Source organism: Leuresthes tenuis, unplaced genomic scaffold (genome assembly GCF_036924035.1).
Source record: "Leuresthes tenuis unplaced genomic scaffold, fLeuTen1.0.hap1 SCAF_15, whole genome shotgun sequence".
Taxonomy (NCBI): domain Eukaryota; kingdom Metazoa; phylum Chordata; class Actinopteri; order Atheriniformes; family Atherinopsidae; genus Leuresthes; species Leuresthes tenuis.
Window position 1 is genome coordinate 1627074 of NW_027325369.1, and position 144179 is coordinate 1771252.

At 41.1% G+C, this 144179-nt stretch overlaps 2 protein-coding genes and 1 pseudogene across 4 annotated transcripts; 2 read left to right on the forward strand and 1 right to left on the reverse strand.

The window, feature by feature from the left end:
* Nucleotides 1–3077: 3077 nt before the first annotated feature.
* Nucleotides 3078–5120, forward strand: hikeshi (heat shock protein nuclear import factor hikeshi). The gene has a single exon (XM_072365873.1). It carries the CDS (start codon nt 3215–3217, stop codon nt 3806–3808), a length of 594 nt encoding a protein of 197 aa, XP_072221974.1. The 5' UTR covers nt 3078–3214; the 3' UTR covers nt 3809–5120.
* Nucleotides 5121–11236: 6116 nt separating this feature from the next.
* LOC140270678 (uncharacterized) lies at nt 11237–14215 on the forward strand (annotated as a pseudogene).
* On the reverse strand, nt 13636–104161 carry mdga2a (MAM domain containing glycosylphosphatidylinositol anchor 2a). Of its 3 annotated transcripts, XR_011907713.1 has the most exons (18): nt 103526–104161; nt 91140–91279; nt 87483–87657; nt 82128–82324; nt 79104–79236; nt 69904–70176; nt 60126–60455; nt 55412–55726; nt 49021–49293; nt 45294–45442; nt 40002–40179; nt 36575–36595; nt 36122–36277; nt 23228–23398; nt 23001–23131; nt 20573–20672; nt 17403–17718; nt 13636–15447 (listed from the first exon to the last, which is right to left on the reverse strand). XR_011907713.1 is itself a non-coding variant. In XM_072365669.1 (17 exons), the coding sequence occupies exons 1-17, from the start codon at nt 103755–103757 to the stop codon at nt 17630–17632; spliced, it is 3063 nt and encodes a 1020-aa protein (XP_072221770.1). In that variant the 5' UTR covers nt 103758–104161; the 3' UTR covers nt 13636–17629. The 3 variants fall into 3 exon arrangements, 1 of the variants encoding a protein (XP_072221770.1); XM_072365669.1 differs by having other exon boundaries at nt 13636–17718; XR_011907714.1 differs by lacking the exons at nt 13636–15447; nt 17403–17718; nt 20573–20672; nt 23001–23131 and adding an exon at nt 24434–24539 and having other exon boundaries at nt 23312–23398.
* Nucleotides 104162–144179: the final 40018 nt, after the last annotated feature.

Sequence of the window (144179 nt, forward strand, 5' to 3'; positions counted from 1 at the left end):
TATTGCTGGACTAAAAAGTCCCACTCCAAAGCAGCCAGGTAAATGGTTCCTTCCATTAACCATTCATTCAAAGTCAGTGAGAAAAACACTTCACATTGCTTTGTTTTTCTGTACAAATTGAGTGATATTTAAGATTCATATAGCGAGTTGTTAATTATTTATTTTTACACATTTTTTCTTTCTTTCCCTTTTTCTCTCATGTGTTTATGCTCATAACAATGATGATGCTATATTCTTTAGCAGATGTCTTGCTATGGGGAGTCAGATTGGGTGTTGTTCTGTTGTCATTGTGCCAACATGTGCTTACACACACCCTGGGCATGCAAAGACCTTTTTTGTCTTTTTATTCTTACCTTAAGATTAACATCTGAGCTCTCCTTTATGAACCTTGAGCAGAAAATCTCCAAATGTTCCATAAAAAAAGCAATATTTATCAAACACATGCTACATGTTGTATGCACATTGTAATTAGCTGCTGATAAAGCAAACATATTCCAAAACACAATGCTCATGCTGGTTAATTGCATTCAGATATGTCCGCAATCAACCATATATGGCAACAGAACGTCACTTGAAAAAATATATGGAAATCTGTGTTCTTCCCAAGAATAATGGTCATGACAGCCAAGAAAATAAACTTTACTTAACTGGAGATTGAGCTGCTCGTTTCTGATATTTTAAGCCAACCAAAAGCTGCCATTTAGTCAAGTTAATTAGTTATTATAAGGCACTTATTGCCAATTCTTATTAATTTAGCATCTGCACAATGGAGAATATTTAGGGGGATTGCTTGAACCTGCTCAGCCCAACCTAAGGCCCAGACACCAAAACTAACACCACAGCAAGGCACGATCGTGACAGAGGCAGGCTACATCCTGGACAGGTCGTCAGTGCATCATATGGACAGACAAGATAAACAACCAGGCATGCTAATACTTGCTCATTTGGTCGATTTAAAATAATCAGTTACCCTCATATGCATATTCTGAGCATGGTTCTAAACTCTGGGAGAAAACTGGAGAAGCCGGAGAGAACCAATGCATACATGGGAAGAATATATGACCTCCATGCAGAAAAGCCCTGACTGAGATTCAAACCAGGAAGCTTCTTGCTGTGAGGCGACAGTGCTAATCAGTACTCCACCCCGCAGACCTGTGAGAGGGATCATTTCTTCTTCTTCATTAGCTACATATTAATAATCTAATTTGAATCTAGACTCAAACAAATATTTTTACCTACGAGGCTTCCTTATATAAACCTGAACAGGAAAGGTTTTAGAATTTCATTGAGGAAGTTTCATTGAGGATAAAGAATAAATAAGAAGAATTTCCTTTTCAGTTGCTATGCACCATATCTGTGGAACTGCAGCTCTGCATTTATTTAGTCATATTCAATTTGATTACTTTGACCAATACCTTTTATTTCAGTATAGATCTCATTAGAATTTTTCTCATTTAACCTTTTTATTCAATGTATTGATGTTGATATATTTTGTTTTAATAGATTTGATGTTTTCTTCTTGTTAGATTGTGCAATATGAATAAGTTTGCCTTGCCTAGCATTATAATAATAATAATGTTGATGATAACAATAATAATGATAATTGTTATCATTATTTTATTTGAAGTCCAGTATTACAGTGTTAGGGTTAGAATGGGTGTATAAAGTAGCAGATTAAACTCTCCAGTGAAGTACTCAAACATTTCTAAACATATCCTGGTATTCATTCTTGTCTTTTTTGGAAGAAACATTCGAGAATACAATATATCAAAAGTATTACCGTCCATGGCTTCACAATGGGAGGTGCTGTCAGTCTGGACTTGTTCCACTACAGTGCAATATATCACCCAGAAGAATAACTTATTAGGATCCATGTATCCATTTTCTATACCCACCTAATCCAACTCAGGGTTGCAAGGGGGCTGGAGCCTATCCAAGCTGTCACAGAGCAAGAGACAGGGTACACCCTGCCAGTCCATAACAGGCATAATCAATTTAGAGGCACCTATTAACCCGATATGTATGTTTTTGGGCGGTGGGGGGAAGCCGGAGTACCCTGAGAGGACCCAAACATACACGGGGAGAACATGCAAATTCCACACAGAAAGGCCCCAGCTGGGATTTGAACCGGGAACCTTCTTGCTGTGAGGCGACAGCACTGAAAATATTCGGCTATTTCATATATATATATATATAAATATATATATATGTATACAATCAGTAAATGACAAAGCCATGATAGATTTATACATTTTAATAGATTTTGTAATTAATTGGATCAATATGTTAAAGACATGGAGGCAGATCATGTACAGACATTCACTGATGGTCCAAAGGATTAAATGCAAAATGCTCAGCTACAACAGCTCCAAAGTAAAGATAAGAAATGGCAAACTGCCTGTCATTCTGATGGGTAAGTAGAGTCAAATGAAAGCAAACTATATTCTCTTCTCCACTGATTCAGTATCTGCATTGTTCTTGTAATTATTCAAGTAGTTTCAGTAATTTCCAGGATTTGATGTAAGAAATCATTTTAAAATCACTCATGGATGATAAGGTGAGGCATTTAGGTGACCTTGATATGGACCTTACCATCGCTGGAAATTAGGAGGCGGATAGATTGGCTACAGAAGCTGTTAAGGAACACATCAAGACATCAAAATCAGAGGGATAGTGCACCGCATCAAAAAACATCAGTCAGAAATGGCAACAATACTGGTAACATCTGACATTAGGCAGACATCTGCAAGGCAAAGTAAGAAATGACAAAGTAACTGAAGAGAGGAGGTGGTGATGACAGTTACACATAGGCCATATCTATTTAAATAACACTCACATCATAGCAGGCTGAAGCAGTTAGCCTGGCAATAATGGTTCTAAATCTACTTTGGAAGGAAATGACATGGAGAGAAGGACAAAAAAGAAAAGGCCTGAAAAATATTCTGAGCTTGGGAGAAAGACGAGGATAAAAACTGGACTGATAAGAATACGATGACATATTAAATCCAGCAGATGGCGGTAATGCGACCTAATGGATGCTAGCTGGCGTGAATCACCAAAGAAGAAGAAACAGAAGTTTCTGGTAGCTGAACCGCTGGTGAAAGTCTTCCCGAGGAGAACTTCAGGGACTGTGGATGTTAACAGTTGCTGCAGTGACTGAAGCCAGCTGGCAGGCTAAGCTAACGCTGCAGGTTGCTTCCTGTCGGCAGCTGAGATGTTCGGGTGTTTGGTTGCCGGCAGGCTGGTTCAGACCGACGCGGTGCAAGTCGCCTCGGACAAGTTCGTGTTCACTCTGCCGGACTACGAGAACGTGAACCACGTGGTGGTGTTTATGCTGGGGACTGTGCCGTTTCCAGCCGGCACGGGCGGAGCCGTGTATTTCTCCTTCCCAGACCCGGTGAGCGGCGGCCCGGTGTGGCAGCTGCTGGGCTTCATCACCAACGACAAGCCCAGCGCAATCTTCAAGATCTCCGGGCTCAAGTCCGGGGAGGGAGGGGCTCACCCCTTCGGCATGATGGCCTCCGTCTCCCCATCCGTGGCTCAGGTCGGCGTGTCAGTCGAGTCTCTCGAGCAGCTTGCCCAGCAGATCCCAGTAACCAGTGCCGCCGTGTCCACCGTGGACTCCTTCCTGCAGTTCACACAGAAGATGTTGGACAGCCTCTACAACTTCGCCACATCCTTCGCAGTGTCACAGGCGCAAATGACGCCGAACCCCACGGAGACCTTCATCCCTTCCCGCTGCATTCTCAAGTGGTATGAAAACTTCCAGCGGAGGATGGCACAGAACCCGAACTTCTGGAAAAGCTGAACTCCGCAGACCTCTGTTGAGTCTGCTGAGGACAGGGCACGCGCGGCTGTCCGTGACTCACCTTATCTTTGGAAACATTGAGACGAATCTTTAAAACCCCTCAACAGCTTCAGGCTCAGCTCAAAGGAAGCTCTGACATGTGGTTACACCAAGAGAATGCTTATAAAAGATTGCCCTTATGGTGTGGCTTGCCTCTTTCTTTTATATATTTTACAAAAGAGCTGCGTTTCCATTTTAATACTCGGTTAATCTTTGGGACAAATCAGATCTGCAACAGCAGGACGACCACAAAGGACCCCTGAAAATCCCATCTATTCATAAAAACCATCTAATCTCACTCACTTTTTTAGGATTTAGCCACATGTAATGCTCCTCAGTAAGTGGAGGTAACCTGTAATGTTGCTAAAACGTCTTAAACTGAGGTGTGCTTTCAAGCTATTTCTGCAGCTTTAAACCTAATGTCATGGAATTAGCTTTTATCTATTTCAGTGCTATTCAGCCCTGGCTCTGTCTAAGTCCATTTCCAGGACATCCAAGTTAGTGAACATCAGATGTTCTGTTACAGCCACTCTGCTGTTAAAGCAAAACCAAGCAGGTGTCCAGAATTCATCCAAACGTCTTCATCTGATAGAAACTACGACAGCTTATCGTCATTCATGTGGTTCGTTTTGAATATAAATCTTGCTGAAGTTACTCGGTCACCTTACCTGAAGTTTGGATGAACATTAAAATGTGTTGCTCTCCCGGTCATCTGGTGATTTTTATTAATGATAGTTGGCAGTCTATCTTAATGTTCAGTGGGTGGATTTCTCCTGGACTTTCAGTTTAACTGTCTCCACAAGCATTGATATTCTTCATCATCCACAGAGGAAGAGTCCAAAAAGTTCCCCTTCAGTAGTTGATGTAGGATCTGAACGTTGGAATATAAAAGTACGTGTTTTAGACACAGTATAACAAACAGATACAAGGCCACAAACTTCCATCCACCTGCTCAGCCATCATAGATCCATTCAGCTGCAGGGCAGCAGGGCCTGTCCCAGCTGCTGCTGTATGAGAGGTCGGGCTGTCCCCGGGCAGTTTGCCACATTAACCAAATAAAAACGGAAATATTAAGTAAAGAATACACTAAGCTCACAAACCAAAGTGAGCCGCAGTCTTCATGCGATGCAAACTGGATGTTTCAGTATGAAGTGACGTTTATTTGAGTTTTTCGCTGCCAAATTCAGGACAATCACAAGATTTTTTGTAGTTTTCTCCAAATGGATATTTTCTTTCTTTTATTACCAATAATTACACCTTTTCATACCGTAAACCTTTTTTCAAATTATGGTTGTGATCTTTCCTCTATATTTTATATTTTGTGACGTTGTTTCCTGGGAAATGAAATCTCGACACATTCTTAATGTTACTTTCGTGGTTCACATGCTGTAATATTTGACATGTTTTATATATTTCTCATTTACAGGTTCCTAATGCTTTTTGAGTGTGTGCTTTACATTGTGTAATGTTGAATAAAACATTACTTTACAGCACTGCACAAAGCTGCAGATGAATTTTCCCCTGCTGGGAGTGGAGTCTGCTCTCTGCGTGATGAGAAATAGTTAGAAGCTGAAGCTCCACATCACACAAACCCACACATGATATCAAAATGTAGCTTTCTTTTCAATGGTGAAAGAAAACAGTGGTTAAAAAAAGATTTGACGGATATTCATCAATGTGAAGTTATTTCTAAAATAGTTATTTTGCTCTGTGTGGAGAAGTAAGGTCCACATCTTTTTAGACCCGTAAAAGCAATGCTGTGCCAATAAAGGTTTATAACTGTACGATCTCTTCGATGCTGCATTTTTCATTTTAAAGTTCTCACAAAGTCTCTGCTGGGGACAGGTCAGGACTGCAGGCAGCAGTGCGGGGGGGTGGTTGTTTCTCTGCTGGGGACAGGTCAGGACTGCAGGCAGCAGTGCGGGGGGGTGGTTGTTTCTCTGCTGGGGACAGGTCAGGACTGCAGGCAGCCAGTCCAGCACCCGTACCTCTTCTTCCTCAGCCAGGCCTTTGGAATGTGGCAGAATGTGGTTTTCCATGGTCTGCTTGAACAATGCTGGGACGTCCCAGGAAAAGATGTGGCCCTGAAGGCAGCATATGTTGCTGTAAAATCTCAGTGAACTTTTCTGCATTAATGCTGCCGTCACAGAAGTGGAAATGAGCTTTGCCCCCTGATCCAACCCCATACCATCACAGAGCCTGGCTGCAGGGACTGGCTGCTGACAGCAGCTCTTTTTGGTCTTTGGTCTGGAGAATGTGGCAGATCTGGAATACTGATGGGTCTGACCACAGTACACGTTTCCACCGTGTGACGGTCCATCCCAGATGCCACAGTACAAGGTTTACCTAAGGATTCTGCTTTGTACAGTACATTTTGAAGTGGCATTTGTAAAAGTAAATCCATACTGGGAATGCACCAGTCTAAAAAAACCTCTAACCACCACAGGCCAGACTCTACCACACATGACATTTCTGATTTTTCTGATTACATTTTGCCCTCCTTGATGTCAGATATGTTACTAACAAAACCTTCATTGTTAATGAGATCATAACATCTCATAAGCTCTTCTTACTAAGGCTTGGCTTGACAAAACTAGTAAGAAAGAACTGTTTGAAGCATCTCCATCAAACTTTTTGTGAGAGAGTGTCTGTTTTGCTGTTTATTCATATAAAATCTTTGATTTGGTTCTTTTAAGTATCTGGCCCTGGTTATGAGGTCAGTCTGTTTTGCTGAGCTTTTTAAAAATCCCCATTAAATAGGACTCTGTCCTGTTCAGCATTTATATTGACAACATCACAGACGCTTTTGCAATCCAATTTACTTACATGTTTTCAACGTTTGACTTTGTACAGCACATTGCTGGACCTACTAATGATCAGGGTCACACTGTTGACACATAATCCCAAACTGCACTTTAGATGTTGGGATTTCAGGTCTCCTACTGAACACACTGTTGTCTCAACACCATATCATGTAGAGGGTGGGGCAGCATTGTCCATTAATGATGAATTCATTTTGTGTTTATTCACCACCTGCAGCAGCCCCAGATCATAGCACTGCCCCACAGGCTTGAACGGGAGGCACCAGGCGTGACGGTACATGCGCCGCTCTTCTTATCCTGATGCGCCCATCACTCTGGAACAGGGTAAATCTGGACTCATCAGACCACGTGTTTTTTTACGATTTGATTTCACCAAACGTTTAAGTGATCGTGATCACGATCATTCAAAACTTTTTCCGACCACATTTCTTCCTAAAAGATGACAGTTCCCCACTATTCTTTGACTTTTTAATAATCTGTTGGACAGTTCTTAACCCAGTTTTAGTAGTTTCACCTTTGATACATGCCAGTAATATGACCCTTCTGATTGTGAACAAAAAGTGACCATCTTTGACAAAGACAGAGCAAAGTAACTATATCAGTCTGAACTGGCGCTCCCAAGAGGTCCAGCCTTTGAGGCTTCAACAGGACATCGGTGAAGGTTTATTTATGCATGTTTGAATGTTGGCTAAGGACACACTGTTGTACTGTCTGTCACAGTCACAAGTTAATATCAAACAGTGTGTTTTTGTACATTACCCGTCATGAAAACCTGGGCATCTGGTGTGCAATTTATTGCAGTTAATGCAGACATAATGAAGCTGTTCCTCCACTGATGCCAGAAACACTCCAGCTCTATAGATATATATATAGATAGTTACTCTATTGATGTGAGAGCGACATAGTTAAGCAGTGTAGCTGCAAGTTAGCAACAGATGCTAGTAAACAAAGCTATCTCATCATATGTGTACAGCTTACCTATATATATACTATGTATATACTTACTATATATATAGTAATGCATTTGTTCCAAATATTACTGTTTAAACATTTTCTTTATATTATCGTAATGAAATAATTGTACTATTGTAATAATTGAGACCTATATGTTTGTCAGAAACATGCTGATAATGTAATGTTAACATACTGAGAGCGGTACACATGTCAACACAATGAGAATAAAAACACACCTTATCCACACAGCTGCAGGTTGTCTGAAACGCAGAATGTAACAGTTCAACTAGGAAGCTTCAGTTGACGAAGTAACGGTGTAACAATAAACAACTTTGCTATCTCTCCACCACAACTGCCAGTGGTGGACCTCATTGTAGCTACTGAATCTGCAATAAGGAATAACAAAATCTCTGAGGCACAAGCAGAACAGCTACGTAGTAAGGTAACAGCAGCCCTCTCTAGTGCTAAAACTCCTCCGTCTAACCTCACACCACAAGAAAGGAAGGCAGTGACATCCCTCAGCAGATACTAAAATATCATCATTTTGCCAGCAGACAAGTAAAGATGCCCTGTGGTTCTCAACACAGCCAATTATCACAGAAAAATAACAACTTTACTGTGCGGTAACACAATCTACAAGGCAGACAGTCATAGATTAGCTTCAAGACTTGGAAAAGGACAAAGTCATTGACTGTTCTTTCAACCAGACTTTACCCTGAGAAGGTAATCCCCACACTGTGCATCTCTGGACTAATGCTTAGTTTGTGGTTCTCTGTAACGTCGACGGTGTCGATGTAACGCCATCATTGAGCATTCGAAGTTCTGCGTCAAGGGAACGCGTTGCTCTGCAATTCACCATGCCGCTAGGGGGGTGTGGCTGTGTGTTTGTGTGATTTCAGGGGTTACAGCTGAATCCTTGCTTTTTCTTCCGGTCAGAGTTAACAACAGTAACCAATGGCAACCGAGGTGGAGCAGCTGTATTTGCAGTTGGAGCTCATCAATATTGAAGAACAAATGCTTATATTGCAAATGTTGAAGTGCAGGCGACAGAGAAGACGTTTGCAGAGGTGGTCTGTACGACCGGCCAAGGCTGGGAACGGGTGAATTTACAACACCGGTTCAACCACTGAGGGACCTGGATGAACGAATGGACTTTCGAACATACTTTCTAATGTCAACGGGCCGATTTGACGAGCTGTAATGGCTGTATTTGAGTATACAGCTATTAAGACTGGAAAAAGCAACTGCCGGAAATGATGTAATTACAGGTAGACCAATCCCAGCCTTTACGGTCCACGTCTACGCAACTTGTAGCTAGAATTTTTTGGAGGTGCACGTCAGGCGATGGCGTAGGGGTCCACATAGCTACGACATAGGTACGCCGTCGAAATGACGGAGAAGTATAAACTATGCTTAAAGATACACAAGGACCCATTAACAGCAGCATCAGCTTGGTCATCAATAACAATGTAAGTAAGTAAGTAAGTAAGTAAAATGTATTTATGTAGCACTTTTTGCAGAGGAAAAAAACTCACAAAGTGCTTCACGTAGCACCGTCAAGGAAGCTAGTTAACATCATGAAACAGGTACACACACAAATAAAATAAGAATACAAAGACAAAACCAACAAACAGAAACAGTCAAAATAACACTACGACTCCTTAAAAGCCAGCCTGAACAGGTGTGTTTTAAGATGTTTTTTAAAAATGTCCACGGTAGCAGTTTCTCAGTCTCTCAGTCTCTCAGGTCTCTCAGGTCTCTCAGGTCCTCTCAGGTCTCTCAGGTCCTGAGGAAGACTATTCCGCAGCCTGGGTGTGACAGACTGGAAGGCTCTGTCTCCTCTGGTTCTGCACCTGGTTCGAGGCACAACTGACCCAGGTTGGCAGACCTGAGAGACCTGCTGGGGACATGAGGGCGAAGAAGTTCAGACACGTAATCTGGTGCCTGACCACGAAGCCCCCTAAAAGTTAAAATCAAGACTTTAAAATGAATCCTAAAACTAACCGGAAGCCAGTGCTGCGAGGCCAGGACAGGCGTTATATGGCAACTCCGCCTAGATTTAGTCAGCAGCCTGGCCGCAGCGTTCTGCACTAACTGCAAACGGTTAACAGCTGCCTTGCTGAGATATGTGAATATGGAGTTGCAGTAGTCCAGCCGAGATGACTTAAATGCATGAATTATCAATTCTAGCTCAGCCTGCGACACCGTGGTTCTCAGTTTGGCAATGTTTCTGAGTTGGAAGAAACAAATGCGAGACAAAGAATAAATGTGTTTGTCAAAGCTCATATGCTGGTCAAAGATAATGCCCAAATTTCTCAGGGAGGAACATACGTTGATGCATATAGACCCAAAGTAGTCTTTCACAGCAGAAATGCAACTGTCTGGCCCAATAATGAGAACCTCAGTTTTTCTGGTATTTAACTGAAGGAAATTGTTGGACAGCCAGACCTTAGTAGCTGACAAACAATCATGCAGCACATTCAGACCATCGATTCTGTTGGGGTTAAAAAAAAACTGTAGCTGAATGTCATCAGCGTACATGTGATAAGAGGTACCCTGGAACTGACTTATGATTTCACCAGGCAACATGTACAAAACAAATAAAATAGGACCTAAAACCGAGCCCTGGGGCACTCCACATGATAGGGGAGCGGACGAAGAAATAACCGGGCCAACAGCTACTGAGAAGGTTGTGCCAGAGAGGTACGAGGCCCTGCCTGAGATACCAACATGGTCCCTAAGCCTGTCAGTAAGGATGCCATGATCCACAGTGTCAAATACTGCACTGAGGTCGAGCAGCATAAGAACAGTACATTTACCGGTGTCAGACGCCATCATGATGTCGTTTCAGTTGAATGCCTCTGACGATAACCGGACTGGAATTTGTCAAAGATCCTGTTCTCATTCAGAGCAGAGATGAACTGATTAGCCACAGCTTTCTCCAGGATCTTTGACACAAAAGGAGACTTAGAAATGGTTTTGTGGAGAAGATGGATCCAGGTTTGGGCTTTTTAAGAATTGGTTGAACAATGGCCTGCTTACAACAAGAGGGGAAACAACCAGAGACCAGTGAGCAGTTAACAATATTGAGCAGAGCAGGACCAATGGATTCTAAGACTTTTTTCAGTGATGATGTGGGTAATACATCTAATGGGCTGGAGGAGGACTTCATATCACTAACTAGCTCAGTTAACTGTAACGGGGAGATGGGCACAAAATGATCAAGTATTGGCTGCCGCTTATATGGGGTGGGGAGAAGGGCAGTAGAAGGGCTGATGCTTGCCCTGATGCTGGCGACTTTGTCAACAAAAAATGACAAAAAGTTATTACAGTCGTCCTCAGAGAACACAGAAGCAACAGGCAACTGGGAGGTTGTGGATAGTGTCAAAGACAACTTTAGGATTCCTCTTATTGGAGGAAATAAGAAATGAGTTAAATTCAGTTCAGATGATAATTCAGATGATAATTGACTGTACACTATCCAAACAAAGTAGTAACAAAAACAGAGACAAAAACCACAGGACAGACGACGCGTGAAGATGACAAGCAGCCGGAAACACAGGCGCAGCCATGATCAACAGCGGCTCAATCACAAGTTGTCAGGTGGCAGAGAATGCGAAACACTACCTCCAGCTTTGAAACCCTGGTGGGAATTACTTTGCATCATATACAGAAATGTATGGAATTTGTCAAGAAGATCTAACATCTGGAACAGTTTCCAAGTGAAACCATTGTCCTTTGATGTGACCTCACTCTGTACTTGTAAACCGATTTTCATCAGCAGTGGAGGCTGTCAGGAAACGGCTGCAGAAAGATGACTCACCGAACGACAGAACCAACTTCACTCCTGATCAGATCTGTGAATCTTTTCCTCTCTACTACCTACTTTAAATACAATGACTGTTTCTACAGACAGAAGCACGACTGTGCCATGGGATCTCCAGTGTCCCCCATTGTGGCACATTTTTATATGAAGAAAGTGGAGAGCAAAGCACTGAGCTCAAACAAGGGAACAGCACCAAGCCACTGGTTCAGATATGTGGACGACACCTGGGTCAAGATTAAAACTCAAGGAGTGGAGGCTGTCACAGAGTACATCAACTTAGTGGTCCGCAACATCAAGTTCACGAGGGAGGATGCAAAAGACCACAAGCTGCTTTTTTTGGACTGTGCTGTGTACATAGAAGAGGATGGAAGTCTTATCACTGAGGTTTACAGGAAACCCTCACATACAGACCAGTACCTGCTTTTTGACTCACATCATCCACTAGAACACAAACTGACTGTCATCAGAACTCTACATCACTGGGCTGAGAGTGAAAAGAAAAGGAACATCAGCACTCCAAGAAAGCTCTTCAAACCTGTTGATACCCAAAGTGGGCCTGTGTCAAATCAGTTAAGAAATCTGGACTGTTACAATTGGCTTTGTTCTTAGACATTATGTATTCATATTCTGTATTTTACTAAATGTTCCTATTATGTACTTGTCCACTCTGCTCATACTACGTGATGTATGTCTTTGAATGGTCCAAGACTTTAGGATTGCACAACTGGACTAAATAACTGGGTCAGATGAAGCTTCTCTATCTTGTCTGATAGGTCGGTTACAGTAGATACACGCCTAAAACAACACACACATACGTTGTTTATCACATCCCAAGAAGATGACGAGGACAGTGGTTGGCGTGCTTATGTCACAAATAGCTGGCCAATTCTGCTCGATCACGTGTAAGTCCAACCTCTGAGAGTCCAACCTCTGTGAGATAAATGCGAAGAAGATAAATATGAACTATTTCCAGATATCGGGGCTGGTTCTGACGGATTTCCTGTGACAGCTCTGTCACACTGAGCCCAGCGCTGCCATACTTTACATGTGACTATACTATACTATACTTTGCCTGCGAACTGAAGATCTCTCAGGTTCTTCCAACGAAAGAATCGGGTTAACAGGACCAAACCACACCAACAGAGAAGCTAAGAAGAACAGCTGCAAACATACTGTAATTCCATATGTGGCAGGAGAGAAACTTAGAAGGACCTTCTCTAAACATGACATTCCAGTGCACTGCAAACCCAAGAACTCCCTCAGACAGAGACTGGTTCACCCAGAGGACAAAACACCCAAACACAAACTGAGTGGTGTCGTGTATGCAGTGCAGTGCAGCAAAGAGCTCGGTCTCTCCTCTATATAGGAGATAGTTGTTTGGTCTCTATATAGCAGAGACCAAACAACTGTTCCAGATGCACATGGCACAACATAGGATAGCCAGCTCTTTAGGTCAAGACTCAGCAATACCCCTTCATCTTAAGGAAAAGGGACACTCTGAGGTCAGTAATGTCCACATTCTGGACAGAGACAGATGGTTTGAGAGAGGAAGCCATCTATGTTCAACTGGAAAAAAACATCTTTGAACAGAGAAGGTGGTCTCAGGTATCACCTTCCCAGCACCTACAATGCAGCATTGTCTCTCCTCCCCAGGCAGTTTCCCAATTATTCACACCATGGATCCTGTGACCAAAAAAATAAAAAAATTAATCTCCCTTTCAGGCAGATAAATCCAGAGGTGATAATGACTCTAACGACATGTACACTGGTCAGGAGGACCATGTGACTGTAACAACCCTCTCTGCTTATAAGCTTATAAGGTCCTTTTTTTTTTCTTATCAGTCTTTGAACCTAAAAATGCGGTTCAATGGATTTTTGGATAATATTTTTTTTCAAATGTTGTGAAACTGTGTGTTTTCAAAATGATAACAAACAGCTGACCATTATCAAGACTATTTTCATTTTTTATAAATCTATGAATATACAAACCAAAATCTGTAGGCTTCTTGTTACAATGATACAATTTTACTAAGCTACAAAAAACAATTCAATTCATAAATGAAATTAGGAAAATAAATCAATATCATATCGTTTCAGGATAAAATTATAAGTTATACCAAGTCAGAATTATTGCTCATAACAAAAAGACTAACTTTAAAGGTAACAACTAAGAATAAAATTGCGAGTTAAAACTTATTCTTCTTTTTATTTGTTGTAGTATCTAAAACAGCTGAGTATCACCAGAAAGCATCCAATCAATTAGTTTGTCCACATTTTTAAAACATAGTAGTGTCCCAATCCATGGTTTTAAATTGTACAATGGCAAAATGTCCACAGGCTGTTGTTTTCTGTAATGCAGCGTTAATGTGACATGATGAGAACTGCAACCCATTAACAGTAAAATATGTAACCATGTATTCAGTGATTTATTTTCCATAAGTCATCCAACTTCATCACACTCAGGGATGTAGGGCTTTGAGCCTAACCCAGCGGCTGCAGTGATTTAGTTTTTTTGTAATTGTCCAACCATGCATTTTATAAAATCTAAACCTAACCATGTGCTTTTATCACTCACCCCAACCTCTTGAGAGTGACAGAGCAGTTTTATGTAAGGAACCCCCAGCAGGAGGGAAGTAGAAAAGTTCAAGGGTTGGAGAACACGTGCAGGATGAATCTCAGGCTAGTGATATCTCGCTTGAACACCCAAGGCTTGTGTGTTCTGCAGTCCCCATCTTGACGAGTGGATGCCATCACATAGAGACATAGAGACTATGGAGATGTAGGATGCTAGGAGTAAGGAAAATGTAGCAACGTACAAACTTTGACCCTTTAAAAATGGCAACCTTTAATGCAGTGGACCAGTGGGGCTGTTCCACTCCCTGACTCCAGATGTTTTGCTCAGAATCATAACAATATAGTTATTTTTATCATTCTAATGATTGATCTAGTTTTTCTGAATGTTTAAATCTGTCAGAATGTCTTTCTGCACATGTGTGTGAATGATTCTTTTTAATATTCATGTTGACTTTGTTAAACTTTTTGTGCTTTGTGCCAGTGACTTTAAAAGAAATATCCTACCAGCATCAAGTATGTCAGACCTGTCAACTCTCCAGTCTCTCAACAACTTGAAATAAATAAAAATAAATCACTCTTCAAACGTTTTACACAAATCCTGAAATGACAACCAAAAACTGGAACCACCTCTGCCCTTGTTAGAAACAACAGAACTAAAGATGTGAGAAGGCTTGAAGGTTTATCTATCTTTATACCACAGGACCAGTGTCAGATTTCATTTCACATCACACTTAGTGTCCCAAAGGTCTGGCTGTTTTTGGAATTTAAGGTAACTGAAGGTGTCATGTAGCTCCAAAGTCTGCACCACCTTCTGAATCTTCTTGATATGAAATACTACAGTTCAGAAATACCCAATGCTTGAATCCAATTGGGTGAGAGCCAAAGATTGTCCAACACAAAGTCCTTTTATTTTGACATATCCAGTCACAGACCATAAAATAATCTTGGTGAAATATTCTTTTAGTTTTTAAATAAGTAGAAGAACTTCTTGCCCGTATCCAGAGTCTCTTTCCTGGCCATGGCTCCTTTGTCGCCGTCTCTTTTTCAAAGCCATTCACATGGCTCACATTTAATCAAAATAAAAATATTTTCATCTCAAAAAGAAAGAAAATGTAAGAAATGGTCCCTCTGCATACAAACAGCAGGATATTTATTTTAGATTATTGGTTATTTTCTTTCCAATCATTGGGAAAGAACAATCTCCAACGCTGTTTCTGTGAAGACAGCAGGTCTTGGTCAATATTTTTCTCTGCGTTTGAAGGCACTTGATGTCATGGCAGAGGGTGAACTCTTCTTCTCTGTCTGCCGCAGACAGACAACAATCAAAATATCATAAAAAAATATAACATTTAAAAAGTATCTGTCACTCAAAATAAAGAAAGACTGCTGTTTGTCTGTCCATCTTGCAGTACAGTACTGTTGATCTGTGGAGTAGGATGACGGAGAGGTGTGAAAGGGATGATGAATTGGGATAGTGGGATGGGGAGGAAGATTGACATTCAAGCTGTTATTTCCTCTCTTATAATCTGCTGAACTTGGTGACAAAAAGACCAAATTGTTCAGATATAAAGCTGCAATCAGATGAGGGGCAGATTTGTCAGTTTGTTAACTTTACAAACTGTCAGACTCTGCCCATCTACATGAACACTCACTGAACTTCCACAGGAGACATTCAGATGAAGAACATAGCTATAGGTCAGCTGTGGAAGCGCTCAGAACCCAGAGAGTGAGTGAAGTTGGTTCGAATGTGTTCTGTCACTAATGACACAAGCAACAGAAAACTGAACCTGAAACACCTTAAACATCTTAGAAGGTCAGCTCTAAGTGGGTTTCATTTTTCTGAATGATGGATCTGGACCAGGCCTTCCAGCAAACACAAGCCCCAGAATTTCTGGAAGCATTTCAAGCCAACATAAAATCAGCGTGCTCTAATGTAATTTAACGTCCATTGGTCAGAGCCAAAGTATTCAGAACAATATCAGCCACATCTTTCTCATCATTTTTGCACCTGTTTTAGCTGCTGTGCTTTGTGCTAAAGCACGGATGGATTGATGGTGTAACTCAAACCTTTTTTCAGCCCAAACTGTTCTCAGAGAACTCAAGAACCCGGATCAGTTTTTGAATGCTACAGCTTTTCTGGAATTCTGAAGACATTCTGGTATTTTTTTTTAAAACTACATAGGATTCTTTGTGGCTTTTAGACTTGACTTAATCATCAGCAGATAACCGTCCAGACAGATGGCTGCTCTTCCTGAACCTGCATCTGCTTGCTGGAAGCCTCTTCCTGTTCTTTTCTCCACTGTTGCCTGCTAGCCTGTGCAAAATCAGAATGGGCGAAGAATAAAATTGAAGATTAGAAGTGACCCGTTCCTTTCGAACTTATTTTAATATATTTTTAAAGGAAGGTGCTGAGGAGGTAATTTTCAGCCTAACTTCAGCTAATTTAGTGCATCTTTCATTAGTCTTTGTCAAGTTTTCAGTGTTCACCCAGCATGTGTCCATCTCATGCTATTGTTTTTAATTGTTCTTCAGTTAACGTTTGGACTTTCTTTTGTTAGACTGGTTTTTGACCGGTTCCTGCATTCTTCAGCTCTGTTATGTGTTCGATCGATCTATCACTATCTTCATGGCAGACTGGAGAAGCGTGTCTAGAATTCACATGTAATGTGGCTGCTGGATAGCCCAATTGGTTGAGCAAATGGCCCGTTTAAGGAGAATTAAATGGACTTTTTCTGCATGCCTGTCTTCTAACTTTTTTGTGTCCACAGTCACTTCATTTTCAGCTATGGCTTTGTTACAGGACAGGTGTTACTGATGTTATACAAAATCTTTGTGCTCAGCAAGTTTACAGCTAATATCAGGGTAACTGGTTCATTGGCTGTTCAAAATGAATAAACACGCAGACGATCCAGAAGTCAAATATGTGGACATGCACAAAGATAACTGTGGGTTCTACAGAAGCTTTTCATTTTTCTACAGTGTCTTCTTGTTGTCTGCTTAGAGAATGTCCCATTTGTGTGCAAAATAACTGAATTGACAAAAAGAGGCATTCTCATGGCCACTCTGGATTAAGTCGTCACTGAAATAACAAAATGGAAGGCACACAGACATCCACATAGAACACAACGTCTGATGACATCACTGACTTCACATGGATCCTAAAGGAATCCAGCTTTCGGGGGGACGTGTAAGGCATAACACCTGCAAGAAAGTAATCCTACAATCTGTCACGTGACCTTTGTGCAGCTCCCTGTTAAACATATTTTATTTACACAATGTAAATTGCTTTTGGAGCAGATAAAGACATACTGTTTTAGCAACATTTAGCACTGAACTCAAACAAACTGACGTATGAGTGGACTGCTGACAAGCTACTTACCTAGTTAGTTAACAACATTATTTTGAAAGCTTGGTCTTCTCTTTTTCTATTTTTGGATGAACTGAGGCTCTCCTTCTGCTTTTACTCTCTGCTGAACTAAAATTAGCATGCCTCGGACACCAATGATGAAGGAGATTAAGGGACCAGAGGAGTCAAATGTTGTGTGTCCATGTGGAAACGGGAGAGGGGTGGAGTGGGGAATGAGGGGTGGGGGGTGGGACTGGGGGTCACCTCTGCTGGCAAATCAGAGCCAAACTTAGAGTGATGCAAAGTTGCCATATACAGTGTGATGAGGGTGGGGCAAATGACCTGAGATCTGTGTAGGACAGAAACAAAGAGAAAAGGACATGTTAAATATTTCAAAGAAGATAACAGTGTCACTTTAAGTGTTTGGAGTAAGATATGAAATCAATTTTTCATAAAATTCTACTTTTTTCAACCTTTAAATAGTGGCAAGAACACATAACATATCTGCCTTATGTTGTATTCCAGGGTATTTCAAAGTCTGAGACTGTAAGCCTCTGGGTAAAAACAAAACAAACAAAAAAACTAAAATAATAATAGAACCTTCATGTTTAATTTTTCTAAATTCCTAGAAGTCCCCAGGATCGTAATTATGCTTATCCCCATTTCTTAGAAAGTGAGCAAAGACAATCACTTGCTTTGATATATTCAGACTGCTCTAAATATGTAGAAAGTATACTATTATTAATTACTAATGTAATATTTCCACAACTCATATATATATACACACACTGCTCAAAAAAATAAAGGGAACTCATTTCTAATTTTTACTAAAATAACACCTCCTAGATCTCAATGAATTAAATATTCCAGTTTAAAATCATTATTCATTAAATAGTGGGGACAAAAAAATAAATAAAAATGATCAATGTAAACCTAAATTATTATCCCATGGAGGTCTGCATTTGGAATCATACTCAATATAAAAGTGAAAAATCCCATTACAGGCTGATCCAGCTTCAGTGGAAATTCCTCAGGACAAGTCAAAATGAGGCTCAGTAGTGTGTGTGGCCTCCACCTGCCTGTAGGACCTCCCTACAACGCCTTGGCATGCTCCTGATGAGGCGGTGGATGTTCTCCTGAGGGATCTCCTCCCAGACCTGGATTAAAGCATCAGTCAACTCCTGGACAGTCTGTGGTGCAACGAGGTGTTGGTGGATGGAACGAGTCAGGTCTGGGGAACAGGCAGGTCTGTCCATAGCATCAATGCCTTCATCATGCAGGAACTGCTGACACACTTCAGCCACATGAGGCCTAGCATTGTCATGCATCAGAAGGAACCCAGGACCCACTGCACCAGCATATGGTCTCACAATGGGTCTGAGGATCTCATTCCGGTACCTCTGGCTAGCACATGGAGGGCTGTGTGGCCCTCCAAAGAAATGCCTCCCCACACCATTACTGACCCACCGCCAAACCAGACATGCTGGAGGATGTTGCAGGCAGCAGAATGTTCTCCATGGCATCTCCAGACTCTGTCACGTCTGTCACATGTGCTCAGTGAGAACCTGCTCTCATCCGTGAAAAACACAGGGGCACCAATGGTGAATCTGCCAATCTTGGTGTTCTCTGGCAAATGCCAATCGCCATGCAAGGTGTTGGGCTGTAAGTACAAGCCCCACTTATGGAAGTCGGGCCCTCATACCACCCTCATGGAGTCTGTTTCTGACAGTTTGAGCAGAAACATGCATATTAGGGGCCTACTGGGGGTCATTTTGCAGGGCTCTGGCAGTGCTCCTCCTTGCACAAAGGAGGAGGTAGTGGTCCTGCTGCTGGGTTGTTGCCCTCATACAGCCCCCTCCACGTCTCCTGGTATCTCCTCCATGCTCTGAATACTGTGCTGAGAGACGCAGCAAACCTTCTCACCACGGCTCGCATTGATGTGCCATCCTGGATGAGCTGCACCACCTGAGCAACTTCTGTGGGTTTTAAGGTGACCAAAGGTGACCAAACATCAGCCAGAAAGGATGAGAACAGAGAAATAGTCTGTGGTCACCACCTTCAGAACCACTCCTTTATGGGGGTTGTCTTGCTAATTGCCTCTAATTTCTACCTGTTGTCTGTCCCACCTGCACAACAGCAGGTGAAACTGATTCACCATCAGTGTTGCTTCCTAACTGGACAGGTTGATTTCACAGAAGTGAAACTTGGAGTTACATCGTGTTGGTTAGGAGTTCCCTTTATTTTTTGGAGCAGTATATATATATGTGTGATAATGTGTGTAGATATATGTAGACATAGACTTTACCACAATACTGTATCAATGAAAATGCATAAATGGATAAAAAAGGATAAAAAAATTACTTCCATCCATCTAGCTTTTTGACTTTACATGCAGCAGTCGTTTCGTCTTGATTATGCAATCATCCATTCAATATTTAATACATTCAGATTGAAAAAAATACCACTGCTTTATAAACTATTCACTAAAATTTGGATTGATGGTTGCTAATAATTCAAAGAACTTCAATTGTAAGCTCAATTTTGGTTAACAAAGTTTTCTTATTTTCATTTATTCACTCTGCTGTTTCATCAGTACAAGTTAATGACAATGTTTCGGTTAGGTTCAGCCAAAACTTAAGATCAAGAATTAGGTCTGGCATTAAACCTACTAGGCTAGATTTAAGAGCCAGAGTCATATGGTTAGGAAAAGAAAGTGGTCAGGTTTTTTACCATAAACATTGCTTTTTAAGTAATGTTTGATTGAATATGAGAAAAAAATGGTCAAAAGAAGGTAAACCTTACATTAATAAAATCTGAACAGAAGCTGAGTCTCCTAGACTGAAGTCCTCAATTTTGAGAGAATTTGATATAATCAATAAAATGAAATATTACAATCAGGACGTAAAAGTCATTAACCCATTAAAATCTTATTTAAAGGTGCTCTGAGAGGTTTGGTTGCTGCTGTCTTTAAATAATGGATTAATCAATGTATTTCATAGGAATATCTCTGCCTAAATTTAGAAGCTTGGTGTATTACCAGCAACAAAGTAAGGATGAATTAATATGCAATATAAGGGGATTTAATACTTAAAATGTTCCATGAAAATCGAACAGATTAAGATACTAATAGCTCTTTACTAGAACAAAACATGATAGAAAGAGCAACGGTGTCTTTGTATTTTGCTTTATCATTGTGTGCTCACTGTTTGGTGGAGGGTCTTTGCATTCACCCTCCTCGATCATGACATCATCGATAGCAATATCTCCTTCGACACCAGAGCCTCGAACTCCCTCCATCACCATCTACAGGAAAGAAGAGAGGAACCCCTGAGGAATCAAAAAACACCAAAAACCCACAGACGTGACTGAGCCCCCTCCCTCAAGGATGGATCCCAGACATCCCAAAGCCAGGGTGGGAGGGAGGTGCTCTGAAGGAGGGACCTGGAGCCGGAGCCAGTCTGGTGGACAGCCAGACTTCCGGCAACGTGAGACCCAGGACTGGAGTCGGTCTGGCGGCCGATCAGACGACCAGTGACAAAGGAACCGGCCCACAGACGGCCAGACATCCAGCGACGTGGGAGCCGGCTCGGCGGATGGCCTCATATCCGGCGATGTGGGAGCCGTTTAGTTGGCAGGACCCCCTCCAGAGCAGCAGCGGGAAGAGGTGAGTCCACCCGGGCCCCATGATGAAACCCTTTGTTTACATGCTGCATTTTCGTACCCTTTAAAACGTCAAAAAGTGGCCTATTCTTACCAGTTACAGTTTTGGGCACTAAAAGTGCCCCATGCTTACTTAATTTTGGAACACTTTTAATTGATAAAGAGTGTGCCATATTTACTTGGTTCACTTTGGGGCACTTTTATCGGTTACGAGTGACCCGTGCTTACTTCATTATACTTCATGGTACTTTGGAAAAGAACCAGGCTCCAGGCCCCCTGACTTGGCAACCTCTACCCGCACATAATCACTCCTCCTCGGGCACACACTCCTGTCAGCACTCGCGGGACCTCCGGTTCCCAGCCGATCTATAATTGGACCATCCGCCAAAATGAGTCAAATTTTTTCAATGACGGAAGTGTTCCAAAGTGAACGCTTTGTTTACATGCTTCATTTTCAGACTTTTTAAAATGTCCAAAAAGTGGCCCATTCTTACGACTTCATTTTGGGACACTTTTAACTAATGAAAAGTGTGCCATATTTACTTGCTTCACTTTGGGGCACTTTTATCGGTTCGCTATGGTAAGTTGAATGCATGTGACTAGATAAAGACGGCTGAAAGATATCAAAGACAGCCAAGGGGATCACGACTAAAGGGGTTGAACTACCAAAAGGCACCATAGCAGATGTTCAGGACTGCTACAAATACCTTGGGTATTGCCCACAGGCAAATGGCAACCACGAGAAAGTGAGCCACAACCAGCTACCTACAAAGAGTAAGATAGGTCTTGAAGAGTCAGTTAAATGGAAAGAACAAAGTCAGAGTCATCAACACATACGCACTGTCAGTCATCAGATACCCCAATAGCATAATGAGGAGAAGGAGGAGATAGAAGCTACTGATATCAAGACAAGTTTCACCTTAAGTCCAGCACCATGAAATTGTACTCTAAGCAAAAGGAGGGAGGCAAGAGCCTAGTGAGTGTCAGAGCCACTATCCAGGATGAAACAACGATGATCCTGGAATACATCAGGAAGATGGCCCCCATTGATGAACTACTAAGTGAGTGTCTCGGTAAGCTGAAACCCAGGGGAGGCAAGGAGGAAGAGGAAGAATCATCATGGAAGAATAAGCCTCTACATGGCATGTACGACCTACAGATTGAAGAAGTGGCTGATATTGATAAGTCCTATCAGTGGTTTGAAAAGGCTGGTCTGGGTTAGGGTTAGTACTGAGGCACTGTTCATGGCAGCTCAAGAACAGGCCCTGAGCACAGCAATAGAGGCTGGGATCTACCTCACCAGACAGGACCCCAGGTGTAGTCTGCTCAAAGAGCCCTCTAAGACAGTCCAGTACATAGTAGTGGGGGCATAAGATGCAGGCAGGTACGGCATACATGAAATGCCTTAACGAAGTGGCGGGAATAATGTACAGGAACATCTGTACCGAGTATGGGTTGGAAGTTGCAAAGTCAAAATGGGAGATACCTCTAAAGGTAGTGGAGAATGACAGAGCTAAGATCCTGTGGAACTTCCAGATCCAGACTGATAAACATGTGATAGCTAATCAACTGGACATTGCGGTGGTCGACAAACTACAGAAGAAGGCAGCAGTGACAGATGTAGCAATTTCATGTGACAGCAACATCAAGAAAAATAAACATGAGAAGCTCTAAAAATATCAAGAGCTGAAGGAGGAAGTTTAAAAATGTGGAAAATGAAGGAAACAGTGGTACCAGTGGTATAATCTATCCGTTGATTATGTAATTTAAAAAAATGTCCACTTTTAATTTTTCCCATCAAAGTGAAGAAAGCACTGCAAAGTCTTACATGGATTATATGTCACTTAAATAATAAAGAGCAACAGTTTAAAGTTCAACAAAATGTAATCGTCCATTAAAGTTCCAGTATCTTTAGTTTGTCTAGCATTTGAGTAAATGTATTAGTAACTATCCACCACTAGTTGAATGTACCTGAAAAGATGTTGTTGGGTGAATGTTGACCCTGGCCTGTTGCCAGTGGTCACCTTGATTACCATTCAGGCTCCAGACTGAAGTGTCCTTCACCTTACGACCTTTCTGACGCAAGAAAACGTTCAGAGCTCCTACAGGACAAAGAAACTGTTTTATTAGGGAATTCATGTTATTATCATCTTATGTGTACAGCACCTGAGACAGATGGCATCCTGTTGCATTCTTACCGATGTGTTTCCCATACATGTGGTAATAAAAGGCCAAACAGTAGGTGGGGTTGTTGCTGACTGAGGAAGGAGAGGTGGAACTCTTGGAGTTTATGTTGAAGGTGGGAGACAGCAAACGGGCTTTGTCACCTTCCAGCCTTGGCCTTGATGTCTCAATGTACATATAGAAGCCTAAGAGACCACAACAACAGGGCATGGTTAGACAACAGCTTTGGGCAATAATTAATTCCAAAAGCTCAAATGTCTTTTATTTGACACTATACCAATCACAGGACACAGTTGTGCTGCACTCACCATTTGCAGACTTTTAATGACTTTGAGTGAGACTACTTCACTTAGTGTAACATATTACACTACATTCTGTCAAACCTGACTATTAAAGCAAACCCGATATACCTTCTTGTGATTTTACATGGCTGCATTTTACATGGCTGTAGAAGCATATTTCAGACTACAACGTTGTACCTGACATTCAAACTATACGGGCAGACAGACTGCTGACCAGGACTGCAGTGCTTGTTAACAATAGATGGAGTAATCCTGGATATGTTACTGTGATGGAGCATCTCTGCACTCTGAATTCTAAACTATTTGTTGAGTTTTTCTGCCCATGTTATCTACAGTACCTAGAGTTCAAGTGTGCAGTTTTGTATACCTTTCAGCTTCTGCTGATGCCGAGTGTGATCATCAGCTTAGTTGTCACAAGGCAACAAACAAAACACTTGAACGCATTCATCATACCACCAACTTTCAATCAGTTCACCAACTGCTCTACCAGAGAAAACAAAAGGGTGAATTTATTCTATGTAAATAATAGAAAAGCTCTTTGCCCCTTCTCCATTAAGCAAAGCAGACCATAATCTGGTACATTTCAACTCCACATACACACTCATTATTTAACAGCAAATGAGACCAAAAGAACATTTTGACGAGCTGGTCAAGGTGAGCTGAAAAAATAAAAAAAAAATCTCTGAAGAGGTGCTTTGAGGCCACAGACTGGAATAAACTGTGAGCCACAGGAAAATAGCATCAATGATATGACTGAGTGTATGACAGGCTGTGTCAACAGCACCATCCCCACTAGGACAGTGAGACACTTCCTCAAGTATTAACACCTATGGTACTTTGACATAAATGGATATGATGATCAGATATATTGTGACGGAAACAACCAAGACAGAGTGATAATGTTTAATGTAAATTCACCTTTCTCTCTCGAATGCTCACTCCTGTTTGTTTTATTCAGTAGCTGTTTTCACTCATGAACTACAGGAAAACAGGTCATCAGACTGTGTCCTGGATATGATGTTCACTGTAAAATGAGAAATCTGGTTATTCATATTCCTGAATAGGCTCCATGCCAAAGTGTACCACATCCAGAGCACACTGAAATTATGCTCTGCTACCTTTCTTTATCACGCAATACACCGATATGTAATAGTCAGAGTTGTCATATTTACATTTAACATGTATTGACTGATTTGTAAAGTTATCTCATCCATCAAGTAAAAGGTAGGAAATGATTCCACGCTAAGTGCTAGTAGTTCCTTCTGAGCTGCACAATTAATCTATTGGTTTACTGGAGACAATGGACACAATATACGGATATAATCTTTAACATGAGAGCATAAATTTGTTCTTTTTGTAGATTAATGATTTGCAACATGACAACATGAATATAACATAAATGTTACATGTGATTGGATGGTCTGTTATAGTTAAACTTGCTTGTTAACTTATTATTTAAGTTTAGTCAAAATCGCCCATCTGTGAGGATGACTAACAAAGATGTTATTCAAAGCGCAGTTAGTTATAAGCTCTTTCAAATAATTTCCATTTCTTCCCTTAATTGACATTGGGAATGTGACATCACACACAGATAAAATAGGTGAGCTTGGAGCCCTAACAAGATTGCAGCAATAATATTGGGAAGGCAATATAATTTATTTCACTGAGACAACAACAACTTTAACTCCTCTGTTCCTGCTTTCACACTCTATTGGCAAAGCCTGCATACAGACATTGATCTGTTGGCTGCAAGCTTTTTATATTTTGCCTAATGAGAGTTACCTGCTGATGCTACCATGGCACCATCAGTTAAGCTGTTGTCAAGCTACAAAAACAACTCTCCAGTGCATCCATGGTGATCGCTGAAGATTTCACCCATACTTCTCTCTCTGTTGCACTTTAATTATCTCTTTTTTAATTTTATTCAACAATTATTTTATTCTGAATTGCTATCAATTGATAGCAATCAACTATCTAACTAAATTTTATACAGCAACAATATAGTTTTCCCTTAAGGATTATTAGTAATTCTCAATTGAACTGAATTTAATTATATTGAATTAATTTAATAAGATGATTATTAAATGACAAACTTCTGTTCATTATATTGAAATGTCTCACGTCAACTGCTGGAAAGTTATGCTAAGTGCCATTTTGTATTATTTTCTTACAAATACAAGCAGATGACTTTTAGTGCAAACTGCAGCTACTACAGGATACACTATTTTACATGAATCCATCACATAACTCCCCCTTCACTGAATTGGTGCAAGCAATTGCAAATAGTTGGTTTCAGAGGTTAGCAGGGGAAAGGTCAAAGGCAAAGTTTCAATCAATTATCAATTCTTATTTTTACTTACTTGGCTAATTACAGTAAATTCTGCTTGATTAAGAATAAGGAAAAATAAGTTCCCTCAAGATTGTACTGAGTCAGGAGCTAACTGTGTTGCTACGGAAGTAAATATTGATGAGACACTGTAGGACTGTGATTAGACTGAAGCTTAATTTGTGGTTCTGTTATGTAGTCATATACACTATGTTTTAGGAAGGGCTGGGCAATAAAATGATTATAAAACAGCAATTATATTTAGGTCATTCTTGATGATCAGCATGTGAAATTATCAGTTGATCTACATTTCTACAGCTGCATGAACACTACAGTCCACTAGCTGGCGGTAATGCGCCTTTGAGTTGGGTGCTGACCACCAAGAAAATCCAAAAGAAAAAAAAGAAAAATCATAAAAATAATAAATGACCCACCAGCGGACTGAGGAAGGAAATGTAGGAGAGAATGAGTGTAGCTGAAGAGAGCCACGAAAGCTGCGAGACTGAACTTGCATTATTTATGCAAACTGTCAAAGTAGTTGACAAAAAGGGTCCCACTATGTCAGCGATATGGAAGTGGTTTGGATTCAGTACAAATTATGAAGAACAAATTAATACAATATGCAAACTTTGTCATCGGTTGATGAACGCCTAAAACAGAAAACACAGCTAATATGTTTAATCAACTGGAAAGGTATCACCCCAAGCATAAAAAAGCAGGCCAACAGAGTGGCTGCGTCATACAGCAAAGCATCGTCTCATCATCTATGGCTGCTACCCCGTATAAAAAGCATTCAAAATGAGGCAAAGAGATTACAAGTAGTTTAACAATTCATAGAAATAGGCATGATTTAAATGTAGTGGTCCAGACTTTTATTTGGAATATGTAATTATGTTACGTTTGTGATTATGTTACATTTATAGTTTCTACAAGGGGAGAAAACGTTTTCAGTTACGTTTTGTCTTGTTTTCAGGTCTTGGTTCATTCTTGTCATGTTTTTTCCCGTCACGTTAAGTTTCACTCATGTCAGCTGTTTCTGTTCCACAGCTTTTGTCTTGTTTGTTTAATTCATAGTCTTATGTTCTAATATTTAACTATATTTGTTTTATGTTGTGGTCATTGTTAGTATACTTTTGAAACTGACAGCATTAACAAACTCTATATGCTGCTTATCTATATCGTGATCAAGATTGATCAACATAGAAAATAATATTGTAATATTTTTTGTCATATCACCCAGCCCTAGTTGTCAGTGCTACAAAAAGAATAAATCTTTAAGAATGAGAGATTGAATTGAATACGTAAAGAATGAATAAATAGGAAAATATTTTCAATATTTATTTCCACATAATGTAATTTACTTTATACAATTTAATATTTTTTTTCCATTTTGCTTTTGCTTCTGCTATTTCGTAATTTCTTTTGCTATTATTTCATCTTTCAAAAGATTTGTATTATGTCTATTTTTGTGGATTGCATGTGCCATTTCATTTTGGCTTTATTTTGCTTTTGCTATTACTAGTCTTTTTCATTCAGTTGTTTAATCTTTTCCCTGTCATGTGCAACGACAGTGAACCGTGGACAAGTGTGACTGGGAGGAACTAGGTCCAACCTGAATCCGTGTGGTGGATTGTTGTTGGACCTCTGTTTTAGTCTTGGTTTGTCAATAGCAAACACCATGTTCAATCATAGGAGTGTCCATAAGTGCACCTGGCACCAGGACATTCTTAGTTGCAGAATGATGATTGATCTCTTAATCATATCATCAGACCTGAGAGGAGCTAAGCTGTCATCTGATCACCACCTGGTGGTGAGCTGGATCAAGTGGTGGTGGAGGATGCCAGACACGGCCTGTGCACTTAAGCTTGTAGTGAGTGTGTTGGGAATGTTTGGCAGGCCAGGAACGCCAGTCCAGGAGATCTTCAGCTTCCGTCTCTGGTGATATTCTCCCACTGTGAGGGGACAATTGAGTCAGAGAGGGCCATGCCCTGGGCCTCCATTGCTGAGGTGGCAGTATGGAGCCACCCTAATCCTAATGTGAAGAGACGCATCAGGTTGAAGAGGGAGTCCAACAGACTTTGGCTAGCTTGTGGGACCTTGGAGGCAGTTGACAGACATCAGCAGGTCAAGTGTTATGTTCAAGCAGGTGAAAAAGCAAAAAATTGGTCTTAGGCCATGGCCCTGAGTCATAAAAAGGTGGATTGCTCACTATAGGTTGAAGGTAAGTCACTGGCTCAAATGGAGTAGTTTAAGTTTCTCAGGGTCTTGTTCAAGAGTAAGGGTAGAAAGAAGCAGAAGACTGACAGAAGGATTTGGGCAGTATCTGCAATGATGTACCTTTCTGTTGTGATGAAGAAAGTGCTGAGTTGGAAAACAAAACTAAAAGGCAATACTATTGATTCACCAGTGTTCTATGTTCCAATCCTTACCTATGGACTTGAGCGCTGGGTAGTGACCGAAAGAATGAGATTGCAAATACAAGTGGCGGAAATTAAATTCCTCAAAAGAGAGGGTGAGGAGCTTGGTCATCCATGAGGGGCTCAGAGAGTCACTGCTCCTCTGTATCAAAAGGAGCAACTTGAGGTGGTTCGGGGAATCTGGTGAGGATGCCTTCGAGATGCCTCCCTGGGGAGGTGTTCTGGACACGCCCCACCCGCAAGAGGCAGACTCAGGATGCTGGGAAGACTATATCTCTTTGTTGCCTTAGGAATTACTTTGTGTCTACCTAGATGAGATGGAGGAAATGGCTGTGAAGAGGGAGGTCTAAGATCTCCCCATGACCCAGTCCTGAAGAATGGTAGAAAATGGATGGATGGAGTTCCAGTGGAAGAAACAATAAATGGAAAACAAACTGAGCGAGGGTCACTTGGATCTCCAATCACCAACTGATTTGTGGTCAGACTCAGTCAGGTGGATGGTCTTGTTAGGATTTTTATCAATTCTTCTGGCTGTGGGGATAACTACCAGCCTCAGCAACAAGCAAGAAGAGTAATTTAATGAAGAGAGATAAGGCGGACCTTGGTGTTAGATAAATGCATTCTAAGGTATAACCGTTCTCATAGTGAGTAAAAAGGGATTAGTGACCTTGCTGACTGATCTTTGATTGAGCATTTAGCCTTTCAGTCCTCTGCACTGCATACCCACCAAGCAAATAAGATAATAGTATAATGATAATAGCATATAAATAATAATGTTTAACAATATAATTAATGATTAGACAGTGTACAGTGCAAAAATGAGGACATCTATTTTGCCAATAAGGTGCAACTGATACTTTAAAGAGGCGAAAGTTAACAAAAATGACATATGACAAAGAGAGAAAAGAAAACAAGGTGAGGAACAGTGCATCATAGGAAGTCTGCAAGCTGTCAAGCCCTATATAGGAATGTTTTCAGCCTAATCTTGAAGATCTTGAAGGGTCAAAAGCTACCTGACACATTATTTTTGGGCATTAAGAGGTTCAGTTCGTAAAATATATCTGGGCAATAGAAACACCTTTAATAACTTGATGTTCTGAAGGATAGGAAATTCCTGAACAGCCTTCGTTCTCTAAGCGTCAACTTACAGTGTGAAGAAATGTATTGGCAGCATTGACTGTGGCAACTGCAGTGGGGTAAAAACAGTTCTTTAGTCTGTTTGTCTTTATTTTTATAATTCGGTACCATCTCCGTGATGGAAGCAGTTCAAAGATTGGGTGTCCAGGGTGAGAAATGTCCTTTATGATGTTATTTAACTTTTTGAGGCACCGGGAACTGTGCAGCTCCTCCAGTGTGGTGAGAGGGCAGCCGGCGACCTTCTGTGCGGTTTTAATGACCCCCTGAAGTGCTGTCCTCTGGGCCACTGTGCAGATGCTGTACCACACACATATACAGTATGTCTGGTTGCTCTCAATGGACCACCAATAAAAGGACACCAGCAGTCTCTGGGAGATGTTTTTCCTCAGAACCATCAGGAAGTGCAGTCTCAGCTGCTAGCAGCTCCGAGGTGTTCATGCCCCAGGTCAGGTCCTCCTCAAGGTGAACTCCCAGGAAGCAGAGGTCCACCACCCTTTCCACACCATCCCGTTGATGTATAGTGGAAGGATATCCGTTTTCTTCCTCCTGAAATTGATGATGACCTGTTTTGTTTTGGAGGTGTTGAGGAGCAGATTGTTCTCCCTGCACCATACTGTCAGCCACTCCGTCTCCTCCCTTTCGGTGGTTTCACTCCCTCCCAGAGACTAATCCCACCACTGTGGTGTCATCAGCGTATTTGACTATGGTGTTGCTGTGATGGCTGGAGGTGCAGTCGTGGATGTACAGGGTGTAGAGTAAAGGGCTTAGCACACAGCCCTGTGGGGAGCCAGTGCTGAGGCTCAGGGCTGTGGATGTCTGTGGGCAAATTGTCATCGTCTGACTTCGACCAGACAGGAAGCTCCAGATCCATGTACAGGTGGAATGTGGAAGACCCAAGTCCATCAGTTTTCCCACTAGTTTATGGGGGAGGATGATGTCAAATGCAGAGCTGAAGTCCACAAAGACCAGCCGCACGTAGGTGGTAGCTAGCTGCTCTCGGTGGGACAACACAGCATGGAGGGCTGTGACTACTGCATCTTCTGTGGATTTGTTCTCCCTGCATGCAAACGGGTGTGGGTCATAAGTTGGTGGGAGAAGTGAGGTGATATGATCCTGTACCAGTTTTTCAAAGCACTTCATCACCACTGGTGTGAGTGCAACTGGCCGGTAGTCATTGAGACTGGTGATGTGGGGTTTTTCTTGGGCAGGGGGATTATGATGGAGGACTTCAGGCAGGGTGGGAAAGGGGACTGGGACAGTGACCGGTTTAAAATCCTGGTGAAGACTCCAGCCACTTGGTCTGCGCAGTCCTTCGTCACACGTCCGGAGACAGGTCAGATCCAGCAGCCTTCCTCGAGTTTGGGCTTTCCCTTCAATCCTCCTCCTGCAGTCTAACTTGGCCTCTTTGATGCCTCTCCTCAGGTTAGCTCAGGCCACGCTGTACAGAGGTGAAGGCGATGTTCCTCTTCTTCATGGATGTACCTTCTGGTTAGTCCATGGCTTCTGGTTGGGGTAGACCCGGATGTGCTTGTCTACAGTGACAGTGTCTATGCAGTTCTTAATGTAACAGAGAACACCATCTGTGAACACCTCCAGGTCTGGATGTTCAAAGAGCAGTTGGTCCTGTTGAAACAGTCCTGTAGCTGCCGAGAGGCACCATCAGGCCAGGTTTTTACAGTCTTTGTGATGGTAAGGGGGACATATGCAGGGACATGTGATCAAACTGGCCTAGCTTGTAGCCTAGCTTGATGTTGTCCAGCATACTGGTTCCTTTAGTCACACACCTATGTTGTTTATGTTTATGCATTTGGCAGACAGGGGTAAGGGGGTCCTGTCTGAGGACCCCTACTAGAGGTAGTACCTTTCATGCAGGGGATTTGAACCCAGGTCACCCACATGAAAGGTGGCAATCTTATCAGTGTCAGGATACATGCTCTGATGATTGCTTAGCATTAGTGTCCAGTGGAATGTAAATAGCAGTTATCATGACCACGGTAAACTCCCTCAGGAGATAGATGGGCCTGCATTTAACAGTCACAGATTCCAGGTCTGGGGAGAGTTGGCTGTCACCAGTCACTGCATTAGTACACTAGTTGTTGCTGACATAAGCACAGAGCTCCCCTCCTCTGTCCTGACCTCAAGTCCCTTGTCCTGTCATGACACTGTGCTGTGTAGCCTGTTAGCTTGATAGCAGAGTCCAGGATGAATTTAGAAGAGTAACCTCCCTGATCTGAAACTGAGTGGTGTTTTCTTATTGGACGTCTGTGCGAGTTTGGCTTAAGCCAAATGGCAATAATTGATTTTTTTATTTTTTTTTAGTCATATCAATCAATCAATCAACATTTACTTATATAGCACCTTACAACAACCAGAGATTGACCAAAGTGTTTCACAATTCCAGAAATAGATTTAAAATAGATTACATACGACACAAGACCACATCAATAAGGTGAGCCACAGCTTCAGTGAAAAGCCAGTTTAAATAAGTATGTTTTTAATTTGGCTTTGAACTGAGGTCGGTCAGTGGTGGTACATAAATCAGAGGGCAATGTATTCCAAAATTTCGGACCTGCCACTGCAAAAGATCGGTCACTCCACTGCTTACACCTGGACCGGGGAACCTCCAGTAGATGTTGACCAGCAGAGCGGAGAGCTCTGCCAGATTGGTGAAGCCTCAGGCTTTCACTTATGTAGGGGGGTGCAAGGCCATTAACTGCGTTGAAAACAAATAAAAAAGTTTTAAACTGGATCCTAAGTTTTACAGATAGCCAGTGGAGGGAGTAAAGTACAGGTGTGATGTGGTCATGTTTACGGGTGTTAGTCATAGTCATATCATAAAACTTGTGGTCAGAACTTCCATTGCTGCTTCCAGATGCTGTGGCCGGAGTGATCATTGGTACATGTCATAGCTGCAAATGGAGGAGCTGGTTGTAGAGACCAGCAGTGAGGGAAGCTGTCAATATGGAGAAGGAAGCCTTTTGGGTTTGGTTGTCCACGGGATACCTTGTGGTCATCAACTGACAGGGTAACAGACCTTCAGCAGGTAGTGGGGAAAAGTTCAGAGAGGCAGTTGCTTTTCACAGGAACTATTGCAAATACCCAGTACATAGGTAGAAATAACAGATTGGTGAATTGTATGTTTTAATCAACGAAGACTCATACATTAAACTACTGATGCATCAACAATGCATAATTGATATTTTGTAATATCAAAGATAAAATTTCAACATAGATTTGTCAGAGGCAACACTGGCTGAAGATCTAGGGATATGTAGTGTCATGGATAAGGACTGTTACAAAACTTGTAATGCACATCAGCGAAAAAAAGTTCCTTGAGATAGTCTAGATATGAGAATGTAAAGTACACCAACTGGATGACAAGATCTCAATTGCTGCGGCAGCAAAGTTTGACATGGAAAGGAATGTTGGAATTCACTGGGATATTAATTGGACTAAAAGTGTTGATATTGGACCCTTTAATGTGTTGTATCATACCTATAATTAAGGGTACAGTGAAGAAAGCTCTCAGTTTGATGGTTGGGCAGTATCCACAGGGAGCAGCATCTCGAAATTACAATTTAGAAGTGTTATATTCAAAACCAAGACACTGAAGTAGAGTGACAATTAGTATCAGTGTGAAATTCTGCTACTTCTATAAACTAACAGCCCACATACTCTCTGTTCATATTTAAATGTATTTAAATGGAACTGCAGTTACGAGCTTCTAATAATATTATATGTAATTATCATATCAAAGGTTCGTTTTATATAGTCCAGATATATTATTTTTTCATTTAGCACTAGCTATTGCTAACAGCTTAGGTTGTAAAGACGGTATAAACCAACTTCTAAGAAGTTATTGCCGTTACTTTTTTAAATAATGCCATTATTGATATGCCATTACTTTAACTGAATGCTCACTAGTTGAATGGTGAAGTTCTGTAATTTGGATAACCCTCAGAAGTGTGGTTAAGGTGTGTTTTTGGCACACCAGTCCTCACCTCACTCTTGTTGCTACATTAAAAGCTATGTAAAGCTCTCAATATGCTAATTTTGCATTATTGGCTTCCTAATAAAGATGTAGGTCTCCAAGTAGTACAGTAGTAGTTGCTCACCAGGAAGGGAGGTGGGTGGATGGAGTGAGTAGCTGCTCACTCTGCCCCCTCAAACAGACTTGTCTCTGCAGAGATGTTTCAGTAGGGGTGAGAGATCGGCCATTGTGCTTAAACCAAGAGATTTTTACCAAAGCCTATCTTATTAATTTCAGTAAGATCAGGAATTTGTATCAATTTGTTATAAAAAAGCACAATATATAATTGTCAAGATTGTAATGGATTGGAAGGGTATACAGAGATAAGTGTAAATGTGGAAATGACCATTGCAACTAAATAGAAACTCCCATAGAACATTTTCCAATTAAAGTAAATAGAAATGTATTTGAATGTTTGTATTGCATATGTGGAGAATAGTCTTAAGAGGAAAGGCTTGTAGGAAGAGGAGGAGACAGATTCTCCCTTCGGGAGTGTAAGGAGAAAAGTTCTTATCAAAGCCAGTCTCTCAGTCACATGAGACCCATATCAGTTTGCCTTCAGAGTGAATAAGTCTACAGAAAATGCCACAAAGACTGATACTGCTCTGTCCCACCTCAAACATAAGGATGCTCTTCATGAACTTCAGCTTTTAAGACAGTTGGTCCATAAAAGCTCACAGATTTAGGTATTTTGTTCTCCATCAGACCAGTGACTTCCTTACTGCCCTCTAACAATCAGACTAGGCCCACACATCTCAACCATCTTGACACTCAGCACTTGTGTCACACAAGACTGTGTGTTGAGCCTCCTTTGCTAAACCCATGACTACATCCCCATCCATCCTTTCAACGCCATCATCAAGTTTATAGATGACACAACAGTCATTGGACTTAATTCAGTAGGAGACGAGACCGCCTACATGTAAGGAGTCCTGAAACTAGTGCTCAGAGACAAACTTACCCTTACATCCTCAAAGACAGAAGAGCTCAGCATAGATCAGAACACACTACACATCCTTGAAGACAGAGTGGAAAGAGTCCTTTCCTTCCTTGGTACATACATTGCATACATTACAAGTCTTTTCAACCACCAACACCAAGCAACAATCAGGAAGGAAAGGCAGACACTATTCTGAGGATCCTCAGCAAAAAACTCCTGCAGTAGAAGCATCTCATGGTTTTTAATTGATGCTCAATAAATTAGGCTGTTATAATAGTTCAAATTAGTAGCGCAGGCTTACTTTGGATTCCCAAAACAAGGAGTTATTGAGGACAGTTACCCAGGACAGTCAAACGCATCAAACCATTCCTCTTTATGTGTTCCTCTTTATTGTTAATAACCTCAGTCAATAACAATGAAGAAAATGTCAGAAACACATACACAAAAAATTGACATTTATTGTACATTTCAACTTGTAAAATGAGATTGTAAAACATGCAACCAAAAAGCCTTTCCTGGTTGCAGCTAACTGTATTATCAATCAGTTTGGTAACATATTATGTACTTGCAAAACCTAATCTGACACCATAAAAAATCCCAAGACAGACATTTTCAAGGGTTCATGGCAAAGTGTGCGTGTTAGTTAAGGACACAGACAGAAAAACTGGGTGGTGCTATTACTTTTAAAAACATAGCACTTTCTGTCCTCTTGCCTTTGTTCAACCAGATATACAGATTTCTTATTTATCTGTAAAAGGCAGACTTTTTACCCTTATTGTACGTCCATTCAAATATGGTTTCAGTATCGTCAAGAGTTGCTTATCGTTAAACATTTGTTAAACCAAAAAAGCTCCTATGTTCTTTCTTTAAGGCTTGTTTTAATAGATGACCAATTATAAAAAAATATAGATATAACTGTTTAAGACCTCATAACATGAACCTTGATACTAATTAACAGAAACATCAGGTCTATTGCTGTTGTAAGAGCAGCACGTAATTATGAGCTATGAAAAGAACAACTCTCACAGCAAAGAGGGCTCAGAACAGGCTGGAGTGGTAAAGAACTAAATGTTTCTGATCGCTTGTATTTGAAGAAATCACTGATCAAACTGAAGATTTAGCTGGTTAATCCTGGAGGCACAGAGAACACTGAACTAAATGCTTTTCTTCTCATTAAATACCTGCCTTGACTAAGGTTTATAAAATCTAAACTCAACATCAGTGTCCACTGAAGTGTGGGTTCATTTGACCAGATTAACATTAAATAGTTCAGAAAAAGAATTTTTATTTTCAGAGTCTACTCTCAGGGTATCTTAACGTGGTTGGTAACAAGAGGGATTTAAGAATAAGAAAATAACAATAGCAAAATGTGGATTAAAACAGCTGTAGCAGTTCTAATGGTGCTCATCAGCTTGTGTGACACAATTCACAATTAAAACTATATCACTAAGTTTGCAGCCCTCAAGATCATTTCGCTAATATTACAGGTAAGACAGTAAAGAACTTGGAGTATTTCTTAATCAAATTTGACATGTTTCAATATATGTTTGGATCTTTTTAATGGGAAAACATATCAATTGCATTTTATGTCTTGGGAGACTCTTTATGTCGCCACATTTTGGAGACTTTTTGGAGACTTTTGGGAAAAATAAAGGCAGTCCCCATCAGGTACTTGAATAGGTTTCGAGGTGAAGATGTGGTTTATGTTCAGATTTGAATTTTTTTTCATTGCGTAGGTCTGTGTAGGTGTGTGTACCCTGTTTGGAGCCAGTGTGGTCGGCGTTTGGTCCTGTGTTTGGTGTGGATTTGGTGTTCCGTGTGGCAGCACTGCGGCGTGTCCAGTCAAACTCGTCTGCTTTGTCCTGAGAGAACAAACATAACGCCTCGTCCTCAAAACCACACTGGAACTCCCCTGAACACACACACACACACACACACACACACACACATATACTTAATAATAACACCAACACATGTTACAAACATTAGAAATATGAGAAAAACAGAACATTTCTGATGCCCAAAAGGATAAGCTGTCTTTGAGACTCAACTGAGGTAACAGAAGTCTACCTACAGTGCAGATTAATGAGAGACTTTAATCTGATATTAAATATAAAACTCTGACTGAAAGTTAGTTGTTTGAAACTAGAGTAGAACTAACAGGGTTGAGCATGTGATTATGTGTGTATCAGTGTGGAAAGATACTTACTGAGGTGTGGGTTAACAGGAGCTGTGGAGGATAAAAGACAAGACCAGGATCAGAGCCATTACACCAGCAAATGAGAAGCAAAACATTAAACTTCAAAGGTTTCTGTTGCAGAAAAACATTCAAATGTGACCTTCTAAAATTAGAATGAAAGTGAAGATTAAAATTTGAACACAAACAAGAAGCAGATGTATTAACCCAGTTAAAGACAGGGGAAATACAACTCCATGGGACATGTGTTCCACACTGTGAGAGAATTTTTATTATTATTAACACTTTTTTTTGAGGGGTTATGTTGAATCAGTAACATGACTACACTTTACTGAAACACTTTTGTCTCTTCCTCATTGGGTTTAGGCAAAACAAATCTCTTGGCGAGGGTTAGAAATCCATCATCCATTTTCTATACCCACTTAATCCGAGCCTATCCCAGCTGTCATCGGGTGAGAGGTGGGGTACACCCTGGACAGGTCACCAGTCCATCACAGGGCCACACAGAGACAAATGAGACAAACAACCACACACACACTCACAGTTACTCCTAAAGACAATTTTAGAGTCACCGGTTAACCTAACATGCATGTTTTTGGATGGTGGGAGGAAGCTGGAGTACCCGGAGAGAACCCCCGTATACACGGGGAGAAACTCCACACAGAAAGGCCCCAGGTGGGCTCAATCCTGGAACCCTCTCGCTGTGAGACGACAGTGCTAACCACCACACATCATGGTCGGTGGCATACTTTCTACAGCTCCAACATAAACGTAGCAGACACCATGTGGACACATATGGTGCTCATCTCAACTAGAGGTTGCGTACAGTTGCCTGCATAAAGAAATGACTGAAGGGGTAGTTTTTAGGCAGGAGGGGTGTTTTACATCTTTGCTGGACTTTCAGTAGCACGATAAGAGTATTGGTAATGCATAGGTTTTAAATGTGCGAATAAAAGGCATGTGTGGTGGGAATTGCAGGGGTTCATCAGGGGGCTGTGGTCCAGTGTACCACAACATGCCTTTTTCACCCTTATTTCTATTTCTATAGCATAATATATCAGTTCTGTGTTGCAGCTCGTGAAACAGATTGTAACACAGTCCAGAACATGTTGTTTGGTGCTGAGCTCATGCTTCATTATCAGCCAGAACAAACTGATGAGTTCTGTGTGCAATCTGTGTGTTTCTGTACATCTAACACTATGTGGACTGGTTTATGCTGAGTACGTTCCAATTCCTGTATTCAACACTACAATGCGGACATCTCATGTCATTTGCTGAGCTTGCAGAAGGGTCATGTGATGCAGCCGAGTGGTATCTGGTGGAAGTGTTTAACCTGATGAACTTCCAGCATGAATCCTTGCTGTGTTTCTATGGGAGATAATGTGATAATAAGGAAGGTGAGGACAATGAGATAAACACTAAAAATCTTTTTAACTCAACATCACCGAGCAGAGCATATATAAACGTTCTTAGACCATCTCCTTTCACCCTTTGTGTCCTGTGTCTGTCTTCCCCTGCATTTGTTTCCATTTATCAGCCAGTATTAACATCTGTTCAGCTTCTTTTGTTTTTTGCTTTTCTATATCTCATATTCAGTCAGAATTTCTCTATGTTCTCAACAGTTTGCGTTTCTTTTATACTGTTGCTGTTCCTGTCTTCCTTTTTTATCATACAAACAGTAAAAAGTACAGCAACTTGGGTGCGCATTAGGGCTGTCATGCTATGCTAATATGCTACATTAATATTTATATATTCATATCCAAAGAATGACATATTGATATTGTGTTGATATAAATGTGACCAGTCATATGATTTGATCTCATTGAAAAAAATCAAATCATTGAAAACATATATTTTTGTGTTATTCAACTGCCAAAAAAGATGACAAGCACTTATTAGTCCAAAAGTAATTTAGCTATTTTCAAGTTTGCAATTGATATTAGGATAATGTTGTTACTGTGAATGCTTTCGGCCTTGCTAAATGTGCTGGGAAAATCTTAAATTCCACTTAGCAAAAACTTGGGACACTGTCTAAAATACGAATAAAAACCAAATGTAATGATTTATGCTCATAATATTGCAGTACACGTTTCCATGACAACACCGGAAGTCAGCATGTGAGCTCATTATGTTTGATTTCTTTCTTTTTTTAATGAAGTTTATATACATTTATTATTAAACCTTTGCACTGTAATTCATAATTCTGCTGCCAAACTGTTAAAATGTTTTCAGTAATCACCTCCTCCGTGAGTTATGTGAACTGGGAGTTGTAAGCAGGAATTGGTGAGAGGAACAGACGAGAGAAGCTAACATGACGGACATAACATGATGGACTTTTATGCTCTTCAACTCAGTGTGGAACTCAGCCCCTAATGCTCCTGATGCCCTAGCATAGGCCCTTTAGGACACACAAAGCAGCCACACATTTCTTGATCAGGAGTTGTGTGGAAAGTTCCAGGCAGCAATGGAACCAGAAAAACTCAAGCTCTCTACTATGATGGGGAAAGACTCAGTTGTGAAGAGTCAAAGAGTAGGTGATCTCAAAGCTAGAGGATTCTCCTCAAACATTTCCATTAACTTGCCCCCAGTCAACATAAGGGACTTCATTCCTCTTGACCTTGCACACATTCCCACTTGTCAAACAGCCAACAAATGAAAACACCGTGCCGGCAAGAGACACCCCCACGAATGGACTGTGGTGTTGGATTATTGATTGGCTATGACTGCTCTAATCCAATTTTTTGAGATGTGTTACTGTCATAAAATTTAGGTTAAGCTAATATATTTCACTTTCAACATTTGATATGTTCTATTCTATATTCTGTTGTGAGAAAAAATGTTTTGAGATTTACAAATCATTGCTTTCTGTATTCCTTTACATTTTACTGTCCAAACTTTTTTGAAATTGGTCTCCTATTTCAAACAGAGAATAAATTAACAATTTAAATAATGAGATAAAAACATCTCCAAGAAAACATGAGTAGTTGCCCTAAGGAGGGAGGAAGTATGGACTCTGAAACTCTAGGCATTAAGAAACATTCTTCAAATGAACTTGGTCTAAACACACTCATTTGTTTTCACTCTCAATTTCTCGCTGTTTAACAAGTTTGTAGAGTTTTGTTGTCATCGGAATTACAGAACCCTTAATAAAGAATAAAGAACAAAGTTTTAAAGAGAAGTGCAATACATCTTCACATTTTAGAGACGGGTACTTTAAAACTGTATTCACAATTTTTTTTCAGGTCTTCATACAAAACATTGAGCTTATAAAGAGATAAAAAAAGTTGGTAAATGAAATGGAATAAGGGCTTAATGTCTCTGTGAAATGTCCTATGGTAGAAGTAAGTCAGCTGTGCTAATCAAAATAACCCCGACCATAAATGCTGAGCTGGTATTTGAATAATACATTTATTCATAAATTTACAAGAAAACAACTTACCGCTGTACGTGATGATGCGTTCAGTGGCATCTCCCTCTCCGTAGCGGGTGATGGGGGTGAGGCGAACCAGGTAGGACTCAGGTTTGATCAGTTCTGTCAAGTTGTAGGTCAACAGCTCACCCTTCTGGATGGTTCCCTCCATAGGAATTTCCTGCTCCCACCAGCGAGTCTGACCCATCTGAGAGACACAGAAAAAAGTGGTTTTCTACTTTTCAGGGACCTAAACAAGACCCTAAGTTTATCATTAGAATGTGCAATTCCAGAAAAAAATTGCCTGTGTGACTGTCACGGTTTATGTTCTGTTCCATGTCTTGTCTCATCATTTCCTGTTTTATTTTGAAAGCACTAACTGTCTCCTCTCGTTTCAGGTATCTTGCTCTTCCTCCCGTGTCATGCGTCTGATTGTCTTCCCTGATTCCCAAAGTGTTTCCACCTGTTCCCCTTGGTCCCTCATGTGTTCAAATAGTCTGCGTTTCCCTTGTCTTGTGCCAGTATGTTGTCTCTTCCCATGATCTACACTCCCAGCCTCACAGTCAAAGTTCCACAAGCCTGCAGTGAGCGATCCTCCTGCAGTGCCATCTTGTTTGATAGATTATTCTTGTCCCTAGCCTTAGTTTATTTATTCCACACGGTAAGTTTCATAGCCTTGTTTTCTCCTCCGTTTGCAAGGAGTGATTTTTCGTTGTTACTATTCATAGTCGCCTCTGTTAAAGGAGAGCCTTTAGTTATCGTTAAAGTTCATAGAGCCTCTGTTTGGTCAGAGTGCGTCTTTGTTTTATTCCGCCTCGTTTTGAGAGTGTGTCTCTGTTTTATTTAATGTTCACAGCTTTTCTGTTTTCCTCCCAGTTGGAGAGTTTTATGTTTGTACCTTTCATAGCTGCGCTCTTCCTCCGCTTAGTTACTGAGGAGAGTGCTCAGGCTTTTCTTTTGCGCTGCCAGGAGATCGCCCTGCATTGCTGTGCTCTGAGTGCTGCATTTAAATAATAAAAACCCTGTTGGAACCCACACGACCCTGCATCTGTGTCCTGACTCCCCTGGTAAACTGACCGTGACTGCAGACCACAATCACAGAAGTTAAATAAACAGAGACAAAAAGTACATGCCATCTCAAACTGAGAATATATATCTGAAAAATAATCACCTAATTTAAATCAAATGACAAAATATTATTATTAAAATGGATGTGGATCACTGTCACCAGCATTATTCAATAAATGTGGAGACACAAATAGACAGGACGGACTAATCAGACATCTATGGTTGGGATGGAGCTGGAGTCGGTTGTGGGACTGTATAACAGCACATTGGGGAGGGGTGCAAGTAATTGCTGAGTCCACACTTTTAATTTAGGATCACCTACCTACTTACATACATACATGAAGACTTATTTTTGCACACCACAGCACTCTAAAGGTCTGCTATCTGAAGTCAGCTATATCATACTGTGGAAACAAAGAGCATCTTTTCTCCATCTGGAAACGTGCTGTGAAATACCAAGTTCACTGCTGATTTTAAATAAAGCAGAAGTGCGCAAGCACTGAGAGTGAACCACTATTAAACTATCTGTCCATAATGCAGAAACCCTGGGGGCTGTAGCAGAAATCTTACATTACTTCAGTACTTCAGGTCTGCACTGCCACAGTTTCAGTGTTATGTCACCACATTGGTCTGCTGTTATGTTAACCCCCTGATGTCTGTTACAGCAATATTTTTTACCTTCAAAATATGATGGCACCAATGAAGAAGCAGCTCAAGACATTTTAGATTTGCAGTCAGTACAGTGCTTGAGATATGATGATATAATGATGAATTTGTCAGAAACCATACAAAAATAAATAAAACAAAACAAACAACATTAATTCTCTAAAATCAGCTTTAAGATATCTGTTTGGCTGAATAAAAGACAGCCAATGCCTCCATACCCCTTCACAGAGAGCACTGCCCAAACACTGGCCAAAATTGACTAATGGCCACAGGAGCCTCAGCCATGGTAGCCTGTTTGCAGTTAATCTAAAGCTGATGAAAACAACATCATAAATGCACAAGAACAAAACAATCGCAGTATTGGTCACAACACTACTAAATGAAACATTTTGAGTCCAACGAAGCTTTGGTGCTCACCAGCAAGAAGCAAGTCACTGAGCAATCAAGCATCTGCTATCCCTACATTTCCCCCCAAAATAAAGTAATAATGTTGCATGAGTTGCTGACAGACAGTTTAGTACATTGAGATTAGAGAACATGGAAATTTAAAAAATGAACAGGATCACTCATTTCTAGGTTCGAGCTTCTGACAGGACTGCTGCACTATCAACAGACGCAGGAACAGTGATGAGCTCACGTTTCATCATAGCAAATGTGAGATGGTTTTAAGATTACTTATGTTTGCTGTAAAAAAAATCAGTTTGAGTCGCTGAGCATGAAATTATATAGATTGTTTCCATCTTTCCAAACAAAAAGGACAAAAATGAAAGAAGTTGGAGGTGCTAAGAAGACAAGAGTATTCAGTTTTAACTGCACCGAATGAAAGCATGACATTCACCCTCCTATCAATCAAGGTTTAAATCAAACCCTGCTTGAGTCAGTATTGTAAAAAAGGAAAACCTACAGACTACATTTTTTGTGCCCTTTAAATGCTTGTGGAGACTAATCCTTGAGAATTTGATTGAAAGCCTGGACCCTCACCAGTTTGCATTAGGACCAAATGATGCACAGAGGATGCCATTTGGACTATTATTCTCTCTGTCTTCACGCACCTTGACAAAAACTCAAATGTTCTTTGCTGATTTAAGCTCAGAGTTAAAAACTTCCCTTACACCATGAAACTGATTGGCAAACTGAGCTCTCTGGGCTTGAATAGCACAGACAGTCGAGAGGATGATGTTTGCTGCTCTGTGCTCACATGGCTCATTCAGCAGCTGTGAAGAAATCAGTTAAAGACCCAATATTTCAAACTAGTTCTGTTCCTCTTTCTGAACACCACTGAGAAGACAAAAGTGTTTCATCATCTTTTGGGTGGGTGTCAAGTTTAAGGGCCCATTTTCTGGCTTGTCTGCACTGTTAAAACAATGCATTATCATCTAAAACAGTGGTCCCCAAACTTTTTCTAAAGCGGGCCGGCTCGCTCTGCATGGCTCTAAATTACAGTAAATATGCCTACTGTACACAGCAGATCAAGCTTAGCTGAATTTTAGCCCATTCAATGCAGGTTATTGTTATCGCTTATGTTAGGTTACTCTCATGTTAAAATGATAGAGCGTAGTCTGAAATAGAAATAGCTGAAATCACAAAATAAGACTAAGCAAGTAATAATTGAAAGTTACACAACTTCTTTCACATTGTTAATCAATCGATCAATAGGCCTACATATTGCATAACTTATTTTGCAAATAATGAGTCTAATTTACTGTTACTCAGCTTATTTAACAACACAATCCATTCAAACACTTTGCAATGTTCGTTTTAATAAAATAAAATAAAGCTTTTATTTTGACGAGGTGGGGAGGCTATTCTTGACACAATACTCAGGTGAGAGTCGTGTGAATGTTATGTTATGATGACTGCATAGGCTTCTAAATACAGTGGCCATGAGAGGATAAAAATGTGTTTATGTTATTACATTTGCGGCATTTGATAAAAAGGCCAGAGTCCGTCTCTGAAAAAGGCTGTGCAACAGCGCCAAAAACCACCAGTGGCTATAAAAAGAATAACATATATATGGGCTGTAGTTTGGGGATCTAAAGCATCAACCAAGGCTAAAACAAAAGAGGCATTTTATGCTAAAGAAACTTGATTCATCCAGTTGTCTAAAAATCTTGCTCATAATAGTTTCTTTCGCAACCGTGGCTACCATCACATCATAGTACTGTCAGGACTGGTGTCTTCTTGTACATGGATGCAAACGCAGGACAACCGGAGGCGCATCCATGACAGGCAATGAGCCACAGAGGCTTTATTAAGGCAGGATAAGCAAATTTCAGACAGAAAAAAATAAGTAACAAGAACTGAAGGGAAACTATGGGCGGACTGACTAACTGACATAAACAATGACATAAACAATGATCTGGCAAAGGAACAAAGCAAAACAAGGGGATTATATACTGAGGAAGTGATGAGGGGATTAGCAACAGCTGAAGCTATTAGCAACAGAAACCAGGTGTTCAAAAACTGCAGTAAAGCTAACAGAAACTAACCAAAGGACAGGATCTTACAATTACAATAACCCATGGATCATGACAAGCACCTTGATTTTCCAGGTATTAAAAGCACTAGAGTGCTGACGTTTCGCGGTAAGATGTATTGCATCACTTCCTGTAACCTTGTTTGTGTTCTGTGGAACTTCTGGCTTCTCTTGTATTATTAAAAAACACTTAATTTCTTCTCATAAGAGACACACTTTTGTATCGTAAACCCTATCACACACTATTTGTTTTATTCTAGCACCTATTTATATAGATCTTTGGTGTTTTGACATATTTTGATGGATTTTCTGACTTCCATTATTTGTTTTATTTCAGTCTTGAATTTGCTTGTATTTTTATCTGCAAAGCATCCACTATGGAAATCTTGTGATGTGCAAAACCAGATACTCTAATTTGTGACACAGCAGGCATACATATAAATTCATCTCATGTTTTCATTATAGTATGATGGCAGTGAATATATCATACATATATTCATTGCCATCATACAATAATGAAAATATCATATTCAGAACTTACAGCAGTTCTTTGCCACATTTCTATCAAAAATAGGATCTAAATATCAGATTCCATCCTGAATTTCGTTGCAGACTTGATGCAGCAGTCAATTGTTGTCCGTCACCTCCAACAAGTTCTTGTAAAAGTGTCGTCACACCAGGACATATCCCACATATCCACATTCAACCAGGAAAACTCGCTGAGATGCTAACAACAACACTGTGGGTGTGCACAAATTACATTCCCCTGAATCTCTGAGATTCCAGATACACATACTCTCCTCAGAAGAACAGTGTGTCTACAAATAATGATTGGAATACTAAAGCCAGTAATGATAAGTACTCTTTACATTTGGAGTCTTACTCATCCTGCTGGTGGTTAATCTAAGAGCAATGAATCACACATCTTGCAGTTTTATAAACTAATCACATTGTTGTGTAAAATCATGTTCCGTAAGTAACATTTATTTTGGTTGACAAGTGGATGTAGCAGGGTTTTTGTACAAGGCAAATTGGAACTCAAGCAAGGAACATTTACCCAAAAAATGTATGCAGATATGTGATCTTGGTGTCTTTGGTTTGATAGTACTTACCTGTCTGATACCAAGTCTGTAGGCCAGGATTCGATCCACACCATTTGGCTCCATCTGAGTCCACTGCAGCTTGAAGCTGTAGACTTGAGGTCTGTTCTGCCATAGGCTGTTGTAGGTATCATAGTAAAACTCTGGAGCATAGGCTTTCCCTAAGAAGACATAGGGGTCAGAGGTCAAACTGGAAATGTTTGCAAATTATAAAGAAAAAAAGCATATAATTCATGCCAAAATCTGCACAAAAGCATCCACTGGCAAGTGAATATAAAACAAATAGATGAATAAAAACGTGACATAGATATATTTGTCAATGTCTCCAAATTGCAAATCACAGACCCATATAGAAATACAAATCCTGTGGGTGAGTCACATGTCCTTTTTCAGTACGGCCATATTCAAAATGTTAAGGTACAAAGAACATCATAAATATTGATGAGCCAGTTGTTGGGCTTAACATAGATCCCCATCCCCAACTTGTGTTTCAAATGAGACATTTTATGAATATTAGCTAATCTTTAATGTAGTTAATAACGGCTAGAAGTGTAAAAAGATGGGGGTGGGGGTAACAAAACTGGAAAAGTAACTAAAAAAAGAAACCACCAGAGGAGCATGTTGCAACTAATTATGTTAACTGAGACACGGGTCAGTGAGTATTCAAAGAGCACGTTAAAGAAAAAGAGTTTCTCACACACAAAGACAGAGATTCAGCAATCTGCAAAAAACTGTACCTACAAGTTATGGAGCAATGTTAGGATAATATTCCTCTAAATATTCCAAAAACTTTGAACAGTCAAGCATTTATAGTACATAATGTCATCAAAGCATTCAGAGAATCTGTAGAAATCTCTATGATCAAGGAACTGAAAATCAATATGAGATCTTTAAGTCCCCACTGGATTAAAAACAGACATGATTCAATCATGGTAATAACCGTATTCTCTAGACCAAAGCTCATTTAAAATGGACTGAGGCATCGTGGAAAAATGTTCTGTGGTCAGACAATTCCATCCATCCATTTTCTATACCCGCTTAATCCGTTGGTCTGGTCGCGGGGGGGCTGGAGCCTATCCCAGCTGTCATCGGGTGAGAGGTGGGGTACACCCTGGACAGGTTATCAGTCCATCACAGGGCCACACAGAGACAAATGAGACAAACAACCACACACGCTCACACTCACTCCTAAGGACAATTTTAGAGTCACCAGTTAACCTAACATGCATGTTTTTGGATGGTGGGAGGAAGCTGGAGTACCCGGAGAGAACCCCCGTATACACGGGGAGAAACTCCACACAGAAAGGCCCCAGGTGGGGATCGATCCTGGAACCCGTGCGGTCAGACACATAAATATTTAAAAATAATTTTTTGGAAATCATGGACACTGCATCCTCCGGATATATTAGGTCCTGTGGAAGTGGATATGGAACTATATATGCTGGGTAGTACTCAGTTTTACACAGTTACCTGCCTCAGAATTTTAACAGCATACCATTAGACATTGAGGCCTGGTGGGCGGGTCTCCACTGTCTACGAGCAGTGGAGATAGCTGCAATTTCCCCTTCCGCCCCATTTTAACTGCACGTCAGCAGTCATTAATCATATTACACTGCATGTTACACACCCTCACACACACCCACCATCAGGGAACAGTAGAGACGGGGGAGGTCTTCCCACACCCCCATTTCCTGGGCTTGGCCCGGGACGGAGGGACCAGGAGGAGGGACTGGTCATCTGGTTCTGGTTCTGCTACTCGGGTGGGTGGAGCTCCCTCAGAGTGTAGATGAGTGCCTGGATGTTCATGTTCTTTTCTCGCTGTGTCTTTGTATCTGTGTGAATGTGTGTCCTTGCATCTGTGAAGCCGTGTGTTAGTGTGAGTGTCTGAGGGAGTGTGTTTTGTATTTGTGAGTGTATGTCTCTGCATCGTGTGCATGGTTGTCCATTGGGTTTGGGGCCCGTTGTCATCTGACCCTATGCTGTTCCCTAGGTGGGGGGAACAGCCTTTCCTGTCTGCTCCTGATTTCTGGAGTGGGTGTGGTTGCAGCCCCCTCCCCCCATCACTATAAACAATCCATGTAGAGCCTTTGGCATATAATTGACACACACATATGCACAAACATGTTTCATTTTTTGTGTGAATTTTGGCTTAATAACAATGATTAACTTCGGTGATTTTCCTTCTCGTATACTTGCTGCTGGTGATGCTGTTGCTGTTTGTCTGTTGTGTGTTTCTTTCCAAATATGTTTCTGCTGGTGCTCCTGACGATCCTGTGCATGGCCACAGTGTGCTTTCTTTTCTCTCCACAGATGCAGCAGTTGGTTACCCAGCTTTTGGCTATTAATCTCCTCACTGCCCCTTTCTTGAATTTCTTCTTTCAAATTTAACAACAAAAAATAACAACAACAACAATGTTGCTGCAAACTATGATGAGAACATGGGCACTGTGGGGCTTTGGATTTGCTGATGCCTGTGCCTCTGAGTCCAGCAAAAAAAAAAAGAAAGAAAGAAGAAACCAAAAAAAACCCACATATAGAGGGTGGGAATTGTGGTACATACATATGATAATTGAAAGGGCATGTAGAAAGAGTTAAGTGTGACAAAGACTGTATGGTTTCAAGTGTTTTGTTGAGTAATTGTTATGTGTAAAATATTTTGGGACAATTTCAGACAAGTCACAAAGTCATGTCTTCTCCAGGAGAAGTCCAAAGAAAGTGATAAAGCACAAGTTCTAGGAATTTCAGTGGAAACTGAGGACTTGTCAAAGTCAACTTTTGTAGTTTGATTTGACTATACAAATAAATACCATCAAAGTAATCTGAAGTCATCTAAAACAAATTCATGTTCTGATTTGGCGACCTCAGAATCGGGTCTCTGCTTTTTGCGGATGATGTGGTTCTGTTAGCGTCGTCAGGCCGTGACCTTCAGCTCTCACTGGAGCGATTCGCAGCCGAGTGTGAAGCGGCTGGGATGAGAATCAGCACCTCCAAATCCGAGACTATGGTTCTCAGCCGGAAAAGGATGGAATGCTCTCTCTGGGTCGGGAATGAGATCCTTCCCCAAGTGGAGGAGTTCAAGTATCTCTGGGTCTTGTTCACAGTGAGGGACGAATGGAGCGTGAGATTGACGGGCGGATCGGTGCGGCGTCTGCAGTGTTGCTCTGCACCGACCCGTCGTTGTGAAGAAGGAGCTGAGCCAGAAGGTGAAGCTCTCTATTTACTGGTCAATCTACGTTCCCATCCTCACCTATGGTCACGAGTTGTGGGTAGTGACCGAAAGAACGAGATCGCGAATATAAGCAGCCGAAATGGGTTTCCTCCGCAGGGTGTCTGGGCTCCACCTTAGAGATAGGGTGAGAAGCTCAGTCATCCGGGAGGGGCTCGGAGTAGAACTGCTGCTCCTCCACATTGAGAGGAGTCAGATGAGGTGGCTCGGGCGTCTGGTTAGGATGCCCCCGGACGCCTCCCTGGTGAGGTGTTCCGGGCACGTCCCACTGGGAGGAGACCCCGGGGAAGACCCAGGACACATTGGAGAGACTATGTCTCTCGGCTGGTCTGGGAACGCCTCGGGGTCCCCCTGGAAGAGTTGGAGGAAGTGGCCGGGGACAGGGAGGTATGGGTTTCTCTGTTAAAGCTGTTGCCCCCACAACCCGACCCCTGGATAAGCGGCAGATGATGGATGGATGGATGGATGCACAACCCTAATGAATGAGTGAATATAAAGATCAAGCTTTCTCACCTGTTACTGAGAAGGTGCAGCGTCCTGCTCCAGCCTCATTGGTGATGTCGCAGGTGTATTTGCCGTAGCCCTCTCGGTTTAGAGCTTTGACATGGTAGCTGGTTTCATGTCTTTCGTCAGTGAACTGTCCAACGGTGAGGAGGCGAGAGCCCAGCTTCCACTCGTATTGCAGCAGGCGAGCGGGGTAAGCTTCCAGCAAGCGGCAGCTAAGGCTGAAAGCCCGGCCCAGAGCTTGACGAATCTCTGTGAACACTGGCTCTACTGTTGGAGGGTCTGTAACGTAAATAGAAATAAGATTGTACAGCTGCTAACAGGATAAACACGCTACATAAATCGCACAACTGTATAAATAAAATGCAGACTTTTTTTTCTTCAGGGTGTCATGGTATATTGGTTTTATTGGGTTTGATTTGTTTGCTCTTTCAGTTTACTTGGACTGACGTCTTGATAACATCATCTGGTTTCATTGAGTTATTATTGGCTTTTTGTCACAATTTGAGTATATTTGTATCCAAATACAGGATAATTGAGAGAGGTGAAGACGGGCAAATGGTTTAACAGTTTTTTCCCCCCTTTGTCCTGTCCAGCATCATGGCAGCAGAACTGTAATCTGAATAACGTTTTATGCCAAACGCATTTGCTTTGCCAAGGGAAGCTTTATGGATGCAAAGCTCCCCTTGATTCATTAGACCCAGGCCACCAGCAGTCCCCATTGAGCACATAACCCAAGCAACCCACAGGAGGGACAACCATGCATCCATCCAGAAGACAGCAGAGGAAGCCCCCGGACAGAGCCTCCACAGCCATAGGGCAGAGGCCAGGCCCTCACCACTCAGGCATGAGTCGAGCGCAGGACCAGGGCCCAAGAGCCCAAACCCCCGACAGAGGCCCCGCTCCATACCCGAGAGGGCCAGGCACCCCAGACAGCCAAACAAAGTGGGCCAGCGCACGCCCCAATGCCCCGGCTAAGTGTGCCAGGAGCAAAGAGGCCAGCAGCACCCCAGCCACCACAGACCCTGGACAAGCAGACTGACTCCTCCTCCTGGCCCCCTCTCACCCCAGGCAGCACCCGGGCAACAGGGGTGTAGGATGACCCCTTACCTCACTACCCTGGCTCATTAATATTAAATGTATGAGAAGCTAGTGTGTAATTAAAATGGGCGAGGGCAAATGTGGCAGAATCTTCCTCACTGTTGATGGACGGTGGAGGTCCTCCACATCCCCCTCCTGCCCAAAGGCCCTCAATGTCTAATAGTGAGCAGTTAAAATTGAGGGGCAGGCAACATCCATCAAATACCACTCAGCAGACCCACCCCCCAAGGCCTAGTGAGTGTGTGTGTGATGAGTAGTGATGTCTAAGCCGGAGGTCTCATTTCCCACCAGGTCCAAGGCCCGAAGCGTCAGTAACCGGGGAGCCACTGTACACCCAGAAAGCACCCACCCGCTCCACCCCGGAGTCTCCCCTAAAAAAACAAAACAGACATCAACAAAAAACACGCAGTCACAACATTCGCATCAACAGGCCTGAGCCTGAGATCCATCCTGCCCCAGGCCCACCAAAGCAGCCCCCAATAAGGGGAACCTGATTTGCATCTGTACAGCTCACACTATTGCCATTTACATGCAAGAGCTTTTAGTTTCTTTGTTGTTTATTAACTAAAATTTGTTTGAGATTTGATTTTGTATTACTTTGGATGTTTTTTATTTTGATATATTTTCTTGTCTTATAAGGGAGGATGTAGTACTATAAACACATGGGACATGTTCTGCGAAACAGGTTCAACATTTCCAGAGTATTTGAGGTGATTTGGCTTTAGTAAAGCCCTAAAAATAGAGATCTAGCCAAGTGATGCAACGACCCTGGTTATCAATTTGGAAAGTCAGTCGAGGTTTTTCAACTCTGGGCATTTGCGCATTCATGTATGTAAAAAATATGTAGTTGACATCAGAGGACCAATCACAATTAGATATATTAACAGGCTGAAAAGAAACACAGCCAAAGCAGTAAGGAAAGATGACAAAAAAAGAAAAAGACTGCTGATGATGTGTAAATATATTTGATTATTGCTGGGATCTGTGGAATATTGGACTTTGGTTTAGTTTTTCTGTGTTTTGTTTCAATCTAGTTTATTAGGATTTGTTTGTTTTTGTCTTGTCTAGATTAGTCTTTTTGTTCTTACGTCCTCCTTGGTTACTCTCTATTCTTGAGTTATTGGTTTCAGGATTTTTTTCATTTGTATTAATCGAGTTTTTGGTTGTCTGTCGTAGTTACATTCATGTTCGTCTTTGTCATTTACTTAGGTCAGTAGTTTTTGTCTTGTTTCAGGTTCTTGTTTGATCTTCTCAATCATTGTTTTAGTCCCCTTCTGTTCTGGTCATTAGCTCCACTGCCACACCCGTGTTCAATCTTTTCGGCTGCAACCATTCACTGATCAGTTCTCCACAGTATGTAACCTCTGGTGTCTCATAGTCAGATCCTCATGTTCCTCTGGGTAGTTCATGCTCATGTTGTTTATAGTTTCAGTCAGGTTTTGTTTGGTTCTTAGACTTTGCTTTCCCACAGTTTAACTCCATGGAGTTCTAACTAGGCTGCCCTTTTTGTTACAGTTTAAAACAAATCAACTTAAGTTCTTCTACAACCTCCAGTATTTTCCATGTCTGCATTTGGGTTCTCTCCATACAACACTCAGTGCGACAATTAATATCACTACTTCAACACTAAAGAGCGATGTACCAGATCTGCTGATGTACAATTGTGTATTTTATGAATGTGCTCCAGGTATATTCTTGAAGCATGAGAGAAAGTTTCAGACTTATTCTGTCAGATGCAACACTACCTGTTAAAGTTGATCTTTATTCCAAATACATCTCCACTTTAAACTATGTTTATGGTTAACCCGCAAAAGCGGTAAAAAAGGGGGTAAAAAAGGGGTAAAAAAAGGGGTAAAAACCCCTTTGCTTTGCATTATTTCTTTGTAAGTTTACTGTTCATTTAACATATTTTTTTCTACTGTGATCAACATTTGGTAGACACTGATTATACTAATAATAATGGCAACTCAGTCTGACAGCTGTAGTACAGAGAGAGGTCAGTGTATACACAATCTGTCAGAGACGGCAGTACAATGAATGTCATAATATTTTGCCAGGCTTGCTATTGGAAGGATCCCAGTTCCAGGCCTGTTTTAGGTTAAACAAAGGGCTCCTTTCAGAGGGTTTAGGGAGATGATTATTCATGCGGAGCTTTTATGTGACAGCAGAAATCTTCATTTTAACAGACTGTTTCAGCTTTGTCACTATCACATTACTTGATGCTACTATTACTACCAACATTAAGAGGTCTGCTGACACAAGTGGACTTTTCTGATAATCTCTGACTGACACATTAAAGCCGCCCACTCGGGATAGACAGACAAAGCAACAAGAACAAGTTTTCTGCTGATATAATTGTATGCCTGAAAAAAAGCAAACTTTTTCGAAAAGTGAAACATTTTTTTAGCTTGTGAGCTCCGAATGCCCCCCCCAAAGAAGGCAGAGCCCTCTGAGGTTGGGTGCAGTGTTTTTCCTCAAGGCATTGTCAGCTAGTTCTTATGGACCTCAGCCTGTGATTACTGCTGAGGTCCAAGAAGCCATCAGATCTTTGCAGAGTGGTAAATCCCCCAGCCCAGATGGCTCCACTGAAAAAAAAAGGCCTTTTGCAACACTCTTGCACCAGTTTTAACAATACAGAACAACGAGGCTTTCTTGCATGACAAACCAACACATTATTGAGGGAAAAAGGACAGAAATAGCAGAAATAGATGGATTTAAAATACTCTCTGCAACCCCGGCACTCTGTCCTCAGAGAGTGATACCTTTTTTTTTTCTCAAAACTGTTATACTTTTTGCTTTTTATCATTTTTATGAGATATCTTTATTTCGGTTTAATTTAGTTTGTAGAGAAATTGTTAAAAGAAATAGATAAAGAACAAACAAACAAATAAATACATGAAAAAATACAGACCCTTCATTTAATCCAATTCTGTCATGTATGAAATATAAACAGCTAATCAACCATCAAATAATTAGATTTTTCCAGCTTAGATATAAAAGATACATTAATTATGAGACATTTTAGTCATTGTATGTTGGGCTTAACTCTAACAACTCCCCTAAAAGTCCAGAACTTGAAAAAGTGGATTATGAAAATACTGTTCAGTATGAGTGTGACTAATGGTCTTTACTGAACAATATTTTCAAAATCAAATTTTTTGTTCTCCTTATTTGTTCAATTTCATTTACAGAAAACGTCCTACAATTCTGAAAGATCTGTGTTTGCTTAATGGATTTGACATGTGTGGTCAGTAGTCACCATCTGTGATTCAATAACTTTTTGGGGAATTTTTCAAACAAACTCACAGCATGTAGTCGACCAGAGAGAGCACAACCTGTCTTCAACTGGTTCCCCTAACAGCAAAAATCAATTCCTCTCCGGAAGACACTTCTAGTCTTTTGCTGGTCTTATTTTTTCTTCCATTAATCAGGCTAATAATAATAATAATAATAATAATAATAATAATAATAATAATAATAATAATAATAAGGCTATGTCTATTATGTGCATGTGTAATTACATATTCAAACTCTTCACCATCAAAGTTCGTTTTTGGATCCATATTTCTTATTGTTAAACTCACCCTTACAGTACATAACAGCAGAGCTGAGAGCTGTGTTTTTTAAAGTTTACAGTTTTAAGAGCCTGAGCTGTCTCGCGCTGCAGTTAAATCTGGCGCTCCTGCTCGGAGCCGGCGGATTTTTAACCCTGTAACTACTGGTCAGTTCTCGTCTGCTTTCAACCAGCTGTGTGTCCCTTCAAAAGACTGTTGGCACTGCTACCAGAGCACTGTTAAAGAGGCCAGAACCTTATCCAACCTTATCGACTCTAATCATCACAACCCCCCTGTGCTATTTAAAACCATTGAAACTGCTCTTTACCCCCCCCACCACCCCAGCCTGGGTGCACAGAGGTATCCCCCGATGCAATAGCTTCCTGCACTTTTTAATTGACAAGGTTACTACTGCTAGGGCTCTCATCTCTACTCCTGAATCTGACCCCTCTGCTTGCTCCTTGCTCGGCTGTGTTTGACTTGTTTGAGCTTGTGTCTCTGAATGAGAAGCTGTAGTTGGCCAGATTAAGCCATCAGGTTCTGCCTGTGACACTGTCCTGCCTCACTTTTTTTTAAAGAGGTCTTCCCTAGTATAGGGCAGTCGGTTCTGGCCATTATTAACCGCAGTCTGTCTTCTGGTGTTGTCCCCCAAAGTTTTAAACATGCTGTGGTGCAACCCCTGCTTAAGAAACCCAGTCTTGAACCTGGTGTGCTAGCCAGTTTTAGACCCATCTCCAAGCTGCCTTTTATTTCAAAAGTTTTGGACAAAGTTGTTTATACTCAATTAAAATAATTTCTGGATGAGCATCATGTCCTGGAGGTCTTCCAGTCCGGCTTTAAAACACTGCATAGCTGCGTAAGCCTTGTGCCCCTTTTCCACCAAACTGGTTCCAGGGCTGGTTCGGGGCCAGTGCTGGTGCTGGTTCACAACTTGTTCAACTTTCGAACCAGCTCAGAACCAGTTTGCTTTTCCATAGCTCGGGGTGCTAAGTGCAGCCACGTTATTACGTCACTATATACATCAGTTACGTTGCTGCGTTTGCAGACACTTTGGAGCAAACATCGAAGCAACAACAACAAGATGAAGAAGAAAAAGAAGCAGCAGCAACAACAACAATGGATGACTTCGCGTTTGTACAGCTCCTGCTTCTGGCTTTACGGTGCTTCATTGGGATCAGAAAATGGCAGATCCAAAATGTTTGTGTTGATCGAACGGTTCTGAGTGGACGGCGATTACATTCACAGACACAGGTAATAACCTAATAACGTTTTGACTCTTACTTACACTGAATGTGAGATGGTTATGTCAGCCTTTGTTATGAGCTAACGTTAGCTGGCGTTATGTCCCTGATGGAATCGTCACAAATTCACAAATTCACCTCTTGTGGTGTGTCCCCCCTTTTAAAAGGCTTTATAAATAAAGTTGAGTTGAGTTGAGCTTGTTAACTTTCAGGGGCCTTATATACCGAGCCAGCAATCAGCTATCAGGCGTGTCTGGAGCATCGAGTTCACTCTGATTGGCTGTTAATGAATGAAGTGCACGAGAAGGAAGTGACAGCAGTAACGCCTGAGATCAAACGGCTGGCTCAACATGTCTCTTCGTGTTTCATCTTATTTCTCGAAGACAAGCAACACTTTCACAACAACGTGGCCATATGGAGTGCAGAAACGGAAGACTCAAAAGAGTCCAGCTTTGTGTAACTCTGTCTGATGCATATGTTTGTGTTTATGTGTGCGTTACCCACACTGCACCACCAGCTGGATTAGGGCTTCTCTGGGTTTCACGTTGAAGCCGTTGTACTGGCTTGTCTGGCACCGATATATCCCGCTCAGCTTTCTTGTTACGTTGCTGATTCTCAGTATGCCATCATAGCTCTCCATCTGAGGGGAGCCATCAGGCATCAGAGCTGCCACTGCTGCAGCTGCCCCGCTCTCCTCCACTCGAGACCACAAAATGATTGGTTTAGGTTTTCCAGAGACCAGACACTGCAGGTCTAGTGTGTCGCCCTCCTGTGCGATGAGTCGAGACTGCCCCTTGGGGATGGTGAGCTCAGGAGGAACTACAGAGAGAGGCAGAATAGTCGTTTTAGGATTGCAAATATTGTAAATGCAAAGAAGTGTTTTTCAGGTGTTGAGTTTTGCTAAAATGTAGCTAACATGTAACTAATTTTGAGTCAAAATTTGTTCTCATCACATTAGTTGTTTCTTTGTTTCTTTACTCTTTCACATAAATCAACATCACATTAAATGAATAAATCAGGTCATTTTTCACTGGCCAAATATGAAATTTTGTTAAAAAAAAGTACAGAAGAAAACAAACAAAAACCAGGATTGAGGCTTGAACAAAAGCTTAAACGAGGGTTGCAGAATAATGTGTCACGCTCTATGTTTTGATTATTCTTGTTTTCAGGTCTTGTATCATGTTTTCAGGTTATGTTTCTAGGTTTCTTGTCATGTTTTTTTCCCCTGTCACTTAGCTTCACTCTAGTCACCTGTTTTCTATTTCAGAGCTGCACCTCGTCATGAATCCCCTCCCACAGTACGTAGTTTCCAGGTTTCCATTGTTCATTGCGAAATCCTCACTTCACTCAACCTTCCCATGTTTGAAGTCATGGTTTGCCTCATAGCCATAGCTCCATAGTCCTGTTTATTCATAGTCCTGCTTATTTAATGATTCCATGCCATAGTCTTGTTTTATTTTGTCGCTTCATAGTCAAGTATTTTTGATAACCGGCTCAGCCGCATCCTCTGTTTGCTGCGTTTTGGAATAAATCTTTTGAGGTTTTTGAAGTATGCATCTGGGTCCTCCCTTCTCTCGCACCAACGACCCTGACATAATGTACAAAAACCTGCAATATGGTAAAATATGTTAATTAGATACTTTATATCACAACATCATAATCAATGAAATTACATTTGTGAGACGTAAAAACCAGAAGAGACAAACTTCAAGTAAATGAGACTGAGTAGGATTGTATTTCTGGTTCTAAGTTTTAGGATTATAGTCAAATAGCAGCACCGACCAATGTCTTGTACATACACTATATTGCCAAAAGTATTCACTCACCCATCGAAATAATTAAATTCCAGTCACTTCCACAGCCACAGGTGTATAAATTCAAGCACCTCGGCTGCAGACTGCTTCTACAAACATCTGTGAAAGAATGGGTCGCTCTTAAGAGCTCAATGAATTCCAGTGTGGTACCGTGATAGGATGCCACCTGTGCAACAAGTCCAGTCGTGAAATTTCCTCGCTGCTAAATATTCCACAGTCAACTGTCAGTGGTATTATAACAAAGTGGAAGCGATTGGGAACGACAGCAAGTCAGCCACGCAAAATGACAGAGCGTGGTCAGGGGATGCTGAGGCACATAGGTGGCATGACAGAATAAGTCTGAAACTTTCTCTCATGCTTCAAGAATATACCTGGAGCACATTCATTTCATAAAATACACAATTGTACATCAGCAGATCTGGTACATCGCGCTTTAGTGTTGAAGTAGTGATATTAATTGTCGCACTGAGTGTTGTATGGAGAGAACCCATAGTGCGCAGAGTCAGTCGCTACAGACCTCCAAACGTCATGTGGCCTTCAGATTAGCTCAAGAACAGTGCGTAGAGAGCTTCATGGAATGGGTTTCCATGGTAACTGCATCCAAGCCATACATCACCAAGTGCAGTGCAAAGCGTCGGATGCAGTGGTGTAAAGCACGCCGCCAGCAGGACTCTACAGCAGTGGAGACGCGTTCTCTGGAATGACCAATCACGCTTCTCCATCTGGCAACCTGATGGAGGAGTCTGGGTTTTGCGGTTGCCAGGGGAACGGTACTTATCTGACTGCATTGTGTAAGGTTTGGTGGAGGACGGATTATGGTGTGGGGTTGTTCTTCAGGAGCTGGGCTTGGCCCCTTAGTTCCAGTGAAAGGAACTCTGAATGCTTCAGGAAACCAAGAGATTTTGGACCATTTCATGCTCCCAACTCTGTGGAAACAGTTTGGGGATGGACCCTTCCTGTTCCAACATGACTGCGCACCAGTGCACAAAGCAAGGTTCATAAAGACATGGAAGAGCCAGTTTGGTGTGGAAGAACCTGACTGTCCTGCACAGAGTCCTGACCTCAACCCGATAGAACACCTTTGGGATGAATTAGAGCAGAGACTGAGAGCCAGGCTTCTGTCCAACATCAGTGTCTGACCTCACAAATGAGCTTCTGGAAGAATGGTCAAAAACTCCCATAAACACACTCCTAAACCTTGTGGAAAGCTCGCCCAGAAGAGTTGAAGCTGTCGGTGGGCCGACGTCATATTAATCCCTATGGAGTAAGAATGGGATGAACTTAAATTCATTTGTGTGTAAAGGCAGATGAGTGAATACTTTTGCCAATATAGTGTATTGTATATACACATTTAATAGTTTACAAGCTTTGCATAACTTGATTCCAGTTGCTGGCCAAACAACATTTACAAACTATATGACAAAGATAGAAGTATTTGATCTTTTCTGAAGTTTATTTAGAATCTCGACCTGGCCTTTTTCAGTATAATACAGGTGTTTGTGAGCTACAATCCAGAGTGTAAAGACTCACATTTAATACTGACAAAACATGTACAAGATGGGATGGGTGTAAAGAATGGTCTCCAGTTCATTTAGCTGTTGTCTTTCTTATTTTGTAATATACAATTCAATCATTGTCAACACGGGTTAGCTGTGGTGTGGCTTGGTGTGAAGGTAATTGGACCCGGATGCAGATATTTGTAAAAAAAAACAACTTAATTTTGACGGTGCTCTAAATATGTATCAAACAACAGACTTTTTGTTTTTAAATGGCATGTATGCTTTCCTTTAACTGATCTTGCACAGATTCATAAAATGTATTTCAAATCTGGACTGTTAACTATTTTCTCCTTTTTTCTTTTTTTAAATAAACTGAATAAATAATTCAGAGCTTATCCCAGTACTGGTAAAAGCAACCAATGTCTCCTTATGACCTCAAAACAATGTAGTTATGAAATACTAAACCTGCCATGGCTCTAAATAGATATAAGAATATATAAATGACTTAACAAATAAATAAATGTCAATAATGCTGCTAAAATAAAGCAACGAAAAAAAGAGAAGCAATAAATAATGTGTGGAATGTGAAATAAATTCCTATTTCTGCTTTAATTTCCCCCCTTACTCATTCAAATTAAACCCTCCATTTTATTTATTTTGGCATCTAAATTTCAATTAAATTGATGGATTTCATAATTTCTATTAATTTGTTTACATATTCATCCTTTTATTCCGCATTTAATGAGCCAATATATTTTCCTTATATCCATTTCCCCAAATTTATTCATGAAAGATGTCATATCACGCCCTTTTTTAATTTTTTTTTAAAACAATTTGACACCATATTCTGAGCTCCTATTGAGATGTATGAGACAGGCTTCAGTCAAAATACCTGTTGGTTTAAGCACAGTGGCCCCTCTCTTAAGAACAGTCTCTTTGGTGCAGCAGAGACTGAGCAACTGAACAAACTCCTTTGAAGTTCATTAGCTAAGTCCTTAGTTAGCCAGTACTAAATAAATAAATTTAAAAAAAGGTACATCAAATCTGACTACTTATTTCTTAGATAGCCTACTTCCATCTCCCTGCTCTGAAGTTCAGGCTCTGAGAGTTGGGACTGATCCGGACAGGCCAAGTTGGATTATGAAAATAAAATTGAGGACCAACTCCACAGCAGCAACTCAAGGCAGGTGTGGCCAAGGTGGGGTCCAAAACATCATAAACTACAAATCCAGATTCAATGCTGTGGATGGCGATGTTGCGCTGGTGATGCTGTGCTGTCGCTGCTAAATGTGCATTTCTTGCCCATGACTTTTTCTTATGATGGAAGCATACAGGTCTTTATATGCACATTATATGTTGATGCTTTGGAATTTCCCCCCATTGGGGGATGAATATAAGTATTTTTCTATTCTATTCTCTATATATCTTTATACTGGTCTATTTATTAGTAATTATTTATCTTTGTACATAAGTACATAGTTAGATTGCTCTCTGTGCACTGAATGGGACTGCATGTCATCTCTTATGAAATATAATCAAAAGATTTTGTCTACTTTGTGCATGAGAAAACTTGATGATACTGTTCACATTTAAAATACTGTGCTTACAAATTTGACAAATGAGTTTCCTGTAGAAGATGGATATCTGCATAAATCTTATGCAGGTAGAAACCATTTTTGGTCATTTTAGCTTGAGGGCTGATGACAAATTGTTGATTAAATGATCACATAGGTTTAAATTTACCTAACATAAAAATTTAGGAAATCGTTTTAAAAAATGAAAGAATACACACTGGTGCCAGTGGAGTAATGAGTCGGCACCATGCTCCATTGCAAGATAGTTACAGCGGTATCTGCACGTCACATGACTAATTCGAACACATTCATGCTCAAACAGTGGACTCACCTGTGGTGGAAGAAATGTTGACATCAATACTGATCTCTGGGATTCCACCGTTCCTCAGTGATGCCACGCAGGTGTAGGTGCCAAAGTCAGTGAACTTGAGGTCGATGATGTCGAGATTTGTGGTTCCTGGTGAGACGGTGGTGCCTGTGTGGCTGATGACCATCCGCTCAGAGCTTCTAAGAGGCCGGCCATTCTTCATCCAGCTAAACTGCAGCTCCTCTGGGGGTGTGGCCTCCACCTGGCAGCTGATCTTAACCTCCCGGCCGATCTGAATGTTGTCTTCATTGTGATACGGGTCTGGTGTGATCCAGAACCGACCTTTACGAAGACCTAAAGAAGTAAACAGATTAAAAAACAACTTCTGACTTGAGAGGGGTAGATTTGTCAGAGTTTGGGGTGAAGGTGTAATGGAAGAGTAACAGATACCATATGACAGTTTCTTCAGCAGTAAAAGTTTTAAAGGCAGGTTTGACAACTTCCATCTCTAACATATGTAGTAAACGCCTGACACGGCAGGACCAGAAGAATGTTTACAGTTTATATATAGTGTTCTCACTATTAAATGGAATAAGGCTTGATAAAGGGGCACCATCCTTTGAAGGAAACAATCTTAAAATCATTAATACTAAAATGAATGTAAATCAGTCTCAAAGCGCGACTTCTTGCTTGAATTGACCGAAATCGCATAAAGAAGCATTCAACAACATATTTAACAATATATTGTTAAATATATATGAACTATTTACTGAAAGATGTCACCAAAAACATGAACCTTAAAGGACAAACAGGAGGAATGTGTGGACTATGTATGGTGGTATAGGGAACACTTTATGGTTTGGAAAAGAGGCAACAGGATGGAGAAATGTATCGTAATTGCTAAAATTATGTCCTAATTTCAGTCACTAATGACTGTTACTGACTTTGGAGTCATTTATCATTTTTAACCAAGAATTCTCTCAACACCACCCTACCGCCTGAAAAGGAGAAGAAGGCAGCCCTTACTTTGGTTAGCATTTAGCCCAACCAAATATCGTCCCCAACAATGGCGTAGAAAAAGAAACAACAGGGAACATCGGTTAACAGTCGAGTTACTTCATAGAAATGTCCGGTTACTGAATTAATTTAGGTTCAACTGCTTGATGCTACAGACCACAAGGTGGCAACGTGGCTCCATAGAAAAGTTTGTCATTTTCTTAAATAAGGATTTCTTCCTTATTATGCAAAGTAAGATCGTGTAAAATGGTATCAAAATGCAGCTTGGGATATCACTGAAAACCTTAAAGAACCCGTACAAAGGTATAAAACACATTTACCACAGTTTTAAGAATCCAACTGAAACTGAATCTGACTAAAATAGATGGGAGAGACGTGAGAGATCACTTTCTTGTCTTGCATGATCAAAGCAGATAGGTGTCACCTTTGATTTACATGTCCAGAAAACGAGGAGGAAACATTTGGTCTGGTTTCTCCCCCGACTCTCATATAAAGGGGTTCCTTTATTTGATTACGGGAAGCCTTTTGCTATCTTTTATTTTAATATTCTCCAGATAAGTTATGGGACAGGTCTGGTGGGAAAGAGTTCCCCAAGCCGTCTCCAAAGCACAAAAGTTGTGGTAAATAAGGTGATGTCTGTCTCTTCCTGGTGTGGAAATCCCCCATCTGTGTCTTTGAACAGACATTACCACGCAGGAATGTTTCTGGGGCCTCCCAAAGATTAAGTTTCATATTAAATCCACGCTTGAGTTCACTACCCATAACAGGACTCTTCTCAATGAGAGATCGCTACACTCTCAGACACCTGCAGGGGAAGACGACTACTAAATTTCACATTGAAATTATGGCATTGATTTGAGCCCCACCGCTGTATGGGTTAGCCTAGAGTTGTCACGATACCAAAATAAGTAACCATGATACTATACCAGACAAAGTATCACCTTTCCGGGTTTTGTCGTGATACTACAGCCTTTTAAAATTATTATTTTTATGAACTGCAATGTATTTGTACAAGTTATAAGTCCTTATTAATTATGTATAATGTTGTTTGGTGCATGAGAAACATAATGCTGGTGAAGTAAGAATTAGACTGAAACTAATATTTTTACGAATAACATTTATTGAAAAGTTAGAATTGAAAAAAACATAACAGATCTACTGGCCTTTTCTCTGCATGTTTGTGTCTATCAGTCAGAGGTATTTAACTTAAAAGACAGAACTCATGCAAAGGCATATCAAAGGCTACTTTATTGAACTGTAGCTCAATTATATACATAATAACAGTATATTCTGAACAATAGAGTACAATATAGACACACCCAAGAGGGTCGTTGTCTCCGCTGATCTCTGTCATTCTGATATAGGGTTAGGGTGTATTGGTCATCCATTCCCCAGATCCGGGGGGGGGGGGGGGGGGGGGGGGGGGTCACTGACCTCTCCTTTCTTTTTTGTTTTGATGCTTGCGAGGAGCCTTTGCATGTCTGTTCTTTGGTGAATCTACCTCAACTTCAGCCTCAGGCTCAGTGTGTTGCAGAGTCTCCTGCTCCTCAATGTCCTTCATGAGACGTTCTTTCACCTCAGGTGTCATCGCCATGTCTTTGAAACGAGGTACAATTCAGAATAATCTGTAAATCCTTGTCTGCGTATCTTTTGTTGAGGTCCTCTTGAACTTTTGCCTTCATTTCACGGTACAGTGGGGTATCATCAGCAAGGCAAGATGATATGTCCCACACGACCACTAGAACTGCAGCGATTGTGGAGAGTTTCTCTCCACTGAGAACATCGGTGAACCGTCGCAGGGGTCCAAGCACCTCCTTCACTGTTTCAAGTGTGGTGATGTCACTGTCCCTAGGCATGAGATGCCATTTCTTCCTCTTGGTGGCCAGGGCAGCACTACCAGCCTGCGGCTGCTCCAAGAACCTCTCTACCATGTCATAACCAGAGCTCCAGCGTGTTGGTGTATCATGAAGCAGCTTTTTCTGAGGTAGACCCATGTCTGTCTGTTTTTCTAGCAGTAGCCTGGACATCTTTGGTGACCTGGAAAAAGCAGAAACAGTTTTTCTGTAGTCTGGTTAAGGCGGATGACACCCTGTCGATAGCCAGCACTTTGTCATAGGCCACATCGAGATTATGTCCAAAACATGGTATCCTGGTGTATTTTTATGTTGTTTGATGTATTGTCAGTAGTGACAGCTGACATCTTGTTTTTGTCCATATTCCAGTCTTCCATCGTTTCACCCAGGGCTTCCAGTAGGTTTTCAGCATCGTGGTCACTGTTCATCTCAGAGCAGCCAAGCACCATGCTGTTATCATCTGCACAGTGATGGTCATGTAGGCACACATGACCCTGCTGGTCCACAGTAGTACATGGGAAGTACTTGTTAGGTCCTGACAGGTGCTCCATAACTGCCTGTTTGGTTTCTGTGTAAAGCCTGGATATTTCTTTATACATGAAGAAATTCCTCCCAGGAAGCTCCTATTTACAATTTAATTTCTTCTCCAATTCCTTAAAGCCCGACTTCTCCACTGTGTATATTGGAATTTGGTCCAAACATATGAATTCAGCCACTGCTCTGTTCAATGTTGTGGCTTCCTTTAAAGTTGGCTGATATTTTCTTTGTCGCTCATATATTTCAGGTATGGTCTTGACCACCATGGGTTGCTTCCCTTTTGAGTTGGATGGCTCTCTCTTAAATAAGGAGTGGGAAATAACATAAATTAGCCTAATGGTCCCAATGGTTTTAGTTCATAACTGGGTCAACAAGAGTACATGAACACAAGAATATAAGCAATAAAAAAAAAAAATGAAGTTAGAATTTATATGGTTGAAATGAAATAAGCATTCAGTTTCCTTTGCACATTAATTTATGTTTAACTAATATAAATAATCAACTTTGATAACAAAATCCACTGTCTTTTAAAAAAAATCTATTTGACAATAATGCTTATTCTCCAACATAATAAACCATAGAGGACAAAATACAATAAACAGGAACTGATTCCCTGTGAAAACTATATTTTTATGAATTTTCTAGGTACTTTACACTTTAACATCCTTTAACTCTTCATTCCTCAGCCTGTACATGGAGCATATAGCCTAATATGACTCAATGAGAAAATAAACAGGAAATACTAACCTGGTACTCCACATAGAAATCTTGGTGACGACACTGCAGGTGTTTTAAGAGGTTTGACGTGTTGCCTCCTTTGGCTCCTATAGCTTGGTGGCAGTGCATCTGTCGCTTTACAGCCTGTGCCTTGTTTAAAACTAAAATAATTCCAAATATGGCTTTTGGAGTTTTGTTTTTTGGATTATGGATGTAAACTCACAGCTAACAGTTCAATGTCCCCTTCCTGGTTCTGGTTCTGCCAGAGTTTTCTTCCTGAGTCTGGTTCTGCCAGAGTTTTCTTCCTGAGTCTGGTTCTGCCAATGGTTTCTTCCTGTTAAAAAGGAGTCGTTCCTTTTAACAGTTGCCTTAGACACGCTCAGGATGGGAGATTGGACTGAAGACAAGTTTCAGTGCAATCTGTTGGTTTCCTTAGCTAGGATATTGTTTTTGAATTGGCTCTATATGAATTAATTGGATTATTTTGAAATTAATTAATTGGATTTCATTGGGGCTGCACGGTGGTCTGGTGGTTAGCACCGTCACCTCACAGCAAGAGGGTTCCAGGTTCGATCTCCGGCTTCCTCCCACCATCCAAAAACATGCATGTTAGGTTGATTGGTGACTCTGAATTGTCCGTAGGAGTGAGTGTGAGCGTGTGGTTGTTTGTCTCGTTTGTCTCTATGTGGCCCTGTGATGGACTGGCGATCTGTCCAGGGTGTACCCCGCCTTTCGCCCGATGACTGCTGGAATAGGCTCCGGCCCACCCGCTACCTGACCATCAATCGATTGACGGTATAGAAAATGGATGGATGGAATTCGTTGGATTATGATTACAATGAATGGAACTCCAATTGATTTGAATTGGACTATATTATTTAAGTGCCTTGAGATGACATTTGTTGTAATTTGGTGCTATATAAATAAAACTGAATTGAATTGAGATACTTTCCTTCATAGTAACTCATCCAGGATTAAACCATTTGTTGTTAACATCCACAGCAATATCCATGGTCTCCGTTTGCCTATAGTCTGAGAGCCAGGAAGCGAGTCGTTGGAGTTTGGTATATAATCCTGCAGCCATGTCTGAGTAAAACACAAAACTGCGTTCCTTAAATTCCTGGTGTGTTCTCATGAGTGCTCCAACTTATCTATTTAATTTGCTATGCGATCTAACGTTCTTCGTCATGATTGATGGAAAAGATGGTTTAACTTTTTCCACATCTTGCTGAGTGTCTTGCTTCTGCCAACATCCACAGGGTGTCCTTTTGTATGCTTCAGGGCTTTGGTTATTCTTATTCTGGGCATTCTGTCTGGAAAATCTGTCATTAAACTAATCAAAGCTAAAATTTGCTCACAAAAACATACATATCAGAGGGTTTTCTTTCATGTTTTGAGCTCACTCGTTTAATAACTTACGTCATGCTGGTAAAGCTGAATAATGTATTTCTAGCTTCTTTTTTGCATCCTTGTGAATCTTCCTTTTTTCACGCTCCTCTATCCTTTAATTAACATGTATTCATATGTTCCTTTATGAAAGGGCTACCACATGCAGCAGGAGAAAATGCTTAACACACACAGCAATAGAGAGACTGTAATTTCACAGCCACTTGCAGTTGGTTCCATGCTTGCTATGAAACACTTTTGTTGTTTTACTTTTTATTGAATTTTGAAATGACAGACACATCGGACAGTTGAGCTCATCACCTCCATATTTCCATGTGTGGTGCATGTACACATTATAGATCTCTGGATTGTTTAATAAAACCAACAAAAAAACAAAATAAAATTTAAAAACAACAACATTAATAAAAGACAAACAAACAAGAAGCCTTCATCCAAACCCCCACCCGACCATCACTGCCAGTCAAACAGAACACACTCAAAGTCATTCACTAAATTGACCAGATTTCCAACTTAGTCCTGAATTATCAGTCCCTCATTTGAGTTCGCAATGGATCCCATATTTCTGTGTATAGGTCTAGTTTACCATTTATTTTATATATATCAATCGCTCATATGAGGCTGTTTCTGCTAGAGCATGAAATCATTCAGAGTAAGTTGGGCTATTCCCTCCTGCCCAGTGCCTCAGTAGAACTCTTTTAGCAGTAGTACGTGCTACCTTTAATCACTGGGCTTTTCCCCCACTTATTCTCTCATTACCTTTAAGACTGTTCAGGAGGCATAACCCTCCTTGATATTTAACATTGATATTTATGCCGAGACAATCCGTAATCTTCCCCATAACTCTCTGCCAGTAGGCAATTAAGCTAGGACAGTAAAGGAGCATCACCTTTATCTGTTTTACAAAGCCAACAAAGATTTGACTGACACAGCCCAAGCCTATTCATCCTCGATGGAGTCCAGGATATCCTCCTATTTTAAACTGGATAAGTTTAGATCCCTCATTGGTTTCAGCTAGGGCCGAGACATTAACGCGTTAATTAAGATTAATTAATTACACAAACATTAATGCGTAAAAAAAATTAACGCATCTTAATCACACTTACTTTGGCACTGTGGAACGTTTCTCACTGGATGAGCTTCAGGCATACCGATTATACTGGAGCACCAACTATGTTCATGACTTCAGACATGGGTAGGGCTTGGTGGGGCTATAGCCCCACCAGGAATTGTGTTAGCCCCACCGTTAGCCCTACTATAAAACCAAGAGAAGTGCGAGTCCAACAGCGCCTCCACGTCAGGCAGCTGCGATGACAGCTGTCGCTCACATCATGTACTTCACTCATGTGAGCGCGCTTTGAGTGCACGCTCGTCACAAAACCCGGCCGATTGTGTTCATTTGAAAATCTCAACCTGATGAGTTTTAATATTGTTTTTGGAAACTTTGCTGACTTTGTTATTGCGTTTTGCCTGTTTCATGCTCTTCCTCGCTGCGGTCTTGTTGCCTAATTAGCATACTTAATTGGTCCCGGCTGTGTTTTGACTCTTGGCTGTTGTGTGGTAGACTATATATAGCTTTAGGACACCTTAACTATTAACTATACCGTCTCTCTCTCTGTCTGTGTGTGTGTATGCTGTGGGAGGGTGTTGTTTTATTAAATATATATTCACCTTGAAATCATGGCATTGATTTGAGCCCCACCATAGTTGAACCAGAAAAATACTCTGGCGCTGCCACTGACTTCAGACAACATAAAACCACAGTGAACAATAGTCAAACATGAACGAAGAAGCTGATGAGACCGCTTTGGTTGGCCTCGTGGACGGGAGATTTTGTTTTAAAAGACAGACAGGATGGGATGGTCGGTAGCGTAGCAGTGGGTTGTGCAGGTGCCCTGTGTATAGAGGCTATAGTCCTCGCCGCTGCCGGACAGCCTTTTACTGTGTGTCATTCCCCCTCTCTCTGCTTTTATCTTTTCTGTTCATTAAAAGGCATAAAAGGCATAAATAAAAATAAAAAAAACATACGGATGGATGGAAGCGTCGATAAGAGCACGTTTGGTTAAGTACCACCTTGAAAAAAAGTGAACGTTTTGTTACTTAAGCTTATGTATTCAGGCATTAGTCAATGGTATACTAAAATCCATGTTAAAAAAATTGCTTTTCACTGTTTTCAGGTCAAATATTTATATGCGATTAAAAATGCGATCAATTTAGATTAATTAATTACAAAGCCTCTAATTAATAAGATTAATTTTTTTTAATCGAGTCCTGGCCCTAGTTTCAGCATCTCCTCAATCAGCTCCCTCCACTCCGCCTCACATGTCATTCCCAGGTCTCCATCCCACACTGCTTTTAAGCCTCATGTAGAAACTCGCTAATGAGAGGATTATAAATTTTACCCATCAAATGAGGCGCCTTACTTAATACTATCAATTTAGAGGAGATAGGAGATTGGGCAGGCAGGCAGAGCCTCTGGGGGGCACTTTAGACAGTCAGTCCTTAATCTGTAAAAATGTTCAGAAATCTCTGTTATGCAGATTGTGGGTTTCTCTTAATTTTTCAAATGATTTGAAAGTACTGTTGTGGTAGAGACAATTGATATGCTCAATTGCTTTAGTGTGCCACCCTCTCCAAAAGAACACCCTCCACCTTATTTTAAATGATGGATTATTCCATATTGGCAATGAGCCAGTCAGAAAAAGAGATACTTCTTTCTTGTGCATGTTGTGCCAGACGTTCCTTGTATTAGAAATGATTGGATTTGGCTGATGTATCTTTGGACACTGACTCAGATAGTCTATTTGAGTTTATTTGAAAATAGTGATGCAATCTGGGCCCCTATAACCGCAAACCCGCGGTATCTCTCACCCGTATGTTCTTTGGCTTCGACATGAGTTGTTCCTCTCAGAACACTCTATGAGACAACTTTAAGATAATCATTTAGCTTATTTAGTTCAAGAAATATAGCTAAAGCATCGCAGCCTCCTCAGTACGCCACCTCTCCCCATCGTCACCGGAAGTCGCAATGAAACACTTTTGCTACTTTGGGATGAGTTTGTGGCTGCAGAGGATGATAACTGAAAAATATGTCCACAGTTTTTAGGACAAGCAAAGTAATCAAACTGATCAGTCTCTTTAGCTGCACTAACATCTGCTTGTGAATCAGGAATCTTCTGTCAGGTGGCTGTTGTCTTACTGACATTTGTTGGATTGTCTTCAATCTTTCTACTTCAGATGATATTCTAAAAATATTTCACATTTTCCTAGACAATACTCAACGAGACATTCCTTGATTATCACTAGCTCATTTGGTTGCATCTTCTCCAATGGCCCTCCTCGTCTCTTTTTACTGTTCACTGTCAACTAATTTAAGAATTCGCTAACAAGCATGTTACGCCTGGACCATCCCATCAAATTTTGATGATTTGAGAGGGCACAGTCCCTCAGGTATAAGGATCCCTCACGTCTGCTGCTGTTTCACAGAGAATGGCTCTCTGTTGTGTGCCGCATAGTAGCTGTGTGCAGAGTACAGGCACCTTTTTTCTTGCCTTCTTTCCCCCATTTTTTTTCCTTTTTGACTGCAGCACTGGGACCAACTGGGAATTCTCTATTTCTATTTATGTTGCACTTTTCAAACGCAATCCAAATCACTTTACAAAGCAAAAACAAAACAAAAAACTTAAATAAAGCGAAATGCAAATGACAAAATATTAACTAAACTTATCTAAGCAATTTTCAAATAACAAAAAAATATTAATGACAATAAAAGCAAAAAAGTAGAAATAAAAACAAAGCCCTTGAAAGTATACAAAATCAGTGTTTAAAAATAATAATTAATAATTGTTTTTTCTCTTATTTTTATGCATAGTGACATATCACGCATTAGCATCACTAGATTTAAACATAAACATGCATAATATGAGAACCCTTGTAAAAAGTCTATAGACTGTCAAACCATATTTGTCAAGACATCTTGGTCTGTAGCTGTACATTTCGTTTTTCTACATTTTAATAAATGCATGTGTGAATTATAGCAGTGTGTGAGTAGCAGTTTTTATAGTTGGAAGGGATTACGTTGATGTATATTTGATTATCTATTTTAGGTAGTGCATGTCTAAATGTAAAAGTAGACATTTAGTCATTCAATTAAGATTTGATGCATCTATTACTTTGGGGTGTATTGGTGTGATACTCTGTCACAAACCAGCAAATTTAGGGCTGGGAGAAGTCTTTGAGTTTGAGAAGTTTAGACTGAAGAGTTTGTGTCTTACCTCTGACAAGTATGGTGGAGGATTTCTTAGCAGGGTTCCCAACATTGTTGGATGCCACGCAGGTATAAGTGCCTCCGTCGTCCATGTTAACAACAGGGACTGTCAATGTGCCACCACTGACGATGCTCCTCTTCGGAAGTTCCTTTCCTCCCAGTCTCAACCATCTCAGTTGTGGGGGAGGATCTCCATCAAACACCACACAAACCAGAGTGATTGTCTCTCCTGGGTTCACCACCAGAGGGTTGTCCAGAGGGAGTTTAATAGAAGGAGGAGCTGATAAGAAAGAATGAAAAGAAGAGGGTGAAAGGCAATAAAAAAATTGTCATTAGTTTTATTTATCAACATATTACTAAGTATGGAATAAACTAAGATCTTGAATGACCAGCGGGCAATAACATCAAATTGGATATACTGTCAGGGTCTGTGGTATTTTGTTGTGTTTCTCTATGTTTTCCTTCTGTGTGTAGCCCCTGCTTCTCTGTGGCAACTGGTGGTGCCTCGATTGTTCATCATCCTTACCTGTGGCTGATCAGGTGGTTCCTTGTAAAAATTGCCACGTATTGTCTTGCTTACCTTTCAGGAAAACAGTTACTTGGATCTACCTAATCATCGCCAATTCAGATTGCCACTCTGCATTGCCACCGCCAATACCACTGCTGCAAGTTTACCACAGAGAAGAAATTCCAAAGCTCCAATAAACAAACTTACGAGTCAGTATTACCTTCTGGAAATACATTCACAACTGGAAAGCCTGTGACCCATGTAATCAAAATCTCCTCTCTTAGGGACCCTAGCCACCCTTCCGGAGAAACTCCTCCTGTCTGCCTCTTATGTTTGCCACCAATGTTGTTCCCCAATCCAAAAGTTTCTGAGAATAAATAACTTACCATTTTACCTTCCTGCCTGTGAACAAACCTAAACATATACGGTGAGATTAAAAAGTTTCAATTATTAACAAAAGATTATTTGTAAAGTTACTGCCATGTAAATAACATTTTCTGACTATCATAACCCAATATCAGTTGAAATGTGTGTGCTAATCTCAGTATAATTATGTAGATTTGTATTGACCTTAATTGCAAAATGACATCCTTGCAACATTTTCACAGTCGACACGGGCGGCTGCTTTGCAATGCATGCTCTACGTTTCTGAGTTCCCCGGTCTGTTTATTTTACGCAAGTTTGAGCTAAAACTAAGGTGTGGGATATGTATGGCGAGGCCATTGAGAAGGGCTTCTGGCTGGCCTCAAGGATGTTGTGGCAAACCATTTGGCAACTCAAACAGGGAAAGCAGAGGTTGTCCCAGACTGTCCTTGATCTGAACTGCTGACCCAAACTGAGGACGGTGGAAAGAACACTTTGAGGATCTCCTTAATCTGCCCAACATGTCCTCCGCTGAGGAGGCAGTCTCTGGACTTTGGGGATGACTCATCCATCATTTTGGTGTGTAGGCTGAGGTAGTTAAAAAAAAATTTTGGCAGGAAGGTGCTGGGGATGGATGAAGTTCGCCCCGAGATACTGAAGACTGTAGACACTGTGGGGCTTTCTTGGGTGATACATCTTTTAAATGTTGCATGGAGGTCTCAGACAACACATTGGAGGCAGACCAAGGTGTTGGTTCCAATCTTTAAAAAAGGGGACCGAAGAGTGTGCGCCAACTATAGAAGGAAAACATTACTCAGCCTCCCTGCAAAGTTTCCAGGGTGTTGGAGGCTCTGACCGATTGCAGAACCTTAGATTCAGGAGGAGTAGTGTGGTTTTCGCCCAGGTCCTGGAATAGTGGACCATAAATTCACCCATGCAGAGTTACTGAGGGAGTCATGGACGTTTGACCAACCAGTCTACATGTGTTTCGTGGACTTGGAGAAGGCTTATAACCGTGTCCCTCAAGGGATTCTGTGGGGGGTGCTGCGGGAGTACAGATTACCAGAGTCGCTTTTGCGGGCTATTTGGTCCCCGTTTAACCAAAGAAAGAGCTGTGTCCCCAATCTTGGCACAAAATCAAGCTCATTTCATTTGCGTGTTGGACTCTGTCCCTTATCATTGATCCTGTTTGGGATGTTCATGGACAGGATTTGAAGGCATAGTCAGGGAGAGGAAGGTGTCTGGTTTGGAATCTCAGGGTCCCCTCTCTGTGTTTCATAGATATTGTGGTTCTGTTGACTGCTTTAAGCCATGTGATGGAGGGGGGGATGGTAGGTGTGTCAGGATTCCATTGTGAGATTTCAAGTGAGATTCAACATGGCGGTGCCCTGCTGCTAGATTATCCAAAAACAATCCGGCTAACTCTAGAGGAAAACAGAAAATAAAAAAAAATAAAAATCATCAAAATACTTTGGAACCAACTCTGGAAGATCTCAAACATTACATGGACAACTGGTTCAACAGGCTGTGCATCATGAGTCCGCCACAGAAACAACCGAGGAGATACTGGTCTACCGAAGTGTACTTCGATCAGTGTACTCAAGTCAATAAACAAGAAACTGGTTATATTAGAAATACTCCACATGGACATAAAATAACTAAAATCAAGTCTGGAATTCAGTCAGTCCCAAATCAAAATATTATAACGAAAACAAAGAAATCAAATTAACAGTCAATGGCTCGTTGATAAAGTCGACGCCACTGAAATCCACTGAAAACAAACTATTAAAAGAAACAATGTTGGATATCCAATGTTGCAGCGTGTGCGATAAGCTCATTTTCAAGGGCTTTGCTGCAGAAAACCAGTGAAACTGCCACTGAACAGTTTGTATTAAAATGATTAACTTCCACCGAGTACACCACCTTAGAAAAAAAAAAAACAGTTCAGGTGCTGTGCCAAAAAGTGATTGACTGACAGCAACTGATTAAACGACCACTGGAGCGCGAACAGGCCGTTAAAGCCGTTTCGCTCTGTTTCTTTTGGTGCCTCCAGTCTACATTGGTTCCTCTCAGCATCAAACCGACATAACAAGCAAATACACTAACAAGCAAATACACCATTATATCCATGCAAGCAGAGAAAGTATGTTGTTGTGAAATGTATGTGCTTTAATGGAAGTGCAGACGAAGAGGTAATCTGAAAACAGTATTCAAGCATGTTGCTGCTTAACTGTTGGCTTCATACATTTTGCCTTATGCTTGTTTGTGTTTAGAATATAAAGTGAAATTGATATAATTTGTGTGTTTGAGATTTATTAAATATACTCTCATTTCCACACATTTTCACGACTGTGAATTATGGAACTACTGCTCAGTACCATTAATTATGAAGAATTGTTAATGGTGTCAAAGATGCAGCTTAATCTATAAAATAGTTTTCTACTTGCCAAGACATGATCACTGCCACCAGCTTTCTACTTCAAGACTGGTTTACCGTTAAAATGGTTTTATTTTATTCAGAAGAGTAATTTTTGGCAACAGTTTCTTATCACTCTGTGAATTCTTCTGTAAAAATGTCCAATTTGATTCAAATGAGTCCAGCTGTACACATTATAGACATACTGAACATTCTCTTTCTATCCTCTACAATGCCCTTCAAGTGCTCAATGAAGGTACTTACTCTTGTTTTTACCTGCCAAAAAGTGATTACAGTATAGTTCTTGTCAATAAAATGACCTTAAAATGAACTGATTTCATTCAAGAAAGTCGTTGCATAGATTACAGGCCAACTGGTTCTCTTCTACTCTGTCCCATACCTTTTTAAGGGGGGGTTATATGTCAACATAGCACTTTCTGCTTGCAGGTCAATAAAAACTTGAATATACCTTTAAATGGCTTGATTTCATTCAAGAGAGTCATATTGTATGGATTAACGGCCAACTAGTTCCTTCCTCCAACTCCTAAACCCTTCAAGGTTGAATTAAGCCTCATAGCAGTTTTTGCTTGCCAAAAACTGATTATGGCCCGTTTTAAAGTATATTCAAGTTTTTTTTGACAAGACAAAACCATGGCCCATCATCACCAAATTTGAGCATTATGAAACAAAAAGACTCACACCACAACAACCATCTTTTTTTTTTTCCCACAGCTACAAGCTACCCCAGCCTCTCACCAACTGCACACCAGTCATAGCGGGGTGGGGATACAGACCCTGGTTCAGATAGGGGGTAGAAATAGGAGAGGTACAGATAAGTAGGAATTAGATTCAAACCCTGGTTCAGGTAGGGGGTAATGAAAGTATAGAGGGTGCCAGAGGTGGAGGCAGGACAAGACACACTAGGAGATTCAGCAGACAAACTCACCTAAACAGTCCTACAATCTCTAAAAATGCCAGCAAAAACAAGGCCATACAGGCCAACTCACCTGAAATGGCCACCTACTTTCAAAAGGCTCACATGGGCCACACCCTCCACTTAAATATATCCTGGATTTCTTCCTTGCTTCTGCCAAGAGTCTGTTTACCCTAAGTGCTCCCCCTGCTGGGCCCCCAGCTACTATTGCTTATTATAATCCAAATCCACTGACTAAACTTTACTGCCTCATCTGACACTTCCTTCACTATTTTCCTCACACTCTGTCCACTTACACCCAACTCCCTCAACAATGAGACAACAGACTTTGCAACAAATCCTCTACATCCTACTTCCACTGGACAGATCCTAACTTTCCATCCTTGCTGCTCTGGTTCTGTCCCTAACTCCACATACCTAAGCTTTTTCCTTTCATATGCTTCTGCCACTAATGCCTCCCAAGGAACAGTCAGCTCTATGAAATAGACGCTCATTCTACTCCTAGACAACAAGACTATATTGGGCCTTAGATTTGTAGAGGATATTTCCTGGGGAACAACAAGATTATCTCCTAAATCTAACTGCATCTCCCAATCACAAGCATCCTCTCAGCTGCCTTGCCTCCTTATTGTCTTATTAACTTTCTCCCCCTCTTGAACAAACTGAATTGCCAGAATCAGCGCCTCCAAATCCGAGACTATGGTTCTCAGCCGGAAAAGGGTGGAATGCTCTCTCCGGGTCGGGAATGAGATCCTTCCCCAAGTGGAGGAGTTCAAGTATCTCGGGGTCTTGTTCACAGTGAGGGACGAATGGAACGTGAGATTGACGGGCGGATCGGTTCCGCGTCTGCAGTGTTGCGGGCTCTGCACCGACCCGTCGTTGTGAAGAAGGAGCTGAGCCAGAAGGCGAAGCTCTCTATTTACTGGTCAATCTACGTTCCCATCCTCACCTATGGTGACGAGTTGTGGGTAGTGACCGAAAGAACAAGATCGCGAATACAAGCGGCCGAAATGGGTTTCCTCCGCAGGGTGTCTGGGCTCTCCCTTAGAGATAGGGTGAGAAGGTCAGTCATCCGGGAGGGGCTCGGAGTAGAACCGCTGCTCCTCCGCATTGAGAGGAGTCAGATGAGGTGGCATCTGGTTATGATGCCCCCTGGACGCCTCCCTGGGGAGGTGTTCTGGGCACGTCCCACTGGGAGGAGACCCCGGGGAAGACCCAGGACACGTTGGAGAGACTATGTCTCTCGGCTTGCCTGGGAACGCCTCGGGGTCCCCCCGGAAGAGCTGGAGGAAGTGGCCGGGGACAGGGACGTCTGGGTTTCTCTGTTAAAGCTGCTGCCCCCGCGACCCGACCCCCGGATAAGCGGCAGATGATGGATGGATGGATGGAATTGCCACTCTCTTCACCTTAGACCCTTCTAAATTCACCTGCCTTCGTTTATCTTCAATACCTGCAGCTAAGTTTCTTAATACTTGGTTATGTCACCACGTTTACCGGCGTTGTGACAGACTAACCTTACAGCCTGACAAAATATGCCTTACAGTTACTTTACCTGAACATAACAAACATAACGGGTCTCCATTTACCCAGAGTTTTAGGTTCTGGAGAGTTGGCAATACATTATATGTTGCCCCTATCAAAAATCTAATACTCCTTTCCTCCATACTCCACAGCTCTTTCCAACTAAGCTTTTTCTTCTCTACACCTTCCCAATTCAACCACTGTCCCTGCTTAGCCTGACCCACTGCCTTTGTACCTCTTAACATTTCCTCCTGTCTACGAACCTGCTCAACAACTAGCTTTCTCTTTTCCCTGGGACCTGCTCTGCTCCACACCGGTTTGCCTTGGCCAAGCCCCAAGCATCCCCGGCCTATTTGAACATTTCTCATAATCTCTTTATGTCTAAGAGTTGCTTCTGCCTCCTGAGCTGTTATTCTTGATTGACTTCTTAAAACATACTGATCGATGCGGCCACACTTTTTTTTTTTCTTTTGTCACACATCTCTTTCTTCCCTGATGCATTTTAAGGCCTCTAACTGACGATACTTTCTGGCAGCCACAAGGACAAAACTGGAGCTTATTTCCCTATAGCCTACCACTTTGATTCTCTCCAGCTATGCTCTCTTTGCTCTGAGAAATATTCTGCCCAGCTTTAGCCCTAGAGAATACGTCCGTGCCCCTATTCTTCACTGAGTCAAAGCTCCACCTCACAGACATGTTGCCAAGTGGTCTGCCTGTGAGTCATCTTCCACCCCTGCTCTTGCTGAGGTATTGCTGGGGTATTCTCCCTAATTTACTTGTAGCATATGCAGGTTGTAGTAAAGCTTCTAGGCCTCGCTATTGCTACCATGGATTGCTAGCCCATGGCAGTACCTTCGGGGTCTTTGCCTCCTGTCAGCTGTCTTTCCAGTCTGTCACATGGTCTTTCCCTTGTTGTCAGCTGCCCTGTTCACAACAGTCACTAGCTAGGCTATTCAAGGTAAACACAAGAAATTTGTGCAAAAAAAAAAATGGACCACACTCTTCTCTATAAACCCTATATAGACCAGTGAGCTGTGCTGACCAGCATGTCATTGGGGTCATCAGGTGGGAACCTCCTGTAAGGAATTCCCAAGTCAACATACTGCTTTTATGGATAGAATAATAATAATGAGTCAAATCAATTACATTAAGCACCACTCTCTGCCTGGTGGACTGCAAATAAACAGTTTATGAAAGCTTATCTGGCACAACCCCCATGTTCAAAATGAATTTATATATATAAAAAATAGACTTCACTGCACAGGGACACAAGAACAGAGAGAACAGAAATGACAGAATTGTCTTTTTTTAAAAATTTGCGATACCAAAAAAACCCACAACCTTCAGCATGCACAAGTATGGATGAATGGCAGCTCCTTCAAATCACAGGCCATGGTTCTTAACCGCAAATTGGTGGAGTGATGACATGTTTCCATCTCCTCCAAGGGGATGAAACATGTCACTGGGGAGAGGGATGTGTGGGTTTCCCTTGTGGACCTGTTGTCCTTTCTCTGTTCTTCCTTAAATGATGGGACTTAAATGGGACTTTCAATCCTGAATTGTACAGAAACTCTCATTTTCCTGTTTGGTCAGAGATGAGACGATGCCTGAGAATATACCCAGAACACAGCACCAGTTTGTTGGAGTCAGACAGACAGACAGGGAGGCAGACTAGAAACAGAGCCTCAAACAAACATTTGCGGTGAAAAAAAATTAAGAAATAGGAAGATAAAACTGTCAAAACTCAGCAGTGCACCTACATCTCAAGGAAAAAGGGACACTGTTTTGAGGACAGTAATGTCCACATTCTGGACAGAGACAGATGGTTTGAGAGAGGAGCCAAGGAAGCCATCTATGTTCAACTGGAAAAAACATATTTGAACAGAGAAGGTGGTCTCAGGTATCACCAAAACTTGCGCAGGCAGGCAGACAATTTCCTAGGTGACAATGACTCTAATGACGTGCACATTGGTCGGGGGTTCAGTGACACGTGACTGTAACGACCCTCTCTGCTTATAAGCTGATACTCCCTACCATCCAGTTTAGAACCGAAGAAACCTTTCGGATGAGAGATGAAATGTCTTCAAAATTCAAGAAGAAGTCCAGTTGCCCTTATTCAAGCTCTTTTGATCCACACAGGAATGCCCCAGCGGAGATTTGAACTGGGAATCTTCTTACTGTGAGGTAACAATCAGTGGGTCTACATGATGAGATTAACTGGATTACAGCTACAGTTGGGTTCTGCTCCTTATCTGAGGGTAATTATCCTTGGATATATGGCGGTGAATGAATGGAATCACTGGCACAAAGCATGTCATACCCCGGTACAATAGGTGGCGCTGTCCCCATTTCAGCTATCGCTAATAGAGCCACTTCCTGTTGACGTCTTCACCACCAACAACAACAAACTCAGGCATTCAGAAAGATGGAGAACGCAGAGCGAGATGAAGCTGCGTCCCTCTCCATCTGTGATGAGCTGGTTATGGCACAGACGATGCACAACGGCGCATTCTCCATCGCGTTGTTTCTTTCTTTCTGACGGCACCGACAGCAACAGTAATATCGTCTCCTTTGACTTCCGGGTGACGATCGTGGGAAAAAATCTCGAGCATGCGCAGAACGCTCGATCCGATCCATTGTCGTCTACATGCACGTTCAGTGGGCATTTGGATGGACCCTGACAATACATAATGACAATGACTTCTTCTTAAATTTGTTTTCCAGCATTTTTCCTTCTTGCTCTACAATAAATTCTCCAAATTGGATCCATAGAAGAAGAAACCCTCCAACAAACCCTTGGCACATTATGAGTACCTGGCCATGCCTTTCAGCCTGATAAAAGCTCCAGGTCTTGCGTCTTCAGGAAGCTCCTCCTTGTCTACAGAGTACTGCAAAGGTGCTTTAGAAAAGACTCTTTATTATAGTACAGAAAATAAATTCAAGCAGAATAAGTCACATTTCTGGGAGACATTTTTGAGAGTGAGGAAGTGAAGATAAGGTGCAAGCAATAGCAGAGTTCTGTCTTCAGGGAAACAGATTTCAATTCAGTTTTCAATGAAAACAACAAAGACAGAAGTCTTTCCTGCAGGTACAACAAATGAGCATGGTAATTATTATGGCAATAATCTAATAATAAGAAAAGTCAACCCTATCAAAATACATAAAACAGTTACAACAACCAAATATATTTTTTCACTAAACCATAAGTAAAAGATACATAGAAGCTGATGTCGTGTTAGATGAAATGAGTGACTAACATGATGAAATTATGACATTCTTTGAGAACAAATACTGGCTTCTGAAAAGTAGACTGTGGCTTTTAGGAAATGTGTTTGTTCAAAAGGGTTGCGTGGTGGTGTCATCAAAACATCAGCAGATGTTTTAGTATGAATACACACTAACACTCCATCTGATGACAATATATTTTCCCTACATGGTCATACTCTAATGAGCGTGCTTGTGTACCTGTCCTGTTGTTCAGACTGAAGTGGGTACTCTTGTCTCGTATGCCACAGACATTTCTGACAGAGGAGATACAAGTGTAGTCGGCATAATCCTGGAGACGGAGATTCTTCAGCTTCAAGATCTTTGTCTCTCCCTGAAAGACACACACACACACACAACTTCATTCTTGCAAGACTTTATATTCAATTTGGCTCATATTTTCTGAAAATGTTTGAGTTTTAAAAAACCCGTCTTGTTCATCTCAAGTCATTTGTCAAGTAATTGTCTATGAAAAAGGGGGTAATAAATATGTCCACAGCTGATTTTCTTTGGTACATTACCAAAAACACTAAAACAACATTTTATTTAACTTACACTGATGATTCTATTGTGTTTTTATCTTTAGTTTCTGGGTTTCTTTAATGGTCAGGCTGTCTCACTTACCTCTGGTTAGGTTATTCTTAAGACCAAAATACATTGCGACTGAATGTCATACATTAAAACAGACACGCCTGTTTTTCCATTTACAGTGACAAGGGAAGCAGCCCGGCACAGAGACACCGGCTGATGCACCGAAGTGTGACACATACACTGTTCTGTTCCTGCATGGCTGCTGCTTTTTTTTTTAACCCATTCACGTGTTTTTTTTTATCAGACAAGGTTAATTCAGGTTAAGCAGAAGTGTGAGGGATCACGCTGGAACTAGTCTTTTGACAGGCCTGTGACAGCTAGGGTAGAGTGCTACTTGCTGTTGAGTCGGGTAGTGTGGGCAAATTGACATCAAAAGTTCAGACGTACGAATGATAATCTTGCTTTCTGTACCATTCAATCAGTAGTATCTGAACTTATCTTTGGTTGAGTAACGTGTTGTAATAAAACAGCTATCTTTTTTAATCCGCTGTGATATGTCCCTTGCTTTCCCGAGTTTAATGGCTTCAGCAAAGATTTTACAACTTGGCTGCACATCCAGACTGTCAAAGCATTTTTTTCTACTCCTATGACAGCTCCCTCTCCTCACATCTAGCTATCGCAGTCTCTCGTGTGTATAAAAAATAGAATAGCTATTGAGGTCAAGACATCTCACAAGCAATACAACCCATGATCCAGTTATTACAAAGACAATGTGGAAAAAATGTTTCAAAAATACATATATTTATATTTATATGTATAAAAGAACCAAGGAGATTTATCTCTTTGGAGATAAATCAAAGTAAGTTAAACACTTGGTAAAAAGCTTCATTTTTGTTGTCCTGTCCTTGTTGCACTATTATGTGCTGTTTCACTGCTCCAGTCGCACGTTTTCAGCTTTACAAAATAACAGTTTATTAACTGCAACAACACTTTTTATTTTAAACACAATAACATAAACACATCGTAAATAAATTCAAATAGAGATTAAAACTAGAAGAAACAAATATTTACATTCTAAATGACATTAAGATTTCAAGAATAAAATTTATAGTAATGAATAAAATGTGAATAAATTTGTATTTTTATATAGAAATTCCCTCTCAGTTGGGTAAGGCAAAGCAAAGGGTCCATGTTTGATAAAATAAACATTTTAGCACAGCTTTTGACCAATCTTTTACTCCTTAGACAGACTTGGATGCTAACTTTCCTTGCTGTCTGCAAACCCAGAATTCAATCTTGGAGCAAGTGAAAATCACAGAACAACACAGTAAATCAGAGAAATAAAGCTTTACAGCCCAACTGTCTTCCAGCGGGTGAGTTCCAAACCACAAATAAGCATATCCACACCTCAACACAACCCAGCACGCAGGATGCCGCACTGCCAGAGACTTTATGTTGTCAGCCTTGTGCTGAGCGAGTTTAAACCTTCATGTAGTACAGGCATCCACACTGACAGAAAGCAGAGATGGGACAGTGATTTTAATTAGCTAGTTTGGTAATTGCTACATTTTATAGTCTCATTCTTCCTGGCGGCTGGCGGCTACACACACACTGCCAAAGACTCCCAAAAATGTGTTGAACATAACAAACTAGGATGAAACTACAGGCAGGGAGGAAATTACAGGCAGTCTTTCTGCAGATAACATCACCAAAGACCTCTAGGGATCCTAGGAAATGACTGAGAGGTGTTCATTTAGTTTAAGTTTATTTTAAGGAATCATAGTGTGGTCTTAAAGATATCAAGGCAAGATATCACTTTTTTTTACTGCTTTATTTTTAATGTTTTAGCCTATAGTTGTGCACCTCCAGCCCTCCACACAAAGTCCAAAAGAGTCTCTCTGGTCTCGTAGTCCTCCAGTCAGTGGCATTAACGCTAATTCACTGCAATGGTATTTAACAGGCCACTACCCAATTACCCGACTGGACATTTCACATTTACATACAAAGAACAGATAGACTCTCAATCTGCAGAATTTTACTTGTTGTGACCGAGGTTTGAGAGGTTTGTTTCTTTAAAGGTTCAATCATTGTATTATGTGTCTAAACCCAGTGAGATTTGGATATTTGTTTGACTACAAGCTGAAAATGACTTTAAACCATATTTGGTCATATCTATGTGCAGACTATGTTAGGATCACTCATGGCTGTCAGAGGTAAAGCAGGATTAAAAAGATTAAAAATCTCAAGTATGAACAGTCGGGGGATTAAATGAAATTAGAATAAAATGCAACAGTCCCTCTCACGGTCAAATGTTAAATACTCAGTCATGAATATTACAGGAAGCAAAGTCTCCCATTCTAAACAGCGAGGTATTTCAAGTAAATGAAAATCGGTATATTTTTTCAAATCAGATGATGAAGTTTGCATCCATCATTGCTTGAGTACGTGATAAACAAATGAAACATTGTCATAATGATCTGATGTCATGTGAAGGCTTGTTTTTGTGACATTTATCACTCTGATGGGACAAAAGCATTTGCTAAATAAATACAGTGCTGCTCCCAAATGAGAAATATGCAATATAGAAAAGGAAAGTAGTTCAGTAAATCAGTAGAGCCTACTCCTGCTGCTAAAGCAAGTATGAAAGTATTTAAGTCCTTCACTAAATAAAGCCTCTCAGTTGAATCTCCTCACCTGTGTAAAAAATGGCTTGTATATCTCCACCCCTGAGTCAGATCCCTGTGACAGCACATCCCTGCCTCTCCTCCAGGTGTAGTGCGCAGGAGGGTTGGAGTTGGCAACACAACGAAGAAATACTGTCCGTTCAAAGTAGAACTGTTCTTTTGCTTCATCGATGCTCTGATGCACTGTTATTTTTGGATTATCCAAGTCTAAGAAAAAAAAATAAGAGAGATTTTTAGGAAAAATACAGTGAAAGAAAAAAATAAATCGCTTTATCATCAATTTTTAGTGATATAAAAACTTGATTGTTGATATTTGAATTTAGTTCGGATAATCACAAGAAGAAAAGCCATCCAATGTACAGGTATGTCATACTTAGATTACAGGATGTCAGCTTCCCAACTTTACAGTGAAACAACTCTGTTAACGAACTGTCAGATTATCCAGACGGTGCTGAAGAGTTAGCACTCTCCACATGTTTAGTAATAGCACTGCTACCAAGTGTTTTCTCAGAGAAGACTGCTAATGTTGGATTTCTCCATTACACAGATGAGTTTCTGTGCCATGTCTGTGCAGTGAGGGGAGCAAAGTGAAATACAGATCCATGCGAGGAAAAGGGCTCATGTCCTTGGTCTACCACAGGCAGCAAAGTCTCGTCATTGGCTACTTTGTCTCACATCGCTAAACGCTGATCCTGTGTCATACAACTCTGCCTCTTGTAACAACACAGAGAACATAATTATATGCATTCAATTATTTGTATTTGTAAGTATTTGTATACACCTGGATTTTACTTTTAATTCTAAATATTTCACTATCCACAAATATGTATTCTTATATATCTAAAAATACAGATCAATCTGCAAATACATATATTTTTATCATTTTTGTAACACATTTATGCATAAACACGTGGATAAGATTTAGTACATTTGTGCGTCTCTCTCAGTGAATTTGTGGATTAAGGGACATTTGTGACTTCCCTGTCTGTCTATGGATTTTTTTCCAGGTGGTTGATCTGTCAAAAATATTTGCAACTTGCACTTGACAATTCACAAATATGTACAAAGGTCCACAGACATTTTGATTCACAACACGTTTTTGTAATAGGTTCTGTAACATCATATTAAAAAAGATGGAGAGAAAATACAAATATCTATTATTTGCTCTGTAAACATGCAATATAATTTCACAAGAAAATGATAAAGGGTTTAAAATATGGAAATACTATTATACTGTACTATAAAATGATACTGCTGCGATATAAATTAATGTCATAGATATATAATATTAAAAAAATAAAAACAAGAAAACAAGTTGACAAACTTTTGAAAAGTCAAAGTATAACAAAGAGAGAGAAAGGTGTAGTTGAAATGTTCAGAGATCGTCAGGAATGGATGTTGCTCTTGTAGTTTGAAACATCTTAGCTGATGATGTCACACACTGCTTCAGAAGATAACATGGGTCTCCCTGTGGGACAGAGGCTCACAGCCAACAGCTCAGAATCCAAGGCACAGAGTCACTTCTTTTCAGTGACACATCCAGGGTTAAAACTGCTGTTAAGCACTGCAGTCCATCCTCCCCAACCGTTACCTCTCTGTCCACAGTCTTTGTCACAAAGCTGTTGCTTCGCCCATGTCTGGGTGAAACAAATAACAGTGCGCTTCTGTCCTTCCTGCTACATACTCATTGGAGCAACAAGCTTGTTAATTTTGTCTGACAGTGATCTAACACTTCTCATGAAAATCAAGGGAAGAAATGGTTTTACCTTCATTCTTTTTCTCTATTCTGTTCATGCTCTGCATCCCATACATCTCCTATTCAACTCATCTCTTCTGGATATAACCTTTAGAAGGTTTAGGCTTTAGAAAGATCAACCAGCTGCTCCCACATGCAAACAACTTTCCCGTTTAACATTATAGAGGATGCTTAAATACAAAACCCTGAACTAGTGCTGTCTCACCAGAGTATGCCACCTCTGTACTCCACCACCAAACTCCTCAGGCTCAATAACCAGCACAACCCGGACTGCGTGGACATTCTCTGTCTAAATGTCTCATCTCGCATCCCTGACACAGAGGATCTGGATGTATGTTTATATACAAACAGACTCCATCCCATCAATGTGGTCCTGCCGTTCTCTGACTTTTGCATTACATCATCAAAACAAACATCTCATGAATCTGTCCAATCCCCACCCACTTTCTCAGTCCCCCCAACCAAGCACAAAGTGTCATCAGACACTGGTCTTGCTTAACACCCACTCACTCAACAACAAAACTTTCATCCTAAACTAGTTCATTACAGATTCCAAACGTGACTTAGTTTACCTCACTGAAACCTGGCACAAACCTATGGACTACAGCTCACTTAACAAAGCCACACCCACTAGCTCCACCTACCTCGACAAACCTCACACAGAGAAATGAGGAGGTGGCGTAGCCGCTATTTACAGAAAGGATATCAAAACGACAACCATCTCCATCCGTGATGCACTCTCCTTTGAACATCTGACCTTTGAACTGTCTGGTTCTGCTCCCCTGGTCGATGATGTCATCTAACACACCCCCAAGCCTAACCTCTCCTTTTATTCAGATTTTTTAACCCAGTTATATGCCATCTCACCCGCCACTCTCCTCCTTGGTGACGTTAACTTCCACATCGACAATACTAATTGCAAATCAACCACAGAATATTAACTGCTTCAAAACTTCACACACGTGAGCTCCCCCATCCACAGCCACATTCTGGACTTGGTTTGCTCCACTGGACTCACAATTCATCAATCTCTGTATCTCCGACCACTTGGACACATGGACATAGACATCCCTGCCCATGCCTCAAAAGAGAACTAAGTCATGTCTTTTCTAGATCTAAAATCTATACCCCCCCCCAGCTCTTCCTAACTCGATAGCAAGTAAAATGTCAACCTTCCCTCCCCCTTTGACTGACAGTCCCTCTGATCTGTTCACCAACTGCAACACACACTCTCCTCCTGCATGGATCAACTCGCCCCCATCAGGACAAAACCGGTTTCCTTCGCTAACACAGCTCCCTGGAATACTCCTAAACCCCACAAAATGAAATCCCGCAAGTGCCAGATTGAAAGACTACACAAGAAAATCAGACTAACTTGAACTTGAGTTCATCTCCAAGCTTGCAGAGACTTCCTTCGTGAATAGAAAAAAATATAAACTACAACACTTAGCTCATCCACTCTGGCTCCAACAACCCCAAAGCTCTTTTGCACTGTCTTCCTCTCTTTCTTCCTCTTCCTTCCTGTATATTCTCCTTATTGGTCACATCATTCGCCATTACGGACTCCACTTCCATTGCTATGCTGATGACATCTCCACCAAATTTATAACCCCCACAACCCACTCCACTCTCACCAACTGAAACAGAAGTAAATCATGGATGCACCAACTCCACTCAACTCAACTACAATAAATCTGACATGTTAACAACTGAACCAAAATCTCTCCCTGAATCTGCCTACAACTTCTTCCTCACCCTCAACCAGTCCTGGCCAACCCCTTCTTCACATATCCACAAGCTTGGAGTCATCTTTGACAGCTGCCTCAAGTTCAAGAACCACATCAGCAACATCTCCAGAACTGCCTTTTTCCATCTCAAAAACATTGCTCGCCTCCGCCCTTCACTCTCCTTCTGCGCTGCCGAGACCATGATCCACGCATTTGTCACTTCCTGACTCAATCACTGCAACAGCATCCTCCATGGTTTATCCTCCACACTACTTATTACACTCCACTACCTCTAGAACACAGCTGCACGTATTCTGACCCAATGCCGCGCCAAAGACCACATCATCACTGTCCCCAAGAACCTTCATTGGCTTCCCATCCCTCAAAGAGTCAGTTCAAAGTCCATCCATCCATTTTCTATACCGACAGTCCGTTAATCGGGTAGCGGGTGGGCTGGAGCCTATCCCAGCAGTCATCGGGCGAAAGGCAGGGTACACCCTGGACAGGTCGCCAGTCCATCACAGGGCCACATAGAGACAAACGAGACAAACAACCATGCACGCTCACACTGACTCGGACAATGTGGAGTCACCAATTAACCTGACATGCATGTTTTTGGATGGTGGGAGGAAGCCGGAGTACCCGGAGAGAACCCACGCATACACAGGGAGAACATGCAAACTCCACACAGAAAGGCTCCAGGCAGGGATCGAACCTGGAATCCTCTTGCTGTGAGGTGACGGTGCTAACCACCACACCACCGTGCAAGCCCCAGTTCAAAGTCATCCACCTAATTTTCAAAGCCCTCCAAAACCAGGGACCATCCTACCTTACAAAACTCCTTCACCAACAGGAGACTGAGACTATGCAGCAAGGAGACCTGAATGTCATCCAAACAAGATAAACCTGGCCTCAGGCATTCCCTTTGTAGTTTATCACTGGGGGCCATTTTCCTGGATCTTTGTTGTTCCATCCTGAATAGTGGCTCCAATGCTCATGGGGAAAGAACAAAGTATTTTCTATTCTATTCCATTTCTATTTTAAGTTAATAACCTGCTAATTCCTTTGTGTAAATGACAGGAGTTCCATTTTCTTTCATTATCTGATAAAGGCCACCAGACTGACTGGTTAGTTTAATTGACCAGCATAAACTGTTGAAATTGAAATGAGTCAATCTTGTCTTGTCTATGACGAAATAGCGTCATAAATAAATAACGTCATTAAAGGTTCATCTCACTGCGCTGCAGGACTGAGAGCTTCAGGAGGTCCTTTGTCCCCACAGCCATAAGGCTTTTTAACAGTGACTGCTGACATGTTTACTTTAATTTAATTTAATGTAATACTGATGACACATAGTAATAAATAGTTTGTTTTAGTGCGAGAAATAGAATAGAATAGTAATTAGAGAAATAGAATAGAAATAGAATAGTAATGTAATAATTATTATGCTGCCTGAGACAAAGTCAAGTTTTCATATCAGTGACATCTTATGCCAATTTTGCATTAAAATTGCCAAATGACAAAAAACAGTCAGACACATTATATGAAGGTTGTATTACACAACAAGAAATCTCATTAGTAAACATTCATAAAGCTTTATTGATGTTGGTGACAGGTGCCGTGTAAAGTTGATAACATTCTCAACCCAACTCTTTAATTAAAGTGTCACTTGAATTTCTTACATATCAAAGAAAAAATCATATATAAGAAAAAAATGTGTACATGGGTGTTTTTGGTGCTTTCCCGTATTATCTAGTTGGTTCCAAATTGTCCTTTTCAGGGTAATATGACACAAATCAGTAACAAAACACGTGGACAAATCAAAAATATTAAATATATATATATATTCTATATATCCAGTGTGTGAAGTGTGTGTTCTTACAGTAGACATCGACTCGCATGGAGCGGATGGCTGGGGAGCCCACTCCATTTTCAGCCTTGCAGTAGTAGCGCCCCCCCTGGTGGCGGCTGATGGTCTCAATCCTCAGAGTTTCGCTGTGCAGCGAGGAGTTGCCATGACAGTCCGAGGCTCCTCCCACTGTCTTAGTCCAACGAACCTGCCCACAAAGTGTAAGGTTATTATTACATGCAAATGCAATAACCATTTACAGTGACTGTGAACATCTGTCAGCTGGAATTTATAGTAATCCAAAAAAGTTACTTTGAATTTTCAGCTTCTTCTTCATGGATTAGTCAAATGAGTCCATACTCATGCTTTAGCTGTATAACGAGCCCCAACATCCAGCCAAAGTAAAAAACAACTGTCTTCCTTCAATAGAAAAATATGAGTTCTGCAACATCAAGGGGTCAAAGTCCAAAACCCGTTTGAAACCAATTAAAAACTAGTTTAAAGTGCTAAACCAGTCCAAAAACTGTTTTATATGAGAGGTCATTTAGGAAATCATTCATATTTGCTCTCACACTTACTATAATTCTCTCTTACACGCTATTATGGATGGAACAACATGATAGTGAATGTATGAGAGAATGATATGCGATGTGTGCGGGTATGGTAGTATGTGTCAGAGAGTTTGATTGAAACGGAAGTCAACTTGAATTTTCAGTTTCAGAATGGCCCATCGCGGGTGTGGGTACCGGATGTGTCTCTAGCGGGATCTCAAGGATAATGTCCCACCTCCTCTAAGATGACCAATTTGCATGGATGTAGCATGAAAATGGTCGGCCGGTGTTGTGTTAAGCACCCCTGCAGTGAAATGCGCCCCTTCACAGGGCGCGCATATGCTGCTCAGCTGTGAAAAGTGAAGCATTTCGCCTCAATATTGCAAACAAATGCAGGGGGAAATACTGTCCCGTGATTGTACATCGGTGCCTACATCGGTAAGCAACGTGGGGTTCAACCTATTGAGCACCTACGGAATGAAAAAATATCCATAGAGCCAAGTACACAGACAATTAGTTAGGAGGAAAGGCCCAGAAGTCCATGCTTGACAAATTCTATCAAAATTGTAAACAGGAGTGTTACAGCTTTAGGACCCTTTATTGGTTGCTTTAAGAAATGCTGCTTATTGCTATGTACATCAGTGTCCACATGTGATTATAGAGTTATCTGCCAAGATTAGCAGAGGAAGCTAAGGAAACAAATAAACTGTCCCTTCAATAGAAAATGTAGTCTAATAAATGACCTGGTGAAGGGTGAAATTAAGTCTACAGACCTTTACAGACCTACTTCTTGCTATTTTTATTTTATATTTCGTGCAGACCCTACTAAGCTAATTTTCCATGGCATTAAAAAGATAAATAAATGAGGACCCACAAAAATGTTCCTCTTATAAACACTCCTCAACACAAGATTATCTACCAAGATTATCTACCAAGATTATCTACCAAGCCTTAACAAACAGCTTTATTAGGTTTCCTACACAGGCTGTCCATTTGGCCTGTCGCTTCGGGGATAAAGTGTGTTTACAAGGCTCTTGTCATTGCAAAAATGTTGCGTGAGAGTAGTAAATGGTACATATGCATTACTTTGCAAAATGTTGTGTACATTGGTTCGGTTCATTACTGCTGATGACAAAGCATTGCTTGCCGGTACCGCTAACTTAATCCTTTAGTCCTTAACTGTATCCCTTGTGAACTCATAAAGTAAAGTAACTATATGCATATTAGGGTGAATAGATGCCCCGCTTTGTGCGGGACAGTCACGCATTTTGATTACTTTTCACACCTTACGCAAATTGAGACGTTGTCCCGCAGTGTTATTGACAGACTTCAGTTTTGAAATGCACGTTTTATAATCTGGCTTTTATCAAATGGCTGTGTGGAGAAAGCAGTGAGGCTGTCATCAGGTGCGGGACGGGCCGTTTCATCATGTCAATCAACAGCAAAAAACAATGCAAATCAGGTCAGAACGACACCGGCAAGCAGCACGAGAAAAAGGTCAGGAAGCACGACTCGTACAACCAAGGAAAGAACATACAGCTACAACAAAGACTGGGAACTATCTTCCCCTGGGTGAAACCAGTGCAAGGAGAGTCCGGGAAAGCTTTGCTTGAGTCATTTTTCCGTTTCACACGGAGGTGAATCCGACGTGAAACAACACAGACAATGCAGACTCACAGAAAGCACTATAATTAAAAGAACAATCGTAGTCCTGACTGTCTGTTCTGTTTAATTGTACAGTCAGGTGTGTTAATTTGAGAGGCACTGTGCAATAGTATGAAAGCTCCATGATTACTGTTTTCTTACGTGAGAGAACTTGGGAAAGTAAATAAGATATATAAGTTTTTATTTGCAGTCTGTTATGTGCTACTGAATCAACCAGAAGGCAAAGTAATGTACAAGCTAAGGGGCAGAATAGAGAGGTTTATTTTTTAAAGTTATTTTAGACTACCTCCATGCATTGCTATCCCACACAAACATAGTCTTTGTCCCACATCTGGTGAATTGGAATCTGGTCACCCTAATGCATATATAGATATATTTTTAATGTTGGCATGATAAATTGGTAAGGTGCCCTGAACACAGTTACAGCAATACAATCTTCATGTCATTTGAGCAACTCAAAGATACATATGACCTGTCAAACAAACTTTTATTTTATTTGCCATGAAACTTTTAGGTAATCTAAAAAAAAACTCACTTTAAAAGAATTGCACCGACACAGACCTGCAATGGCAGGGCCCTGCAATATCGACTGTGTTTCGGCTATTATAGAATGTAATAAAATATACACAATGTAATAAAATAACGTCATTTTGAAAGAATACAATCTATAATTATTCATAATCAATTAAGTTGCCAATCCATAAGTCTTCTTGAGAATATATCAAAAGTTCCAGAATTTCCTGGTTTTGCTGCTTCCAGAAACTTGAAATCAGACTTCTCCCTCTGTATACCAAAACAGGTATTTGACAAAACTAACTGTTAGGGTTGTCATAATACTAGAATTTCAAACGCGATATCAGCATCAAGGAAAATACTCAACACCATTTTCAATACCACAGAGAGAAATTTATCAGTAATTTATAAATGAGTTTTATCAGTTGCTTCACTCACTTTCCAGTGATTCGTTTGACGTCCGTTATATTCATTGTTCACGTTGTTGTGATGCTAGCTGTTGACTTCTGCATCTCTGAAGTACCACAAATGTACAACCATACAACCATAAGTACAAATGTGAAGATGGTGTAATGCACATTCCTAATGTTAAGTAAGTCCCAGCATGAACTGGACTATGTTTCCATAGTCCTGATATGTAACCCATTCTGTGTTTAGCCGTGTCTTACATTTGTGATATTAGTGTTAGTTGCAGTATGTTGAAGCATTCGTATGTTTCTTATGTCTTTAATTAACGTAACCTTCTATAAGTGGTACTAAGCGCAGAGGTTGTGGCGGGGAGGCACCAGCAGAGGGAGTGTAGAGCTGTGTGAGCAGGAGTAAAGCTCCCCCACCTCTGTTATTAGGTGGGGGAGAGTTTGTGTCCGCTCATCTTCCTTACAAATATCCCCTTTTAAGGGCTTTTACACAAATACAACCCCTCATACACCCAGTGTTCCCACTGTACCCAGAGTAGTGTTACCTGTGGTCGAGGGTGTCCAGTCACCAGACACTGGAGCTCCAGAGTCTCTCCCTCTCTGATAGTGTAAACCCTCTCACTGTAGTGCTCCTCTTCCATGTTACAGGGCTGACCTGAGTACACTATTTGCACTGTAGGGGATGCTGTGGACAGCAACATAGAGACACACACATAAAGAGGGTTAATACATGGAAAGTGTGTTTTTTGGGTGTATTTCTAGTCATTTTGTGTTTTTGTGACTGTTTAAACAACAAAAAAGGCACATGTGGCCACCTGATAGAAATACTGGGATACAACTGGGATGTCTTTATACAAAACAACAATGCAGTCTGTAATTGATGAGTTAGAGACTGAATTTGCTGAATATCTCGCATGCCAGGCTATATATCGATGGCTTTATCTGAACGCCATACATTTGTGGTCATTCTGGTTACTTAGGGTACATTAAAGTATAAATCTACCACACTTGTGCACACTCTCTCCCTCCCTTAAAAACAATTCCTCCTCTTCCGGAGTATGAACCTCTGAGGGGGTCTCAGTAGTCTGTTAAGGGTATTAAGGGTATTATCCATTATCTTAATCAACTTGTGCAATATTCTTTGCAAAGTCAGCCCCAGGGGTTCAAGAGCAGTCCCAAGCACAGAGCCAGCTTTGTCACTGAGTTTAGTTTTTTGAAGTCTCTGACTCTCATGCTGCTGTCTCAGCAGATGACAGTATAGCAAATGGCCCTCCCTGGGAATGTGACCCACCGCCCCGGTCTGCCACTCCACTAGTGTTGTCTCAGACCTCCATGTGACATTGAAAATGTCACCATTTAGGTTTGATTCTTGTCTCCTCATTTCCTGTTTTATTTTGAAATCACTAACTTCCCTCTCGTTTCAGGTACCTTGCCCTTCCTCCTGTGTCTGATTGTCTTCCCTGATTCCCAAAGTGTTTCCACCTGTTCCCCTTGGCTCGTCTTGTGCTCAAATAGTCTGTGTCTCCCTTGTCTCGGGCCAGTGTGTGTTTCTAGCTTCACTTCTAGTGTTTTGTTCCACAGCAACAGAATCCATGAGCCTGAAGTAGAGTGATCCTCCTTCAGAGCTATTTTGTTTGTAAGTTATTCCTTGTCCATAGATTAGTTATCCATAGGTAAGTTTCATAGTAGTTCCTCCCTTTTGGAGTGATTTTGCTTTGTACCCTTTTCATAGTCACCTCCGTTAGTGGAGCTTTGCATTCGTTAAAGTTTCATAGTTCCTCCTCTAGTGGAGCGATTTTGTGTTTTTATTCTTAAAGATCTTTGTACCACCATTAAAGGTGTGCTCATAGTCAATTGTTAAGTTTCATAGTGCCTGTTTTTTAAGAGAGCGTCTTTTGTTTAAGTCCGCCTCAATAGGAGAGCGAGAAGCTTTATTTTGTAATCGTTCATAGCTCTTTGTTTTCCTCCTAGAGTGAAGAGGTTTTGACTTTGATCATTTTTCATAGCTGCACCATCCTCAGACATTTACTGAGGAGAGTGTTCAGGATTTCACAGCCCTTTCATTTGCTCTGCTTGGAGGTTCTCCACCTGCTGTTTATATAAATAAACTGAAACTGACCCTGCATCTGTGTCCTGAGGCCGTGACAGAAAAGGTGTGTCAGCCAAGACAGTCCTACCATGTTCAAAGCCTTTACCATCTCAAAGCAAATTTCGCCCATCCTCGAGGCTTTACTGCTTGAAAGCTTTTTAAAAACCTCAGCGACTTCCAAGTTGATGGACGAGTCTTCCCCCAAGCCCTCAGACTCTGCCTCTTCAATAGATGACATGCTAGCCGGATTGAGAAGATCCTCAAAGTGCTCCTGTCACTGCCTGACAATATCCTCAGTTCAGGTCAGCAGTTTGCCAAAACATCCTTTAGGCCAACCGAAAGTCCTTCTCCATGGCCTCCCACACCCAAATTTTAGCTTCAGCAACCACCAATGCTACAGCCCACGCCACTCAGTTCACGGGACAACCAAGCCCAAAAGGCCTACTTCAGCTTGATGGCTTCCCTCACTGCTAGAATTCAGCAGTGGGTCCTCCGGTTACCGCTGTAACAGGCACCAACTACCTTCAGGCCACAGCTCTTGGAAGCTGCATCCACAGTCGAGGTCCTGAATATTGTCCATTCAGATTCCATGATCCCAACCTCCCCCGATATGTGTACTTGTTTGGACTAACCAGATCTGGCTCTGCAACCCACTTCAGCCGGGTATCCAGGACATACGGCCACAGGTCCGATGACATGACTACAAAGTTGATCACCTTTGGCCAAAGGTACACTTTGGTACCAGGTACACTTATGAACCACCATATGCTCAAACATGGTGTTTGTAACAAACAATCCATGACTAACACAGTCCAAGTCCAAAATCAGATGAGGGAGGCTGTTCCTCCCAATCACGCCTCCCAGGTCTCTCCATCATTGCGGTAAGCAGAGCTGCTGTTTGGTGCATAACAAGAAACGACAGTCAGAACCTTCACTCCTGTGACTTGCAGCCATAGTGAGGTGACCCTCTTGCTCACCAGGGAGAACGCCAACACAGAGGTGCTCATCCAGGGGCTCCCTACACCCGCATGATGCCCGTTTCCATGGGCAACTCCAGAGCAACCTTAAACACTCAAAGAGCCACTTGGACCCAAGAGAAAGGAAAAAAACCAGGAGCAACAAAACCCTTTAGACATCTAAAATGAAGATAACACTGGAAATATATATATTTTTTAATACCTTTATGCTATGTGTAAGCATTTTTTATATAAAAAACAACTAGTGTGTGGCATTGATGAAATCAATTAACTGCTACAGAGAAAACAAAATTTTATTTCTGCATGTAACAACTTTTTAAACTCTGAAAAACGGTTAGCCTATTGTTTTTCAGAGTTTTATTCATTGGTTCAATGCAAGAGCACCAAAATCTTCACATTTTGAATTCAATTGAAAAAAACCTAACAAAGTAAAAATAAAACATTTAAATTAAACACTTAAATGAATTATTCATTATCTAAATTATTTATTTTCCAAAGCCACAGGGAGCCGCAGCAGAGGGATGAAAGAGCGAAACGCGGGTTGCTGACCTCTGACCTATAAGAAACCCTGCAACGACATTCTGTGTTCTGCGTGCCCACCCGATGCCTTATTTGCATTTTTCAGAATCACAGAGAAAATCATGTTAACAGCAGTGAACCAGAACATCCAGCCTCCACTCTCTAAATGTAAAAAATATTGCACAGATGTTGTATCCTAATCTCCTCTTCATCCTTTTTACTCTCCTTCCTTCCTTGAGCCTCCATTCTCTCCTTCCTTTCCGATGTTGTATGTATTGGCTGCTTTATCCCCAACACAGGCAGCAGTTACAGGTCACAACTAGAATTTGTATTTGATGGACTTGACAGAAATGTCATCAGTGCACACTTTACAATTATAAATAGTAATAAATATCACATATTATTATGACTCCATTCCCTTTCGTCTGAGACGCATATGATTACTGATAATCTGACAGGGATCTAACGTTGCACAGAAACAACTAAGTAGAATATACACAGTCCCCATTTCTCAAAATGTCTGCTGGTCCTGAAACAGATGTTTTTTCCTCAAGACCAGTTTGATTTTCTTTTGCATTAAAACATTCACAACAACTGTGTTCAATTAAAGGTAAGAAGCGCATTGCCAATTCACATATCAGTGCTGACAGGCAATATACCAAAACCATTTCTTAACTGCTGCAGATATATTCATGTCATTCAATAGACACACAGCATATACAGTATTTTCTTCATTGTTTTCATGTTCCAACTGTAATCAGTGGGAGATGGTTCCATTAAGGGGATAGTAGGGGACAAAGGGCCCAGAAGCATATTGGTTAAGTACGGTAGGTGATGTTAGAGAGCAAGCATGTTGTTCACTGTCAGTAACAAAAGGTCATACTGCTAATTAGCCAAGGAATAATCACTCCAGCAGTCTCCTCCCTCTTGAATAATTATATCAGTTCAAATGATAAAAGTGTTGTGGGTAACACCGTCAATACACATCTGCAGTCAGTACATTTGACAGTACAGTACAAACAATTGTAGCCAGTAAACCAACAGGGAGCCGTGAGAGTGCATCTGCACCATTACAATGCAGGCGTATGTGGGGTGAAGGCAGAGTCAGTACATCATTTCAAACACCTTATATAAGATCCAGTCGCGCGTGTACCAGATGGTGAGAATGGTTTGTTTACCCTGTGTACAGTAGCACCCACTCATCTTTTAAGAACAGTCCATAAACAATTGGGAACTGAGAAGACCAGCTGTTGGACCTTTGGGAGAGGAATGCTGTCCCATTCTTGTCTGACATTTTTTGTCTGGGTATTCTTATCGTATTTTGCATTTGATGATGTGTCAAATGTCTTCAATTGGTGGAAGGTCTGGGCCACAGGCATACCAGTCCAGTACCTGAACTCTCCCAAAATATCAAAAAGATTCTGATGATTATATGTATGCCTCTCTAAGGTGCTCTTTCTATGCCTGACAATGTTATTGACCTTTTGCCAATTAAACTTATTAGTTCCATGTTGTCCAACAATTTCTGTTTAGCACCTCCTACTTTTCCAGCCTTTTGATTCCTCCATCCCAACTTTTGTGGGACATGTCGCTGTCACTAACCTCAAGATTTTAGTAAAATGTAGTAGTAAAGTAGTAGTAGTAAGTGGTAAAATGTCTGACTATCAACATTTGATATTTTTTCTTTCTTCTGGTGTAAATAAAATAGTGATTTACAGGATTTGCAAAAGATTGCATTGTTTTTATTGATATTTCACACGGTGTCCCAACTGTGTATGACATTTGTCCCATAAAGGATTGACAGACTAAAACTTGATCAAGCTAACCTATCCATGCTAATTTACAATGGCTATTGCTATTCCTATCAGCAAATTTTTTGCCTTGCTTAAAGAAATTTGTTCCTATCTTGCTGCTCAGCCAGCTTGTCTCCCGACAATTGGAAAGAAGCAGACCCCTATGTCTGATGTTATGTAAATATGCTTTGAAAGTATAAGCTCACGGTGCACTACGTTTCTTTCCCAATGTGATCCGATAATTGCAGAACAAATTACAGAAAAACTTGTAAGAAACATATAACTTTTCTTAAATGTGCTTTTACATATTTACATGTTATCTCTTCATGTTTTGCTTTAAATTAGAGTTTTGTATTGTACCGATATTAGTATGGAAAAATATTGGTATGAATGACTGTATCGGTATCAATATCAGAACTGATCAAATCCTCACAATACCCACCCTGTGCAAAATTAAAGATTGTCTAGAAAGAGAAAACTCTTCTTCTTTCTTGTGTGTCTTGTTTGTCTCTGTGTGGCCCTGGGACTGGCAACCAGTCCAGGGTGTACCCTGCCTCTCGCCCAATGACAGCTGGGATAGGTTCAAGCCACCCCACGACCCTGAATTGCATTAAGCGGGTATAGACAATGGATGGATGGACGGACTTCATACCAACTGTCAGCCACAGGGCCTGGCCATATGAGGCTATCTGTCCGATAGCTAAAGATTGATTAATATTGGGTCATACAACAGGACAACAATCCAAAGTACACCAACAAATCTACAAAAAGCGATGAAAAAGAAAACAAAAACAAGGCGTAGCGATGGTCTATTCAATGTCCAGACCTGAAGTAGATTTTGAACCTTGAGACTGCAGTAAATAAGGCTTTCTCGAAGCTTGTCTCGAAGAACTGTTGCAGACAAGATTGTTGATATGGCGGAAGATATTGGAAAAACACTGAAGGACACTGCAAGAGACTCTGGCCTGTGATGAGACGATAGACATCAAACACAGAGCAGCTTGACATTTTTGTGCATGGGATTAAGGCCAAGTTTGAAACGAAGAAGGAGACGCTGTCTTTGCAAGCCATGCATGGCACAACTAAAGATTCAAAACAGGGTGTTAATCATGAACAATGAACAATCATGAACAATTTTGAACTGCCATTTGAGAAGTTGAGCAGCATCGCGCACTGACGGAGCCCCCGCAATGGTTGGCGCGCAAAAATAATTGACTGCATTAGCCGTCTGAACCTGGATCCAAGTGATTTGGTTGTATGCCACTGTATCATACATCAAGAGAGTCTGCGTTCATATTCCCTGAAGCTTAACAATGTGATGAAAACTGTCGTGTCGACCATAAACAGAGCGCTCAACAACCGCCAGTTCAAGGAGCAACTCCACGAGCTTGAGTCAAAGAACAGTGATCTGTTTTATCATTGTGAAGTATGATGGTTGAGTCATGCAAATATGCTTGCATGGTTTTATGCACTGCGGGAAGAAGTCAGACACTTCATGGAGATGAAGGGGAAACCTGTCATGGAACTCAGTGATGGCAAGTTCCTTAGTAATCTGTCTTTCATGGTGGACATCACCAAGCACCTGTCATAGCTAAACATCTAGCTGCAAGGTCCCAACCAGCTCGTCAGCTCTCTGCTTTCAACTGTGAAATCATTTGAAGTGAAGTTAAAACTGTGGCAAGGACAATTGAAAGGTGAAACACTGCACACTTTCCCATCCTGCAAGAACAAAAAGCCTGATGTTACAACTTTATATGCTGGTGAGTATGCAAAACTCATTCAGGCATTTGATGACAACCAGACAACCTCCAAATGGAAATAATTGAGCTGCAAAACCACAATGATCTCAAAGCTAAGTACAACAACCTCTCTGTCCTGGACTTTTACAAACCGTATGTTCGTGCTGAGGATTTTCCTATCCTGAGGAGACATGCCCTGAAGTTTACATCTTTGACAACGTACCGCTGTGAACAACTCTGTCAACACTGACTCTTGCAAAGACTTGCTTCCGCTCAAGCCTGAGTGACCCAAACTTGAAAAACCAGCTCCGAGAGCATCAGCATCACCAGCTGACATCTGAGGCTTCGGCAAATAGAAACAGTTTCAGCCCTCGCATTAAGTGAGTCTGACATGCATAGAAATGCAGCAATCATGAGGATTAGTAACACAGTGGTTATAGACTTTTTTCCGTCTTTTTTTTGCATCCCTAGGTATGTGTTCATAATAGTATGGCCCTCGGAGGACTAAAAATTGAAATGGCCCTTGATATGAAAAAGGTTTCCCACCGCTGAAGTACACGGACACGTACTTGTTCAGGATGTCTCTCAGAACGTCACTGATGAGAGCCTGGAAAAGGGCCAGGGCATTGGTGAGGCTGAAGGGTATGACCAGGTACTCATAGTGTCCAGTGGGCATGTTGAAGGTCTTCTTCCAGTCGTCCCCCTCCTGGATCCAGACCAGATGATAGATGTTGCGGAGATCCAGCTTGGTAAAAAAATCGTAGCCTTCTGAAGCAGTTGGAAGGCTGAAGCGATGAGTGTGAGGGGGTAATGATTCTTGACAGTGATGTCACTGAGGCCACTGTATTTGAGGTAGGGTCTCAGGGACCTCGCCTTCTTTCTGACGAAGACAAACCCTGGCCCAGCGGATGACAAGGACGGACGGATGATCCCGGCAGCCAATGCGTCGTTAATACAGGACTCCATAGCCTCTCTTTCAGGTAAAGACCTCGAGTAGAAGCGACCCTTAGGACGCGTGGTGGCTGGCAGGAGGTCTATGGCACGGTTGTAGGGCCCATGAGGGGGCAGGGAGGTAGCCTTCACCTTGCTGAACACCTCCCGAAAGTAAGGATATTAGGCAGGCATCTCGGACAGGTCGGGGACTGAATTAGAGTTGGCAGGCAGCAGAGGTGCAGTAGCTTGTCTGAGGCAGATCTGATCACAGGAGGAACTCAACCCAAGGATGGACCCCGTTCGCCCAGTCAATTTAGGGGTTATGGTGACAGAGCCAATGATCAGCGGGAGATGAGGTGATTTCAGGACATGGAACTGTGTGATGTTATGATGATTGCCAGACAGGAACATGTGGTCTGATGAGTGACAGTCCCCAGGAGATGAACGTCCAGGGTGCTAGCAGGTGCTGGATGTGGCAGAACGCCCATACTGCTGAGCCCTCCCTTTTATTGGGCAGTGGTAAGTTGCCTGGCCTGGCCACAGTAGAGGCAGAGGTTCCCCCGGTCTCCCGAGTCTGGTTCTGCCAGGGGTTTCTTTCTATTGTCGCCTTGTGGACGACAAGGCGACAATAGGATAGGAGGATAGGATAGGATAGGAGATGGGATCGAAGAGAAGTTTCTGTGCAATCTGTTGGTTTCCTTAGTTATGCAACTTTTCTTTGAACTGGCTTTGTATAAATTGAATTAATTTGGAATTAAATTAATTGGACTGCAATTGGCTTGAATTTGCCTCCATCCATCCAAACTGTAGGAATATCACAGGATGAAATACAGCATAAGAACCTTGAAACCTTGAAAATGTGTTTTTATTGCTATATTCTTTCAACAACTTGACATTATCAGCAGATGGAGTGTGCACAGTTGTCATTACATGATTTTCTAAGGTAAAGCATTTACTGACTGTAAACAAAGTCTTTCAAATCTAATCTTTCTTCTCCTTTACTGCAGAGTAATACTGCGTTGACTAACCTCAGAAGGAAGATGTTGAAAGTTTAAATCACACAACTTTTGACCTTAAGATCAAATTTTCCAAAGTTTTTGTGTTTACTCTATGTTATGGAGTTGTTACTTTTTCCAGAAATCAAGTTTGACTGAATTCTTCGACTGTATTCGAATGTCACCCCTCCAACATAAACATGCACAGGACACACTATATTGGCAAAAGTATTCGCTCATCAGCCTTGACACACAGATATATTTAAGTAGCATCCCATCCATAGGGTTTAATATGACGTCAGCCCACCCTTTGCAGCTATAACAGTTTCAGCTCTTCTGGGAAAGCTTGCCACAAGGTTTAGGAGTGTGTTTATGGGAATTTTTGACCAGAAGCACATTTGTGAGGTCAGACACTGATGTTGGACAGAAGGCCTGGCTCATCCCAAAGGTGTTCTATCGGGTTGAGGTCAGGACTCTGTGCAGGCCAGCCAAGTTCTTCCACACCAAACTGGCTCATCCATGTCTGAGATTGCTAGATGGAGAAGTGTAATTGGTCACTCCAGAGAACGCGTCGCCACTGCTCTGGAGTCCAGTTGCGGCGTGCTTTACACCACTGCATCCGACGCTTTGCATTGCACTTGATGATGTATGACTTGGATACAGCTGCTCGGCCATGGAAACCCATTCCATGAAGCTCTCTACGCACTGTTCTTGAGCTAATCTGAAGGCCATATGAAGTTTGGAGGTCTGTAGCGACTGACTCTGCGCACTATGTGCCTCAGTATCCTCTGACCCTGCTCTGTTATTTTACATGGCCTACCACCTCGTAGCGGAGTTGCTGTCATTTCCAATCGCTTCCACTTTGTTATAACACTGACAGTTGACTGTGGAAACTTAGCAGTGAGGAAATTTCACGACTGGACTTGTTGCACAGGTGGCATCCTCAGTCATGGTGACTGAGCTCCTGAGAGAGAGCCCTTCTTTCACAAATGCTTGTAGAAGCAGTCTGCATGCCTAGGTGCTTGAATTTATACACCTGTGGCCATGGAAGTGATTGGAACCCCTGACCTTTGGCAATACAGTGTATCTTTACATATAAATCTTGCCATCTTGTCAGAGATGGCATTTTTACCTCTGACAAGGGACATGCTCTAGCTGATTGTGCCCAGTATTGACTAATTTGTATGAGAGGCTTCAACTGCCTTACTTGGGTGGAAGGCAAGCTAACAGGCGAGTCCACAAATGTGATGTCCCTTTAGAGAAAGACAGCATTACTGTACCATGTATGTTGCAAAATCTAAAGTAATTCCAAAGATGACCACTTGAATTTACTCTTAGGATATCCTGCTCGTATCAACCATTTTTATAGCAAACATAACATGAGCAACACGTATGCAACGTGTGGTCTGACACACTTAGTAATATTTTATTTGAACGGGGTGCTGAAGTCTGCTTTTTGCGGATGATGTGGTTCAGTTAGCGTCGTCAGGCCGTGACCTTCAGCTCTCACTGGAGCGATTCGCAGCCGAGTGTGAAGCGGCTGGGATGAGAATCAGCACCTCCAAATCCGAGACTATGGTTCTCGGCCGGAAAAGGGTGGAATGCTCTCTCCGGGTCGGGAATGAGATCCTTCCCCAAGTGGAGGAGTTCAAGTATCTCGGGGTCTTGTTCACAGTGAGGGACGAATGGAGCGGGAGATTGACGGGCGGATCGGTGCGGCGTCTGCAGTGTTGCTCTGCACCGACCCGTCGCTGTGAAGAAGGAGCTGAGCCAGAAGGTGAAGCTCTCTATTTACTGGTCAATCTACGTTCCCATTCTCACCTATGGTCACGAGTTGTGGGTAGTGACCGAAAGAACGAGATCGCGAATACAAGCGGCCGAAATGGGTTTCCTCCGCAGGGTGTCTGGGCCTCCCTTAGAGATAGGGTGAGAAGCTCAGTCATCCTGGAGGGGCTCGGAGTAGAACCGCTGCTCCTCCGCATTGAGAGGAGTCAGATGAGGTGGCTCGGGCATCTGGTTAGGATGCCCCCTGTACGCCTCCCTGGGGAGGTGTTCCGGGCACGTCCCACTGGGAGGAGACCCCGGGGAAGACCCAGGACACATTGGAGAGACTATGTCTCTCGGCTGGCCTGGGAACGCCTCGGGGTCCCCCCGGAAGAGCTGGAGGAAGTGGCCGGGGACGGAGACGTCTGGGTTTCTCTGCTAAAGCTGCTGCCCCCGCGACCCGACCCCCGGATAAGCGGTAGATGATGGATGGATGGATGGGTGCTGAAGTTCGAACTTTCCACATGTTCATATGGATGATCAATCGTTGAAGGCAAAGTGACAACTTTAATAAGCTACACACCTGAGTAACCAACTTGGAAAAGCAATTTTAGTTTGCGTTTCTTTTATTTTTTCTTGGAGTTTGAAAACTTCAAAGTTGCTCCTCAATGCAGTATAATAATAATAATACTTTAAGGGGGTGTGAGATAGGGCAAAGCACCAAAGAGCAAAGCAGATTAATAAATGTACTAGTTTTGTGTTAAGACAAGTCAACACATCCACAGTCTCACAGAGAGGTTCTGCATCTTTACATTCTATGTAATAGTCAATTTTCTTCCAAAGAAATGGATATATATGTGGGTTTTTTTGTTTGAAGTTATTTTTAGATTAATAAAACCTTCTGTTCAACAGTTGAGGCTCAAAAACATCCCATATACAGCACAGTAAGAAAAAAGAAAAAAGGGAATCACTGAAGAGGAAAATGTCTTTACAGACTGCAACACACACTTCTGCTGCGCTTTAAGATGATGACTCAGAGGGATTATTTTTGTATGAGTCTATATTTTGGTTTTTTTAGGACTGTCCTGCTTTACTGTCTTTTTGTGTCTGAAGTAATAACATACTGTACATCACATGAAGGGAAAGTGACGACAACTGAGCTAACTCCATCTGCTGCTTAAGGACATGAAATGTAAATGAAAGAATACAAAGCTTATAAGTGAACAATAAATTACACATTTCTTTTGTCAAACTTGTGAGAGATGAGAAATAAGATTAAGAAATAACGGGAAGAAATTGTGGGCAAGGAAAACATAGGATTTTGTAGAATTTGTAAATCTTGTATAAGGTATCAACACAATGAGTTGCTGTACAAGCATCAGAATGAAAAGGTTTTTTACCTGGACTTTGAAGCAGAATTAAAAATAATTTTTTAAAATTTTTTATTGCTTGCTTTGTTTCAAGAAGTCACTTTTAAAAAGGTCAGAATAATAATTTCAGGGCAGAAATTTCAAGTGATGACTGATCATATTTTGATTGCAGTGAGCAGACTTGAACTGCCAAAGTCAACCTGAGATGCAGCTGAAAGATCCTCAAAAGAGCTGGAACCTGTCAGTCCAACTTGATTACTGTGGGAGTCTCAGTCTATGCCAGGCCAGTGTCTGAGTTTATGAGTGAAACACTTAAAGCCGCGGGGAATAAATTAAAAAACTCTTTGAGAAACATATAGTGACCTGTCAGAGTAACTTTTTTCAGGGGGTGGGGGTACAGAGAAGCTACAGTCATAAGTTTCCACAGAAACAGACATCTGATCAAACTGTTCCAGTCGAATCCAAGCGTCATCACAGGAATTCTTCAGGAATCATGGTGTCATTCCTGGTATCCACAGGTGTGTATGGATGCGGCCAGCAGCTTACCTGTCGTGCCTCCAGGCCAGGCATGGCTGTGATGAGACTGTGAGCAAAGCTCTCTCAGACACGCGCGCACATATTCAGCATAAACGCTCTAAATCCCTCACAAGGTCAAGTTGCTGTTGGTGGTGTTCAGGGTCAAACGCTGATCGCGCGCTGCAGCCACATAAAATGTATGAGAATTAAACATGGAACTGTTTGCGTGTCCTTACCGTATACACCCTGACCGTGCACGCCCTGCAGGATGCTGGTAAACAGCCACAGGAGACCAAAAACCAAACTCATCTTCTCATCCTCCTCTCTGCGCCTCGCTGCTTCTCCGCCCCCCATCCCGATCCCACCTACAAGAACAGGATTGTCAGTTCGGTTCCCCGCAGATGCAGCAGCCCAAACTCCCTCCTCCGCTATGATCGGGGCCCTTCTAGTCTTTTGACCGGTTCTCATCCACAAATCCAAAAGTGCCACTCCAGCTCCCTGCCACCCCCCACCCCCGATCCCGGTCAGATGAGATGGGTAGGTCAGGTTCTGCTCATAACGGTTTGATGTTGACTGAGACCATCAGAAACAGTTGACGAGAATGATGACCAGCAAAGAACGGAGATGAATCAGGTGCTTCAGCCAGTGTCTCCTTGGTGGTGACATTGTGGTAAATTCAACGGAGAGAAAAAAAAAAAAGAAAAGAAGAGAAAAGTCCTCAGTATCCCGCGATCGGTGAAACATAAAAAAGTCTCAGGTGCCCATTCCCAGGAATGGTGGGGTTTTACACCCATACATTCATTACATCCACGACCAAATCAGCAACACCGGCTTCGTTCTGTCTCAGTTTCCAGCGGTTGGTCGCGGCCCGACAACAGGAGGACGGGACTCAGTGATGATGCCGCGACTTCCGGTGAGGACGCAAGAAAAGCAGCAGTTTCTTTTTTTATATACATTTATTCATAAAATGTTTTTTTTTTATTGAGTGGCTGAAATATAAAAGGAAATGAGACGAAGGAACGGTACCACAGTGGTACTTCACATTAGATCGGCGAGAAGGGAAAATAATTTAAATCATAGTGATTAGAAAAAGATAAATACACCACAGAAGTAAAGTCACAGCCCACACACTGACCGGATCAAAAAAACACGTAGATCAATTAATAAATGGGGGAAAGAACAAACGGGGCTGATGGGGGTGGAGGGGATAAATTCTTTACAGCGGGGACAGCGCGGCTTCCGGGATTATAATTTCAAAATAAAATACTTTACCGAAACGTTTAATAGTTTTTGGGGTGGCCTTAACAATTATTCCAATTAATACAACGCAGTTACTATTAAAATAATAATAATCACAATTTATAAGTATATGGGACTGATATTATTTTGATAAAATATTCCACAGACCACTGAACCCACTGCAGAGCAAACATTTCCAGCCTGTGCACCGAAAAAAGATCTTTGAGTTACAACAAATAAATGAATCCATGTCTGACAGAGCTGTTCATCAAAACAACACTTGGATTAAAACTTTTTCTCCTCTTTCGTCACAAACACCTGGCACGACATTCAAACAACCTGAATTATTTAGAGCATTACCTTGACGAATAGTCTACTACAACAGATTCTGCACCACCAATAAAGGCAAACCCGATGACAACAAAAAAGTAAATTAAACCATAAAATAAAGGAAAGGCTCCATCCGGACTCACTCTCCAATCAAGGAACACTATCCGCTTCTCCAAAATCGCTCTGTTGCCCAGAGGTTAGTGACATTTTGATTTCCCTTGAAAACTAACTCACCTGACTTGATGACCAACCGTCGCTCCTTTAGATCTTGCATATAAAATTCCAGTCACTGTGAGAGAGCTTTTGGGATTTGCTTAAGAAATAATCGTTAAACTCACACGTGATATTAACTCACTACAACAAATGATCAAAACACTCACAACTTAACTAACCTCCACCATCACTGAAAACAAAATAATGAAAGAGCACATTCTAAAGCTACCATCACGTAGTATGAACTTAGTATTTTTCGGGATTTCCGAACAATCTCCAGAACAGGGATGTCAAACTCGGTCCTCGAGGGCCATTGTCCTGCAGGTTTTAGATGTTTCCCTGCTGCAACACACCTGATTCAGATTAAAGGGATCTGTTCAAAGGATTTTTAAATTCTGCACAAACCAGCAAGTGAGGCATCGATCTGAATCAGGTATGTTGATCATTTCCAGTTGCATGTGTCGCATGCAGTAGCATGGGACTGTCAGCCTTTTCGTGGCTGCATGGGGCCTGGGTGTGGAGATCAGGCAGAGGCTGAGTGCTGAGCACCCCCTGTCCATCAGTGACAACAACTTCCTTTTCTTCCCTACAGAATACCTGAATAAGAGCCTTGGACAGGAAATTGAATTGTTCTTGTGATTTATTGAGCTACTTCGCCCCACAGGGATGCACATTTTTGAGGGACGCTACTGCAAGTTCAGCCCTGTTGCTCATTCCATGAATGCACGATCCTTACAAGCTTTACCTCGTTGTAACGGTGACTAATCAGGCTTTCCAAAAATATACAATACATCACCATTTGGTATTATTAAAAGGGCAGTTTTTATCAATCATTCATTTATTCTCATTACAAATGGCTTCTACGGCCACTAGGGGGTGCTTTTGAGGTGGCCCAATATCCAGATTTGTTTGAAATAAATTCACCAACACATCTACCAAATTTTATGCTTTTTGATTGGTGCAAAATATTGAGCTAATCCGCCCCACTAAGAGTGAAAGATCCACCCTATAATTATTAGTGAGGGTGTCCCTGTATCATTTAGCTGGTCTAACATAACTCATTTCAACATTTCAATAGATGGCTCGTCAGTACTTCTGTTCTTAAAGACTCAGATTTATCAGGGATTACATTCCTTTTAATTATATTTTATTATGTATAGTCTCATTTTATTACATCAGACTTTATTCTATTTTATTGTGTACAGTTTTTTACTTTAATGTTACCTTTTAGCCGTGAAGAAAATTTTGTTATCCCGTATAATGACAATAAAGATTCTTGATTCTTGATTTTGACTGTTTTATGAAAAGTGAGTGGGCATCCTTCCTAGAACTGAACAACTTCCCGGGTTTGTCTCCAACCTTTTGTGGGAAACAGGGCAGGCAGTTCTGAGAGGTAGCAAAAAAAAAATCGACTTGAAAACATATTGTCAAAAAAACCCATCAGAGAAAATCCAGAAAGAATCACGAAAATACAAATTTCAATTTAATGAAATATTGACTACACTTTAACCTGGATTAGTTGATTGTACTTAAACCATTTGTGTCAAATGATTGCCTCAAATGGTTTAAGTTATTGAGAGTAGAGAAAATTAATTTGTGCAAGTATAGTCAACTTAAAAGTACAATAGTCGGAGAGGACATGAGGTCAGAGGTGCTGTAGTGTCACTAGATTCTGTGAGAACAGAACAACAGAGCCAAACTTGGCACGACTCTAATCTTGCAAACAATTCAGTAAAATAATAACTTCGCTAATAACTATAGTTTTAATAAATATATTTTTGGGTGGAAAAATAACAAAAAACACTGGAGTTCAGTGAAGAAAGTGTGGACAGCCTAAAGGAGTACAGAGATGAGTGTTTTGACACGATCGTCATGGGGAAAAACAGCCAAACCTATCATGTCATCACGTCTCCAACTGGGAATGATTCAACAGACATTTTGATGTTAATCGATAAGAAATTATCCAGTTTCGACGACCATATGTCTCTGTTAGAGATTCTACATGGAGAATTTCAAGCATTACGGGAGTCGTTGGAGTTCCATTTTCTTTACCTGCTAAACCCGTTGGTCGGGTCGCAGGGGGGCTGGAGCCTATCCCAGCGGTCATCAGGCGAGAGGCGGGGTACACCCTGGACAAGTCGCCAGTCCATCACAGGGCCACATAGAGACAAACAACCACACACACTCTCACACTCACTCCTAAGGACAATTTTAGAGACACCAATGAACCTAACATGCATGTTTTTGGACGGTGGGAGGAAGCCAGAGTGCCCGGAGAGAACCCACGTATACACGGGGAGAACAAGCAGACTCCACACAGAAAGAACCTGGAAGCTATGCTAATATATATGACTCAAATGTTGATGACCCCTCATTTTCACTCCTTTTTCACTTCACTCTCTGATCACTCAGACAACACATTCATCATAGGAGGGGACTTTAACATGGTATCTGACTCAGGAGTGGACAGACTCAGTACTTCAGGAAGTCAGCGGAAGTGGCAGTCCACAAATATTGTTCAACAGTATATGAATGATTTTGGTCTTTGTGATGCTTGGCGCTCCCACCACCCCACTCTCAGAGAATATAAATGAAGAAAAGCTAATCTCGAGTTAAAATAGACTATTGAGAAACAACACAGTTCCTGATAAAAAATACTTTGCTTGGAGAACTTTGAGCATGGGAATAAATCTGGAAGGTTATCAACAAATCAATTAAAAATAAACAAAGAGAAAACAACAATCACTTTTGCTAAGGACTCAGAAGGAAATGTCACCCATGACCCTGACGTAATCAACAACACTTTTAGGGACTTCTATATAACGTTATATTCATCACAAAATGATCCACCAGACAGTAACATAGATCAGTTTCTTAGTAACAAATTAGAACCCGAACAGGCCATGGCTTTGGATTCGCCTCTCTCAGTAGTAGGACTCCATGAAGCCCTTCAACATATGCCGAGTAACAAAGCCCCAGGACCAGATGGTTTTCCAGCAGAGTTCTGGGGCGGCTGTAGCTCAGGAGGAAGAGCAGTCGCCCACCAATCGGAAGGTCGGTGGTTTGACTCTGGCTTCCCCAGGATACATGTCGAAGCGTCCTTGGGCAAGACACTGAACCCCATGTTGCCCCCCCAGTGTATCATTGGGGGTATGAATGTGTGTGAATGATTAGAAAAGCACGTAGTTATGTGTATCTTAAGACGTGCTGTATGAGTGTGTGCGAGTGGGGTGAATGTGGCATGTAGTGAAGCGCTTTGAGTGGTCAGTTAGACTAGAAAAGCGCTATACAAGTACAAGTCCATTTACCATTCTACAAAGAATTTTGGACTATTTTGGCACCTACATTTCACAAAATGGTATTACAAGGTATTACAAATGGCAGATTATCCCCATACATGAACTCTGCTAACATCATCCTACTACAGAAACCAGGAAAAGACCCCATACTTCCATCCAGCTACCGCCAAATATCTCTAATAAATGCAGACCTCAAAATAATTTGTAAAGCCCTCGCCAAAAGAATGGAAAAAATAACTCCACTTATAATACATCTTGACCAGACAGGTTTCATAAAGGGTAGACACTCATCCACTAACACCCGCAGGCTAATTAATCTCATACACTATTCTACCATCAACAACCTGGAAACCACAATAGTCTCTCTAGATGCAGAAAAAGCATTTGATTGAGTTAACTGGAAATTCTTTTCTATTCTTTTTGCTATTTTCATCTAACCTTTTGCAGCTGCTATTAGACAAGATAGAAATATTAAAGGCATCCAACCCCAAAATATTGAGCATAAAATAAGTCTTTATGCTGATGATGTATTACTTTTCTTCCAGAACTCACAGACGTCTCTCACTCACACGATCACACTCATAAATAAATTCTCAGCACTTTCTGACTACTCTATCAATTGGTTTAAGACCACAGTTCTGCCCATTAACTGCAGAGTCCAGAATATACCAGCAATCACTTTACAGTCAGGAAATATCAGATATTTAGGCATAAACATTTCCTCCAGGCTCTCAGAGCTAACAAAGCTAAATTATGTACAACTATTAAAGACAGTAGAGGACGATCTCACTAGTTGGAAGTCATTACCCATATCACTTATGGGGAGAGTTGCATCCATTAAAATGATGATACTACTAAAAGTTAACTATTTGTTCTCAATGATCCCCATAAAACCATCTGCTACTTGGTTTAAGTCACTAGATTCATGCATCTCCCAATTTCTGTGGAAAAACAAACTACTGTGTATTAATTTAAAACTCTACAGATGACCAAGGACAGTGGTGGACTAGATTTACCTAATTTTCAGCAGTATTTCTTAGCCAATAGATCATAGGCCAATAGGCAAATATAATCAAAATGGTTTAAACCTAGCCCACAAGATGAACCATGGCTGAATATAAAAGAAGCACTATGTGAACAATCTGGAAATCTCTGACCTGCCACTTATTAGTTCAAAGTTCAAAGCTTTAACATCAGCACCTCTCTGACAGCCTGGTGGGAATTTCTTAAAATAACAAAGTCTTCAATTGTCCCATGTAAGCTTACACCCATCTGGAACAATCCTGACATACTGCAAAACAAAAAAATGCTAAACTTTACTCTGTGGAAGATCAAAGGAATCAAACATCTGGAACATATAATCCAAAATAGAAATTTTACTTAATTTGATGCGCTCATACCACAACATAGGATCAGCAGCAATACATTTCTAGAATATCAACAACTTAAGTCTATAATAACTAAGAAATATATTGTCAACCAACTAGACTTACAACTCCCAAACAGGGTAGCAGAAGTTTTAAACATCTGCACCCCAAAACTGTGCACATATATCTATATAGATTATTGTACAAGACAGAATTTCCCTACCATCCTCAAAATGGGAGGCAGGTCTATCAATCAGTTCCAATCATAACTTCTGGCCACAAATATGTTTCAACACCTTCAGAATGACTGAAAATCCTAATTTGCTGCTCGTACAATACAAAATATTTCACAGAACACATTATACAGGACAAAAGATGTTCCAGATGGGTCTAACACACTCAAACATCTGCTCACATTGCACAGATAACACACCTGATATTTATGCACATGCTTTGTGGTTTTGTGTGCATGTACAGAAGTTCTGGCTTGAGGTTTGTGAGGACCTATCAACATGGCTCAGGTGTAGTATTCATGCATGCCCCACACTGTGCATGTGGGTGACTTAGATTACATCAGTATGGAAGTTAACTCAGCACACATCACCTCCCTGTGCATGTCTGCCCATGTCTTGCAAAGAAAAATATTCTCATGAACTGGAAAGTGAAGAACAATCTGTGTATTAACAAATTTAGACTTCTTTTAGATTATATTAGGATGGAAACAATATCTGCCTCCTCAAAACATCAATTGGCAATTGGGTTGTGGGGGCCGGGTTTAAAAAATGACAAAACCACAGGGTGAGTAGTTGAAGTTTGAAAGTTTACTGTACTTAACTGCTGCACCAGACACCAGACAATTTAAGCAGAGATCAATGTTTATATGTACTCTTATGTCTGCATGTGCATGGCGGTGTGTGATATGTAGGAAAAAATAAATTATTAATTAATGGTGGATACCTGTACATTTTAATACAAATGGATATCCATGAAAATCACTCTTTATGCTATGGCAGACAACGTTGCTTGGAAAATCTGAAACGCAACCTCACCTTGTTCAGTCCAGATTCTGGGCACCAGCAGGAGACCCCTCCCTGACGTTCTCAGAGTCCAAGTTGGTTCATATGACTCTAACATGTCAGAGATGTACTTTGGTGCTAGACTATGAAGAGACTTGTACACAAGCTATTTTAAAGTCTATTCTCTGAGCGACAGGAAGCCAGTGCAGAGACCTGGGCCCTTGACTAACATGATCATATTTCCTGGTTCTAGGCAGGATTCAAGCAGCATGGATGTACTGCAGCTGTCTTACAGCCCGTTTAGAGCCCAGTGAGCAGGCCGTTACAGTAGTCTAACCTGCTGGAGTCAAACGCATGGATTAGTCTTTCTAAATCTGATTTAGACACTATTCCTTTGATTCTGGCAGTGTTTTTAGATAGTAAAAAGCTTCTGATGTTATTGATTTAACGGGACTGTTAAAGTTCAGGTCTGAGTCCAATATTACCCCTAGATTTCTAACCTGATTATTAGGTTCCAGAGAGAGAGTCTCAAGGTGACTGATAACATTTTCTCTTTGTTTCTGTGAGCCACAGACAATGATTTCAGTTTAGTCTCAGTTTAACAGGAGAAAATTGTTTTGCATCCACACACTGATCTTTTCGATACAGTGACACAATGAATCTACAAGCCCGTGTTCTCCTGCCGTCAGTGACACCCAGATCTGAGTTTCATCTGCATAGTTGTGGTAGGACACATTATAGCTGCTATAGAATTATAGAGGGTCGGTTTGATCATTTTATATTTACTTTTTAACGACTGCTCAAAACATCAACACATACCGGCATAAGAAAACGTCCTATAACCTTGGCAACAACAAATTCACTTCCACTCCAACATTCTGCATTACAAAGTAACTGTTTCTGTGGCAACATTAGTTCCCCTATATAACTATATATGACAGCTGCATATTAGCTAACCTAATGGAAGCATGTACAGATTGAACAATAGGGGTCCCAGGATTGACCCCTGGGGAACCCCACAGGTCATAGCCATTTGGTCTGAGACCCAGTTACCAATTTCAACAAAGTACCTCCTGCCCTCGGGATAGTACTTGAACCAGTTTAAAGCACTACCAGAGATTCCCAACCAATCTTTTAACCTCTATAATAAGATTACATGGTCAACTGTGTCAAAGGCAAGACTGAGACTTTCCCTGCGTCTGTGTTCAGGCGGATTTCCCTCCTGCTGTGTCAGGAACTTGGAAAGGTAGGACCCAGATGCAGTTCTCTTTAGTTCAAAAACAAGGTTTATTTCTCAAAACAAGACAGGGAGCATGAACAAAGGGCGCGGCAGAGCCGGATCATCAAAATACTCAGAACTATGGCGAACAAACAAAACTATGATTTATAAATAACAAGACTAAGGAAAAATAACAAACCAGACTATGAATAACGAGACTATGACTATGGTGGCAAAACCTTACTTGACAAGACATGGAGAGATCATGAAAGGGTAGTGAGGATTCTGCAGTGACTGAAAGTAAACCAGGAAGCTAAATACTGTGAGGGGAGTGATCAGTGACATGAGGTGCAGCTGTGAACAATTAACCAGGTGACTTGAGTGAATTGAACGTGACAGGGGAACAACATGACTTGAACAAAACATGATTAAACAAAAACTATGACATGACAAACTGAGCAGACTGTGACATGCTGTGGCAGAAGCTTCCCAACGCAGCGACGTGGCATGTGAAATAGTCACTGTTCAGCTCAACTATGTCATCGGGCAACTTCAAGCCATGGGCTCAGCCATTCACCCCTCTCAGTCAGCTGATCCTCTGCGCCAGCCTCATCATCAGCTCTGGCTCCAGAACCAACTCCGGCTCCTGCTCTGCCCTCAGGGATCAGATCTGTCTCTCCAGTCCGGAAAGATTCTCACTCAGTGCTCCATTTTGAGTTCCAGGCTGCTGACTTTCCTTCGGATCGAGCGAAAATAGCTTTCGTCATGTCCCATCTATTGGGGAGAGCCAGAGCGTGGGCCACTGCAGAATCGAGCCGGCGTTCTGCCGTATGTAACTCTCTTCATGGACACTTTTAAACAAATCTTCTATTGTACTCTTCCTGCTAGAGAAGCTGCGAGAGTCCTTCACTCCCTGAGGAGGATCACCTCACTCCTCTGGATCTTCCTGTGGAGCTGGATGCCCTCGTCGCTTTAGCCTCCTGCGTCAACAAGAGGCTGTCTTCTAGGCAGAGAAGTCGCTTCATCAGGGAACCGGACCAGCTCGGCACTCGTCCCCCAACTTCGGCCTTCATGAGCGGCTCATCTCCCAACAGTCTTTTGTACCTCTGCCTGTTCTGATTGACCTCTTGGATTTTGACCCTTGAACCGAATAAATAACCCTGACAACTGAATTCCGCCTGTCTGCCTGCGTTTCTATCCGCCAGTCTCCTCGTTCGTGATTGACAGGAGAAAGTCAGTAAGTTGTTGGTATACACTTTTTCTAGGACTTTGCCTAAGAATGGCAGTGTTGATATGGGCTGGTAGTTGTTCAGTACTGTGGCATCAAGACTGCTCTTCTTTAGAAGAGGCTTAATTACAGCAGTTTTCAAGGGGTTGGGAAATGCTCCAGTCTGGAGTGAGATGTTAACTAGATGAGCGAGTTGTGGTAACAAACTGCTCAGCGCAGACTTTAGAAATCTAGTGGACAGTTCATCAAGGCAGCATGTCGATGAACTCAGACTGCAGATGATCTCTTTGACTGTTTTGTCAGTGACAGGTGTGGAATGTCTCAGCTCTAGGTGTCGAGCTGGCTGCAGAGTAGTTGTTTCCGTTGTGGAAATTATTGCATTTTTAATGCCTTGAACTTTGTCATTAAAGAATACTACAAACTCATCACACTTAGATGTAGAAATTAGTTCTAGAGGCAGTGAAACTGCAGGGTTTGTTAATCTGTTTACTGTAGCAAACAGCAGTTTTTGACGATTTCAGAAAAATAACTCTCCCTTGTTCTACGCAAAGTCTGGTTGAACACACATAGCTTTTCTTTGTAAATCTCATAATGAACCTGGAGCTTTGACTTGCGCCATTTACGTTTGGCTCTCCGGCACTCCCTTTTCTGTGCCCTGACCAACTCTTCTTTTCTCCATAGCGCCTTTTGCTTACTTTTAACCATTCTGACCTTGAAAGGAGCAATGATATCCAAAACATTGAAAACACTTGATGTGTAAGAGTTCAACAGAGCATCAACACTAGAACAAGATATTTTCAAACCTAATCATTTCCACAATCTGTGTCCCTGTTCTGTCATTTATAAGTCTTCCTTGAACAACTGCAGACCCAACTGCTGGCTTGGCTGTGACAAGATCAGATAAAGCAACATCGACGACATCTGAATTTGGTGAATGATAGTCCAGTGTCTGGCCACTTGGGTATTACTAAGATGTATAACCGAATACTTAAACAATTATGGCCTGGACTGAAATCAGACGTTGTTGAGTATTGTCATACTTGTCATATATGTCAGTTAGCGGGAAAACTAAACCAAGCGATTCCTCCTGCACCTGTACAGCCAATTCCTGTTTTTGGGGAGCCATTTGAGAGGCTTATTGTGGACCGTGTCAGCCTTCTACCAAAGTCAGAATCTGGTTATCAATACCTCTTAACTCTTATCTGTGCCACCACTGAAGCAACAACTTTGTGCATCCTTAAAGCTAAATCAGTTGTGACAGGATTGGTGAAGTTCTGTGCTAAGTTTGGCTAACAAAAATGTTGTGTAACCTGGGTCCAAATTGCAGAATTGAAATTAAACACTATTACAATACAATATTATAATATATATATATATATATATACATAAAAACATTTTTGAATGCATATGTATCTTATCAGACAATCTTCAATATATTTTGTGAATCATCAAAATTCCTTTTGGCAAACGTTTCTGTAACTAATGGCTTTTTTATGGCCAATCTTTCATGAAGCCTAGCTCTGTGGAGTGTATAGCTTATAGTGGTACTTTGGACAGATAGAACAATCTCCTGTGTGCACATATCCAGCTCCTTCAGGGTTGTCTCTGGTCTCTGTGCTGCCTCTCTGATTGATGCCCAGTCTGTCGGTTTTGATGGATGGCCATCTTTAGGCAGGTTTGTTATGGTGCCATATTCTTTCCAGTTTGTGATGATAGGTTTGATGGCTGCAAATGCCACTTCGCTTTTTTATTTTTACGAATTTCTGAAAATATATTTTTAAAAATTTTACTTCTCTAATTTTATTATTTTTTGTATGTATATAAATATATGTATACTATACTTTTTTCCGTATAAAATCCCCCCAGATCAATTTAAATCACAGGTTGTAAAACTTTAGTCCCTTTAGTCAGTGCAGAACCACCAAGCGTAGCTAACACAGTTAGCTGCCCCTTAGCAGAATCCAAGCAGCTGGGACCCTATGGCTGGGTAACTGTCAGGGAGAGAAGTCATAGTCCTAAAGTCAAGCCTGTGTTTCACCATCAACCTGTCCAAGTTTCAAATAGATTTTCCCCACTCAATGACACACCCGCTGAGGACAAAACTCTGGTAATTGGCAGCTCTATAGTCAGAAATGTGGCATTAGAGACACCAGCGACCATAGTCAAATGTATTCCAGGGGCCAGAGCGGGCGACATAGAATCCTATTTAAAACTGCTGGCTAAGGATAAGCGTAAATATGGTAAAATAGTTATTCACGTCATCCAGTTATGCCAATGACATTCGGGTACGCCAATTGGAGGTCGCTAAAATTAACGTTGCATCGGTGTGTAATTTTGCCTAAATGTTATATCAAGTACAGCAGCTTTAGAACCTGATTTGTATTATGTTTGCGTGTAAGGACCAGATGGGGGATTTCTACACCAAGAAAGAGATCGAGATAGTCTAATTTACAACAACCTTTGCCCTATGAAAGCATTTGGGGATCCAGAACTGCACCATAAACTTATGTGAAGGCATTGATGACTTAGTGCTAACTAAGTTGAATAAACAAAGGACCCTTTTTGGGAGACATTGGAGAATCAACAGATTAACCACTCCCAACCCTATCTGGACAAAGTAAACCACGGGTGACATCTGCTCTGACTCAGCCAGACGAGAGACAGACGTCTCATGGAACTCTCAAAATCACTTTCCTCAAATTCACTTTCAGTGAATCTTAAAAATGTGCCTTATATCTTTTCTTTTTTTTCTTTCAGGTTCTCAGTAAAATCACGAGCTGCATTTTAGGACCTTTTTCACGATTGTACTTAGAAAATTAATGGAGAAATCATTATTTTGGAAAATGACTAACCTGCCTATGGAGCCACATTGCCCCGTAGTGGTCTGTAGTATTGAATAGTTAAATCCAAATGAAGTCAGTCAGTGGGTCCACATGATGATATTAACTCGATTATAGCTATAGTTGGGTTCTGCTCCTTATCTGAGGGTAATTTTCCTTTGATATATGGCGGTGAATGAATCGAATCACTGGCCTAAAGCATGTCATACCCCGGTACGATAGGTGGCGCTGTACCCATTTCAACTATCGCTTATAGAGCCACTTCCTGTTGACGTCTTCACCACCAACAACAACAAAACTAAGGCATTCGAGAAATATGTCGAACGAAGAGCAAGATGAAGCTGCGTCCCTCTACATTTGTGATGAGCATGGTTTTTGGCACAAAGATGATGCACAATGGCGCATTCTCCATTGCATTGTTTATTTTTTTCCGATGGTGGCGACAACAACAGTAATATCGTCTCCTTCGACTTCAGGGTGACGATCGCGCGAAAAAATCTCGAGCGTGCGCAGAACCGATTCAATTTCTCGTCAGATTAAGGTGTCTACATGAGCTGAATAACTCAATCTTATTATAATTCAGCCATTAATCTGATCCGATGGCACGCATGTAACCTAAGAACTGAAAAGTTCTAAGAACTGTCCACCTCGAATTTCATTATAAGAACTGCCCTTCCCCAGGGGAACTGTTTCATTTTGCATTCGCACATGAGTCAGGGACCTTGACTGGGACTGATGTGACGCAACCGTCTGCGACAGACGTGTTACTTTAGCGCCACTCAACAACAAAACAGAACCTGGGAAAAGTAAGGAGAGAAGGAAACAACAGCACCAAAAAGCTAACATGGAGAGCGAGGAGGCCACCGTGTTCATGGTCTGCATGACGGTGATATTAATCATGGACGATCACATCAGGCGTCTAAGATGGAGGCTGGAAGAGCTCACAGCGAGAGTCAGGAGACGGAGAATCGAGGAGACAACTTGTAAGTTTAACTTATTAAACATGCGGCGGTTGTGTCTGTATTGTATGAGTAAACGTTTCAGACAAGGGGCGGAGCTACCAACCACCAAATACCTACCTCATATGTGTTCCTATGGAACCCAGAAAAGACCCTGCCTCGGAGAAGGAGCTAAAAAGGTTCTAGGAACTGAGGGCCGTGGTCCCTAGTTCCTGTATGTCCGAATGGATGAAAAAACAGCCCTATTCCTGAAAAGGTTATAGGAACTGCAAAAGGTTCTTACAGTGGGAATGCACCTTATGTGTTTCACAGTGCTTCTTTGGTGGGCGGATCCAATTGTGGATTGCAGAGCAATTGTGGCAGAATCTTCCTCACTGTTGATGGACAGTGGAGCTACTCTACATCCCCTCCTGCCCAAAGGCCCTCAATGTCTGAAATTGAGAGGCAGGCAACATTATAGAACTGGAAGCGCGGTTTTCGAGCAGTCCCAGCTACCCAAAGAGCCTCGCCCACCAGATACCACTCAGCACCCCCCGCTCCCCCAATGCAAGGCCTAGTGTGATAAGTAGTAATGTCTAAGGTGTAATTAAAAATGAGGGGCGGGGGCCTGCAGAGTGCAGCAAAAGGGACCACCTACACCTAAGTGGTCCCATCCACTACACCCCACAGAACACATGACCCCCAAAATCCGTGTGTGCTGTGTACAGGTGCCAGAGGAGATATACTTCAAGTGGTCCAGAATTCTGCTGCATCATCTCCAGAACTCCCTCCACACAACATATCATCTCCGTCCTTAAGAACCTTCACTGGCTTCCATTTTAAGTATGAACTGTAAGATTCTACTTCTAACATTCAAAGTCCTTCATAACCTCGCCCTTCCATATTGCACTAAACTTGTTGAAATCTATGAACCTTCCCGTACGCTCAGGTCCACCTCGGCCTCCATCATATCTACTCCTTCTGCCTATCTGACCACCATGGGACTCAGATCTTTCAGTCACTCCGCCCCCGACTCTGGAGCACCCTCCCTCTGGACCTTCATACAACTTAATCTCTGACCACATTCAAAACTCATCTCAAAAACTTGCTTACCCCACATGATCCCTACGTCCTCATAACCACCACAGCGCCTTCCACCCATTTTTGTGTGTATTCTTTTATTCAGTAGTTTTATGGTATTTTACCTTCACTGTGTATTTTCATTTATTCTGACACTGTTGTTTTTAATTGTTGCATAGAATGTAAGGTAAACTTGATATTATTTAAAGGCATAAGTTGTCTCTAAAGACTACAGGGCAGCTGTAGCTCAGAGGAAGAGCAGTTACCTGATTCATCCATGCCGAGTGCAAGACACAAAACCCCATGTCGGCTATAGCTGTGTCCATCTGCGCTTGAATGTGTGTGACTGAGAAAAGAAAAAGTAATATGTAGCCTGAAACACCACACAGACCAAGATGAGCTGCATCAATGTGTGTCAATAGATAAATGTGGTCTGCAATGCTAAAGTATCTTGAGCAGTCAACCAGACCAGAAAAGTGCTATAGTTAAAATCCATTTATTTATTAAAAACACAACATTTAAATTCTAATATATATGTAATAGTATATTTTAATGCAGTAATCTTTAAACATTTCTTTGGCAACTTCTACTCACATGGCTTTTTCATTTCCTTCCTATCTTCTCAAACAGTGCCCCTGTGGTTCACCACCTTGTCTAACCACAACTGCTATTGAGCATGAGTTTGATTGAATGGATGTTAGTAAAACACAGGAAAAACTTATACAGTATACTGTAAGTATACTGTAAGAAAATATGATACTGTTTCTTGCTTTTCATAGACTATAGCCTAGCAGATAATTAGACTAATCGACTTGAATTGAACTGTATTACTGAAGTGCTTTGAGATGACATTTGCTGTGATTTGGCGCTATATAAATAAAACTGAATTCAATTGAATAGTATATAGTATCAAACACCTCTATTACACAATAGATAATCTAATGACCACGAAATGTTCCTTGTACTGCCTCTTTGTTAAAATGATATATTTATAATATATGTTGTATATATATATATTTATTCTTTGTTTTATCCTTTATACATATGTATTATATCCACTACAACATAACAGCTTCCAAATGGAGAATTCCGCTTCAAGCATAATTTTCATAGACAATCACACGTAAATCCTAGAAATATTTGTATAATTTTCATTTACAGAGAAAGCTGAATTAATTCCAACCAACTAAAATTATCTTGAAAGCCACCACTAGGTGGGGCAAACAGATAAGGCATATCGATGGGTTGAATCAGTCCCCTCAGGAAAGCTGTAGGTCCTTTTTCAGGTCCAGTCCATGAGAATATGTAAGAAGAGAAATGCTTTCAAATAATAATTCTAACAGTAATTCAAATGACAAATGAACAGGTGAATTCCCATTAGGACTACAGATCTGCATACTGACATCTGACCTCCGTGGGCTGTCCCCTACAGATAAAAACAGAGCCTTCTTGTGCCACTGGCATTTTCATAATGTTTTTCTACATTGTTTCATAATGTTTGTTCTAATCATTTGAGATATCTGGCACATTCAACAACTGGTAAGATATCAAAGCAAGAATAACTCATCTGAGTAACTGCATTTTTTCTGCCTCTGTTAATTCTGTTATCATGTTTTCAGTGATCAATCTGCCAGTCAAATATATCAGATTTGTTGTTGTCCAATAAGGACAAAATCTTAAAAGGTAAATATCTACATAGATGTGTCATGGTATATATATTTATAAATTGATATCTAAAATATCACAAACAATGTAGCTTATTGCTGTGAATAGGACCAGCAATAATGAATGTTATTGCTGGTCCTATTCACAGCGTAGGGAATAGGGCCAGCAAAGCCACCTAGAAAAGAAGAGTCTAAAAACACAAACAAACAAAACTAAATAGTCTGATCATTTTCCCTTCTTTATCTTACCATCATGCACATGACCTCTCCTGCTTGCTGTTCCAGACTGGGAGCACAGCTAAACGTAATACAGTGACGATCCCTTTAAATGTATGTATCCAGCTACATGCTTCTCTGCTCACTCTTTTTGTGTTTATGTCTCTCTTTGCTTTTGTTTCTGTTTGTTTTGTTCTTTTTTTCTTTGGCTTGTTGTTTAACGCATCTTACAGTTGTGTGACTGTGACAAAGTGTGTTTTTGTGTGTGGAGCTGCCGGGTGACATTTTCCATTGCAGGTGTGACATCTCGCTCCCCTGACAGCCTCTTCGACGACACACACCAAACAACTCCTCTCTGATTTTACCTGCCTCCCACATACACTCACACACACCTTACCGTCCACCTCTGTCTCAGCTCTACTGCTTGACAAGCTAATTTAGCCAATTACACGCAGGTGTGATGCTAATTTCCCCGAGCTGGCAGCCAGCTCCTGGAGGAGGTAAAAATAGCATAATTACACTCATCTGTCCCCCTGCAGGCAGACGGTTTCTCCCACTGGGTGTCGGCTCCAGCGCCACCACAAAACACACACAGGAGAGGAAAAAAATACAAACTGTTGGCTTTGATAATACCAGAGAAGGCAATGGACAATCTGTGTATATATGTATCTGTGTGTAAGTGGAGGAATTTGAGCCACAGCCACAGTTGCTTTTCTCCTCTTTGTTTGCAGCTTTCAATGGATTTTTAGCAATACACTGCAATTTACTGCAAGAAAAGAAAAACAGACTTTGGTGCGGCGGGATAATTATGTGAAGCTATTTTCAAAGACGACAGGGTTGGATGTGTCATTGTTAGACTGTGTGTGAAGAGAAGAGAGGTTTTTCCGAGCTGCAACACAAAACATAAAGAAGTCAGAATAGACAGAGACCACCAGAAACGGTTAAACCTTGTTTGATCAAGGTGACGTTCTCTCGACAGAAATTATCTAATGTAACTTCACATCAAACGTAAAAAATAAATCTGAGAGTTGGAAAACTGAATAACAAGTATTGAATTTTACAATGTCGTTTAAATACAGAGCTTAAAGTGCTGCTGCAGCAAGAATTTATATTGACAACATCTTTGTCTTCTTTAAAAACTTTAAAAATCTAATCCTGCCTTGTTGGACCAGAGTAATATATTTGGAAAAATCTCAGGTTGTAAGATAGATAAATTTAAAAACTCCATCGTGCTATTGAACCGTGCTGAAAGGATAAACCCTTCTCATTACAAAGCTAAATTAAAGTCCTTGATTCTTTCTTATATTTGGGTATCAAAATTGTACCATGAAGTGGGAATATTGTGGCAATAATTTTCTCAATACCAATACATGAAATCTCAAATTCAGTAGATAGATTGACATTTATTCCTAATACATAATGTAATTGATAAGCAACATAAATGTGCTTCCTTTATTTGTTTCAAAACATACCTTTACCACCACCAACTAATTTTCACAGCTCAAAAAGCTATTTGATTCTTATGGAAGAATAGATGTCCCCAGGCTCAAATCATAGACACTTTACTGACCATATGACAGAGTTGGGCTTGAATGTCCAAATCTACTTTGGTATTATTGGGCTATACAGCTGATGCCACCTTATGGAAGAAAATGGAACACCACAGGAACTTTTCCCACCAAGGAGGTCTGTATTAAGGTAATGCAGCCGGATCCACATCAAGGTTCCAAAAGGAAGAAGGAGTCAGAGGGCAGGCACATGAAGCTCTCACTAAGGTGGGACAAAGGAACAGTCATTGGCAGTTTCTGAAAAAGAATGACATCACATGGACTGCCAGACGACCACCAACCATCTGATTAACCTGTGATGGGCATACCTCAGCAGAGGATGTTTTGTATTTAAAAATGTCCACATACAAAAATGACACATGGAGCTGCACAACTGAAGCTGTGTCTAAATGTTAGGACATTCTCTTGTCTTTCATAAACGTCCCACTCAAAGATCATGGCCAAAGAGGCGCTGATATCCCTGTCCCATTAATCGGTTATCTATTGCCATGTGTCAAAATCTAGTTCATCAAGTTTTCATCAAGTTGTAATCTGTCAAGAAGCATTTCGACTTAAAGAAATGCAACTGAGTACATATCTGCTTTGAGTGACAGGTGAATCATGGCCACTTTATGTTCATGTATCGTGTCCTCGGGTTCATCAGGAGTCAGATTAATCCTGTGCACTTCTGTTTAAAAAAAAAAAATAGAATATGATGATGACCAAATGCCAAACCCAAGCCTTCAAAATGATAGTCCAAAACCCCGGCAAGCACACAAGCTGAATTTTAGAAAAAACAAAACTCACTTAAACATTTTCATATATGACCACAGAAACAATATAAACTACAGCTTAAGCCAGTTTTCTGAAAAACAAAAGGTCATTTGAGTTTTAATTAGCACTTCTTTATTACTAGATTAATAAATCTGGTCTGAATAGGAATAATTGAATCAGTGAGATCTTTTCCCATCCACTTTTCTCTCCTAAACCAGGTCATCACAGGGGAGTGATTCAAGTGATTCATGAAAAACAAAAAGTTAAGACCTGTTTGGACCCAATGCTCACTCTGGAGCATCTAACCCGATAGCCTGATAACCACCATGGTTGGATTTCACAAACACCTACTTCTACATTTCTGTCATAAACAGTCTGCTGCACACAGTGCATGTAAAAAAACAGCCCTTGCCAGTATTGAGGCTTGTTTTTTCACAGGCAGCAAGATTAAATAAACAAGGGTAGGAGATGCAAAAGGACTAATGGGGCTGATCATTATAGAGGCAGCTATCAGACTACCTTACATGTCACCTTACTGGACAAAAGTGTGTCCAGATATAAATACAGTTTGAGAGGATTTCATTATTAAGACTTCTGCTGACATGTAGACATGTGAAACATGTCTCTGAGGCCTTTCCACCCTGCCAAGAAAAATAAATTGGTCCTCACACATAACCTTCTTATCTACATTCCTGCCGTCATGTAGTCCATGTTTCTTATGAAGTGTGTATGATGACTCTGACCATACAGATGGCATTATTCTACACTTTCACTTAGAGACAGATGGATCTGTCAGTCTCTGTGTCACACAGAGATGTGCTCTGAAGTCCCACTGAGACCAACCACACTCTGAGACATAAAGAGACATTGGTATTACAAAGGCTCTGCAGCAGGATTCACTGTCAAAAAGCAAACAGAATTCTGCACTGTAGCGATAAAAAAGTGTAGCCATATTTTGACCTCAATAAACTTGAGTATATATTCTATCCAGTTGGTGAATCAAATTTAGATTAATCCAATTATATGTCCAAAGTGCTAATCACAGCAGAGGTTATCGCAGAAAACAGAAAAAAAATGTGCATGTATGTATATAGTCTCTAGTGTTTCCTATTTTTGTTCACATTTGGAACAACCTCCAGGTAACCCTGCTGCACAAAGTGTAGCCTATTGGCCTGCTCTCACTACAAACACAGGAGACAGCCAAGCTTCATTATCTTCTGCCACCTCAGATGAGCTGAACCCTCCCACCACCATCTCCACTACCACCAATGTAAAAAGTGTGGGGACCTGATTAGTGGCCCATGTTGGTGAGCTGAAATTGAGTGGAACCTACTGACGAGATTAAGACACACCTTCATGTTCTCCCTTTGTTCTTCTCTCTCTCACACACACACGCACACTGACACACACATGCACACACACACACACACGCACACATTCTCCATGAAGTCAAATTAAATGACTCAGTCCCTTGTTATTTTCTAACACTTACATTCCCCCTCTGACTTTAGGGAATAAACCAGAGGCCTGAGTGTGTCTGTTTGAATGTGAGTATTTACCAACAGCCTCCACATGAGTCATTTCCATACTCTCTCCCCTTTGTCTCACTATTCTTACTTGCAGTGTTTCAACTGTACTCCCATAATCCACATAAACCTCATGGTAGTACCGCGACAGAAGATTTTTTGCTCCACAGGCCTCAACATCTGAGCTCATGTTCTATTAAAAAGACAAATTGAAGTAATTTATTACCAGGCAGAAAATTAATTGGCAACATTTTGTAGATTTATCATCTTAGTTAGAAAAGAATATCCAGTCACAGCTTCTGAAATGTTTGCTGTTTTTATAGTCATCCATAGGAAGAAGAGTGGAACATTTTATGCACTAGGGAAAAGAATCATCAAATGGATTGTGTAATCGAACAACTATCGGTTGCACCTAAGAATTTCTCTATGATGGAATAATATTACCTGACATCAGGTTTCTTTTGTGCTTACTGCAGTGTGTTATTATAAGATTATAAGATTTGTATACCAGATTCATGCAGGCTACTTTTTATTTCTTTTTAAAAAGATTTAATTCTCTGCAGCCTCTCCTCTGAGTGCTTTACTACGCCTCCATATTGTACGTTGTAGAAAACCCAGTATTGCTGTTTCCTCTGCTTGACTGGATAAGGTCAGCACTTTTGTTAGCACATATCACTAATTAGGGGACGGGTGAGTTGTACGAATACGGATAGAACCAAAATAATGGCAGAAAGGCTGAATGAAAACATAACTTTGTTGCTAAATGTGCCTGGTGCCAGTACCAATGTTAAATTTCTTGTCATGTCTCTTGTGTTTTTCCAAGACATTTGCTGATTTTGCAATGACAACAATATCCTGATTTTGACAACAGGATAAAGTTTTACTCTCAGCCTGAACGTTGCAACATCCCTGAATTCAAGGAGAGGGGAGTCCTTAACACCGAAGCATTTTGGAAAACACCATGAATTCCCCTTCAGTCGTTGAATGAATTTGTATGGAGGTGAAATTGGACAAAGCTTCACTATGAACACTGAGAAAAACTGGCTAAGCCAACAAAATGAAGGCTTCAAATACACCATAGCAATAATCTGTGTGAAAGATTGTTGGACGCTGGTACTCTCTTTTTCAAAATAATATCTAATTTTGTAAATGTGGAACTTATTTTTGGCCTCAGTCAAGTAGTAATCTTTCATTCCAGCAAATGTGATAGTTCCATACACTTACGTAGATTATCAGCCATTTGCATAATAGCGTGTTCTTTAAACATGTAAAAATCAATTAATTTACATTTGATTGTTTTATTTTGAAGTTTTCTCCATACCAGCCATTATTTAACGTGGATTAGCATGTAAAAGATGCTGAGTAAATTAAAAAAGAACAGAAAGAGAGGATGAAAGAGCTGCAGAGACACAAAGGTCCAGCTGTGAGATGAACATGGAATGAACACTGGAAGAGTGAAGCGGATCTCATCTTGCAGGGGGAGAAACTTCCAGAGCGCGGCCTGGGTTATTACCATGTAAATTACACATACACAGATATGCATTCACTGGGATGTTGCACAAACACAAACTGCACCAACACGCATTCCTTTTACTGTGTTTGATTGGGTGTTTTTGAATGAAGATGGCTCCTGCCTGGTATTTTGATGGTTATCTATTGGATGGTAAAATTAAGTTAATTGCTTATTGGTATTTTAATTAAGTTTCTTTCTTACTGGGAGTTTGAGAGATTTTGGGAGCATTTATTGCTATTTTAATGAAGTATTATTTGGCTGAAGCCTCAGTGGGAGAGCAGCTGAAAAGGCATACACACAGCAGGTGGCCCCAAAAAACACATACACACAAAGATAAATTATACATACACAAATCATAGCAGCAGTTGTACTTAGACATCATGACATGTCACATTATCAACACATGTCCAAGCCAATATTCTGCATTTCCTGCACTACTACTATGAATAATGGGTGAGTCATTCTATATTTCTATTGTCTCAAACCAACATGGTATTTGTGTGTCTCTCAGTACTTTCTGACTCCCTGTTTCTGCCGGACTTTGGGGGGGGGTTACTGTCAGATGAAGGTTAATGCAAATGAAATTGTGACAACAGGACGATCTATTGCACATGGGACTGAGTCAAAATAACTGTTTATGTACGGTAAAGATGGAACGTGTGTGGAACATCATGTGGTTTTAGAATGTATCACTCAGGCAAAGAGGAAGAGGATATGTCAGGCTTTGTATACACACTTTCCCAGCCTCTGTTCCCAGGCTCTCTCCCCTCCCTATCCCTTCCTCTTTTGTAGGTGATTACCAGCGCAGTCTCACTGCAGCACGAGTAACTGGCATGAAAACTAATTCTAATTATTTGTGCTCCAAGACATAGATTTGGACGAAAAAATGAACTGCATAGAGGAATACAGTCTGAAATTATTATCTCCTTCACAGGGCTGAAAAGTCAGAGGTGTTCTGTGTTGGAGCTACGCACAAGGTTGTTGAGGAAGCTCAAGACCTATCCCAGCCAGTAATCTTTGGTTTTCTTTAAATCCCTGTTTGGTAGGGTTTATGGAAGTAAAACTATGTGCTTGTGGTTAAGTATGAAAAATGACTTTGACAAGGTCAGGAATTAATCTCATTTTGCATTAAAACAGACACTATAATAACACATCTGATTTGAAAATAGTTTTACTTGATAACTGGGTGACTACCTACCTTCAGAAAACCACACAAACAATGTTGGACATACATACATGCCGTTCCACTGAATTACAATGCTTTGAAAGTCACGCTGGGTTGCACAGAAATGACAGAATTTGTGTCCAAATTTGGTTCCAGCTAATCCTGATCTTCAGTCACCTGCTGTTGCAAGGACTAGCCTCTTATGGATTTACGAGAGTCATGAGTCATGTTCATGACAAGTAACGTGTTCCTGTATTTGCTCATGTATACTTAGTTGCTTATCCTTGTCTTTGTGAGATCCTTCAGACCCTCCTTCCACCTACGCCCACGTCTATATCGTTAGACCAAAGGAAAACCACTAGCCAGGATAAAACTCGAGACCTGAATTCTGAGATGAGAGATAAGACACTCAGAAATCTTAAACCAGGCTGGCTCCAACTCTTGCTCATTACCTATGTACTATGCTTACTATTTCCCTTGACACTTGGATTCAATGTTTGTGTTCACCTGGGTTCTTCTTAAAGTCTGAAGGGAGGTGATTATGGAGGCCAATCTCTGTAGTAAGTGATAAGAAAATATGTAAAGGCAGTGAAAAAAACTGGGAGATGATATGCAGCAAAGTGTCTTGGGCCAGGACTTAAACCTAAAAAATAAAGTATATTTTGGCATAGAAATTTGAAAATATTTAAATATTGAGTTTAAAAACTCAACACTGAGACAGTTAAGACATTGAAAGAATTGACTTTATTTCCTTTTTTAAAATCTCATTTTGATTTCATACCTCATAGTCCAGACATTTTTTTGCCCTTAAGATTAAAGCAACAATTTAGATTTGAAGATGTTATACATATTTAATAAGTTAGTTGAATTTTTGTAAATCTTACTGAGCTACAAGGGACGTGTTTGTTTTAATAATGATGATAATAATGATATCAATATTACAGGGAATGCTTTTTCTTCTGTTTTTTTTTCAACCATTAACAGCCTTAGTGATTGTTGTTCGTTTCCATGGTTGCAAACAAGAGCTTCCATCAATAATTCAAATGACTTTCGACGGTGTAAATTCACTCAAATTCAACATCTCATTACGCTGAGGCACAAAGACAAGGGAGTCTTCAGCCTAACCATGGCAGAGCTGGTGATCAGATTCTGTCTGACAGACTGTTAGGAAACATGTCTGCAGCTGCTAGTTTGTATCAAGTGTTGTTCCAGCAGCTGCAGCATTGTGATTTAAGGTGGCATGTTTAGTTTCAACATACTAAGCAGCTCTCATGACTATAAGGAAGGGGACTAGAATAAATCCATTTTGAATATTACTGTCTCGGCATCAGCCTGCACTCTGCATGGATGAGCAGGCAGTAAACTCACAGATCAGTTAGGTTTAGGAAAAAGTTGAATTTGACAGTTTATGGAGTCTAAGCTAGGAATACCACTGGTTAATCTGCAACATTTGCTGCTGTATAAATTCTTGAGTAAACAGTAGTGAAATCTTGTATGCATCCTCATCTTTTTTTTAAAGCATTATGATTACAGGATGATTTAAATGTTCCCCATTAGCCCGGATTATTTAATTCATTATTCTGAATTGTGCTTTGTAATTAGCTAAACTATCAGCATATTTCTGTGGCAGTCAGTGACATTTAGCAGAATGGAACAAATCAGAGAACATTTATCAATTTAGGATACACTTCCGTCCAAAGCTTACAACTGAGAAACATATTGCTTGCAGGCAATACTGGGTTCATTACCTTGCCCAGGGACACTTTGACACTTGGGCTGGGGAAACCAGGGGTGGAAGTAATGACGCTCTGGTTGGTTGACAAACACGCTTTCTCCTGAGCCACAGCCATGTCATGCATTGTATGCCCTGATAATGACAGAGACGCTGCATGAAACTGTTATGATAGAAAGACAGAATGTCAAATTCAACAGGCATTTGGGTCAAAACCAAACCTTGAGCACTTTGCAGCAGAGGTGTTCTTGTAAGCAAACACGTGACAATTCTAGATACAATTCTCTTTGTCTAATGGTTAGTTGGCCTTGTTGTCAGATAACCTTTAAGTATTAGATTTATGAGAATAAATCAAGACAGCCATGACAACAGATTATTGAATGTCTCAGAATATAAGAACCTTTAAGAAAAGTAAAGTACTGTCATAGTACAAAACTAAATACTAAATATGCAGTCAGGAATTTACAGTAAGTTAATTTGTGCAATATTGAAGCATCGTTTCAAAATCCTGTGGGAAATCATTTTTCTTTCTGAACAAAACAATCAGGATTTACCTGCTCAAGAGAAACTGAGAGGCATATAATTATCAAAAAGGTGACCTCTGTTTTTTTTTTTTAGCTAATTAGCTCAAACACTTTGGAATCAATTTCTTGTTCCACTAATCCTTAAAAATAGTGTTCCTGAAACTTTTGGTGGAAACATCTTGAGCAGTATATTTATGTATCATTTTTCTAGGTGTGTCTGAATGCAACCACTCTGATGGCTGACGGGATTATCATGGATTAATCATTTTACTAATAGCGCTGCCTCATCATTCATCAGATCACATCACTGAGACAAGTTATCTTGAGTTTCGGATGATAACACTAGGAAAAAGTCTGAAGAAAAAAGGATGGGAAGTGTTTCAAAGTTGAAATTTTCCCTTATAGTTTACTTAGCCTCTGAGCTGAGCTGAGGGTGACCAGTCACCTGAAGGCACAAAAGAGGTTGAATATATATTCAAAGCCATGCTTAAAACTTAAAACATCCAGTGTATCGACTGTATGAAGTTTTGATTTTAGCTTGAGATAATTTAAAGAAATAAAACAAAACTTTTCCTTTCATGAGATTGAAATTTGGAGTGAGTCAAACCAAGACTGTAATGATATATTGGCTTGTGTCTGCTGATTTCTATTTTTGTAATTTTAAAAATCAAATTGTTTAAAAAAAAAAATCACTACCACCTTAAGAAGAAAGGTCTAAACACGTGTAACTGATTATAGACTAAGCCCTCAAACGGCATCTGAACCCTCAAATAACCCAGTAAAACTCAATTAAACCAGCCATTTTTCTCTCTATTGCCTCAAGGCTTGTGGGCAGTGGGATGGGATAAATTGGGGTTTTGCACACATACACACAGATGCACACACACAAGGCTGAGAGCTGTGAGAATATTTTCTTGAGGCCTCAAGGTGTCAAGAGATCCATCAAACCACCAACAACTAATTATTACCTTCCTTTCCTTTCTCACCATTTCTACATGTGCATGTGTTTGTGCACGTGTAACTGGGTGTGTGCGCGCGCGCGTGTAACTGTGTGTGTGTGTCGGCCCCTAGGGGCCATTGGTGTACATAATGGCTTTTTGAAAAGATTGTCAGTTTAAAAAGACATTTGATTGACACCTCCTGATGTCTCAGTCCAATTAGAGAGAAAGAGAGAGAGCGAGAGAGGGGTCCTTTGTGTGTGTGTGTGATCAGTCTGGGACACTGAGGTAAAAAAATGTGTGAGTACAAAGCTGATGAATTACTTAACTCTGATGGTCAATGAATCATTTGAACAATTTACAGAGTAAAAAATAGAAAAAAGTAAAATAAAAACTCACTGTCATGTGATTGTTTTATATGACTGTTATTTTTTTGCTGTATGTAACAGATGCAAGTCTTTTTAAACTGAATATAAATAGCATGTGACACACACACGCAGATACATTTAGTCTAGAAATGTAACCAGAGAGTTATTGTGCTGTACACTTCACAGCTCTGTTTTTAGACTTTTATTTCATCAGGAAAAATATTTGGAACAATGCTAGGTTTCCAGCTAATTTGAGCCCAAACTGCTATGATTTCCATTAAATCTAACCGTGCCACAGCTTCTGTCAGAAGAACTTTGTGTTGTGCAGCTTTACATAATATGATTACAAATTTTAAAATATACTTATCTATTAAATTGTTGTAGATTATCAGAGATTGCCCCATACTTTCCTTTTACTTTGCAGTGAAAAAGAGGAAAAGCTTATTTCTAAAGTACAACACCTTTTTAAGAAAGGTGAGTTGGAACTAAAAGAAAAATTTTGTCTTACTTATTTCTATTCTTTTTTTTTTAAATTAAAGTGTGGAAAATAATATATTTTGTTCAAAATATTGTGAATCTGACAGAAGTCCTACGCTGAAATAAAGAAAAAGAATACAGTATTTTTTCTATGAATATGTGAATAAAGGTATGAAGCTGACTAATGAAATTTAAACTTCAGAAACATAAAAATTTGGATAATAATCAAAAGAAAAACAAAATGTAAAAATACATATTAATCTTTATATGAACTGAAGGAAAGAGAATAGATTAAATAATTCTAAAGAATAGTTTATAACAGAAATTCACTGTGACAATTAGTTAAAAAGAGAATATGTGACAAAAGATATAAATATAAATATATGTACAAAAGGAAAATAAAGAAAAGATTTGAAAACTGGATTTAAACTTTTCAAGATAACAAAAACTATTAGATTTTAAGAATACTTTTAAACACAAAATAGAAAGTAATATATAATAGAATTTAAAATGGACTTTTTTATTGCTTTAATTGTTACATAAGAAAATAAATATATATATATTCAATATACACTAAATATATTAAAATATGACAGCAAGTAAATTATAAACAGAAAAAAAATGTTGTTGCTTATTTGGTCTGTTTAAAACTAAAGTGTCATTGATTTTTTTTCCTGTGTTGGCTTTTTGGGAGATTCATGTTTGTTTACATATTTGCGTTCATATTCATGCACATATATATGTTCACCTGTATTTTAGTGGCTGTTACTGGGGGAATTGAACTCTAAGGAGATATAAAGAAAAGAATAGTTTGAATAAGATTCTAACAACAATTCTTGCTTTATTCGGTTTATTTGTCTCTCCATATCCAGATTTCATATATTCTTTTTTAAGGTTTACAATTAACACACAAACAGACATATACAGACACACACTCACTCAGGCCTCTTGGGGTCCTCTATTCAGTCTGAGTAACAAAGCCCAGGACCTAAACCCAGCATGTCTGAAAAAACACTCTGAGTGTGTTTTGTAAGTGTGTGAGTGTGTTGTAATAGAGAGTGAGTGGGTGTGTGACTATGTGTGTGCTGTATTTGTGTGTATGTTGCACTAACAAGGTCCAGGCCTCAGCGTGATGACGATCTTAACGAGCTGTCTGTCGCTCTTCAGCTCTCAGCTCAGACCTCTGTGCCATTAATGATTGCGTGTGTGTGAGTGTGCGCGCCATTGGTATAAATGAAATAATGCCTCAGTGGGAGAGAAAAAACATTTAGTCTCTTTTGGCGCCACAATGTCAAGATTTCAATGGCTGCTGTCTTCTATGAGAGTGTGTGTTTCAGTGTGTGAGTGTTTGCCCAAAATCCCATAATTTATGTACTTCACAAGGTTAATGTTTAGAATTACAGAACTTTCACTCCCATTTCGAGTATTTCTAGAGCTATTTTGAAAATTATTTTAAGTAAGCATTGCAAACAGACTTGAGTGCAGTCCTCCAAAAAGCTAACACTGCATAACCCTTTGAAATGATGCTAGACATAGGTCATATGACAATTGATTGAGAGTTAGTTGAACCGTAAGGGGGACAATCACAACAGCTTAATTACAGAGAGGACGAAGTGTGAAAAAAACTAATAATGAAGAAGCACAGGTGAAAGGCACATCCTAATAAAGATTTTCAGCGTAGCTCGAAAACCTTTATTATTTTATTTTCAATTCTTAGTTCACTCCACAAAGTACTTTTTTGTCCATTCTTGTGTTTCAAATACATGGGCCAAACGTGGCCATCAAACAGGTCAAGGGGTTCAGGCACTAGGTAGTTCCTCGAGCACCTCCTCTTTTTGCATTCTTCATAGGGGATGGAAATAAAGTGGCATTGGAGAGTCTTTTTCTTACCAATAATTTAAATCTTTAAATACTTATTAGACTTACAGGGACTATAAACTGAAGAAGAAAATGTCTGTCTGAAAACTATGAAAAATTGTAAATAGATAGGATTCTTTGACACTTGTATTTTCATTTCTTGACATTTCTACCGCATTTCATTTCAGGTTTGCACTTAGCGGGGGACAAAGGCAAGCAAAAGCTGCCTGTGACTGCCCCCGCCATAAGGATCAGATTCAGTGGCAGACAAACATCAATCCAACAGTTATACAGGGTTACAAATTAGTTGCATGATTTTTATAGTTTAGGTTGTCTACAGCTGACTACCTTACAGAAAAACACTGAACAAACTTCCGATATACTCCTTTTTGTCACGATCATGCTTGGCTGTGTTGTTGCTTTGGTTTCTGAGTTGTAGGTCGGCTGGGCAGGTTTCCTGGGAGCCCTGAGCGGAGTCTGGATTGCTCCTACTTCTCATCTGCCCTCATCAGGACACCTTTATAGGAGCTGCAGGAGAAGCCAGTCTTCGCCAGATAGTCTCACAATCTTTGTAGTAATAGGGTCGACTCCAGCGTTTCCTCATTGCGAGTTTTTCCAAGTTCTTACCTTGCCTTTGCTTCACTAATGCTCGTCTCCTTCGTCAATTCTCTGTCTTCTGGTTTCCTCATGCCTGTATTGCCATCCATGGTTGGATCCTTTCATCAACCTGTTCCACTTACCTGCCTGCTTGTCCCACCACCAACTTGGAACCTTGAACCACAGCCAGCACCCTCACGTCCACCTTGGATTCTCTCTGGAAAATAAGTGATGACAAATCAACCACTTTGGACAATACACCAACCTGGAAAATCCCTCTAACCTTCTCCCCCCTCCCTCAGAGTTCCACGTCTTCCTGGATTCAGCGACCCTCCACTTATTGATAATTCTTATCACTTCGATTCTCCTCGAGTTCTGTGTCTGAAGAATGGACTCAGCAGACACATTTTGGTCAGCCCTTTCCAACCAGGGAGTTATGCTCTGAGAACACAAGAAGGCTCTGCGATTATTGAACGAGCAATAAGGTTCAAATAACCAACATCTCAACCAAGTATGTGACCTGTTAAAAGATATTCACAAACGTTTGTCTGATTCCTCTCCAAGCATGTCTCCAGTCAACCCACCTACTCCGATTTCAACCAGCCATGGAGATACACTGGAGCCTGTTTTCTAAGACGCCCCCTTTCCCACCCTGGACCATTTTCCTGGCGATATCAGCAAATGCGGATGTTTCCCGCTCCAGTGTTTGCTAGCTTTTGCTCATTCCCCACGTTCTTTTTCCACAGACTCTGCCAAGATCTCACTCATCATAGCCCTACTGAAGTGGAGAGCACTTGACTGCGCACTGGCTTTCTTCCAAACAACACTCTATAGACTCTTATTCCTTTTCTGCCTTTCAGGAGGAGTTTAGAAGGACCTTTGATCACCACTTTTTGAGGCTAATGCAGCCGAAAGACTATTGAACTTAAAACAAGGCAGCCAGTCAGTTGCCGAGTTCATCGTCGAATTCCTCATATTAGCAGCAGAAACAGGATGGTTGACTAACACTCTCTTGGGAGTTCTTCTAAATCAGGGATGTCCAAAGTCGGTTCTGGAGAGCCGCTGTGATGCAGGTTTTAGATGTTTCCCTGTTTCAACACACCTGATTCAGATGAAATGGATCCCTTCAAAACTTTATTGAGTTCTGCACAAGCCTGCTCATGATGCATTGATCTGAATCAGGTGTGCTGAAGCAGGGAAACATCTAAAACCTGCAGGACAGGGGCCCTCGAGGACCGGATGTGGACATCCCTGTTCTAAATGCACAATGATCAGATGAAAAATAACTTTGAGGGAAGAGCCATCCTCTTTTGAGGACCTAGTCTCACTTGACATTTGTATCCATAGCCGGCTAGCTGAGTGGAGAAGGAAGAGGAACTCTTGCTGTCAACAGTGGCCGTCGCTCAACCTACCCATCTCCCCTCTTTCCCCTGGACCTACCATGCCTGACGCTTCTCCAACTGGAGATTCCCATGCAGGTGGGTTGGACCAGACTCACTTCCAAAGAAAGTCTTCGTCACTTGAGAGCAAACGAGTGCATCTATTGCAGCGCTAACAGTCATTTTATTGCTGCTCGCCCTGTTCAACCAAAAGACAGAGCCCACCCATAGAGGCAGGAGTACTGGTGGGTGGTACTGTCAAAGGAAATCCTCTACGCCTCACATAACCTGTAACCATTCAGAACCTCCTGGATCCCACCTTAGCCTCTCCGCTCCATCTTCCTCTCGAGCTTCTACCGTCTCCTATCACGGTATCGGCACTAGAGGTAAATTCACTGACATCACTCACAAAACAGCACCCATCACAGTTTTAGTTTCTTGTAATCACTGTGAAACTTTTTTGCTTTCTCTCATTCCATTTTCTAATGTTCCTATAATCCTATAATTCCTATAAAGCTTGCGTTACATAACCCTCATATCCACTGGTCGCCTGACACAACAGGAGTTCCCCCGGGAGATCAGTCATTGGTTCCCACTGAGTATCATGACCGTGGCACAGTCTTTAGTAAAGATAAGGCTCTGTCCTTACCTCCTCATCGACCTTAGGACTGCACCATTGACATTTGCCAGGATCATCCCTGCCGTCAAGAAGGCTGTACCACCTGTTGTGCCCTGAAAGCAGTCCATGGAGCACTACATTCGAGACTCTCTGGTAGCTGGAATCATTAGGCCATCGTCTTCACCAGTTAGAACCAGATTTTTTTTCGTTCAAAAGAAAGATAAAACCCTGCGATCTTGCATTGATTATCGGGGTCTAAATCAAATCAAATAACTGTGGGTAATAGATGTCCCATGCCGTTTATTCCCTTCCCTTTTGAACCCATTCAGGGCGCAACCATCTTCTCCAAACTCAATCTCTGCAATGCTTATCATCAGGTACGATTTTTGGGAAGGGGACGAGTAGAAGACAGTCTTTAATACACCCCTGGGACACTTTGAATGTCTACTTATGCTCTTCGGTTTCACAAATGCCCCTGCAGTATTCCAAGCTTTAATCAATGATGTTTTGAGACACTATTTGAATCCATTTGTGTTTGTGTGCCTCAATAACATTTTGGTTTTCTCTAAATCCCACAAACTACATGTCCGCTGGGTTCTACAAAGGTTTTTGGAGAGCCACCTTTTTGGGCACTGGTCCTCCAGACCGCTGTTTTGTTCCCGCTACTGCCCACTTCGCTGTTATCCACTGGGCCCATACTGCCAAGTTTGCATGCCACTATCACTCTCCTCCAACACTATTTTTGGAGGCTGTCCCTCGAGACTGACACTAGAGAATATGTTACCGCTTGCTCTACTTGTGCTAGGACTATGAGCATCAACTGCCTGCCGTCTGGTCTATTACACCCACTGGAGGTCCATGGTCAGGCTTGGTCGCACATCTCGCTGGATTTTGTTACCGGACTACCTCCCTCACAAGGTAAAATCACCATTCTCACCCATTATAGATCGTTTTTTCTAAGGCTTCTCATTTCATTCCCCTTGAAAAGCTTCTTTCATCCTCTGAAACTGTTGACTTGTTGATTAATTATGTTTTCCGTCTCCATGGCATCCCATCCGATGGTGGTGTCTGACTGGGGGCCCCAGTTTGTCTCACAGGTTTGGCAAACCTTTTGTACTGCTCTGGGAGCAAAGGTTTCTTTAAGTTCGGGTTACCACCCCCAGTCAAACTGGGAAAACGGAGCAGCTTAACCAGCAACTAGAGGCCGCCCTCCGCTGTATTTTCTCTAACAATCCTTCGTCTGGGAGTCAGTCGACACTTACCCTGGATAGAGTATGCTCACAATACCCTCACATCCTCCTCCACAGGATTATCACCATTTGAGGCCACTCTTGGATATCAACCACCGTTGTTCCCTGAAGAGGAGAGGGATTTGGAGGTTCCCTCTATTTAACACCATGTCCAGTGTGCCCAGCATGTGTGGGATACTCTACTATGCACTACAGCACAGAACCGCCATCTGGCGGATCGGCACATTCCTGTTCCTGCCCCTCAGTACTCTCCTGGTCAATGGGTGTGGTTGTCCAGCAGGGACATTCCTTTGAAATCCACCTCTAAAAAAACTGGCTCCTGAATACATAGGTCCCTTCGACATTGACTCTGTCATTTATCCTGTCCGCCTAAAGCTTCCAGCCTCCAAGCACATCCATCCCACTTTTCATGTATTACTAATCAAACCTCTGTCTTCCAGCCCATTGTGCCCTCCAGCTGATCCCCTGCGACCCACCCGAGTTGTGGATGGTCGTGTGCCGCATATTGGACGGCCGTCGTCAGAGTCACGTCTAGCATTACTTAATGGACTGACTTTAGAAAATATTGATATATTTCAGTCCAAATTAAAGTTGACTAATCAAATGAAATCACATGATGATTTGTCCAATATATCTATGTTCTAAGTGACTGTATCATCAGTATTGTTGGCATGGTTACTTGCAGGTTGATATAGATGGGGGGGGGGGTCTGACCTATAATAACAGAATTTGTAGAATTTGTGTATCAGGCTTTAAGAAGTGACAGGTAAGATTTCAATTAAATTCAGTTTAATTTAAATAGCGCCAAATTACAAAAAAATGTCATCTCAAGGTACTTAAATAATATAGTCCAATTCAAGCCAATTGGAGTTTAATTTGTTGTAATCATAATCCAATGAAGTCCAATGAAATCCAATGAATTCATTTCAAAATAATCCAATCAATTCATATAGAGCCAATTTAAAAACAATATCCTAGCTAAGGAAACCAATGGATTTCCCCGAAATTTCTCTTCAGTCCAGTCTCCCGTCCTGAGCATGCCTGAGACGACTGTGGAAACGAACGACTCCCTTTTAAGTGCCCGTCCACACGAGAAGAGAACGTTTTTGTCGAATCCGCATAAATACTTTAGGTGGATCGGGCTTTTTCGAGGTGTGAAACCGGTATTTTTTGAAAACGGGTCGCAGAGTGGCAAAATCCTAAAACGCCTGATTGCCTGGAGTTGTGTGGACACCGAATGTGAATTTTTTTGGAAATGATGACGTATAAGCCCCAGCCTCTCTAACCATTAACCTCAGCCACCGTTGCTAGGTTATATGTCATAACCATAGACATATAAAGAATAAAACTTTAACAAGTCCATTGTACTTGTATTTTTTCAAACTTTATAATGTCTATGGTCATAACAACAACAATGGTGGACTACAGGCTTGTACTACCTTTATACATAGACATTATAAAGATTTATATGTCTATGCCTTTATATGCAACCTCGTATTGGGTGAGGCTGCGTACTCGTGTGGACGGGCCCAAACAGGAAGAAACCTCTGGCAGAACTAGACTCAGGAAGGGTGGCCATCCACCTCGACCAGCTGGGGTTTGAGAAAACAGAAAAGAGGGGGAAAAAAAACACTGTAACACCATTCAAAGGATACCTGTTGGAACAGGGAAACACAAGTTAATAACCACAATAATGTCACATGTACATAATATAATTTGAGAAATTAAACAGGGGGAAAAAAGAGCAAAGTGAGGAAAGGTGTGACAGATGAGGTGCCCCAGCAGTCTAAGCCTATAGCAGCTTAACTATGGGATGTTTCAGGATTACCTGAGCCATCCCTAACTATAAGCTTTATCAAAAAGGAAAGTTTGAAGCCTCGTCTTAAAAGTGGAAAGGGTGTCTGTTTGAAAGATGTGTTTGTCTCTGCTGCTTCTCTTTCAGACCATTTTCAATCGATGTTTACTGATAAAAGCTGCTTTGTTTTGACATTGTATGGAGGTATATTACTGGTTTTTATCAAAGGCATAGCTTGTATTTTAACAGGCTTCCTTGTTTTCATGCTCAGATATAGTTTTTCTCTCTCTCAAAACTCTGCCCTCACACTCAAAAAGCCCAACTTGTGTGAAAATATGTTCTGCTGCACGTCAAATCTCTGCATCTACTTTAAGACACACTCTAGTTTGTATAAGTATCCTGTGCCCCAGCATGAGCCCCTCTTCTTGCATTCAGACTCCTTCTGTGTGCTTATAAAACTTCTCTAGGACAGTAGCTTTTCACTTTCAGACTGCTGTGAAGCACCCCTGTAAAAAGTCTGCCAATGCAGCGCCTGATATGATGCTGATTCCTGCCTCCTTGTTTACTTCAGAGTGTTAATAACTTGTTAAATGAGTTCAACAGATCACTTATCACTGAGAAATGTATCTCAAATATGATTTGACTTCTTTTGTCTGCATGTCTTTGTTAGTATATTGAATTAAATGCAAAAAGAAACTAATACATGTACAATAAACTAATAATTGTTTAATGTAAACTGGCTTGTATATACAGTATATACATCTATATATACAGTATATTCATATGTATGTGTGTGTAATGCATATAAATGTGTGTGTTCATTAAATATATAAACATATATTTAGTCAGCTAAGAGCTGTGAGAAGGTGCATTGAAGAGGCTGCAGAGGAGCTACTTTGAAACTACTGATTGGGATGGGGAGGACATTAACAGCTTGACTGCCTGCATCACAGAATAAATCAAATTTTTTGAGGTGAACACCAAAACACCCCAGACTATCTGCTGTTTTCCAAATAAGCCATGTATCACCAGTGACCCGAAGGTACTTTTGAATTTTCAAAAAAGGAGGCCTTCAGGTCAGGAGATAGAGACAACCTGAGGAAGGTGCAGAACTGAAGGTAAAGCACAGGGAGTATAAAGACTCCTACGGGAAGAAGTTGGAGGCCAATGTGCAGAAGAACAATGCATGGGATGTGTGGACCAGAATGAAGGAGATCTCTAGGTGTAGGAGGAAAGAGATTCAACCATCAGGTAGTCTGGACAGAGCCAATGGTAAACTGTTTCTTTATCAGGTCTCTCTCCTGACTCTCCAACCTCCCTTCCAGCCCCCCATATATCACCACTGCCTCTACAGATTCTACCCATCGCTGACTTTGTCCTGTGGTCAGGGATGGGTGGTCACTGCCCCCACCCCATGGACCCTAAAAATGAAAGCCTCCTGTTTGACTGTGACTGCTGACCAGATGAGGAGACAACTGGAGAAACTACACCTGCAGTCCTGGATGGCATCGGCCTCTTAAGTCCTGTACCTGCCAATTGTCTGATGTTCTCCAGCATTTACTCAACCTGAGTCTGAGCCTGGAGAGGGTGTCAGTGCTGTGGAAAAAATCTTGCCTTTTTCCTGTCCCCAAAAAGATGACACCATTAGAACCAAATGAGTTTCGACCTGTTGCCCTCACATCTCATGTAATGAAGGTGTGATGAAGAGGTTGGTCTTAGTCCATCTGAAGACACAGATGAGATCAACACTTGGCCCTCTACAGCTTGCCATCTGCACAATTTTTCTAGCGACTCTGTGGTGTTTGGTGTATACATGGTGGATGGAAAGAGGAATACAGAGAGCTGGTGGACAGGTTGGTGGAGTTGTCAGGTAGAAATCACCTGCTGCTGAATGTGGACAAAACCGAAGAGATGGTCATTGACATCAGGCGGAAGAGGACAGCAGCTGCCCCTATGCAATCTGAGAAGGTCTGTCAAAACAGTGGAAGACTACAGATACCTGGCTGTACACATTGAGAGCAAACTGATCTGGAACACCTACAGTATGACTGTGTACAAGAAAGGGATGAACAGACTCTACTTACTGAGGAAGCTCAGATCCTTTAATGTGTGCAGCAGTGTGTTGTGGCAAGTGGAATGTTCTTTACTTTACTTAACCTGAGCGGCTCTCCCTGTCTCTAACTATAGCGGAGGTTGGAGCTGAGCTCAGGAGACTTCAGTCAGGGAGGGCTGCAGACAAACATGGAGTCTGTCCAAGGCTTCTGAGGGACTGCGCTGGTCAACTAGCGCTTCCTCTTCAGAGGCTTTTCAATATGAGCCTTCAGATGGAAAAAGTGCTGTGGAAAATTTCTTGTCTCATACTGGTTCCCAAATTAGGGCAACCAGTGGAGCTAAATGACTACAGACTGGTGGCTTTGACATCCCATATCATGAAGACCTTGGAGAGACTCCTTGTTTGTCGCATGAGATTGCAGGTTGCTGGAGATCTTGACCTCCTCCAGTTTGCCTACCAGAAAGAAATAGGAGTGGAAGACGTGATTCTGTACATGCTGCATCGGGCAAATGCTTATCTGGATGTGCCTGGTTTATATGTGACAATCATGTTCTTTGACTTCTCCAGTGCCTTCAGCCCCATACGGCCTCCCATACTGAAAGACAAGCTTTCTAGGTATGGGTGTGCCCCCCTCCCTGACATTGTGGATTATAGACTATCTGGCTGCCAGACCACAGTATGTCAGGATGGGGTGATGTGTTTCTGGAACACTGGAATGCAGTAATGGGGCTCCACAGTGTACTGTTTTGGCTCCTTTTCTTTTCACCCTGTTCAAGCCTGCAATTACCCAGGGGTGGTGCTGGATGATAAACTGGAGGGGTCTGCCAGCGCAGAAGCAGTGTACAGGAGGGGCCAAAACCGTCTCTTCTTCCTGAGACAGCTTGGGTCCTTCAGTGTCTGCAGTGACACGATGAGCATCTTTTATCACACTATGACTGAGAGTGCACTGTTCTATGCTGCTGTCTGCTGGGGGAGTTGCACTACAAACAAAAACTTTGGGCGCCTGGACAAACATGAAAAATGTCAGTTCTGTAATAGGCAGAAGGCTAGACCCTCTCAGTGCTGTGGTGGAGCAACGGATGAGGAGGAAATTATTTTCTGTTTTCGAGAACCATAAACATCCTCTCCACATCATCTTGGCAGGACATAGGAGCAGCTGCAGGGAGAGGCTCATCTCACTGAGCTGCAGGACTGATAGATTCAGGAGGTCCTTTGTCCCAACAGCCATAAGGCATTTTAACAGTGACTGCTGACATGTTTTTTTCAATTTCATTTATCAATTTATTATTTATAGATTGTGGATGACTACAAGTTTCTGGGTGTTCACCTCAACGATAAATTGTACTCGAACACCAACACCAATGTTCTGTTTAAGATGGGCCAAAGCAGATTCCATGTACTGAGAATGCTGAGGTCTTTTGGTGTGTGCAGTTTCTTGCTTGAACTTTTTTTACAACACAGTGGTTGTATCTGCACTGCTCTTTGCTGTGGTCTGCCGGTGCTGTGGAAGGGACAGAAAGAAACTGAACAAATTGATCAGGAGGGCCAGCTCCGTCATAGACTGTTCCCTGGACTCCATCTGTTTTTCCATTGATGAGAATCTTGATGACCCAGGTTACCCATAAGTTTTTGTCCAATGAACTTCCATTTTGTCTTAAGCTAAAACAGCCAGCTACAGTGGAAGAAAGTGCACGATCCTTCTTTGCTTTGTATAAACCATGCCAGCTGTAACAAGTTTGTTCAGGTCAAGGCGGTTAAAAGGGGATCACAAAGACTAATATGACAGATCCAGAGTTGCTCTAGAGCTGCCCTGATCCTTGCTTTGTTCACTCTCTTTAGACAAGCTGGGGTTTTTCTGGAAGTGATACATGCTGCCACATTTTCACAATGTGATATTTCCAGAAATCCATAGAGCGATATCCTGATGGTAACTCTGCTTGAGTCAAATCAGGTCAGTAGGTGTACCCAGTGTCCTAAGGAGGTATTGTCCGAGACCATCTTCGAATGTGGCAAAAATGATTGGATCTGAATGTGTCCTTAATCCATCTTGAGTGTGTTCACATCTGTATTTAGCACTGTCCAGTTGTGACTAGATCGGCAAGGATGCATGCTAATACCAAATGTAAAAATGGGCCCCAATACTTAAACGCCGAAAAAAAGCATACCCAAAGTGAATTGAAATCTAATTTTGAACCATAAGGAGTAGAGGCATGGGGTCTCTTTTGGAAGAGAACAATTTGAACTTCAAATTTGACTGTAATACAACAAAAAATGAGCATTTTCCACAGGTTTTTGTAAGGATAGGAGCAGGCATGTCAAAAGTGTGCCATTTGGAGACCCTTGGAAACCATGAGAAAAAAGGCTGCTATTCTTAAACGCTTCAACATACAGTCATGATCTTACTCTAATGAAAGGTTACACTTGGGACTGTCCTATCCCACAGAGTAACGGAAGCACAAACACATTGTTTCTATAAACAGAACTTTGTGCATACAATAAAGAAATGCCCAAAGAAATAGTATGGTCTAAAATCCAATTATTTTATATACAAAAATAAGTACATAGCAAACAACACTGCACACTATTTACAATTGGTATTAACATCATTTGCTGTTGGCAACATGCCAAATATTGTAGCAGTCTCGCCCTGGCACAAAGCATAGGGACACTTCACAGGAGCCTTGGCTGGCAATGTCTGCACTTCAAGCATCCAGCTGTGCAGTGTCCTGATATGTGCACAGATTTGTGATGACAAGCAAGAAATGACCCAGGTTCAGCTGGGGTGGTAGACCCCGCCTCTGCCAACTCCAAGGCTAAGGTCACCCTGAATGCTTTCTGGTGCAAAGCAACCTCTCCTCTGCTTCTGGTATGTTCTTTGTGCAAGATGAAGGCATTCCCAATAGCAGTGTTCATGAAGTGGTAGAAGAAATTCTACTTCTGTGTTTTGTGCGAGACCATGTAGTATCTTATCAGGCCATGAGCCTCCCCCACCCAGCCACCCGCCCACCCATGTACCGAAAAGGACAGTTGGAAGAACAAAAAAGAAAAACATATTAAAATATCTCAAAAATATATCAAATTATTACTTTTCTAAAGGAAGAAAATACTTGTGTATATAGTACATACTAGTTGTACTCCTTTACTGCTTGTGGAACTGGGATGTCCTTCAGGGTCCATTGCTCATCTACACCTTTACCAGTGCCCAGTAGGTTGGTGTTGACCAGCCGCATTTCCCTTCTTCTGATCATCATCAGCATCCTCTGCCCTACTGCTAGGCTGCAGGAACCGGCATATTAGGAGGAACTTTTTATATGACTGATTTTGGGAATGGAAGGCTGTATAGTTTTGTCCTTCTCCAGTAATCTCTACATGAACGGTATTTTACAAATCCAACATATATATGTATATATATATATATATACATATATATGTATATATATATACACACACACATATATATATATATACATACATATATATTGTGTTTGTGTTACAGAGATCAGCTATTATAGTTATTTTTGCACTTTTTTGTTATATTTTGTTTGCACTTGTATACTGACTTCTGTTGCCAGAACCTGTGGTCTATCACAAGTTAAGTCTTAAGAAACCTTTGCTTTGCCAAAGACCAAGTGTATAGGGGTGGTTTATTTTGCGTTGTTTTCTTTGGTAAGGATTACACCAGAGATTATTGTAAACAACTTCGAGTTGTACTTTATTCTTTCTTTTTCACATAAAGTGAACACCAATTATTCTGCTCAGAATAGAGACCCCAAAATAAGATTTCTGTGACCTGAGCCCATTTAGCCAGGCTTCACTATAAAGGAGAGTAAGTGAAACTAGAGAGTTTGAATCTGAAGGTATATCTCTCAAGGCCAACTCATCTATCAAAGCGTTTACTAAGGCATTCAGAAATACTCCCTATAAGGCTGTGTCGTTTCAGCAGGATACATCAGAATCATGCCAGAATCATGAAGTCCACCAAAAAGTCCATTACACTCCTTTCGCCTTTTCAAACAGTTAATAGTCGTTTAGTCACCTTCTCCCCATGGCCATGATGACCAAAAACTCTTTTAACTTCTGCAATAAACTCGTTGAAAGACAGATGTGTGTGTGAGCGTACTTAGTTC

Coding starts and splice junctions, on each gene's coding strand:
- hikeshi (XM_072365873.1), top strand. CDS start 3,215: ATGTTCGGGTGTTTGGTTGCCGGCAGGCTGGTTCAGACCGACGCGGTG.
- mdga2a (XM_072365669.1), bottom strand. CDS start 103,757: ATGAGAACCGGTCAAAAGACTAGAAGGGCCCCGATCATAGCGGAGGAG. Junction 87,658..91,139: donor CTGGACACCCTCGACCACAG/GTAACACTACTC, acceptor CTTTGTGGGCAG/GTTCGTTGGACTAAGACAGT. Junction 36,596..40,001: donor ACGCATCATCACGTACAGCG/GTAAGTTGTTTT, acceptor TATCCTCCACAG/CTCCTGTTAACCCACACCTC.